At 37.0% G+C, this 123,375-nt stretch overlaps 23 protein-coding genes, 3 long non-coding RNA genes and 1 pseudogene across 39 annotated transcripts; 12 read left to right on the top strand and 15 right to left on the bottom strand.

Moving 5' to 3' along the window:
* Positions 1-7,643: 7,643 nt before the first annotated feature.
* LOC120005535 (membrane-bound transcription factor site-2 protease homolog) lies at positions 7,644-11,637 on the bottom strand. Its single transcript, XM_038855222.1, has 8 exons — positions 11,267-11,637; positions 11,072-11,173; positions 10,888-10,991; positions 10,204-10,351; positions 9,940-10,020; positions 9,194-9,658; positions 8,792-9,115; positions 7,644-7,974 (listed from the first exon to the last, which is right to left on the bottom strand). The coding sequence occupies exons 1-8, from the start codon at positions 11,504-11,506 to the stop codon at positions 7,801-7,803; spliced, it is 1,638 nt and encodes a 545-aa protein (XP_038711150.1). The 5' UTR covers positions 11,507-11,637; the 3' UTR covers positions 7,644-7,800.
* Positions 11,638-12,891: 1,254 nt separating this feature from the next.
* On the bottom strand, positions 12,892-16,393 carry LOC120005537. The gene is made up of 5 exons (XM_038855223.1): positions 16,098-16,393; positions 14,724-15,257; positions 13,708-14,110; positions 13,528-13,605; positions 12,892-13,372 (listed from the first exon to the last, which is right to left on the bottom strand). Exons 1-5 carry the CDS (start codon positions 16,103-16,105, stop codon positions 13,319-13,321), a joined length of 1,077 nt encoding a protein of 358 aa, XP_038711151.1. The 5' UTR covers positions 16,106-16,393; the 3' UTR covers positions 12,892-13,318.
* Positions 16,394-19,359: 2,966 nt separating this feature from the next.
* On the bottom strand, positions 19,360-20,641 carry LOC120005538 (transcription initiation factor TFIID subunit 11-like). Its single transcript, XM_038855224.1, has 2 exons — positions 20,403-20,641; positions 19,360-19,968 (listed from the first exon to the last, which is right to left on the bottom strand). The coding sequence occupies exon 2, from the start codon at positions 19,954-19,956 to the stop codon at positions 19,615-19,617; it is 342 nt and encodes a 113-aa protein (XP_038711152.1). The 5' UTR covers positions 19,957-19,968; positions 20,403-20,641; the 3' UTR covers positions 19,360-19,614.
* Positions 20,642-22,491: 1,850 nt separating this feature from the next.
* LOC120006148 (plasma membrane-associated cation-binding protein 1) lies at positions 22,492-23,825 on the bottom strand. Its single transcript, XM_038856065.1, has 4 exons — positions 23,633-23,825; positions 23,324-23,552; positions 23,152-23,236; positions 22,492-23,047 (listed from the first exon to the last, which is right to left on the bottom strand). Exons 2-4 carry the CDS (start codon positions 23,522-23,524, stop codon positions 22,770-22,772), a joined length of 564 nt encoding a protein of 187 aa, XP_038711993.1. The 5' UTR covers positions 23,525-23,552; positions 23,633-23,825; the 3' UTR covers positions 22,492-22,769.
* Positions 23,826-24,549: 724 nt separating this feature from the next.
* On the bottom strand, positions 24,550-30,275 carry LOC120006243 (DNA replication licensing factor MCM6). Its single transcript, XM_038856206.1, has 18 exons — positions 30,104-30,275; positions 29,837-29,986; positions 29,570-29,695; positions 29,197-29,359; positions 28,908-29,101; positions 28,607-28,802; positions 28,435-28,512; positions 28,027-28,256; positions 27,792-27,906; positions 26,879-26,953; positions 26,649-26,789; positions 26,346-26,549; positions 26,080-26,241; positions 25,945-26,000; positions 25,725-25,858; positions 25,519-25,644; positions 25,081-25,211; positions 24,550-24,994 (listed from the first exon to the last, which is right to left on the bottom strand). Exons 1-18 carry the CDS (start codon positions 30,178-30,180, stop codon positions 24,863-24,865), a joined length of 2,490 nt encoding a protein of 829 aa, XP_038712134.1. The 5' UTR covers positions 30,181-30,275; the 3' UTR covers positions 24,550-24,862.
* Positions 30,276-30,610: 335 nt separating this feature from the next.
* Positions 30,611-33,310, top strand: LOC120006246 (ycf3-interacting protein 1, chloroplastic). Its single transcript, XM_038856208.1, has 6 exons — positions 30,611-30,980; positions 31,063-31,107; positions 31,218-31,331; positions 32,145-32,225; positions 32,509-32,673; positions 33,132-33,310. The coding sequence occupies exons 1-6, from the start codon at positions 30,648-30,650 to the stop codon at positions 33,219-33,221; spliced, it is 828 nt and encodes a 275-aa protein (XP_038712136.1). The 5' UTR covers positions 30,611-30,647; the 3' UTR covers positions 33,222-33,310.
* Positions 33,311-33,576: 266 nt separating this feature from the next.
* Positions 33,577-35,146, top strand: LOC120006244. The gene is made up of 2 exons (XM_038856207.1): positions 33,577-33,708; positions 33,887-35,146. Exon 2 carries the CDS (start codon positions 33,909-33,911, stop codon positions 35,007-35,009), a length of 1,101 nt encoding a protein of 366 aa, XP_038712135.1. The 5' UTR covers positions 33,577-33,708; positions 33,887-33,908; the 3' UTR covers positions 35,010-35,146.
* Positions 35,147-36,850: 1,704 nt separating this feature from the next.
* On the bottom strand, positions 36,851-39,915 carry LOC120006229 (galactan beta-1,4-galactosyltransferase GALS3). The gene is made up of 2 exons (XM_038856185.1): positions 38,632-39,915; positions 36,851-37,496 (listed from the first exon to the last, which is right to left on the bottom strand). Exons 1-2 carry the CDS (start codon positions 39,813-39,815, stop codon positions 37,151-37,153), a joined length of 1,530 nt encoding a protein of 509 aa, XP_038712113.1. The 5' UTR covers positions 39,816-39,915; the 3' UTR covers positions 36,851-37,150.
* Positions 39,916-41,786: 1,871 nt separating this feature from the next.
* Positions 41,787-46,456, bottom strand: LOC120006531 (FK506-binding protein 5). Its single transcript, XM_038856591.1, has 7 exons — positions 45,309-46,456; positions 45,102-45,223; positions 43,984-44,592; positions 42,876-43,551; positions 42,652-42,790; positions 42,260-42,353; positions 41,787-42,137 (listed from the first exon to the last, which is right to left on the bottom strand). The coding sequence occupies exons 1-7, from the start codon at positions 46,203-46,205 to the stop codon at positions 42,023-42,025; spliced, it is 2,652 nt and encodes an 883-aa protein (XP_038712519.1). The 5' UTR covers positions 46,206-46,456; the 3' UTR covers positions 41,787-42,022.
* Positions 46,457-47,393: 937 nt separating this feature from the next.
* LOC120005901 (peroxidase 7-like) lies at positions 47,394-48,589 on the top strand. Its single transcript, XM_038855788.1, has 2 exons — positions 47,394-47,744; positions 47,831-48,589. The coding sequence occupies exons 1-2, from the start codon at positions 47,394-47,396 to the stop codon at positions 48,587-48,589; spliced, it is 1,110 nt and encodes a 369-aa protein (XP_038711716.1).
* Positions 48,590-52,669: 4,080 nt separating this feature from the next.
* On the top strand, positions 52,670-57,647 carry LOC120006102 (protein PLASTID TRANSCRIPTIONALLY ACTIVE 14-like). 2 transcript variants are annotated; one of them, XM_038855991.1, is made up of 13 exons: positions 52,670-52,847; positions 52,933-53,106; positions 53,208-53,345; positions 53,535-53,660; positions 53,937-53,996; positions 54,110-54,199; positions 54,303-54,453; positions 55,153-55,262; positions 55,698-55,769; positions 56,326-56,431; positions 56,543-56,740; positions 57,084-57,126; positions 57,226-57,647. In XM_038855991.1, exons 1-13 carry the CDS (start codon positions 52,791-52,793, stop codon positions 57,302-57,304), a joined length of 1,404 nt encoding a protein of 467 aa, XP_038711919.1. In that variant the 5' UTR covers positions 52,670-52,790; the 3' UTR covers positions 57,305-57,647. The 2 variants fall into 2 exon arrangements, with proteins under 2 accessions (XP_038711919.1, XP_038711918.1); XM_038855990.1 differs by having other exon boundaries at positions 53,868-53,996.
* A 655-nt stretch (positions 57,648-58,302) lies between these two features.
* LOC120006101 (pentatricopeptide repeat-containing protein At4g20090) lies at positions 58,303-63,350 on the top strand. 6 transcript variants are annotated; one of them, XR_005469939.1, is made up of 5 exons: positions 58,303-60,409; positions 61,910-61,988; positions 62,257-62,420; positions 62,825-62,934; positions 63,025-63,350. XR_005469939.1 is itself a non-coding variant. In XM_038855988.1 (2 exons), the coding sequence occupies exon 1, from the start codon at positions 58,441-58,443 to the stop codon at positions 60,400-60,402; it is 1,962 nt and encodes a 653-aa protein (XP_038711916.1). In that variant the 5' UTR covers positions 58,303-58,440; the 3' UTR covers positions 60,403-60,409; positions 60,782-61,821. The 6 variants fall into 6 exon arrangements, 1 of the variants encoding a protein (XP_038711916.1); XR_005469940.1 differs by lacking the exon at positions 62,825-62,934; XR_005469938.1 differs by having other exon boundaries at positions 62,874-63,350.
* A 321-nt stretch (positions 63,351-63,671) lies between these two features.
* On the bottom strand, positions 63,672-66,981 carry LOC120006082 (phosphatidate cytidylyltransferase, mitochondrial). Of its 4 annotated transcripts, none has more exons than XM_038855951.1 (10): positions 66,409-66,979; positions 66,266-66,322; positions 66,117-66,179; positions 65,951-66,019; positions 65,704-65,796; positions 65,323-65,427; positions 65,180-65,257; positions 64,779-64,904; positions 64,377-64,482; positions 63,672-64,154 (listed from the first exon to the last, which is right to left on the bottom strand). In XM_038855951.1, the coding sequence occupies exons 1-10, from the start codon at positions 66,514-66,516 to the stop codon at positions 63,964-63,966; spliced, it is 996 nt and encodes a 331-aa protein (XP_038711879.1). In that variant the 5' UTR covers positions 66,517-66,979; the 3' UTR covers positions 63,672-63,963. The 4 variants fall into 4 exon arrangements, with proteins under 4 accessions (XP_038711879.1, XP_038711881.1, XP_038711880.1 ...); XM_038855953.1 differs by having other exon boundaries at positions 66,131-66,179; positions 66,409-66,493; XM_038855952.1 differs by lacking the exon at positions 65,180-65,257 and having other exon boundaries at positions 66,409-66,981.
* A 302-nt stretch (positions 66,982-67,283) lies between these two features.
* On the bottom strand, positions 67,284-70,631 carry LOC120006083 (haloacid dehalogenase-like hydrolase domain-containing protein 3). 2 transcript variants are annotated; one of them, XM_038855956.1, is made up of 5 exons: positions 70,253-70,631; positions 69,428-69,515; positions 68,543-68,944; positions 68,037-68,243; positions 67,284-67,813 (listed from the first exon to the last, which is right to left on the bottom strand). In XM_038855956.1, the coding sequence occupies exons 3-5, from the start codon at positions 68,798-68,800 to the stop codon at positions 67,496-67,498; spliced, it is 783 nt and encodes a 260-aa protein (XP_038711884.1). In that variant the 5' UTR covers positions 68,801-68,944; positions 69,428-69,515; positions 70,253-70,631; the 3' UTR covers positions 67,284-67,495. The 2 variants fall into 2 exon arrangements, with proteins under 2 accessions (XP_038711884.1, XP_038711883.1); XM_038855955.1 differs by lacking the exon at positions 69,428-69,515 and having other exon boundaries at positions 70,253-70,629.
* Positions 70,632-71,210: 579 nt separating this feature from the next.
* LOC120005899 lies at positions 71,211-72,431 on the top strand (annotated as a pseudogene).
* Positions 72,432-72,870: 439 nt separating this feature from the next.
* LOC120005846 (rust resistance kinase Lr10-like) lies at positions 72,871-75,339 on the bottom strand. The gene is made up of 2 exons (XM_038855700.1): positions 74,530-75,339; positions 72,871-74,321 (listed from the first exon to the last, which is right to left on the bottom strand). Exons 1-2 carry the CDS (start codon positions 75,209-75,211, stop codon positions 73,168-73,170), a joined length of 1,836 nt encoding a protein of 611 aa, XP_038711628.1. The 5' UTR covers positions 75,212-75,339; the 3' UTR covers positions 72,871-73,167.
* A 484-nt stretch (positions 75,340-75,823) lies between these two features.
* On the top strand, positions 75,824-78,670 carry LOC120006345 (rust resistance kinase Lr10-like). Its single transcript, XM_038856361.1, has 4 exons — positions 75,824-76,769; positions 77,066-77,101; positions 77,262-77,303; positions 77,437-78,670. Exons 1-4 carry the CDS (start codon positions 75,998-76,000, stop codon positions 78,588-78,590), a joined length of 2,004 nt encoding a protein of 667 aa, XP_038712289.1. The 5' UTR covers positions 75,824-75,997; the 3' UTR covers positions 78,591-78,670.
* Positions 78,671-80,530: 1,860 nt separating this feature from the next.
* On the top strand, positions 80,531-82,375 carry LOC120006303. Its single transcript, XM_038856306.1, has 3 exons — positions 80,531-80,687; positions 81,530-81,813; positions 81,923-82,375. The coding sequence occupies exons 1-3, from the start codon at positions 80,625-80,627 to the stop codon at positions 81,963-81,965; spliced, it is 390 nt and encodes a 129-aa protein (XP_038712234.1). The 5' UTR covers positions 80,531-80,624; the 3' UTR covers positions 81,966-82,375.
* Positions 82,376-83,478: 1,103 nt separating this feature from the next.
* Positions 83,479-86,976, top strand: LOC120004824. 3 transcript variants are annotated; one of them, XM_038854135.1, is made up of 7 exons: positions 83,479-83,635; positions 83,722-83,853; positions 84,248-84,295; positions 84,399-84,616; positions 84,771-84,989; positions 85,911-86,139; positions 86,785-86,976. In XM_038854135.1, exons 2-7 carry the CDS (start codon positions 83,742-83,744, stop codon positions 86,835-86,837), a joined length of 879 nt encoding a protein of 292 aa, XP_038710063.1. In that variant the 5' UTR covers positions 83,479-83,635; positions 83,722-83,741; the 3' UTR covers positions 86,838-86,976. The 3 variants fall into 3 exon arrangements, with proteins under 3 accessions (XP_038710063.1, XP_038710064.1, XP_038710065.1); XM_038854136.1 differs by having other exon boundaries at positions 83,486-83,635; positions 83,735-83,853; XM_038854137.1 differs by having other exon boundaries at positions 83,487-83,853; positions 86,806-86,976.
* A 1,506-nt stretch (positions 86,977-88,482) lies between these two features.
* Positions 88,483-88,984, top strand: LOC120005364. The gene is made up of 2 exons (XR_005469804.1): positions 88,483-88,722; positions 88,818-88,984. It is a non-coding gene; the product is annotated as an uncharacterized LOC120005364 (long non-coding RNA).
* On the bottom strand, positions 88,832-91,024 carry LOC120006379. Of its 2 annotated transcripts, XM_038856400.1 has the most exons (7): positions 90,906-91,000; positions 90,747-90,810; positions 90,329-90,385; positions 90,085-90,254; positions 89,775-89,993; positions 89,201-89,488; positions 88,832-89,166 (listed from the first exon to the last, which is right to left on the bottom strand). In XM_038856400.1, exons 2-6 carry the CDS (start codon positions 90,775-90,777, stop codon positions 89,273-89,275), a joined length of 693 nt encoding a protein of 230 aa, XP_038712328.1. In that variant the 5' UTR covers positions 90,778-90,810; positions 90,906-91,000; the 3' UTR covers positions 88,832-89,166; positions 89,201-89,272. The 2 variants fall into 2 exon arrangements, with proteins under 2 accessions (XP_038712328.1, XP_038712327.1); XM_038856399.1 differs by having other exon boundaries at positions 89,109-89,186; positions 89,221-89,488; positions 90,747-91,024.
* A 1,239-nt stretch (positions 91,025-92,263) lies between these two features.
* LOC120006686 lies at positions 92,264-94,290 on the top strand. Its single transcript, XR_005470066.1, has 2 exons — positions 92,264-92,631; positions 92,751-94,290. It is a non-coding gene; the product is annotated as an uncharacterized LOC120006686 (long non-coding RNA).
* Positions 94,291-94,318: 28 nt separating this feature from the next.
* On the bottom strand, positions 94,319-98,025 carry LOC120006684. Its single transcript, XR_005470065.1, has 4 exons — positions 97,564-98,025; positions 96,688-96,832; positions 95,402-96,596; positions 94,319-94,635 (listed from the first exon to the last, which is right to left on the bottom strand). It is a non-coding gene; the product is annotated as an uncharacterized LOC120006684 (long non-coding RNA).
* Positions 98,026-98,445: 420 nt separating this feature from the next.
* On the bottom strand, positions 98,446-106,309 carry LOC120006124. The gene is made up of 3 exons (XM_038856027.1): positions 106,149-106,309; positions 105,762-106,052; positions 98,446-98,778 (listed from the first exon to the last, which is right to left on the bottom strand). The coding sequence occupies exons 1-2, from the start codon at positions 106,218-106,220 to the stop codon at positions 105,771-105,773; spliced, it is 354 nt and encodes a 117-aa protein (XP_038711955.1). The 5' UTR covers positions 106,221-106,309; the 3' UTR covers positions 98,446-98,778; positions 105,762-105,770.
* Positions 98,533-99,377, bottom strand: LOC120006125. Its single transcript, XM_038856028.1, has 2 exons — positions 99,166-99,377; positions 98,533-99,069 (listed from the first exon to the last, which is right to left on the bottom strand). The coding sequence occupies exons 1-2, from the start codon at positions 99,235-99,237 to the stop codon at positions 98,788-98,790; spliced, it is 354 nt and encodes a 117-aa protein (XP_038711956.1). The 5' UTR covers positions 99,238-99,377; the 3' UTR covers positions 98,533-98,787.
* LOC120006126 lies at positions 103,545-104,448 on the top strand. Its single transcript, XM_038856029.1, has 3 exons — positions 103,545-103,693; positions 103,938-104,038; positions 104,119-104,448. The coding sequence occupies exons 1-3, from the start codon at positions 103,684-103,686 to the stop codon at positions 104,332-104,334; spliced, it is 327 nt and encodes a 108-aa protein (XP_038711957.1). The 5' UTR covers positions 103,545-103,683; the 3' UTR covers positions 104,335-104,448.
* A 2,364-nt stretch (positions 106,310-108,673) lies between the features above and the next one.
* LOC120005337 lies at positions 108,674-110,185 on the bottom strand. Its single transcript, XM_038854922.1, has 3 exons — positions 109,545-110,185; positions 109,228-109,331; positions 108,674-109,138 (listed from the first exon to the last, which is right to left on the bottom strand). Exons 1-3 carry the CDS (start codon positions 109,570-109,572, stop codon positions 108,926-108,928), a joined length of 345 nt encoding a protein of 114 aa, XP_038710850.1. The 5' UTR covers positions 109,573-110,185; the 3' UTR covers positions 108,674-108,925.
* Between the last annotated feature and the right edge of the window lie 13,190 nt (positions 110,186-123,375).

Below are 123,375 nucleotides of genomic sequence, written 5' to 3'. Positions count from 1 at the left end.
GGCCACATCACCTCACGTCATCAACAATATTGTCCTTTTCTATTACAGGTGTGGAGGAAATACTTAAAGATACGTACATAAGCTTATCTCTTCCGTATGAGTAAAAGGATAAGCAGTTCTACAGATCCAACTGATTTGGTTCAAATGTCAATGAGGAGGTGGTTTAGACAACGGTTACTGTAGGGCTGTAGGGGGTTATTATATTTCAAGAAAGACAACATAACAGCACCCAGTCTCCATAACCTCATCAAGCCTTCTAACACTATAAATACATGTATCACTCCAACATTTGAGACACTCACTTCCTTAATAAAAGATCAGACCTCCGTGGACTAAGTAAGTTGTCAAACCACGTACATCTTTGTGTTATTGTATTATTTCATACTTTTTTCTTTCTATATTACTTTTTTCCCTCAATGTAAAAATTACATCGACAACAAGAATGTCATCCGAGTTAATCGTGGTTCTCGAGTATCCATATCGTCACGCGCAAGATATTGTTAACCCCCGATTGACATTGGAAAAAATATAAATAAATAAATAAATATATATATAATTAAAAGGGAAATTATATTTTCTTTCCTTCTCTCTTTCATTTCTTTTTAATTTAAATATATTATCTTGCAACACCATCAATTAATGTAGAATATTACTTTTCTAAGCACCAATCAAATTGAAAAAATCGATTGATTTGTTTGTGTGTTATGCTTGTTGGGATTATGCGATTGTGATTTGTGACAACGTTGAGTCCTATATTTAGACACGTATTTCACATAATAACACCAAAATAAAATTTTCAAAAGATATTTAATTTCTTATGTCATAAACCACAATAATATATATATATATATAGGTAACTTATGAGCTACGTAGATGTCGACATCATTGAAGACTGGCGTTGAATTGTCTAAGTGGTCAAGTTAGTGTTAAATTAGCTTAGCCAAGAAGATTAATTAATTAATTAATTATCATGTTAAATATTTAATCATTCCTTTCTATTAATTAATATATCTTTTCAAAAAAATATATATATCTTTTCACTTTTGTTAACGACTAACGGTCATTGAAAAGCACGTATGAGAAAAAAAAAATGTTTTGAATATATAGGAGTATATAATTTGCACGTCTTCTTTATAATATTAAATTAAAAAAAAAATAAAATTACGTGGTGCTCTAGATTGAAGCTTTTTTTTAAGGAGATGACACGTGTTGCTGACTGGCGCCATCTCCGCCATTCGCCGTGCGTTTCGCTGCCATCATCATTTCATTGGTCGTGAAAATTGGCACTTATTTTGAATTTTAAAAAAATAACTTTAAAGAATGAAATATTTAGGGGAGTTGGTGGGAAGGTTGACTTGTCAACGTCAGCTTTACACGTGTAGCCTTGTAAGCTCCATCTAGACAAGCCATCTCTCCAAAGGGATAGTTAGAGCCGGCTCCAAATTAGTCACAACTCAGAACTAGACGTACGTAAATGTAACTATTCACAATTTCACAAGATTCTCATTATTTGGTTCATAATGAAATGAGCGTGAGCGTGAGCGTGAGGTGAATAACTAAATATGAGTTGAGTGTGACAATGAATATAAGATAAAGACGGTTGTGCTAAATTCACAAATACACATGCAATAGCACCAAATAAATTGACTAAATCAACACTCAAACACTAAGCAAGCAGATAATCAAAAGCAATAGTAAATAGAGAGACACGGAATTTACATGGTTCGGCGTAAATCTTGCATCAACGGGCGGTAGAGGATATTTGCACTATGTTGAAGAAGAGAAAACAAAGTGGAGAATCCACCAATACAACAAGATCAAGCCCTTATAGCTCTCTCTCACTCACAAAATATGTATTATCTCTCAAAGGGGCGACTCTCAAACGTATGTGCGAATTAGGATAAAAACTCTTACAAATTTGTATTTATATAGTTGGATCGCGCATAGATCTAAGATAGGTGTCCAAACACTCAAAGAGCCGTCCTGACAAAAATCGCCTCTGGAGTCAACTGTCCAGTCAACTTTTGTAGCCGTTTGGATGGATCATCCAGATATGAATATATTAACAATCCAGAAACGCAGAATTGAGCCAAAACATCACAAAGGACTGCTATATTGAGTAGGAAATAAATACTGAGTATAATTGTGAGAATTATAATATGTAATAAAATTATAATGATTTTTTTGTATATTAAAGCCAATCTCCACAAGGAAAAATAATTATTCTCATCATTTTTGTGAGCATTGTTATACTCTCCAAGAGAGAATAGAGGATAGAATGAGTTTGAGATTCTATCATCCCAAAATCCAACCAAATAAAAGAATGTATGATTCTCATCTTCATCTCACGCTCATTTCGCCCTCTAAATGCCAACCATATAACCGGTTAACATATTAGATATTTTAGTTGAACAAGTCTAGGTCCAAGCATATTACAATTTACCGACAATGGATATATCAGATTGACGATAAAGGTTATCACCAATCCAGAAGAAAAGGCACACAACGGACACAATTGTCAAGGGAGCTAGAAGACTCGGTCAACAAATTCCCCACAATCTATACCAATATAATATTGCCACCTCACTACTTTTATTTTATATGTTTGGTTTAATCAATGACTTCACCGACTAATCACATAGTCAAATGTTGTTTCCTCGTAGAATCAAATCGAATCTTCTAAGTCATAAAGTAACGGTAAGTAAATATATTGTGGCCAAATCCAATTAATTACTTTTTGAACACTGTCTCTCTGAACCCTAAATCCTAAACCATGCATATGTTGACACTTGACAAGAGGTTGTCGTCTTGACAATCCCGTGACTCGAGGTATCAACTCATAAGAAAAAAGAATAACCTAATCCTCTTCTTCTTCATTGGATTCTTAATTTGTCTTGCATTAGGTTTCTACTACTTTTCTTATATTGTTTATCTTCTTCAACTTTCAAATTTTGAACAGAACAGCCCCCATCAAGACAAGACAGAAAAAGAATTTGCAATGCGTGAGAACTCAAATGCAATGCACAATTCCTTGTTTTTTTCGCAACATTTTCAAAAAAAGAAAAAAAGTGGGATTGACTAAAAGAACAAGAGAATTCCATTATCTTCGAATCTGTTACGATTTATCTCATATCAGATTGGGATAACCTAATCTAATGACATATAAGTAAAAGTATATTGGGCCTAATAATTAACCAATGACGAAGGTCCTAGAAAAACAAAATCGTGTAAGTTTTTGGCAAAAAGTAAATAATATTGATTTGCAATGTTTGAGCTAATTTTTTTAACATGATACTAGAATTAAAACTCGATTTATTTGGAAATGATTTCTACCTATTCGTTTATCGGGTCTGAAATAACTCAGACTACAAATTTACGGGGAGTGTTAAGACTATATCCTATGTCATATTGACATAACCAAACCGAATGAAATATAAACAAATGTGCAATCCATCTCAACAACCAACATTTTTTTTAACCTCAAAACCAATGATAATAACTCAAGAATAACAAAATTGTGCGACCTTTTGACCCAAAACTTTTATATGCTACTTTTTAACGTATATGTTATTTCAAATGCTTTACTAAAATCATAATGCTAATAGAATAGGTCATCGGCGACCACACGGAGCGTAGCATTGCTTCTTTTTTTTCTTTCCCTCACACGCGTGGTTTTCGCGTATCCTGTGATGGAGAGTTACAATCACGAGTGTAGGATAGGACGAAAGCACGGTTATTGTCGGTTTATTGACAGTTGATGCCACGTTAGGGCCACGTGGTCATCTTATCTTTGTTAGTTGGTTGACGGTTGACCGTTCATTTGTACGGTTTTATGGGTCCTACCTAACCCAACTCCTACCGACAAATCCATTCTAAGATTACGCAATACTTTATCTAATAGCAATTCATTACTACTATATATTCCAGATTTTCAATTACTAGCTATCACGATTTTCCATAAAGTTTAAGGCAAAAATGTATTTTTGGTCCCTTTAATCATGGGACGTGTTTCATTTTTGTCCATAAATTTGTTTCTCCCATTTTCGTCTCTCAACTATTAAAAAGTATCATTTTCGTCCTTCAAGTGAGATTGAGATCGGAAAATGCTTACCTGACACCTATGTGACAAGTCGGAGAAATCTGATCCGATGAACAATAGGATGTCACGTTGGATTTTTTCGTCGCCGGATTTATTCGAGAGACAAACATGGTACTTTCTCATAATTGGGAAACAAAAATAAGAGAAAAAAACTAAGGGACGAAAAGGAAAAACAATCAATAGTTACGGGATTAAAATTACCTTTTGCCTAAAGTTTTATTATTAAAAGAGTGTCCCATTTATTGTCCAATTAGCAATTAATGCCCAATACGGAAAAGTCGGTAGACAAAAGCATAAAATAAGATTATTTCACATAGGATCAAACAAGCCCATAAGTCATAACTATCCTATTTGACTAGAAAATATCGAAAATACAGTTAAAAAAGACAAAAAAAAAATTAAATTTAGATACGCTTGCTTAGAACACGGAGCACTACACAAACCACTGCTTCATGCACCTGGGACTCCACAATTCCGTAATTCACTCGAGAGTTACTAGAGAATTTAAGGCACGTGATTCCGTTCCTTGATAAACTCTACAACTACATAACCAATAAGATAGATATAGAATCATAGGTATATAGCAATTAATGACTAAACACACACTAATGTCATTGAATCCCGCCAATGACTGCTCTTAATCCGGCCAAACTATTGGTGCACTGAACCATATATAGAAAGAAAGGTTACAAGATTACAACGAAGCCACCATTTTTCTTTTCTGAATCTCCTACAAGTTATAACCCCACCATAAAGATGGAAATAAGGAGGAAATTTTACCTCCTTAAAAGAATAGATATAGTTGGTGACCTCTCAATTCTCATTGTCTAGCTTCTTGCCGACAACATCATCTTAGGATTAGCAACTTACTCATCATCTATATAGATTTTTTTTTTTTTATGACAAAGAACAATTGGTTCATGTAAACCTCAGATATTTAGATTAGATTGTCGCATTTTTCTTAATTGATAAGTCAAGTAGCAGGGTGTTCATGTAAAAAGTTGAACTTTGATCCCCGACCCGGAAAGATTCAAGGTTTTAGATTTAATTTATTTCATGAATATATATATATATATAGTAATTCTCACATAATAATCAAATATAAAGGTGCAAAATAAGGGTTACGTTTTAATGGTGTGGATGAATGAGATGACAAGTGGGGTCAACTGTTTTAAGTCCCGTTTTAAATCAATTATGTAAACATAGACTCTTATTTTACACCTTATGTGAGAATTCTTCTATACATATATATATATATATAAGGAAAGAAGAGTAGTGTACTAGTGTTTGAGGGTTCGACTAGGTACTGCAACAGTTTCAGTTATTGCCATTTCTCCAGTCAGTCAGAGTCTATGGCCATGTGCATTGATAAAGAAAAAGTTTGTGTGGGTTCAATTTGGTCGTGGGTCGACATCGTATGTGGCAATGATTCAGCCATGGCCGTTGATGTGTATATTTGTCAGATCCATGTGTGCATACTCGTACATAAAGGCAGTCGCATGTGCTGGGATAGACCCGGTAGTTATGGAAGTTAAATGTCAACCCATAAAAAGCAAACAAATTTTTTATTTTTATTTTTTAAAACAAGACTCTGACTAGTATCATTAATTTGTCCCCACCTCACAACATGCATCATGTAAGGCGTGAAACCTTTCCTGCAACTAACAAACATAATCTCCCTTGACCACACACAAAACTATGATGGTTCATACAACCATGTTCCTCCACAAAACCCTTGCCAACACCTACATTATTATTATTATGATAAGGATTTCAGCCGCTAATATTTCAATTATCCAAACTTTTAGCACTGATATGACTTTACATGATGCACATGAATTGGACGTACAAGAATTCGTAGACTCCACATGTCTCACATGCTGCACATGAAATTTTGTGCGTACAACTTAATAATTTGAATAACTAGGACACCAAGTGCATATATGATCTCCATCATTATCGTTTCACGTGCATCATTTGAGACACGTGGAACCCTGAATTCACTCGAATCATATGCATATATGTATATAGAGGTATAACTATTCGTACTCTTTGAATTGATAGTCATAAATGATCAGCACAGCATTGCAGCCCAAAATGGAGCAACCAAGAAGTCATCAGGTATGCTAACAGACTACTACACATTAAATACTTTTTTTCCCCCTTGGGGAATATTTGGTAAAAATACTTATTTTCCCCGTTTGTGTTATATGTGTGAAATTTTTGCACATTTTTAAGGACTAATGATATTTGTGTGGACCTGCATCACACACATGGTTGATCTAAATATAAACAGGAATTTCCTTGACCAGACCAGATACTTGAACAAACGTGTCAGGACTGTCTAGCCCACCCAACTCATATTATTGGACCACGATGGCAAATTCAACAGACCAATTATTGGGTTCCATACAAATAGACAGCCCTAATTAATGACTATGATATTCTTCTCTAGTCATCACCACAATTTTTTTCAAACAATAATACGTGTTCATGTAGAGAGCCCAAGTCTAGTTCAAGTGGAATATGAAACCAATGAAAGATTATTCCAAAGCATCATAAAGTTAGCAGTAGTAAGGAATAGGTTTAAACAGAACTAAGAGAACATAAGCTTCTCTGCAGATATTCAAGGTTGAACATGGAACACTTTCACATGGATATAGAGTCTAGAGAGCTAGAAATGGAATTACCTTATCCAAACCTTTGCTTTTGTGTCTCCGCTTGAAAATGACTTTGCCCACCGTGTCTTGGGCCTATGAAAGGAGGTCGACTTGTGGAGGAGAATCTAGAAAGCTCAGATACAAATGAAATGGAAGAGACACCAGAGCAAGTGCAAGGAATAAAAACAATAATCCCAAGTCAGCAAGAAAGAAACCCGAGTCTCCTTTTGTTACGTGGTATAAATTATCCTTTAGTGTACAAAAAAATATTTTTTCCCAAGATATATTAAATAATATTCTTAGTATAAACTAGCTGGGTTTCTACTAAGTTCTTTCAAATGTTTATAATCTGGCTGTTCCTGAGAGAGAACAAATACTAATAACTTTAAGTCATTTCCAGAGAGTAATCTGAGGGTTCGTTATGTACCAAAAACAAGAACAAAAACCAAATTCGCAGGCCAGAAGAATCAACTAGTCACAAATCACCAGCAAAGTAACCTGATCCACCATAAAGAAGCGATATTCCATCTTTGGAAATTACTTACAACTCTAATTGAATAATCCCAGTACCTGTTACTGGCCATGGGCCCATGCCTGGACAGCTATAAGCTTCACTATCCTGTACTTTAAATGAACAACATCAAAATGTCCATTTTGTACTGACAGCAGAAGATACACGAGGATGTCTCCCAGAGATCTAAAATCTTTTTTTTTTCCTTCTTAGAAGCATACATGAAAATGTCTTGAGTGATTACTAATGTCAGCGAGCCACAAAAATTTGTTGAAAACAGGACACGTCTTATTGCCCTCCACCAACGCTGAGATGGAAGTATGGAACCTAAGATTTAACTTTCCAGCCTTTTTGATTCCAGAGGATATGCATATTACAAAATGGCAAACAATACTTCCCTATTGATTAGCTATATAGTCTACAAAGCATGCACGTTAGACTCTTGATTTTACAAACAACTAATTATCATATGCCTTTCCTGTGTATGCTGCTGCTAAACCATACAAAATTATATTTAAAAAAACCAGACATCAAGAGTATATCTGTTTACAAAAGCCAATGAACAACCTCGAGAATGCAAGGATAGAAATGAAAGTCCCTACCAAAAGACATGCTTGGAGTACCTTTTCCCTCTTCCTTTGTCCTATTGAAGTGAAGAGGCATAGAGCGATCTCCAATATGGATTCGCCATCCAGAAAATATACCTAGCAACAGCTTTTGCAATTAGAGGACAATAAAATGAAAAAATAAATCATGATTAAAAGATATGACTCTTCGCAAACTTAAAAACAATATGAACGACATTGTAATTTTGCTGCAGCCACCTGAACCTCCTAATAATTAACTCATCTTTCCAGTTTCTAGAAATAGAAACAGATAATCACACCAGAAGGCACTCAGATTTAGCAGTATGCATAAATAGGCAGTCCATTCTCCACATACGAACATGTGACCGAGACAGGGTGTACCCTAGAGATCACATACTCAATTCCTGGAAACAGTTCACACATTATGTAGGAATAAGGTCTACGTACATCCAGAATGTCCCCGGCCTCCTCGCCCAGTGCGGGAGCCTTGTGCACAAGAGTTGTTTGCCTTTTTTATTCTCAAAAGTCAACAACAAGCATTCTCAGTTGTCACTCGAAATCATTGACATCAGACCGAAAAAGTTTCCCCATACATCAAGAATTGATATTGCTCTAAATTATTAATGAACATCACAAAATCAATCCACCATCACTCATTGCTATGGTTCAAAAAACTATACTCAAAACATTTTGAGTACTGTCATTCTAGGACATATATCTAACACTTGATCATAAGAAATTCAAAATCAGTTACCATTTATGAGCCTCATGACTACTGATATGTGAGATATTCTAGTAGTTAGGAGGGGAATCATAGATCTTAAGTCAACATTTCTCTTTCACAATCTTCCTCTCATACGCAGGCTATTGGACCTCTAGATGTAAAATCAACAGAAATACATAGAGAAAAAAAATTAGCACCATAAGAACTTACTGGCAAACTGTTGAGAAGAGCAAGTGTTAAAGAAACATGAAACATGTACGTCAAGCTCCTTTCCACTACATTGGGAATGTATGCATCAAGAGGAAAGGCCCAGCGAGGTTGATATGCAGTTAACTGGATTGAGTGTGCCATGGAGACAACATCGCCAATAAAGACAAAGCTTCCACTACAATCTTGTCGAATGAAGTCGAGAGTATTAGAATCTAAATAGGGGTTTTGTCCGTATTTCAAGCATCCTGGAGATTGAGAGCTCAAATATGTAATCTCCACCCATGCCGAGTCTGGTAACTGAACAGGACTCAAGCAAGTATCTTCCTATGGCAATGATAAAAATATGTACTTAGTAATAGAATGGCAGTGACTTTAAGTTCTTGCAAACATTTGAAAATCTACCTGTGGACACGTGAAGTTGCTTCCATCGCTGTTTGATGTTGTTGCCCACTCAGCACTACATTTATTGCACTTAACAATATCCCTTGCATTCAAGCAAAGCCCAGTCTGACTTCCGTTCAGATGGCCATCTTCACTAAAATCATCTAGTGTACTCAAATCAAACCCGTGAATGGATACAAAAGCGGTAAGATCATTGGGACAGGCAGATGGGTTGTCAGTAAGGTGAAGTCTTTGCTTTCCTTTTATCATTGAATTAGGAACACAGTACCCCGTTCTGCCATCAACGATCCCAAAATCTTTAACATATTTTGAATTATTCAAACTTTGAAATCTCTGTTTATCAATTAGAGCAGCCATTTCCATCCACTCCTGGGCATTATGGATATGCTTGCCATCGATTGACACAATGACATCACCAGGAGACAGATAACCAAACAAGGGTGAGGTAGAAGGTGCATCCAAAACCTATTCAGGTAAATACAGCACATAAGTGGATGGTATTTAGATGTGCACACAACACGTAAATAATGCATATCACACAAAAGAAGTACATAGATAGATATGTGAGTGTGTGACGTATCTTTGTGTTCAGGCCTATAACTTATACAGCCACAAGCCCTTGAAAACACATGCCCACATGAGTGCATATGTAGACACGATAAAATAAGTATTTACATATGTGTGTAGTGTGGACAGATGGATGTCTTTGTATGACATGAAAACTTTGTAAGATTGTGATCAAGTACCATTGGGCTTTCACCATATATGTAAAATGGAAACAAGAGGAAAGGAAGGAGGAATAATGCCATTCCACAAACTGCACAAAACTGCATAAAATGAACAAAAGAAACCAACGTCAGATTAAGAAAATGATAAAATGAGAATAAGGGTTTTAGAACAGAAACTGTTCTGAAACTAAGTTAAAAATGAATACAAGCACACAGCCAGATTGCAAAAATAAATTCATATAGTGCAATACGTGCCACACTCAAAATATTACAATATACTACCACTGCGTTATGCCAAATGCCGGCGCAATATATTCGAAGAGCATTCAAGCGCGGCAACAACTGCAACAACTCATAATTGAAGGCCACCAAAGCACCAGGAAACAGAACTGCGAGGAACATTGCTATGTACTCCATCTGTAAGCCTTCGCTGCTCATAAAAAAAAAGGCACCACCGGTAGGAACCATGAGAATCTAGATGTTCACATATTAAGTTCTCAAACATGAGATTTATCAACTGACAAATCAAGGAAAACAGGGCAAGATGTTGCAGCATCTCACCCTCCATACAGCAATCCAAAATACATTATAGAATTGTTATAATCTTTGATCCAGTGCTTGGTAGAATGGTTATTTTTGTACACTGAAAAACATTTACGTTAATATAGTTCTCACTGCCATGCAATGGAAGTTATGTACCATTCAATGAATGATATGGATCACATAACAACAATTCGAAGCATCAGTTTCGATCTGATCAGGCCAAAAAGACTCCAATGAGCTGAATTTGATCAATCATTTTGACTACATCTATCTGATTTTTTTCATCTAAAATCATTTTATTCTGAATGTAATGGTAGATATACTCATTTAGCACAGAGAACGGGCAATACAATTCCAGCAAACACATGTCCCAACACATGTTCAGACCGATGAGAATGTAATAAAAATATGAGAAGAACCGACCTCGCAGCAGCGACAGCATGCCCAAATTCATGCACTGACACGGATATGATAGTAGAAAATAAAAGATAGGCAGCATCAGCAAGTGAAAGGCTCAGGCCATAACCCTGCAACACAAGGCAGATCGTAAGAACCACAACATTTTCACAAACAAGTAGAAGGCATCATAGCTGTGTTGAGTGCAGACCGAAGGATTGAAGAAGCCAAACAACAAAGCACCGGAAAAATGTTCAAATACAGGATTTCCAGGAAGAAGACGCAAAGCTGTGGCGAGTTCCCAAACAAGAAACTAGCAATTCAATTCAAATGTCAGTGTTGTAATTACAAGAAGCGCAGTAATCAAAAGAGAGGAAACGAAAGATAATTATGTAATATGACTTACAAGGATAACTACGACGAGTGCAGTTAAGCTGAAACCGACGCCAATGGAGAACCATATCCTTAAAGCTGTGTTAAATCTCCGTCCAAAACGGAGCATGGGTTCATTGAAGGCGGATATCTTATAGTCGCAATACCAACACGAGATGGTGTTGGAGAGACGACGCGGAGTCGACGATGAGCGGCGGAGAGGTAGCAGGCTGTTATTGCGACCCCGTGTATTTCTCGTCCGCCGGGCTTCCATCACTGGTTATTGCAGGCCGAGTCCTCCCCGTCCTTTCTCTGGTTGACCCATCGCCTCATCGGTCATCAACAATCAAAACGCAGCGTTTTATTTGGATGTCTCATGTCTCCTCCTTTGTGCGATTTCATTGCATTACTTAGGGCTGTTATTGGTATGGTAAATTATCCATTGGTATACCATTACCGATCAATTGGTTACCGAAAATAACAGAAGATTGGTATACCGTTACCAATTGTTCGGTACGGTAAATTTACCGATGATTTCGGTAACGGTAACGGTAAGCAAAGTTCAAAACCGGTAAATTTCCCGATTACCGACATATATATTAAATATATATTAATATTATTTTTAGTTTTAGTTTTATTTAATTATGACCATTAGATTGATCTAATTTAATCTAGACCATTTATTATTTTTAGGGTTATCATTTATATATCACTCGTAGCAATTTCATTAACTTTAAAGCAGCGTTTGCTACATAACAAAATGCTTTGTTGGTATTGATTACATGCTTTTCTTCTCCATTTCCATTATGGTCTTTTATCTTTATTTATCTTGTTTCTTCTAGCTTTCATGCTATGGAGTTTAAAACACTTCGGATACTAAAAATATTAGAAATTAATGAAATGAAAGATTTTCCGTTATAGATTGTTGGAATAATGTTATGTGAATTCTCCTTTCTTTTTTTCTCCGATTGATAGGTATTTTCTCTTATTCACATGTAGCACAATGATCCTTCTCATTAATCTATTACTTTTATTATTGGTATTGTAGGCAAGATGAAAGTGTTGTACTTTCATACAATGACTATTAAACACAATGCTACTTGATGTATTTTTTTTTCTTTCTCTTTTTTAAATAAGTTTAAGAATTGGTAAATTTACCAATTACCGACTTACCATTACCGATCGATCGGTATACCGACCATCGGTATACCGACTCTTCCGGTAACGGTAACGGTAACATTTTTTGAGTTACCGAAAGAATTGGTATGGTAACGATATTCCGTGTTTGGTAACGGTAACCGTACCAATAACAGCCCTACATTACTCCCCATTTCCCCATAGTTCCCTGAAATTTCCCAAATCATAATTTACAAGTTGTTTAAGGCTCCGTTTGGAGTTTCCTATAAGAAAATATAATTTATAAATTAGAAGAAATAGTAGTTTTCTTCTAATCCAAAAGGAATAAAAATAAAATAATTATAATTGAGAAACTCAGTTTCAATTTCTCGCATTGATACCACAATATCAACATTTTTCTTTTTATACAGCACATGATTTTATTCCGCTTGCAATGTGAGAGGGATACCATAAAAACTCTAATTCATCTCGCATAACCGAGTTCAAAAATGTGGATGAGTGTTAAAAGTCTCTCACAATCACTTTGATGAAGTCCAAAAAAATGTGATTTATAAATATGACTCAATATAATAATTCATGAAGCACCTTTTTGAAAGATAAAACCACACTGGTTTTGGCCAAAATCTTTTTCCCTCACCACCTTCTTCTTCTACTCCTCTCTAATTTCTTCAAATCCAGTAACAACATTTCCAAAGATTGCCTAGTGTTTCCTGTGACGTCCTTTACTAAGGGGGAAAATGAACTACAGAAGCAGCATCATACAGAGAGGATGAGGTACAATTTGAGTTTTGGAAATTGAAATTAAGAAAATGCTAAAAGAAGAGAATGATGGGCCTCTTGATATCTGTTTAGCTCCTCTCATCAGCGCCAACCTCCAGCCGGTAAGAGCTTTCCCATCACAGGGACTTGGGGTTGAAGTAATAACAAATTGACGGCAAGAGAAGAGCATTTATTCAGAATCACTGTCCATGCTCCCCATACCCTTTAATCCTCTCCTCTTCCGCTGCAAAATGCAAATCAAAGTACAATCCAAAACACACAGACCAACAACCCTGTTAGTCTTCGTTGTGTCTCCAAAGTCAATTAAAAGGACTAATGGGGTATCTATGGTCTTATTATGAAAGGAATTGTTGTTGACAAGAGAAACTTCGGAGTTACCTTCTTCACACTTTTTTTCTCTCTAACTTCATAACGACTCTTGGTCAAGTCTGACAGCCACATCCCTGGAAAACAAAACTGCCCAAAACCAAAACCCCACAAAAAGATATTAAATTTAGAGGACAAAATAAGCAACAAAAAAGGGGAAATCCACACTAAATGATTTCATTTTACAAGTACCTGAAGAGTTTTGTCTACATTCTTTGCTCTCTTTTTGGGTCTCTGAGGAAGCTTCGTGCCTTTCATTGCCAGAAAATCCTCCTCTTTTTCCTTCCTTGACAAAGATATGTAAATCCTTGGCCACTCAATCACTTCAACACTCCCCTTCTTTTCTAATCCAGTACTGGTATTGGTTGCCATGGCTTCTTGTGCTGATTGTGCAGGAGTGGTGTCTGCAGCTTGAGCTACGGATGCATTTGTTTTCTCATCTTTCACTGACCTTGAATAAAGCAACTTTCTGTCAATTTTTTCCATGGCAGGAGGAGATCGTTTCCCTGCTGCAGCAGTGGAAGATCTGGAAACACTGCGTACTCCGCTCCTTGACGGCGACCCATTCCTGGTGCCTGATCGCTCTTCTAATTTCCTGGTCATACCCAGAATAAAGACACAAGTTGTAGTTGTTTGGTAGGGAGAAAAAAATAAATTGGGTTTAGACTTTGAAGTGCAAATGAAGTATTATAGGGACTAATAAACAGGTGAAGCAAAAAGGCAGATAACAACAAAATACAACACAGAATTTATATCCACGGATCCACCAATAAGAAGAAAAGCAATATGTGCTACAAATAACAATCAAGGAAGCTCTTTCATTCATAAATAAGAACTTCCAGTTCCAACAGAAGAAAGAAAAAAAAAATCAGAAAAGTAGAGATTTTTTTGGTTGAAGAAAGAACGAAGTAACATCGCGTTATTTTCTTATAGAAAGGTTAAATTACTGGAAGCTGCTTTTGACCTAATCAACAACACAGATGAAGAACAGATTAACAGAACAGGCCAATGAAACCAAATATAGATCACAATTCAGATCTTCCAGAATTAGACTGACAGATAATTTCAATTAAAGCAAGAAAATCCATGAATGAATGTAAGAAACTTTATGGGTATCTACACATTATCTCTAGCCATCAATATATGCAATCAAAAGAATTTTCTTTTCCGAAAAAAGAAAAAAACCAAAATGGGAAAAAAAAGGATACCTGTGATGTGTTGGAAGAAAAATAGGGTTTTCTGTTCTTGGGTTGGCAATTCTGCTATTAGAGGCGGCAGAAGTGGGCGACTGTTGAGGCGGCGGCGGAGGTGGCAGCATCTTGTCGGCCTCCATGGCTCTCCGTTGAACCTTATTGACGGCCGATGAAGATGATGATTCATCATCGGCCAGAGACCGGATATCTGACCTTGAAACCCTAGCCCTTTTTTTAATTCCCCACTGTAACAGCCCATCTCCACCGCCTACACGGCTGGGACTGTGACTGGCATGGTTCTGGTGGTCAGAGATTGAAGGAGAATCCGGAGCACCATTAACAGCCCCATTGACATCCTGGATTGTTCTAGAAGGGGATCTGAATCTGAATGGTTTACTTTCAAAACTAGTGGTGCTGCTGAGGAATCGATTAGAGATTATTCTCCCATTGTCGCCATTGATGTCTTGCTTGCAAGTTGTGGTAGTTCTTGAGTTGGGTTTTTTGTTCCCATTACTTGAAGGAAGACCATCAGGGCTCACTCTTTGATATCTGCAAAACAATAGTCATTTTTATCACTAACTATTCACCTCAAAAAGCAAAACACAGAGAGCAGGGTAACCCTGTATTGAAATCAAGCACAACATAAGACCCACAAATGGGAAAGGAAAACAAGATTCAATCGCAAATCACTTCTGAATGAACATTGAAGGTACGGATCAAGTTTTAATTGGTCAGTGAAGAAAAGCATGAGAGGGTCGCATATGCGCTAATTTTTTTCTCTAGATTTAGGTTTTGGAGCAGTGGTGTTTGATGACCAGAGATTCAGAGAAAACTGAAAGTCCGGTTCTTAACAGACTGAATTAAAACCCACAGAAAGAGGAACAAAGATTCCCAAAACTGCTATCTTTCTTCCTCTCCAACAATCTCTAATCCATTATTGTCAAGGCGGTTACATTACAAGTTTCAACTGAATTTGACTATTTGAGCTTCCTCCAACAGAGAGAGGGATTCACATCAAATCCATTGCTTTTTCGTGCCTTCTACAAGTGACAGAACGGAAGTCAAGGAAATGCATATTTCGATCAGCAATCTTGTTATTTACACACAATCCCACATCTTTTAACAAGAAGAAAAAAAACAGGTTGAAACTTGAAATCTGATCTAACGCGAAGATTTGAAAACAAATCAACACACACCCACAAAAGAGCAATCTCAACACAAACTGGATCCACCAATCTATGCAATCTCATTCAGAAACTACAAAGAACAGTCGCAAAAAAGATTCCAAGAAGGCTAAGGCAAATTAGATGGGTGGGGGAAGAAGAGTATAGCACCAAGGAGGAGAGAAAATAGTGCAATTGAGAAGTATTTAGGGGAATCCAAGCGGACCTCATCATTATAAGTGTGTATAAATCCCAACAAGGTCAAGAAAGGTAGTAAGCACAACTGGGTTTTGATCTTTGAAATTCCAGGGCAGCCAGCCAGTCTAACATGCTCTGTCAAACGGATTCCTCCACCATTTCGATTTGAATCAAACCCTCGTTAACAAATCACAATGGTGGGAGCAATAAGGTAATCGAAAATTACAGAGAGAAAGAGCAAAGTAGGCTCTATGAATAATGACAAGAAAATCAGAGAACAGGGGAGAGATGGGAGGAGGAGGGAGGAGGAGGCTGATAGCGAAACAGAAACGTAAGAATTATATATGGTAGTATATATGAGGATTTTAGTTTACTTTTTAACCTATTTTAAATTTTTTAATATTTACAAGAGTTGTTAAAGATTTGTTTTTTAATTTGCTTTCTCCTCTTCTTCTTTTGCATTTCATAAAACGTAACGAAAATTGTGACGGGTTTGAAAATCAAAACCAAAATCGTTTCTAAACCCTACACGATTGATTTTAGGATTTTAAATGAATCAGGTACCCTACGACTGTAAATAGTACCCAAGTCAAGTTTTTTTTGCCATCCCTGACAGTTAAGCCCCCTCTAGCTTCAATGGATATCCACCAACTTAAAACAACTGTGGTTTGAGTCAATACATTGTCCAAATTCATTTTTCCAATTATAGAGTTCCGATCTCAAGCTATTAGCCAAATAGATAGAGAATGAAAAACAAATAGATTTTGTTGAAGATGGATATGAATTTTTGTTTGTTTTGATGCCTAATTTGACACAAGAATACGGTGGCATAATGTTTTAAAGCTATATATTATTTGGTGGATTTTATGGAGGTTGAATTTGGACAAATTATTGTGGAGTTGTGGAATCCAAAATCAATATGTAGTAATCTCCAACTCTTTGAAATTTGAGTAGAAGAAGAAGAAGCCCTTTGCTTTAATTAAAAGCATGCCAAGTTTTAGATCCAACCATTAGTTTAGGGTAATGCAAATTTGAATTAAAGTCTCATGATTAGTTTGATGACAGAGTTAACACCTGTTGGCCCCCTCCATATTAGGTTGGGAATCACACCTATCTTTGCACTCATAATGGCCTGATCAACTCACCAATCCAACATAAGTCATCATTAGTTGTGTAATTAGCATGCATAGCTACCAACTTTGATTTCCAAACCCATATAAGTACTTCTACAGAAATTGGACCTCTGCCTCACCTTCAATACAGCACCGGTTACTGCCAAGGGATTGGAATCCTCTCCAATTCTTACTCCCTGCAATCCCCTTCCAGTATCAGAAAGCAATAACTAATATGTTTGTTTCAAAACTAGGCCCCAACACACTGTTAATATGCCTATGCTAGTGATATAAGCATATATACGAGAGATTAAAACAAGGATGCTGAACAGAATTGGTTTCTTAGTACACCTAATTTTGTCTCCAAACAGGGAGTTGCAATTTTATCAGGTTGTAGTCAGGAAAAGCATTTGGAAGACCTTGATCGGTCGCGAGAAGAAAATCTCAAACACTAAGAATAGAGGTCAGCAATGAATAAAACTATATCAATATGCAAACCTGATCAGATAGCTAGAAAATTCTCATTTGTCTCCATCTATATAAAAAGTCTGGGAACAGATTTTTTTGGTACTTTCTCATCAAGCTTTAGTCTTCGATATGCTTCTCTGAGTGGCAGGGCCTTATCGGCCCGGATTCCTTCCTCTCAGTCATAATTAACTACTCTAGCTGCATGGCACAGCAAGTCAATGGAAACAATTAGTTTAACTGCAAGTCTGCATGCATATATACACACATTCAATAAATTACAAGTAGGACTCACCACCTTGGCATCCAAAAATGCAATTTATAGCATTTTCCAGGACTTCCAATTTGCATAAAAAGAGCAGTTTTCCCTTCTCTTCAATATTCTATGGTTATCAGTTTCATCTGTCTAGCCGTTAATGAACCTAATAATTTAGGTCTACAGTTTCAACCAACCCCCAAACGAGATATTTGATTATATATAGGCAGAACATAGTACCATATGAGAACATTTCTCAAAAATCAAAAACTAAAGATAAAAATAAACTAGGGCAAAAGTGCATATGTCCATACCATCCCAACAGGTGAGAGCATCCATTTTTCAAGTTTTTCTAATAGGAATCTCCAAAACAATTTCTAGAAGCTGCTCAAGTTGCGGAGACTTGACAGTTCCATCATAGGTTGTTATAGCAATTGATAGTTCTTGTTGTTGCACTGATATGATTTGTCATTCAGGAATTGGCTCTAATGATTATGACTACAGAAGAATCACTCTGCCGCCACAGGAAGGTATACTTCTACATAATTCACTCATAGTTTACAAGGTCAATGAAACATTCTCCATTGTCTTTTGGTTTTAAGCTCAGAAATGGCAGGAAAATAAGAAATTCAAATTTCCGGTGACTTGAAAAATGTCATTCTTATATATCTATACCTGTCTCAACGAGTTCACCAACAAACATTTTTGCTATTCCACACACTACAATAGTCATTGGCAAAGAGATTTTCTGTGATCCACTGACGCTTACTAATAACTGCATTCACTCCATGAGATAAAAGCAACAAGTTAGGTGATGCAAAAAACTAACAAAGAGTTGAGAAGATCAAATATCAAAAGACGAAAACAGAAACCTCAAGCCAAGGCTGAAATATGATTTAGGTCCTATTTGGAATTCATGGATCTTTCCAGTTATTTTTTTAACTACTCAAAATTTTTACTTTTGTTCAGGAAGAGAGCATTGTGTTGTCAACCGCCTGAGCTAGTGGTGGTGCTCTTCAAGTCTTTTCTAGGTTTTAGTAAGCCATACTTTTAATTTTTCGTTAGATTGGATAGTTGTCTCCCTTATTTTAGTTAAATCCGTTTCTCATAAGCAGGAGAATTTTGGGAATTTCAAGATTTGCAGGGAACTCATTAACACCTTGTTGAAGAACATAATTATGAATTCAATCATTCGTCTTTAGAGTATAAATGCCTTCAGGAGTACATTGCCTAAAATGAGATGATGGGCAGCAACAGTTTCTGAGAATGAAAAACTTTTCAGTCAGCAAGGAAGATGATGAAAGGACTAAGCATAATAAAGGAAGCATACCCTTCTCATGTTAGATTTCTGAAGTGCAGATCTCCTGAATGATTCATATCGACTCATTTGAACATCAGTAAATTGCGGTGCTTCACATGAAACTTTGATTTAAAAAAAATAAAATCATACTAGCATATTCAGAACAAGCAAAATTAATTTCATATCACATGCTTGACCACCACCTCTTATTCCACAAAGTAAAAAAACACAAAATATAAACAAAACAACAACATCAACCCTACAAATTCAACTCTCTGCATCCAGGAGTCACTTCCGAATTTTCAGAGATAGCTTTATATCCTAAAAATAAGAATAAGTGGAATAGCCATTTCCACCAAATAAACGAATTGAGTAGAAAAAATGAGATGGGTAAAACCTAGGTAGATACAATTCAAAAAAAGACATGAAAAGAATGCTTGCCATACTGCATCCTGGCCATTTTAGAGGGGTCGACGCTAGAAGGGAATTTTGATAGTTCAACCTCCATGTTCTCCTCCTCTTCCTCGTCGTAATCTTCTTTGTTCTTGGTGGATATGCTAGCTATAGCCATGGGAGTCGACTTGGATGCATTGGGCCAACGAGCACCACCAGTGTCATCATCTTGTTGTCCATAAGGTGCTGCACCTACACCACCCGTTTGAGCCTCTGAACCTTCCTGCGCAATTGGGGATTCGGGAGGCGATTCCTCTTGTTCCTCGTACGCTGCCTCAAACGGATCTTTGGACTGCTTCATCACTGATTTATACTAAATACAGAAAATAAAAATAAAAATCGCTCAGCTTGGCATTTTTGCAAACACTTACGTTGCATTGTTAAAATATGTGCCAATGCCCCACACTATCCTGACAACTCCATTTCATGACCGTTGCTTATTCAGCAACTTTATTTTATGACCGTTGCACATCTATGTCTATATATGTAACATTTTCTTGTATTTGCCTTTAACTTTCAAGTGAATGAGAATTACTCTTTCAATCTCAACATTCCTCTTCGCTCTGTCTCAACATTCCTCTTCTACAACTGACTTTTATTCCCCTGTTTTGATTTCTCCACAATATCCCAATTTATTTCACATTGTATTACATTAATAACAATCGTTACAAAAGAAAAAGAACAAAACCCTAATTACGAGCTATAGAAACTGAAAAGGGTATTAGGAGATGGAACAAAAAAACTTACACGGAGAGAGGACGAACGAAAATGCTGTAGCCAATCAAACTCTGATGGCGGAAGGACCAGAGACAGCGTTAACAGGAGAATATCAGGTAGAGCTGAAAAAATTCACGAGCCGCGCAAACAGTTTATATAGGGCCAGGAAATCGCAGCAGAATAAGGAATCGGGGAGCTCATCCCGGTCGGTTACAGAAAAAGGTGTAAGCCAGAGCTGATCAATGATTATCGATCCGTTCAAGGCGCGGGCTACCCACTACCCAGTTTTATAGGTCTTGTAAATTACTAAATTTTAGTCGTTCAAGTCCAGTCTGGCCAGTCAAATTCAGGCCCACTGATTGACAAAGCCCGGCCTATAATTTTTATTGAATCCCAGGCCCGCCCAAAACGGTTTCTATTGCTGGCCTATGGACAAGACTAAGGCCCTAATACTCTCTCTTCCAAACCCACTTAACTCCTCTTCAATTTTCAATCCAAGTAGAGCGGGAAAAAAAAAAACCGAGGCCCACCATTTATAAGCTAAGCAAAAAGTTAAAACACCTAATATGTGTGTTATAAAGTATTGATTGAAAGATAAAACGTGCCACATCGGTGGTGTGTTCCGAAAATCTAGTTGATAAGCTCAGTTACCCACACAAGTTTTTGCCCTTCGGGGTGCTGTGTTGATCTCTGTGTCTTCTTTCTAGGTGTGTAGGTTTATTTGTTTATCAAAAAGAAAAGATAAAATGTAATTAAAAAAAAGTATTAGCCTATGGTGAAGTATCATTGGTCATGGCCCAGGGGACTCACCAAAAAAAAAGGGTCAGTCCCCAGGGGATTGAATTGGGAAAAAGAGGAAGGTAAGAGTAATGGGTTGGGCCTGCGGTTTCTTCAAGGCCACTAGTCTGTTACATCCAGCAACTTAAGTCTTAAGGCCCACCTCGTATGTTAATTACAACAAACAAATAGACCCGACCGGTCTCTTAAATGGCAAACACTCAGCGATCATATTTGGAAGGGACCCAAACAAAAGATGTTTCTCTGCCATTGGTGGGTTAGAAACCAGCAGTTCATAAGTCTCATTCTTGATTGCTTATCATGACATAGACTCAACAAGCTCTAATCAATTTTTAACCAATTTTGACTGACGACATTTCGATAGGACACAAATTCTTTTCTTTTCTTTTTTTATCATGGACAGAAGCATTACATAACTTAAATCATTTAATCACAAAGAATGGCCGAGTTGGTTCGGAATATTATCTTTTCAATCGGAGTCAAAATTTAACTCTCTATGTCAATACATTGCAATTGATCCGAAACTTGGAGAGAAAGAGGCGATCCAAGTATCTCAAATTTACATGAGCCAAAAGGCCTCTAATTCCTTATCGTAAAAAATGTCAATGATTTTATCTTACATTTAACCATTTATGTTACGTTTTCTAATACCTAAACTCGATTATTTATGGGATTCGCTATTTACAAATTTTTTAACTTAGTAGTAAGCTCTCCACATGTCGACAGTTGCTTGGAAAAAGGATTCGCTGTGATAAAAAATGCAAGCGTAAGAGTTTCTATAGAAAAATATGTAAATTTCTATTAGAATCCTCACAAACCCTCCCTATCTAACACGATTTTCCATCCCAAACTTTAAGGGTGCTTTTGGTGCACCATATTTAGGAACATTGGTGCACCAAATCATCATTTTGTCTTGCGAATTTCTAAACAATAAAGTAATCATTTCAAAATTGGTTTCATATGGACAATTCATGACCAATATGTCCTTGTCTTGTCAATGAAATGTCGAAATTAACTATGTCTTAATTTCAAAAATTAATAAAATTTTACCTTATTGTCTAATTAAGTAAAATTATGAATTAATCTAATTATTTTATTGTCTAAATAAGTAATATTATGAAACTGTTAATTTTAAATTATTATAATTATTTATCTTTATTTTTTTTTAATTTGTTTGTTATTTATTTTACCATTTCTTTACATATTAAAGAGTGTATATGTTACACAAAAGTTGAACCAAACACTATCAGTATTTGAGTCCGCATATACTACCACCATATATTCTAACATATATGCTACTAACGAAATTATTTGCGAAACGGCCAAACAGTATTCTACATAAAAAAGAGAATTAATATATTACAATCACCTTTGTCTTTGATACATCATAAATTCACAACATTCCAAATCAAAAGCAAATAATTGACAAGAACCTGAAGAACAAACTAACCCAAAATATATTACAAGGGACAAATATATTGGAATAATAAAGAATAACAAATCATGTTTTTTTTTTCAGAAAGGAAAAAAAAAACATTTACACAAATAAATATTACTTGGTGATGATGATTTGATTATCCATGGATGATCTCCTGACCGTCAAGCCTTGGGAGGTTCAGCTGCTGGTGCTGCTTCCTCCACCTTGGCCGTCTCAGCCGGGGCTGGGGTTTCAGTCTTCTCGGCTTCCGCCACCTTGGCTGGCTCAACAGCAATCTCCTTATCTTTGGTGCTTGTTTCTTCTTCTCCAGTTTTCTCCACTTTCTTCTCTGCAGGGATGAACGTTGAGACCTTCTCGAATATGAAGAAGATTGGGCCCGAAGCCAAAGGTGGCCCGAACTTGGTACATAATTCGCTCACTACTTTTGATCCCGGAAACTCTGTATTACAATGAGCAAGCAAGCGTTAGAACAAAATTTACGAAAATGATAAAGATCCCGGCAGCTGGGATCCCAGTTATCCATGTGGGTGACGCTAGATTTACCGATCTTGACGAGCTCATCAATGAACTTCTGAACTGCGGCAGAGTGTTTCTTCAATCCAGGCTCCTTTGCTTCTTTAACTAAGACCTGTACTTATTAAGTAAAAATTCAAAAATTAGGAATATTAAAAGTTAACTCTTGCCATCTTTCTTGCAAAGAGAATATGATTATGACCTTGATTTCAGCAGAGGAAGCCTCGTAGATTTCAACCACTTTAGGTTGGATCTCTGTCTTCTTCTCTTCAAACTCTTTATTGATTTCTTCCTTGGAATCATCAAAGGACTTGGAAGCTTCAGCTGCTGCAGCTTTCTTGGTGCTATCCTTCTCAAAAACCTTCTTGATCTTTGGAAGAACCTTTGATTTCCAATAACCCATCTTCAGTCTTTCTCAGTTGAAAAAATTTCTAAACACAAGAAGAACCAAATTGATCGTACAACAGATTAAACAGCTATATATAAGGAGTAGAAGAGAGAAGTCACTAACTTGGAGAAGCTAAGGAGAATTTCTCTGTATGTCGCTTGAGTTGCTCTCCAATGAATAACTATAAATCAAACTGCAGTTTGTTTGAGAATTAATAAGTGTCTCTCCCTAAACAATTTTAATAGCGTGGCATCAAACATGTACACAAGTTTCTCACCAAAATAGCCCTCGGTTTCTTACTAAATCACAAACACCCCTCACTTAATTCATTAATGACCCCCTGGCCCCTACACGGCGCAATTTGGCTCAGTCTCAGAGTCTCACTACCCCTTCTTCAAAGGGTGGCCTTGTAAATAAGTGGCAGTGGTAGGGATAAAATGGAGAAGACATTCGGTGGATACATCTGGCAAGGGGAGTGACAGCTGGCAGTCACCTCATTCAAAGGTGGCTATACTGTATAAATACACCCTAACGTGGGGCCCTAATCGAACGTGGCCTAGCTGGTCCTTCAATCATGCCGTCAATGAAGAAGAAAAGAAAGCCTTTGATTGGTTGAATGAACAGTAAGTGATTCTCAATTAACAAGAGAGCTTTGGTGCAAGCTAGATAGATATACAAGTAATCTTTAGTTTTGTTTGTCATATTCATGCAAGCAGACGCATGAGACAATGATGTGGGCTTAGTTAGCGTCCACATGGGAGGGTGAGTGAGAGACAAGACACCATTGATTAGTTCATGGTGGGGTTGATTGATGCTTGATGATTTGTTAAGAATTTCATTATTGTGGTAGCTTAACTGAACAGGGAATATTGGGTTTAGTTTTATGGGTTTGATTTCTAGTACAAGACAACTTTTATGACTGTCATTATCTATCCCATTTTGTACCTTTGTCTGAACAATAATGCATAATGGAAGGTTTGCCTTCATGTTTAGTGTTACTGATTTCAGATGTAAAGTAGGCAAGAGTAGGAAAAATACAGTACCCAACAAGACCCTTTTGAGAAATTCAAATTTCAAACCCAATAACAATTAAGAGTAGAAAGAATGTCTTGCTTCAGTGAGTAGCCAATCTAAATTAATACTAATTTACAACATTTAATTACTATCTTCAATTAGTAGTACTAGACTGGGGGATCATTATGGCACAAGCTAAAACATCTCTTCCAACCACAAGTATGCAACAATTTTTGTCATATTGTTGAACATGCCAGTCTGATTCACATGAAGATGATACGAGTCCCATATGATCCAGTCTTCAGTTCTCTAGTAAAGGCATATCATTTAGTGGCCGTATCAATCAATGACATAATTTGGAGCCACAGCTAATATTCTGTCATTTCTAGATGGTGGTTGCACTGCAGCTTCACCTGCTTCTTGCCTGCCCTCATCTAACACAATTAAGAAACCTTCCCTTCGTATCAAGCTCTGCAAAATATTTACAATAGCTATTTTAATTTGAGATTCATGTAGCGGATACTAGCAGTTGGGGCTCAAGACAATCAAAGTTTTACCTCTATAATAGCTTTGATCTTGGAAATTTCTGTTGCTGCTTCCTCCTGTGAACTGTAGGCATTTTTCTCATTTTGCTGGCCCACGTACCACGCGATCAACTCTCTCTGCTTCAACCCGGGCAGTCCAGACCCTGGAAATTATAATTTCACAAAATGCTTCAACCAAATAAATTATAGAGATAAGAGAATGACTCATGCATTATCTGGCAGTATAGAACTGTCATTACAAGCCAGTGTTTAATAATCTACATCTAGGGTTAAATTTTTGCATCCAAATCCGTGACCACAACAGTGGCAACATTTAAACTATAATAAAAGTAACATTATAAGATAAAACTGCAAATAGATAGCTCTCCATTGTCACACTGTAAATAACTCTTCAATCTAAGAACAAGACTAGAAAAAGGTAGGAAAAAAAATCGTGTGCATGCAGTTTACCATCGTCCAGTACACTTTGTTCATGTTGTCTAAGTCGCATGATAAGGGCTTGGGTAACTCTCTGAAAATATTCGTCGCTTATTACAAGCTTTCTTCCTTGGCGGTTCCCTGCATCTGCTTCACCTTCTGCAGAAATTACACTCTACTTTAATCATCAGAGGAAATTTTTTTGAGAGTCCTTACGGACATAGGCAATATAATCCCACCTGCATTTTCAGAAGCTGGCTGAGATTCTCCATTACTAGGTTGAGTATCACCTTGACCAGCCCCACTATTTTCATCTCTACCATCAAAGTTTTCCTCTTGGAATTCAGATAAATCAATCTCGCTGGACTCAACACTGCACGATAAATAAGAAAAACTAAATAAAATTGTGACCAAGGAATGAAAAGTGAGAGCTTTTGACATATTCTAAATGCTTCTTGCCTAATTATAGATGTTTTAAGCAGTCTCACTGCTAAACGAACATGGCGTGGTTGTACCTGTGGAAGAAGTCTAAAGTGAGAACGGATAATGCTGTCAAGGTGCAATTAGTTCATTAAGTTGCCCAATATGAAATACCTGTGTCTCCAAATGACTCCGAGCAATGGCCTCAGACAACCTGATCAATGCCTCTAGCTGCCTAACAGTCATACGATAAGCAACTCTACTCCCTGGAGTAGTATCACCTCTACGAAGAGCAACATATGAGTCTACCAAAAGTTTTCTTGCATCTGAGTTTAGCTGCATCAATATCTGGCCCAGTTAAAACAGTGCAAAATACCACCACATGAAATTTTTTTTAAACTTCTCAACATGATGTCTTGAAAAAAATTAAAAAGCAAAACCTTTGGTTTCAAAGTTTTTGCGTATGCAATATAACGCTGTATTTCTGCTGTGGTGAAGGCAGGAGCAAGTGCTTCCTCATGCTTTTGGTGAACTCTCACAATGTGATGGGCAATGTGGTAGTCAGTTTGATCATCAGGGTCATCAATCATTACATATACCAGGTCAAACCTCGAAAGAATTGCAGGAGGAAGAGCCACATTATACTGGAAAATGGACATCAGAGTGATTATTCCACGATACTTGGACAAATTCATTGAAAAAATGCAGACTTCCATAGAAAATGAGTTACAAGATATTCTAACCTTGAGAGGCTTGGACTTGTCATATCGACCACCGGTGGGGTTAGCTGCAGCTAGAATTGATGTTCGAGCATTAAGTGTAGCTTGTATTCCTGCCTTTGTAATGCTTATTGTCTGCTGTTCCATGGCTTCATGAATTGCTACCTGCAGATCCATATATATATATCAGTCTTCTAATTAGCGATATGCATCCAAGTCAGATCAAACAATCACTTGAAATAACAGGAGATTACCTGATCTCTGACATCCATCTTGTCAAATTCATCAATGCAACAAATTCCATTGTCAGCAAGCATCAGAGCGCCAGCCTGGAAGTAAACTAAATGTTAGAAAGAAGGGGATAACACAGTATAATGAGGAATCAAGACATAAAAGGGAAAGGGATATTAATCAGTCTTCCAGAGATTTGGTTCCTAATGTCTAGTTAGATCCATAGTTTGGGCATAAAATTCACCTCCCCCCTCTATATGAATAAGTTTAGAAGATAAAGCATAACTAATAAAACTCGCCACCATGTCAGCATTTGCTTTGTACCCAAGTGAACATCGGCTGTGCATAATGTATAGCAACATTGATGAGGAGAGATAAAATTTAGGCTTGAAATTTCTGGAAATTTTATTTGTCGTCAAGTATAAGACTGTCTATCCACGAGCATGTCTAAGCTAGAAATCTTTAGTAATTCATTCATGGCAAATTATGAGATTGGAAATTGTGTCTGTTATAAAGTATTTTCAACAACTTATCCATGTTATTACTGAACCTTTCCGGCCATCCTCACACTTAGTGCTAGAGATAGTTTTTGACCTCACTGTACCCGAATGTCGAGATCTAATTCTAAATTACAGGAATCTATAACGTTGTAGGCACTGGAGTGGATCCCTTGTAAGGCTGACAAACTTGGAAATGAAAGGAGAGAAGATGGAGGCATCTATAGAGGAAATACAAGAAGCTTGTATTTTCTGTTGACGGTTTCATGCTGATAAAAGTAATTACTGAAATCATATCCATTTAATAGGCACTTTCCTAACACAAAAGTTGGGGTTTTGTATTCACAGCAACATACCAACATAGTTTCTATGACCAATGGGACCATGTAAAATTCATAGTGTAGCATGATTAAGAAGAACAAAGTAATATGAATGTTACCTCAATACAAAATTCCCCAGTTTCTGGTTCTTTTGCCACAGTTGCAGTCAAGCCCGCAGCAGACGAGGATTTGCCAGATGTGTAGACAGATCTTGGAACTATGCCAGAAGTATACCTATGAGTGAATAAAAGTATAAGTTATGAATATACAAACATTATTTTGTGAGTGTCATATGGCAACAGTGTAGACCAAGATGTAAATGAACACGCAAAAGATTGACAAGCAGCAGCATACTTAAGGAACTGAGACTTTGCACAGCTAGGATCTCCAACTATACAAACATTGATGTCTCCTCTCAAGTTGATTCCTTCATGTGTAAATTTGTGTACGCCACCCAAGAGCATCAGCAGGAGTGCTCTCTTTATGTCTTGGTGACCAAAAATAGTTGGGGCAATGCTATCAATGAGCTTGTTGAAGAAATCAGGGGTATTTCTCATTCTTTGAATTTCATTTAGCTCTTCGGTCTACCAAGTTAAATCCATCAAGAAAAACTTGGATGTATTAGATGCTAACCATGAAAAATTGATAGAAGACAGTTTAATTCGGAGACCAGATGAAACCAAGGGAAAACAAGTATCATTAATATCAGAATTAATATAAGTTCACAAAAAAATTTACTGGATGCAAAGATCATTAACTAACCGTGAACTGCTGACTTTCATCATCATCAGTATCCTTCTTTCTATTTCTAATATCAATATCTCTTCTACCATCAGCGATCTGAAAAAAAATACATGTTTTTGATATGCGATTTATTAGAAGACATGCATCACGGTCACATTTAATTCACGAGATTTTTGGAAGCTATTCCTACCTGAACTGAATTGGCAATAAAGGCAAGGCGATAGGAAAGATCTCGTACTCCCAACGCTTTAAGGCCCCTAACACCTTCAGTTCCAACGGAAGAATTCTTCCCCTGGGAAGCTTCTCGACGGCATTCTGATCTCTCCCCCGGTGAGGCCAAAGCCAATATATCTGGTATTACAACCACAGTGCCTGTGAAAACCACCCTGGAAGCATATACAAATTGAAGATTCACTAGAAGTCATCTTCAAGTATTACATAAAAGAGCACAGAAAATAAAATTAGCGATCTTTATAAAGTAATCATCTTACGTGTCACCAGCCCTGGCATGTTCAACAATATCATGGCGGAGAATAACGTCAAGGGATCTGGGCAAGGAACCTGCAGGTATCTCAGCAGATGTTTCCTGTACTCTGACTCTTTGCCAATCTGTAAATTTGCTCTCCTGTCGAAGCAATGCCCATCTTGTTCTATTCGAGCATGTTGGGCTTGGACAGATTATTGGCTGCAAGTACATAATTTAAGTAGTGGACAGCAAGTCAAAACATTTCCCAAAGGAATTAACGAGTTGCAAAACAGAATATGCTTATAAAGTCCAACCTCTGTGTACTTGAACTGTTGTTCAACATTCTTGATAGCACCTCCACAGTCCAAGCACTTGAAAGTTCCTTGAAGAAGCTCAGGTCTAACCTCACTCGTGCGAGTGACCACTCCGGTGATTGATACTAATTTCCCAATTTCTGCTGTTGTTAACTCCCTCAACCTGTAGTCGGGGATTGGCAAACGCAATGAAAAGAATCATAAACACAGTCCAATGTATTAAATTATGTTTTCTTAATGCTATTTTTTTTCATTGGCCTATCAATTGTTTAACTCCATCAGAAGATGGAGGATTTATGCTGGACTCATACACGACCTCAGATAAGTAAATGGAAATTAACATTGAAATACATGGAGTAAGAGGACTCGATACCGCTTAGAGAAAGGGATGTTGAAAAAGGCAACATTGATGTCTTTATTAGGGTTATCATCGGAGATGAAGGTGGGTCTCAACTCCATCACGAACCTCTTACATGCATTCTTCAAGTAAGGCTCAAACCTTCAAACAAACAAGCAAAGCTTAACAAAATGCACATCAAATCCCCAATATTTGAACAAACTTAAAACCAACGAGGGATTAAAACAAAATTCACATCAAATTTTTTCCAGAATAAAAATTTTTGGGGGTTAGGGTTTTGACCTTAAATACTCTTCGGCAATGGCCTTCTGGAGAAGGTCGCTGTATCGCATGACATGAGTGAAATCAAGGAACATGGTGCTGGATTCGTTTGCTCTCATCGTCTCCATTTCGGCTTCGTAGTACAATTCCCCACTCCCCTCCGTACGAAAACTGATCCAAGTCCAATGTTTTCGATTATTCTCTTCAGATATTCAATTAACAACAAAGAACGACAGAATATACTGAACTGTCACTATAAAAGGAAAAAAGAAAAAGGAAAAAAAGAACCTCTTGAGAAAATCGAGGAAGATGTTCTCGACGCGAACTGCTTTCTCGTCCAGGAAGTAACCGCCAAACGCCTCCATTGGCGCAGAACAGCTAAGCCTGAGGATGGAATCGGAAATCTGTCGCAACGGAAACCCTAATGGCTATGTAACTGATTGAAAAGCACGAACTGCAAATGAAATCGACAAAGTGTGGCGGGAAGGTAAAGGAGAGGATCGACAGATTCCCGCCAAACTCTGTGGACTGGACTGGTAGGGACACATCTTGGGCCTGGGCTGGTTTGGGGCTCATGCTTTTTCCTGGGCTTATTACACATTTATAAACTATAATCATCAAAATATCGAACATTCGAACGGCTCACATGATTAGATTCCACTGAAGCAATCAAGCAATGGTTTAGGGATGAGCCCAAAATAAAGCCCAAACACATTGATAGATTGGGCTTAGATGTGTGGGCCTTGGCCCAAGTTGTAACTGGAAAGAATGATCTGGTTTGAAAGATGAAAATCCAAGACAAAGAAGAAGAAGCGCTTTTGTGTGATTGTTGATGATGGCTCTACAACTGTTCCAAGTGCCACTGGCACCCTCATCCAAACCCAAATGCATCGACTACCCCAACATCAGAAGCAGCAACTTCTACCACCAACATACACCATTTCTGGGTCTTAATCTCTGGAGTAGGAGGAGCAATGGTGTTCGTAGTAGGGGGTTTGAATTGGCTGCTGTTGACAAGAACGAATTGCTATTTGGTGCCTCACCGGATAAATCTGTGCAAGACCCAAATGCCCAAGAAGAAGAAGATGATGAACAAGAAGAAGAAGAAGAAGATGCACCTCCACCCACCCCTCAGGATCTTGAATACGTTCGCGAAATCCGGAGAGTGCGTTCTCTCTCTTGTGTCACATTCCTTTGAAGAATTTCTCTACTACTACTACGCTTTTCACTTGTGTTTATATGTGTAGGTTTTGGAACTTCTCAAGAAAAACAGAGACATGATATTCAGTGAGGTACTTATATCTTTAATTTGTTCAATTTGGGATCATTGTGTGCTGGGTGCTGTCCATGGCAGTAAAGTAATTGGTTCACTTAATTTTTATTTTTTGTTTAATTATGAAAGGTTAAGCTGACTATAACTATAGAGGACCCTAGAGAAGTTGAGCGAAGGAGATTACTTGGAATCGATGACGCTGATGCTCCTACCAGAGATGATTTAGCTGCTGTCTTGGAGGAAGTAAGCCCATTTATCCTTCTTTATGTCTTTCTACGTGCGACATTAATGTAAATCAATGTTTATTTTAAAGACAACTTAGAACACAGGACCATATTATATTCTACTATTGCAAGCAACCAACTTTTGCAAGACAAAGCGGAAAAGTTATATCTACAAGCTATATGGTTATCCTGTCTTGGAATATCTGAGATACTATTTTTTTTTTCTCTTACGTAATTTATAATGTCAATTTGACAAACAAATATTGTGCTTTGGAAGCATTTTGTCTAACCTAGAAGGAGGCGAAGGTGAAAGTTATTCTTTTTATATATGTGTTCTCTTAGAGTGTGTTTGGATTGAGGGATTTGGGGGGAAGGGAAGGGAAGGGAAGGGAAGGGAAGGGAAAGGGAAGGAAGGGAAGGGAAGGGAATGGAAGGGAAAATACATTTTCCTCTCTAATGTTTGGATAGATAAAAAAAGAAATGAAAGAAAAGTAGTTTAATTTACTAGTTTATCCTTATTTTTTATGTTTAAGTGTTATGTCCAAGGGTAAAATAGGTTTTAAACTTATAAGTAACTTAATTAGTAATCTCTTCCCTTCAAATGACTCCATTTTGGGAGGAAAGAATTTTGACAAAAATTTAAAGAAATCTTCCTCCCAAATCCCCTCAAATCCCTCCCCTCAATTTTTTATAAACTATCCAAACAAGTGAATTGGAAGGAAACTCCCTTCTCTTCCCTCCCCTCCCCTCCAAATCCCTCAATCCAAACACACTCTTAAATGATGGGAGAAAAATACTAATTTCATTGTGGTTTTGATTCTTAATTTATTAGGTTCATGAAGGTAAAGTCCCAAAAGATCGCATTGCTCTTCGATTGCTAGCTGAGGAAATGCTAAACTGGCCCAACTTAGAGGTATTCACTTGACTTGAGTGCGTGGTAACTATTGTACTCATGTGATATTAAGTGTTTTAATTTGATGTTTTTGTTTCATGGTATTTTCTATAATGTTATATGTATAATATACGTTAGCTGCAACTCTTATGCGAGTATGTCATGAGCACACCCCATATTATCTTCATCTCCATCACTGAAAATCTGAGATGAAATCGACAAATATGTCCATATCGTTGCTAAGTTTTCTTGCTTGATGCTCTCTTATGAATAAATTTCTGATTTTTTTGGGGCTGGGAAATAGGTTGAAGTACAAAAGAAAAAGCGCACGAAGTCCCTATATGCAAAAGCCACTGACACTGGTATTGATCCTCAAGTGGCTGCTAAAAGACTCAACGTTGATTGGGATTCAGCTGCTGAAATTGACGATGCTGATGCCGACGATGAGACAGAAGTGCCTCCCATTGTGGTTTGTTCTTTATTTGGGATAATGCAATTTGTGTTTTCTTTTGCTTTCGGATTAATTGGCTCTTTGTCATGAGGATACTGCAGTTATGGTTTCACACATGTTAAGACAATATTCAGCTTCAAAATATATCTACTGCTAATTATTTTTAAAAAAATTTATAACTAAACAAGATGGTAACAGTGTTTTTCGTTTTTGTTTTTAATAAGTGACTCACTGGTGACTAGCATAAGTGCATAACAAATTTCATTAGTTTTTATGCCTTCATTCTCCTTGAAATCTATTCATTTGAGGACTGCACAAAAGTCAATGATGCTACTTAAAATTGGTTGCAGAAATTGAAAATTGATTGAAGTGCACATATTTTTGAAGGCTGCCAGTACGACTCATTGTTTGAAGTCATAAATTTTCTGTGTAAGCTAATCTTTGGGATTATGACAAAGGAAACTATTTATTTGCAGGGTTATGGAGCACTGTACTTGGTCACCGCTTTTCCAGTCATTATCGGTATTTCAGTTGTATTAATATTATTCTATAACTCTCTCCAGTAGGAACTAGGAAGGCTTTTGTATTAATTATACAATTCAACCTCAAATATGATGTCAATCACTTTGTATTTGTATATTCCAATAATATTGTCACACTATCTCTATTGCATGAATTATAGATGAATAACTTCTGTGAACAGTGTTTGCACTGTAATTAGTTATTTTTCATTTCCTCTTCCTAATTACAGTCTTCTAAGTCAGACTAGAAAATTCCTGATCTTTGTTTCTTTCACCTTATGGGAGGAAATTGAGCATTGGAGCTTAAATTGTTCTGCTCATGCATGTTTGCCTTTATATTTTTCATTGATGCAAGCACATCGGTCTTGGTCTCTTGTCTCTTGTCTCGTGTGTAAGGACAGGCATTTGTCCATAAATGATTGGGAGATCAGGTTCTGTTTATGATCAAATGAGTTGTTTATTATCATCTTTGTTAAAAAGTCAGCTATTGCATGGATGGAATGTGAGCATATGGTTCCAGATTGGATTGCAGGTATAAGTTTTTTTATTAAGAATCTTTTATTATATTGGTGTGCCCATTTTTCTATATTGAGCAAAGCAGTTAGACATGGATATCACTACTAAGAGACATGAGACATGCTGTCCACGTCCAATATTCTCATGTTGGTTTCCCTTATAAGTATCTCACAATTTCGATTCTTTGTCATCAGCATTTCAAACTATTGGAACACCATGGTGATTCCAGACTCAGATTTATTTGCCACCACAAACAACAAAACCCAAGCTGGAGTTGATGTCTATACAGCTGAGGAGCATCTCCATGAGCTTCAGTTTTTGGTGACCGGAGATCCTAAAATCTTGATCAAAAAGGACAGCCTGCAAAAGGAGAAGCAGATTCGGGTTGATCCTATATCGCTGAGAGAATCATCGCTGAGACAAGCTAGCTTTGATATATTGATGCCGCCTATAGTTACGGCCCGAAACTCTCCACCACCTCTGCTGCCTGCAAATCCTAGGTTCGTTAGCTGCAGTCTCCCCACCTCAGCCTCCTCGTCCCCACGATTCAGTTTGAATCATTTGAAGAAGAAATGGAGAAACGAAGACCAAGAATCTTCCCAAAAAATCGATCTCCTTGCTCATCAGCGCTCATCCGCACATTCGGTGCAACAGGTAATCAATTTACAGAGGAGTCGATCTTGTGCTGAAGGAAAAGCTTGTGAACCATCTGATGAATTTGATCTCTGGTTCAGTAAACCAAATGCTACCAAGCATGACAACAACAGGCATCATGAAAGCTTCAACAAAACTGAGAGGTCCGAGACCAGGAAAGTTATTCACAAGAGTGGTAAGAACATTCAGCATCAGGATGATGAATTTAAATGCGGTGCCCTTTGTCTGTACCTCCCAGGTTTTGGCAAGGGAAAGCCAGTGAGAACAAGAAAGGTAGGACCAGAGATGGAAAATGTGATATCCAGGACAGTTTCCTTGGAAAAATTTGAATGTGGATCCTGGGCTTCCTCAGCTATACATGATGAAGATGGAGACTCGACGAATCTATACTTTGATCTGCCACTTGAGTTGATTCAGAGTAGCGCGAATGATGCACATTCACCAGTCACTGCAGCTTTCATCTTCAACAAGGATCGCAGAGGGGCTCTCAAGCATGGTTCAACCAGAGAAACTGCCAGAAAATCCCATGAATCCTCTCGCCATGTTCGGTTTTCACCATCATCTCCAACTTCAAACCCTGCCTCACCAGCTTCTTGCATTACCCCACGCTTGCGCAAGGCAAGAGAGGACTTCAATGCCTTTCTACAAGCACAGAGTGCATAAACCATTGCATTGTTCCTATTTAGGGCATTGATACTGGATCAGCATTTTTTCACTTTTGATTCAAGCTGTTCTGTGACTGTTGAGTTTTTGTTGTTCTATTTTCATGTCTTCCTTCAGGGGACATTCCTTTGGTGCAATGTTGAGAGGGGGGGGGGGGCATGACTAAATGGGTATTGGCCCCTTCTTCTGGAAAGTAGTACCAAGTACGAGTTACATTTTTGGAGATGATTAGAGAAGTCAGAAATGTGTTCAAAGTTTTCTAAATGTTACTTCCAGTTCCATACTCTGATCTCTCTGGTTCGGGCCAGGAATTCTCCTCTTGAGTTGATCGTGGTGTTCGTCTGTGTGGTCCCGGTGTTCTTGTGCTGGGCCCTGCTGGCCATTTGGCCCGAACTCAGACCTTCCTTTCCTGGGCTGCTGGTGAAGGAACAGCCCATTGTGGAAGTGCTGGGTTGGGTTTGGGCCTTCATGGTGCACTCAGATTTCAAGTTATAGGCCCAAGTCCATTACTGGGCTGCATTTGCCCAGATTTGAAGGATCCAATCATCCAATGAACCTCAGGTCTTGATAGGGTGATTATTCAGAGCTGAAAATGACATGTCCTTTGTATCATGATTCATGAAGAGTTTTGGGTTTAGTCTTATGTCAAAACACTTTGTTAACAAATACCATTAACACTTTCTTATCTTATTTGAGTTCATATGAGAAAGAGTTGATAATACCCTTGATATACTGGGAGGTACTAAGTAAGTTTGATTTTTATTGAGAATAATATTTTTGTGACTACGCACAGACGCACTATGCTTTGACCCTATTTATCCAGTCTCTTCAGTGAGAGATTTATATGTGCATGGATTTGATGGTTTGAATTTAGACCGGTATCTTACATCCAAACAAGATGATGTCGTTCTAAATTTTTTTTAAAAAAAGTTAATAATACAATTTAATAAAATATAGAATTCTAGAAGGAATCTCTCTCTCCCCTAATGATACCTTACCCAAATGGACCCGGAAGGGCCAGAACATCTAAAATTCCTCCTCCACGTCTTTAATGTGATGTTTCCCCACACCTTTCCTTATGATGAAATATTTATCATTAAAGAATTTGAAAAGTAAAAAAAAAAAAAAAATAATGGCCTGTCAAGCCATTCTCTCTTGAACATGTCACTACTTCTGTACAATGACCAGTGAGTCACAATGTGTTGTTATTAGCAAAATAATACAAGACAACAAATTACATGGCTGGACTTGTATCAATTTAGACTTGTTCCATCCCTCCATGTGACCCCAAACCTTTCTAAAATCAACACGGATTGCCAAAGCTTCCATCTTTGACAAAATTACCATATTCAAAAATGACATGTAAAATCTCTGTGGATTAAGGAAGTTTTCCCAATCATCATTCATGTCTTCACATGTGTACCTAAACAATAATTTTTCCACCAAACATGGCATGCCAAATTTTGCTTATGAGATAGATACATTTCCTCAGCGCAAAATCTGATTATTCTTCCCTTCAATGATGGATTAGTTACAAAATGAGATACCATAGAAAGCCACCACCATGATACCCCCCACATGGCCTTTTGGACTTGTCAAAGAGAGGGAACAGCGGAGAACAGCCTGTGACTTTCCTTTAACGAAAAATACTTGTACAAAACTCTACACAAACTCTTCAACCAAAAGCATAGATACACTCATACACACACATTCATGATTAAGAGACAAAATCAAAAAGAGAGAGAGAGAAAGAGAGAAAAAGGTTGAATAGCAAAGCAAACCAAGCACATTGGACCCCTCCCACTGGTTGGTAGCAATGGTGGGTCTACATACCGCCAGGGGAATCAAACAAATTATTACTCTTATCCTCTTTATTATAGTTATAAACAAAAAAATAAAGCTATCAACTTCAATGCTACATGAAAAAATATATATATGTATATATGTATAGACAAAGAATGCAACACCTCCCATATGTCTCTTAGAGCATCATCATATAATATATACCACCTGTATCTATACTCATAAAAAAAGAAAAACTATCATACAAAAAGAAGAACCCAAATGTACCCGCTACCCTGTCAACTTCAGAGAAAAAATTAGGAGAAAAAAGATGAGTGTGAGGCCGGAGTGGCTTGGAGTCATTGCCGGGTATTCTGTAATCTAGTGCCAATCATTTTGAGCTCAAATTTCTTGACACCCAAAGCAATGTCCCTCAATGTGGTGTCCAGAACATAAGGGATTTTTTCAAATTCTAACTGTGTCACATTCAACAGGTTTCGACATGGCTCACGCCTTTGTGCAATGGTTCCATGGTAATGGTAATACTTGATTTTGCTCTCTATTCGGTGTGCTGTCCTGCCATCTACGTTCTGTGACATGTGCACTCCAGTGGCAAAGACACTTCGAGGTTGAACTGCATATTTGCGATCCCTTCTTATGCCTCTCTTCACGTCTCTATATACAAGCTTCTCAAATCCCCATTTCCTGCAAATCACAACAGGACAGGTTGATCAATGCGCAAATATGATGAGAAAGGCAGTTTCTTGATAATAATAACTAAGCAATTCACATGAAGTTAGATGAAGATAAATGACAACAGCAGCAACAATAATATAAGCATGTCATATTCTAAGTAGGTTAGGTGACCCCAAATCTTAAAATGTCCAAGAAAAATATCTTCATCTCACAATTTTCTTTCCAATATATTGTAGTCAGCATTAGTCTTATTTTGAGATTGACATCAGCATTATTGAAGGTTTGCAAGTAGGTCTATTTCTTCCTACTTTTCGTGGTTTTTTTTTGTAAAACATTGAACTTTCATTTCCATAATTAACATAAATTTGAAAACTATGATGCTTCAGCTATCTTGTAAAAGAAGGGAAAAATACTAGTTGACGCTTAGTTTTGATTATCCCCAAGAACTGAAGAAGACTTTTGAACAAACACGGGCAATTACAATGAATAATTGACAAAGTCTAAATCATCCATGAGAAAGTCACTTTAGAACAGTATTGTAAGCCCACCACACTTCCATTTGGCCTAACACTAAATGAGAGAAGAAAGAATCAGCGCCCACATGATATGAGAAGAATAATTCCAAACACAAACCACTTGATTTTTCTCATAAGTTTTCAACATCAATTCTAAGAAGTTACCATCATCAACCACCACAAGATCATAATCAGAATCATTTTAAACAAAACAAACAGTATTGCAGTCATCCAGACGTTTCAGTAGACAACATGTTTTCCATGTATAGCTTCTTAGTTAAGATGGCCTCCTCTCTAATAGGTAAAGAATAAAGACTCAATCCAACCTTGCCTGTGCTCCAATCCAGAATATGCAGCACAGAATCTCAGGCTAATTTCTCAGAGTATGTGTAAATGAATTCCTATTTCAGCAACATCTACATAAATCAGAAAGAATAATCTACTGCGTTCTTATCTAACTATACCAAGTAAAATTATTTGCCAAAACAGAACAAACAAACCACTGCTTCATGTCATATTTAAAACTAATTCAGTGCTGTACAAGATGATCTACCTAAAACTCACAAGCAATGCAGTATTTAACATAACAAATTAGCAGAACGAATTGGTGCCAAAAACAATTTAGTTACCTGTGTACTTTGTGGTTATCCGCAGTGAGGCAGAGCTTGCTGTTCATGGGCATCTGTTCAATAGTGAATTGAGCATACTCCGACAGAGAATCGAGCACCGACTTGAGGTTATTCTTCGGTTTCACATAAATATACTCATCAACATCAAAGAAGAACATCCACTTCGCCATAAATTTGTACCTGTGTAAACAATCGTTCACCACCATGAACTGATTGTGATAATACCCATCAAATCTTTCCTGTTCCCTTATATCCTGCAGAGTGACATAACCCAGCTCCATCCATGGCTTCAACACCTCCATAACCTCCTCATGAATCCCTCCGGCGTCGTGTATCACAAAATGGGATTTCGCACCGAACAGCCTCACGTGGTACGCTATCCACTCTCTCACTCTCTGCGGGCTCAAATTGCCGTACAAAGGCGACCCACAATAAAAGTAATCGTACTTTGGCTTTGCAGTGAATATTTTCACGTCTAGGCCACCTGCTGCCTCTTCAAGAACCTCAAATCTGTCGGTGATGTTAAACTTCGTGTCTCCGCCTCCGGAAGTGGAGGCGTGGAGGATAAGCTTCCCACCGGAGTTTTCGCCATTGATTGGGTGCTCAAAAGCGCAGTTCACAACGACGACGGTGTAGACTCGACCATATCCCCAATCTGGGAGAATCTTCTTACCAATAGTGGTGACAGAGGAGGAGGAATTGGAACCAGAGACCCACTCGCACTGGTAACTGGGTCTGCTATACACATGTAGAGGCTTGGAGGAGAGACCCACGACAGCAAAAGTGTTGAGACCGCCTCTGTAAGCACCCATGGTGATGAAATTATAGGCGGCTGAACCGTACCCATTGAACGCTCGCTTTAAGATTCCATTCTCGAGGACCTGATCTCGTTCGACAGACGGCGGCGACGGAGGTGACGATGGTTGCAAGAGGGGCGGCTCGGCTACTGGCGGGCTTAGGGAGATGTTTGGAGTGGCAACGTTAGGGAAGGGAGAGGAGATTCTGGAGATACAGAGGCGGAGATCAGAAGCGGTAACATTGAAAGGAGACGAAGGCAGGAGTTGGAACAGAGTGGCAATGCCAGCTAGAAGTAAAAGAGCCGTTAAAAGAAACTTAAGCTCCGTCACGCAGTTCCACACTACACCCAGAACCATCTTCTTCTCTTTTTCATTCGGCTTCCCCATCTCTGACACCAACGAACAAAGCTCTGCTACTCTGTTAATTCACAGGGAGACAAAGAACGGAAGAAGATAACAGAATTGTACTATCTGTCTCTCTCTGTGGCTTTCTCTCTGTTATTTGTGTTTCATCTGCTTTTCAATTTATTGATTTTTTTCTTTTTCACTGCTTTTTAAGCGGACATCGGTGATCGCCGGTGTCATGGTTTTCACCTCACCATGCGATTTATTAAAGCAGATAACAGTGTGATTAAATTAAACAAAGTAATAATTGGGATTTCCGACTATGGTGAGGGGTGATAAAACTCTATCCGGTTTAGATGATCAAATTTGTTCGACTCGGATTAAATCAAATTTGAACATAAGTTGTTTGTCCTAAATTTGGGTCCAAATACAAAATTTTTATCCAGTTGAAAACTTGGTCTGGATGTAGACACAAAATTTTTATCTGATTTACTTGTCTGAATATTAATTCAAATTAGATTATTATTGTATTTACTTGTTCGGATTTAAATTAATTCAGATTTGATTAATTAAGTATGTCTGAAATCTAATTCAAATTAGGGTTTGGATATATAAATATTTCTTGAACACGTGATGTTGTTCGTGAAAGCGAAACAAAGAAAATATTATTAGTAAATTTGACTAAGCAAAAGAAAGAAAAAAGGCGTGTCGAATTCCGGTGAGAATATCTATCTGTCCAAGTACCAAAAACGACAAAAGGAAGGAGTGTCCATATACGACTCTTCTGGATTTTCGTCATCAATTTTAACAAGATTTTCACTAATTTTGTTGGATTTTGGGTTTTATTTTTCTTTCGGATTTAATATGCAAAATTTCTATAATTTTATTGTTTGAACCCGAATTTCGAAAATATGATTTATATCCAAATTTAATTTAATTTGGATTGAACAAATTCGAACATTCAGATTGTAAATAGTTTTATCACCCCTAGGGGCTATGCTAATTAAAATAATCCCCAAGGACGGTAATTTTTTTCCTTCCAATGATATTATGATTTAATTCATTTTTGTTGTGCAATCAAAGTTTCCATCTTATTGTCACGAACCCCATAACAAATTTTTTTGTTTTAGAAGACCAAAATTAAAATTTTTTAAAAGAAAAGCGGACATAGTTGGTTAATGAGAGAATTACGAGGAAACCGACATAAATAAAACACACATAACGCGCACACTTTTGCAAAAAGAGTGGGCAGCATGACACGTGTAAGATTCTGTACAGGTGTCATGTAATAAGAGGACCAACTGATTAAAACTTTCAAAATTATATTTTTCATTCCTCAACTATTGATCGGGTTTCATTTTCGCCTTTTAATTTTTTCTCCCTTTTCATCCCTAACTATGAGAAAGTACCCCGTTTGTCCCTCGAAAAAATCCGACGACGAAAAAATCAAAAGTGGCATTCTATTATTCGTCAGATCAGATTTCTCCGACGTGCCACTTAAGCATTTTCCGACCTTAATCTCACTTGAAGGACGAAAATGATACTTTCTAATAATTGAAGGACGATAATGGGAGGAAAAAAACTTAGGAACAAAAATGAAACTCGCCCATAGTTGGGGGACAAAAAATATCATTTTGCCCTAATTTTACTAAGCAAACCAATAATCATTCTTGTGAAATTATCGAATAAATTAAATAAATGTGACATATGATTTAAGTTTCAAAGCAAGGTAGGAGACTCTTTTTTTTGTGAAACAGGGGTTTGGGGTATTCGAATCCGAATCATAAGGGTGATACACATCATCCTTATCACTCTAACTAGTGACTCGAGTGTCATGTCTTTTTAAGTTTTCTTTGTTATTTCCTATTAGAATCTGTTATTACATGAGTCGCTTGGATAAATCAAGTATCATTAAATGAGACAGTCCAGAATCTTAAAAAAATCTTAAAGAAGGATTAAAATATCGGCTTTAAGAAGAGTTAAAATACGACGTATTGTTAAAATGCAGCTTTTCCATTGATGGGTATACTGTATAGAAAGGAGAATCCATGTTTGACCTCAACTATAAGTCATCTACAATAACAAGGATAAAAACTGCCTAGTCCAATGAGTGGTGAATTGGATAGTATGTGCATGTATAAGAGAGAAGAAAAACAAGAAGAATTCCTATCTTTCTGGGCATGATTATGAAGTTTCAATTAATGGAAGAAGACGGTCCTCTGCAGCAAGAACTCGTTCCCCAGTAGTTATCAATCCAAGAATGCTCGCACAACGTCATCTATAGGAGCTCGACATACAGGACATTTTCCACTACTCCACTGCAATTCATGTGCACACTTCAGGCAAGTGCACATATGCCCACATCTGAAAAAGCACCAAGATTGAATGACAACTCAGAATGATGAGTGCTTTGGATGCTTAGAGAAATCGGAATGAGAATCGGCCATATTGTCAAACTAAGAAACTTAGCTTCAGAAAGCAAGTACCTGTACAAAAGTGAGTCAACTTGCATTTCGTAGCAAATACAACATCTGCGATTCTTTAGCGCCCTATCAAGTGAATTATTTGCCTCCCCTTGAACTGTGATGATAAATTCATAAGTCAATCATCGAAGTGATCAAAGATAAGGAAAGGTGATTCTGTACAAAGTAAAGAAAAAGGAGTCGAGGAACCAAAAGGTTCAGCACTATCTTTTTTTGGTCTTCAAGCTTGTGTAACATTATGGAGAAAATAAATAACTTTCTTAGGGACATTCTGTCATTACTATAAAATCTTTCCCCGAACGTCTTTGGACCATATAGTGCTTTGCATTTTACATAAAATCTTTCGTCATGGTTTTTCAGACAAATGATCAACAAATTCAAACCTCCAAGCTCACCTGAATGTACTTCCTGCTTCATGGAGTTCTGACATTGCATTTGCATTTCCATGCAGCTCTGTATTGATTTTCTTAGCTCAAGCATTTCTCGCTGCATTTGCACCATATGCCCTCTTAAGTTGCATATGAGTTCCATTTCCTGCATGTCCAGCAGTGTTATCTCATTAACCATAGATCTGAAACTTTTCGCTCAATTAACTCCTAAAATTGAACACAAAACCTACAAGCAAAGGATGGTTTGTTGAGGAAGAGCACCGTTGATTCTGCTGATTGTAAGAGAGAAATTGAGGATGTTGTTGTGAAGATATTGAGGCAGCTTGATCAGAATCATCACTAATTTCATGAGATCTGTCACTCCATGACCTAAATGGAGATGGAAAATGCATTTGCAATGATTGTGAGGACTGACTGAAGTAATCACTGGCTTCAAGATATAGATGACTAGTTGGAGTTTCTCTTTCTCCATAGATTTGCTCATTGTAAACTTCTGTTACTGGTTGTTCTTCTATCACTCCAACCCTTCCTCTAACCTCTAATTCTTCCCTTTGTTCCTCTACCTCATCTATACCCCCCTCTCCTTCTTCGTCTTCTTCTTCACTTAGTCCTTCTGCTTCTTCTTGTCCTCTAGCTTCTCTTCCTGCCTCTTGTTCTTGCATTTGTACTCCAGCCTCATTCTCATCATTGTAATCATCGTTGTCTTCTCCTCCTTCTTGACTGTCAACTTGTTGTGTATGCCTCTGTATGGCTAACATCAATTGGTGCATCCTCTCCCGACTGTAATCATTGTCGTCTTCATCTTCTTGATTCCCCATTGTATCCATTTGTCTTTGTGCATGACAAGTCATCAATTGATCCATTCTATCTCGGAAGTCACTAGAAAGGAAACTTGATACTGTTCGTCTGCACTCAAAAATTTGGAATTAGATTGATATTTAGTAAAATCATGGTCCTACCTACACCTTGAAGGTGATCACCGAAACAGAATACATCTATTGCAAATGCATATCTAAATGACCATTGTTTATCCATTCATATAACCAAGCTTCAAATATATTGAAACAAAATAATCCATACAGGTCTATCAGAGCATATTTTAAATTCCATTTTACATGTATAGAAGGGGAAGCTTCACTAAAATGCTTTATAACTATGGGTGCTTATCATAAATCATGGTTAGTAATTGGTATGCCTATTGATAGCGATAGCCTTTCATAATTGAATAAATCATGGCTAATCTGGCTCTTAATATGAAGGACTTCTAGAGGTAAATGAATTTTGGAGAGGAGAACATGCAAGAAAAAGAGGAAAAAAGAAATAAAATTATCATTATACCTTTCAAGGAGTCGACGTATTTCTTCATTTTCCGAGCTACTACTAAGCATCTCCTCATACCATGCTTGCCTACGATCTTCCCAGAAACTCCGTGGGCGAGCAATATCACTAAACCAATCATATGTTGAGTCTAAAAACTCAAGTGGCTCATCAGCCTCTTGTTCTTCTTCCACCTCAGTATCATTGCTCTCATTCAGAGACCCTGTTGTTTCTGCCCTTCCTTGTGAGGTTAAAATTCCATACTCTACGCTTGTCTCTTGCCACTCGACATCTGAACTCGGACCAGCTACTTCATGAAGGGCCTTGCTGATTTCACTCCTCCAGGACACGGAGTGCTCTTCTGGTGCTGTGCCTGGCTGCACAGAGGCAGAAACATCATCAGGTCTACTGTCTTCACTTAGTCTCTTGAGTATCGACAAGGAGTACTCTTCTGATGCTTTGCCCTGCTGCTCAGAGGCAGAAACATCATGAGGCTGACTGTCTTTACTTAGTCTTTTGCATGTCGGAGCATTCTCCAAGCTGTTTATCGTTTCTCTATCAGGGCTTTTTGGAGTAGCTGTACCACTACGAGCTGTCATGCCTTGCTCCACAGCCCCATTAAATCTCTCCCTGGATATGGGAGACATTTCATGTTAAGCCAATACAGAAGACGAATGAATTGATCTCAAATCTATAAAAATATGATTTTCCATAAGCTAAAAGTTTTTATTTTACTTGTTTCTTTAGGAGATTTTATAATTTTCCCAAAACTAGATGCCGTAAAGTCTTCATGTAACTGATTACCTTTCGAAGAAATACTTCAAAAAGTAATCAAAATCAAGGAGACGAAAGCCCTCTCTTGCATTTGGAAGCAAGTTAAAAAAGTACAATTGCCTTTCGCATTGCCTTATTGTTTATGATTGGAAAGCGAGCAGCATGCTGCATTACTACTATGTCCACCAGAATACCGGATTACACTAATGGAGCATGACCTCCTAAAAACCTTAATAAGAACATTTCCTCATATTGCTAGGCAATTGGTGCTCATTCACAGCAACAAAAGACATTTCGAAATCATTATAATAAAAGTACGCACATGTTAATGTCCTCAAGAATTCACAAAAGTTTAATGAACACACCTAAGATACACGATGCCAGAACCTTGTTTCAATCGGCTCAATTGAGGAGACGCCTGTGTTTTGGTGCGCAGTTGATCTTGAATTGCCATTCCACGTTGCAAGAACCTAAGCCGAAGCATCGACTGAAACATAAAACAAGAAGTTAGTTAACAGACATGCTTCCAGGATGGGAATTTACAATATGCAGGAGATAAAACATATATTCACCTGAATGCGGCCGCGTTGTGTAAATCTTGACACGACCTGGCGTTCTCCAAGAGTGCAGAGCTCCTGCTGCCTGTCGCGCTCCATCTGTATAAGCAAATCATTGAATGCTTGCCTTCCTCGGATTTTTGGCGAACACACAATCTGCGTCAAAGCCCCTCTCACCTCCGTCTGATCTGACCCTGAAGAAAGCCAGCGAGAGGGCGAATTGCAGGCACTAATGCTATGCTGTTCATTATCCTTTCTATCCGCGAGTCTCCTGATGATATCAGCGATTCTAACCACCCTCTCGCTTTCTCCGGCATCAGAACTCCTGCTCTGTAACAATGTAGGCGGTTCGCTCTGTGCGGTTCTGTCAGATTGTGATTCCCATTCCGTTAAAGATTCATCATTGTTGGTGCGAGTCTCCAGCCTTTCATCAGCGGAATCAAATGTTTCATGGGTTCTTGAGGGTTCTTCGGTTCCAGAACTTGGCCTTTTTATGATGTTTGATCGATGTAGCCTGGCTTCCCACATTTGAACGAGTGAAGAAGCTCCAAGATTTTGTGCTCCGGTGGACTCTGCTTCCTGGGTCCGTCTTGTCTCGATGTTGTTCGACACCATCTCTCGTGCTTGCCTCCATCGATCAAGAATCCGAGCATGTCTGGAGCCTATTGGATTCTCCTCTGTTTTTTCAATTTTGTTGCTAATACTCATATTTCGATTTTGACGGCTATTGTCGTCGTTTGAGGAATCAGGATATACGGAAATACAATTGTGGACAAGTTGTTTCAGATTCTTCTCAAAAGCGGCGGCAGCGCTCTCTCTGCCGCATCGTTCACGCCTCTTGTGGTCTCTGAGAACGCAACCGAAAGGGGCAGACGAAACGTATTCCACTTGCGACGACGCCATTCTCGTCATATCAATCCAAATCCAAATCCATTATTGTTCAATCGAAATGGGTTCAGAGATTGTATAGCCATCACCAACCACTTCACCTGTTTTAGAATAAATTGTAAAAAAAAAAAAAAACCAGAAGAAACCCTCCCTCACCACCATATCAAGGGTTTGTAACGTTTGTTCTTCCACCACAAACGACAACCAATCCCTTTTAGGTTTCCTATATTTAGCGAAATCAGAGAAACCGTAACAAGTGTTTGACATATGTGACAGAGCGCATTGAAATAAGAAGCAGCGGGACTTGTAAGAATTTAGAAGTGTCGTTAGGGAGAGCAGTTAGGTTTATAGCCGTTACTGAGGTATCTGTAACGTTAATTAGGGTTTTTACTGTTTTTATTTATTTTTTGATTGGATTCTAGCAAATATTCTCTCCCTTTAATGTTACTAATTAACAATTTAGTTTCCTAATATTGGATTTTCTTCCATGTTTCACCTATATATCTATTTAGAACAACCATTTTTGGCACAATTCTTGTTATCCAAATATACCATAAGTTTGTGGATGTTTTACTTTTTTACTTTTCTCCCCACAATCTAGATTTTTGTGGAAGATAATCCATTTAATACCAATGTTGCCAAATGTTGGATTTCATTCCTTGTTCAATCTTATATTTATCTACCGTAAACATCGTACTCAATATATATTCTTTAATATAATACCATGATTTAGCTTTCAAGGAAGAACAAACCAACCGTAATTGAACGACAAATGATTTAGCATTTAAGAGACAATCCACCCATTAAGGTGTGAGTTCGAGTCCCACATTCCTACCCATCACAATTCTCCTTGAATAAAAAAAAAAAAAAACCTCCTAAGGAAGATAAAAAAAATGTGGTTTATACTTCGAATTAGATAAATGGAAAAATGGGTATACTTAATATTTGTAAAATTTGAAAGCTTTATTTGGAAATTTTTTTATGGGCCCAAGCAGCCCAGACTCTTCCATTTTGTTGTTGGGCCCAAAATTGATGACCCACTTACAAGCCCATAAAACTTATATTTTTGAAGGTTTGATCAGTCATTGCCGTTGTAAAATATGCAGCACTACATCTACATGCCGGCATGTCATGCTTGTCATCTCTGTTTGAGTAGTGCCTCTCACGTAGTTTAATGTTCCACCTAAAACTGAGTAATTTATATATAAATCAATGGTTTCACTGACCCAGATCATCATCTTCAACACAAGAATCCCAAAATTTCAGTACTTGACAAGCAAAATAGCAAGCATGAGATTCTCCATTTGGGTCCTCTCTCTTCTGTTTATTTCTCCCTTGATTTCTGCATCAGAATACTCTGCAGACACTATTAATATTCCCTATTTGAAGATCCCGCTATTGCAAGACTTGCCTTCTGAAGATTTCCTGTCATTTGCATACTATCAACAGATATGTCCAGAAGCTGAGGCAATCATCCACAACAAGGTCAAACAATGGTTCCAAACTGACTTCTCCATTGCTGCCAGTCTCCTGAGGTTGCACTTCCATGACTGTGCTGTAAGGGTAAGCACAAATGTCGAATCAATTACACAAACACTTCCTCTGCAATGTAATGCTTGTTTGTTGATTGATATGTGGGAACATTTCAGGGTTGTGATGCTTCAATCCTATTAAACCATGAAGGAAGCGAGAGAAGAGCTAATGGAAGCAAGACACTACGAGGGTTCGAGTTGATCGATGAAATCAAAGCAGAGATAGAGAAAAGTTGTCCAAGAACAGTTTCTTGCTCCGACATTCTCACCGCGGCTGCTAGAGATGCAACAGTTCTTGTAGGAGGACCATATTGGTCTGTACCCTTCGGAAGAAAAGATGGAAAATCTTCATATGCCAAGGAAGCTGAAATGGTTCCAAAGGGTCGCGAAGATATCACTACTTTGATTGAATTCTATCAATCTAGAGGCCTAAATGTGCTTGATTTGGTTGTTCTATCAGGTGCACACACAATTGGGAAGGCAACATGTGGTTCAATTCAGTGGAGGATCTACAATAACAATAAAACATATGGAGTGACCAAGAATTCAATTGATGACAAGTACTTGGAATACTTGACAAGGAAGTGCAGATGGGCCTCAGATTATGTTGATCTTGATGGCACAACCCCAAGAAAATTTGATGCAGAGTACTTCAAGAACCTTGAGAAGCAAATGGGATTATTGTGGACGGACCAAATTTTGTATTCTGATCCAAGGACTGAACCTATTGTCACAACATTAGCTAATGCTCCTACAGTTTTCGAGCATCAATTCGCGGCGTCTATGGTGAAGCTTGGTAACATTCAGGTCTTAACAGGGCAAGATGATGGAGAGATTAGAACTAATTGCAATTTTGTGAATTCTAATGGTTATTAACTTGTGTTTGCTCTTTCATTTCTTGATGGCTTGGGTTCATTCTGCTAAATTTGGTACTATTTTTGTTTTGCATTGGATCTTTTTTCACTTGGTGATTTTTCTTCTGGGGTTTTGTGATCTCTATTGGTGGGTGCATTTGAGTGAAACAAGTTCTCTTTGACTCCTTATGAGAATGTCCTTTTTATTTCTAACTTCTTAGTTCTTACATCATACCCTCTCTGTGGACACCACTCTGTCCTACTCACAGGAGACTATGTGCAGATTCCAAGAACCCCTTCACTGTCATAAAGTTGAATCCCAAAACAAAACATTAAAAAAATGTGTTGTTTTTGTGTCTTTTTTAGGGGTGACAAAATTCTGTCTGATTCGGATGATCGAATTTGTTCGATCAGATTAAACTAAGTTTGAACATAAGTTATATGTTTGAAATTGGGGTCCAAACACAAAACTTTTATCCGGTTTAAAATTGGGTATGGGTCCAAACACAAAAATCTTATCTCATTTACTTGTCCGGGTCCTAAAATCTTATCTCATTTACTTGTCCGAATCCTAACCCGAATTATGTTATTATTCAGTTTAGTTGTCCGGATTTAAATTAATCCGGGTTTGATAGATTAAGTACGTCTAAAATCTAATCCAGATTAGGATCCGGACATATAAATATTTCGTAAATACGTGATGTTGTCTAACTCAAAACCCATTTTTTGTCACCCCTATTTTTTTTTCTCTACCATAAGAACAGGACAATTTGCATACTAAAGCAAGTCCACCATTTGCTTTTCTTTCTTTACATCTCTTTCTTTCCGCTCTTCCTCCTCTTTCTATCTCTCTGTCTTGCACATTTGAATTCTCATAATAAAACCCTACCAAGTCTCTGCTTCAAAACACAACCTCTCTGTTTCCTTTACTAATATAGATGCTGATTCTCAAATGATTTGCTTTTTGTATGGCTAGTGATGGCATATGTAGCTTCATCAATCACTTCTTTCACACTCTTCTTCTTCTTTCTTCTAATGTTTCATCTTACAATGGCAAACAAAGAAAGCAGATTTCTACATGTTGTTACAAGTTCTAATGAAGCAGCAGCTCCAAGAAAACAGAGCATCACCAATGTTGTTCATATTCCTCCTCCTCCTCCTCCTTCACAGAGGCGAAGAAGAGACCGGTTTCGAGCTCGTAGTAGATCGACATTGCCATGGCAAGAAAGGGTTTTCAATGCTAGTGAACATGAAGTTCCAAGTGGTCCAAATCCCATCTCCAATAGGTGAATTGGCATTTTGTGGTTATTTTATATATAGTTGATTATCAGGTATGTACTTTTTTTATATGGTCTGGGGTTCTATTGTAGCAATGTGAGATCACTACAGTGAGTTTTTATAATTATTGTGTACCAAACAGAACATATGCCAATCATTTATTTATGGGGATACTGATGATATATATGATAATCATATGCATGGGCTTTGTTTCTTTTTGCCTTGGCTATATAGGTCATGATTATTCCAAACTCTTCATGATCCAGTCACTGCTGTTTCCTTAGATATTTTCATCATTGCAGATACTAATTAATGTGTCTATCAAGGTTTATCCCAAATCCAGTTGGTTTTTCTGATGTTAATGTTCAACAAAATATTATGCAAGAAGTTTTAAAAAAAAGTATTCAATAACAAACCCAAATCATAGTTTCTTGCATTTTTCTAAGTTTGTTGATATTACTTATAGAAGATGAGAGATTTTTTTTATAGAGGGACTTTACCAAGTCAAGGTTTTTAGGTGTATCTTCAACTTCAAGACTTCAACAAGAATTGACAGGGAGGACCAAATTCCACCTTAGTTTGGTGTGGGTGGAGAAAAAAAAGAGTCAAAAAAAGAAAGTAGTAATAAGAAAGAGGGGCATAATGATTAAAAACTTGTAGGGGTCCTTTACTCCTTTTGTTGTTGAAGACGAGACCTGAATGCCAATTCATTTCCCTCCCATTGTTTTGCGTGTAAAGTCATAGAGACATGGCATCCAAAGCAAAGCCTGTGAATAGAGGTTTCTTTTATGGCTCTTTCACTCTCCCCAAACAACCCTTGTTCAATTGTAGTAACTACATTTACGCAACACTGTCTCTCTCTTTTTTAAGTGAACCATACTTCGTCCTTTAAACATTTGACATGAGTCTAAGTTCCGTGTGCATAGAAGTTTTATACTTGATCACAGAATAAATTGGACAAAATTCAGTGCGTGCCGAAAAGTAACTTCTCTTCTCTTCAAAAGCAGAGACACCATTAAAAAGGGTCCATTCTGACTCTGTCCTCTCCTCTATTGGCATCTACTTGTCTTTGTTTGGTAATGCATGGAACTATGAACAACAACCCAACACTGTTAACACTGTTGAGCTTTCACTGACCATCATGAGAATTGAAAAGCAAGTTTAACAAGAGAAAATTAAAAGTCTCTGTAGAGTACAATATACATGCAAAGGAGGAGAGAAGCTCTGTAAATTGTAATGAAGATTTTGTTTCAATGATTCTTTCCCATTCTAAGATCTTCCTAGAAAGCAAGTTTAAGTCCAGAATGGGAAATTGGGATGGTGTAGTAATTGGCGATGAGGACATCATTTTGTCAGTTAAAGCAAACAAAGTGGACTCCTTCTATCATCTCAATAAAGATAAAAGAAACTCCTGTCAACACCACCTACCAGTCTCTCCTCTTTGCCATCACCTCATAAAAAGAAATCTCTTTTACAGCCTTTCTTTCTTTACTCAAAAGCAGTATCAAATCAGAGCAGACGTGGCGTCCATACTGATATGTTTAGAAGACCTAAGACTTTCTTCATTTTTGGTGCTCTCTACATACAGTACTGTACTACTACCCTCTGCCTTCCTTCCAGATCAGAATTACATAGGAGTTATCTATGGAGATGGATGTACAACTTCAGTTCTACTCGGATAGCTGCACCTGCATGTATGCATAGAAGTTCTCACTGCTCCTTTTCTTTTCTTTTTTCTATTCATTTTTGAAGAATCAAGGAAATATTTCATGCTCATGCCTCTGAAAAGTAATTTAAACACAGGCACAAGAGCAAGGAAACTTCATACATCCTAAAATTCGTAAGAATTTTTTTTTTCCAAGGAGGAAATAAAACAGCAAGAAAAAAACCAAGCTTTTTTTTTTTTTTCCCCTTCCTGAAGGTAAATGACACATGTAGGTGTTGAGAAAATCTGGAAATTCTAAAGTAATATTCCAAAATCTCACTTTGCAAAAATATAAAGATTATTAGAAATGAAAAAGAATAACATAATCACGAATACATGAATTTAGGTGAAAAGCTCCAAATATTGGAGGAAAACCACGATATTTGTTAAAGACAACCACAAAAGATTCACTGAAAAATTGTTGCAATTATGTACACACTAAATGATTATCTCACACCAAGAACTCAATAACACCCAAAATAATTAATTCTCTCTCAAACCATCTCTCAAGCTTAACTTATTCTCATTTCATATCAGTACATATATATACATATATACATATACATATACACACATATATATATGTATTTGAGTCATGCGTCGTCCATACTTGTCAACATCTCAGCTTGGAGCCACCAAACCTACAGAATCAACACATGTAATTTATATTTTTTTAATCAATACTAACAATTAATAAGTTAATAATTGAAAAACTGATGCAACGCGCAAACAAAGATCGATTAGTTTGAATCTATTAAGAAAATTGAGAGAAACTTTAAAAATTATATTAATTCATCATTCATTTTTTTCTTAAGACACTTACAACCCTATAAATACTAAAACTATAAAACCCTAATAAACATGAAAATATAAGAAAAATTATTTATTGAAATATGTTTGCAAATTGCGTGAAAACAAAGCGTCCGTTGACAAAAAGAAAAGAAAAAAGGACTTAATATTATAGTAAGACTTTAAGATAAATATTATTTACACCCAATTTTTTATTAAATACATCTCATTAACTTTTTAAAAACACATTAAAATAAATTAAAATGGAGTGTACTTAATAAAAAATAGAATACAAATACATTTATTTAACCCAAGTAAGAAAATCGGTAGTAGTCATGGAAAAGGGCGAGGACAGGTTACGGGAGTGAAGTGGATAAGGTAGCGGCTACACTGCATCAGAAGAAGCAAAGAAATTTGACTCCTTTTTCGCTTTTAACACTATAACGAACAAATGAGCTCTTGCATTCCCCTGTATCAGCTCACGCAGTGCAACTTCAACAATCTCCAGGTCCTCTCTATTATAGATACACTTCTTGGTTCTTCGAGAATTCATTGTATAAGCTAATTAAATAACAAAGTTCTAATTTTTGCAGCGTCGGTGGAGGTGGTCGCCAACTCCCACCACAAACCCATTCAGCGGCTTTAGTAAGGCCAGAGTGGACGATGACAATAACAGAGTCAGACCCATCCGAGCTTCCGTTGAGACGGCCCCATTCCCGTTCTTACAACCTCCTAATCCAAAAGTTGAAGAGGATTCACCCTCTCTGGTTACTGTTGCTCAATTACTTTTCTTTCCTTGGTTTAGGTTTATGCCGTTTTTTGTCGAGTAAGTGTTTTTTTTTGTTTTTTTTGTTTTTCTGGAATATAGTTGGAACCGGCAGACCCCGATTTCTACAAGATAGGGTATGTACGCAGTATGCGAGCTTATGGGGTTGATTTCAAGGAAGGGCCTGACGGTTTTGGAGTTTATGCTTCCAAAGATGTTGAACCTACTCGCCGTGCCAGGGTGAGTTGCTCCTTGGCATCACAATTGTTAGTATAAGGTCTCATCACCTTTTGTCATGGATTGATTATATATTAATCTGTTCTAATATCTTGAATTTGTTGCTAGTACCATGACTTTTATGAATTTATTTTCACTTGTAAATCTTAGTTGCTTAGTCTCTTCTCAGTTACTCAGTATTTGGATGGACAGGTGATTATGGAAATCCCATTGGAGTTGATGTTAACCATAAGTAAGAAGCTTCCTTGGATGTTTTTCCCTGATATAATACCAGTGGGTCATCCAATATTTGATATCATTAACTCTACTGATCCAGAGGTAATTAGCAGCATCTTTACTTCGTTACTCTTATCTCCTGGTTTATACCTTCATCGTCATTCATACGTTATGTAGTCGATTACCTATAATTCCTGTTCATTATTATACTTGTCCAATTGTTCAACTCGAGTGAGGATCATTTGATTGCTGTTTTATTGTTATAATAAATTTTACCGCATTCTTAGTTTGGAATTCTCTCCCTGCCAGACAGATTGGGACCTGAGGTTAGCATGCCTTCTATTATATGCATTTGATCGCGATGATAACTTTTGGCAGCTATATGGTGACTTCTTACCTAGTGCAGAAGAGTGCACTAGCTTGCTTCTGGCAACAGAGGTGTGTGAACTCGAAGAACAGGAAACCTTATTTTAGTTGTTTCATTGAACTTCTTTGTGGTGTTCTAAGAATCTCCTCTCATTCCTTCCCTGTTGTTTCTTGTAATGCTGCAGGAGGAGCTCTTGGAGCTGCAGGACCTAAATCTTGCATCAACCATGAGAAAACAACAATTAAGAGCATTAGAATTTTGGGAGAAGAACTGGGTACCGACCAGCCTTTCCATCAAATGCACTATTTTTTTCCCCTGTTCCAGCAACTCATTATGCCCATTAATAACAAACTGATTTCCTATTCGACCTCCATCAGCATGATGGTGTCCCCCTGAAAATAAAACGCCTTGCTCGTGATCCTGAGAGATTTATATGGGCCGTGAGTATGGCACAATCACGGTGCATCAACATGCAACTGAGGATTGGTGCTCTCATTCAAGATGCAAATTTATTAGTTCCTTATGCTGGTAAGCATCTAACTCTATATTCGTTCTAATTATAACCTCTTAAAATATTGCGTTAATTTAGTTCTTCAAAGAAGTATATTTGTTGTAGACTGTTGATAGTAAATGCTCTCTTTTATGTTGTAATATACAGTTTTGAGATAATTAAGCGTATGATATTTTTTTTCTACAAATTGGGTTTTGCTCTATGAATCCTTTTAGACCGTTCATGTGTGATGATTTGATCGAGGTGTGTCTAACCGAGAACAATATGTGTGTCTAACATGTGAAGTATTGGCATTGTCATTATTGTCATCCAAATGTGCAGCATAGGCTACTGTCCGACAATATCTTTTTGCTTGAACAAACACATCTTTGCATAATATGTCAACTGACACATAAATAAAGCTTCCCATATATGCTGTGTAATTCTTAACTGACAGGTAGAATTCATTAACAGATGTTGAATAAAAATTTTAGTTGATTCAAGACATATCCATGTTGATTGAGTTTGTAAATGCCACCAGTCAATCAAGCTCCTTGAATAGTTTAGGCAATGTTAATAGTTTTTTCTCCCTTTTTTGTTGACTGGCGTCTGGTGCTTGCAGATAGAAATTTTCCATCTTGATCCCTCCCCATAACAGTCTGCAGTTGTTGGTGTCATTGGGTTTATTTGCTTCTTCTTTTTCCTGCCTATTTATCAAATTTAGCGATTTTCTGCAGACATGCTAAACCATTCCTTCGAGCCGAATTGTTTTTTTCATTGGCGTTTTAAGGATCGTATGCTTGAGGTGATGATAAATGCTGGAGAACGGATTAGAAAAGGAGATGAGGTAACTTTTTCTATGTTTCTGCTAAATATTAATCTTGTTTATCCCTATCGCCACCCACCAGCCAAGTGTTGCCAAGCTCCGAAATCAATGCATTATTGGGAATCTCATGTCCTAGTTTTGTGAGTGATCTTTAATCTCCCGATGAAAATATTTAACCACTTAAATTAGGTTTTTTTTCTTTAAACTTAATTAGTTGCAAATGCAGCTACATGCTACCTAGAACCTCTTAGTCGTATGTATTGGCATGCTGATCATAACTGATCCATAATTAGTCATTGATCTAAACTAATTGATGTTCCTCTCATTATCAAATCACCTTCCTTTGAATTTTCTCTTTATCTCATTACCCACAAGAAATCCTTTGCTGGAATTATGTTACTGCCATAAATTTGATGTGGAGGTTCCATCGTGTTGATCTCATGAAAATTCTCCCAGATGACAGTCAACTACATGAACATGCAGAAGAATGATATTTTCATGCAAAGATACGGATTTTCATCAGCTGTGGTAACTTGCTCTCACTTTCTTCCTTCACAAAGAAAAAAATTATTTGACTTGTTTACTTCATGCAATCTTGGCTGGGAGAACATGGAAGTTTGAGATAATAATCTAGTTCGTTCTTTCCTGAACCCTAAGAAGAATAAAAAGTTTCATTGTAAGAAGAGGAATGTGTTTATATTTTATGCATAAACAGTGTCCTTTGGGGTGATCATCATAGAGACATAGAATGTTTTTTGGATAATGATGTATTTGGTTTTTTCATGGCCACTGTAAGAAGGAAACTATGTTTCAAAGAGGTCTGTGTTTACAGTTTCATGCCAGAAACAATGGTCTTATGGTCTATTGATATATGAAATCTATCCATATGCCTAAAGGTACCTCACATAATACATCTATGATAATATTCTGTCAATTTTTAAGCAATTAGATGTTACGGGTGTTGGTTTGAATTTAGTGTGCCAAGGTGTTGCACATATTGTACAATTTCTTAGCATCTAAAGTAATTTATTGGATGACCCTCTTTCAAAAACACACTTAGGTCTTTTTGACTTAAATATTGTAGAATCCTTGGGATGCACTCCAGTTCTCTGGCGACGCATGTATACATTTGGACTCCTTCCTCTCAGTCTTCAGTATATCTGGGCTTCCTGAAGAATATTATCATAACAGTACGAGAAATATTTTTAAAATTTTCTTTTTGCTGCTTGCTTTCTATGGCTTGTTCCGTAATTACTTTTCTAAAATTTTTCCGGTTGATCCACATGCGAATTTTCTGGCAGGTAATTTGTCGAGGGATAGTGATACTTTTGTTGATGGTGCGGTCATAGCAGCAGCAAGAACATTACCCACTTGGTCAGATGGGGATTTGCCTCTAATTCCAAGCATGGAAAGGAAAGCTGCTAAGCAGTTACAGGACGAGTGCCAACAAATGCTTGCAGAATTTCCTACTACTTTTGAGCAAGACCAGAATTTGCTAGGTATGTATATTAGCAATTTATGCAACATTCATCCTATGTTGAGCAAAACATGATTCTATTTGCTTTTGGCTTTTCTTGTAATGGACAAATAGAATGTTCACCATCCTTAAGAGGGTAAGAAATGTCTCCCATTGACTAATTGTGTTAAAACTCGATCATCTAGTTCGCAAAATTTGAATGTCCTCGTTTAGGGGCGTAGACCAGCTTTTTACAACTCAATATCATATAAAGGTAGTCATTGCCAGAATATCAACTTCTGCCTGCAACTGAGGTTTTTCTATTTTTTTTTTCCTTTTCGACACTCATCTTGATGTTTTATCTTTTCGTGCTCTATCATGAACAGATTCTGCTCCAGACCCTAGGAGAATATATGAAGCTGCAATCAAGTATGTAATTCTCGTCTTACTTTTTGCTTGCCATTTTTCCTTTCCATATACTCGAATCCAGCGCCAGTTCATAACATGTTACTATCTGGGCTCCTGTAGGTATAGATTGCATCGGAAGTTGTTCATCGAGAAGCTTGTCCAGGCACTGGATATTTATCAAGAGAGGATATTGTTCTAATCACTGAGTTTTCATCATTGGAGCTGCATTTTTGTCACATGGTTGGTGAAAAAAAACACATGGCATGGCCATAGTAGCTGAGGGATTTATTGGCAGCCAGATCTATCAATTTTCGCATAGCTAGCATGTGTAAAGATAATTCATTTTCTTTACTTGGGACTCATAGATCAGTTGATTGAAAATGTAGTAGCTTTTTTGGATATGAATTGTTGCAAGTAATGGAAACTAGATTGCCATATGGGTTGAAACTTGAAAGGACATCCCATACTTCAACTTGTACTTCCCGCTTACCTACTCACTCTGATAAAATTAGGTCCCTCTCTCTACCAGTTTTAACTTTTAAGACGGTGGATTTCTGTTCTCTCTTTGAAAAGAAATACGTTTTCTGATGATTCAAGGAAAATGTATCTTGTTGTGTTCATATGCATAATGGTGATGGTTTCATTTCTCTAATTCACCTCCTGAAACTTTTTCCTGGGAGTTTCGGGTGCTGCTAGTTTTGTAGCTTCTAATTCTGTTTTGTTTACTCGGCTGTATGGGGGCTTTTATTGGGCTCGGGGTCGGGCTCCTTTTACGACCATATAAGAACCATAACTAGTCCTCTCAGCCGCCCGACCAGGTGCAGGCATCCCGGATGAACCTCCTGCTATTATTTTTATGTAGAGGTGGAAAAAAAATCCTATTCCGGATCAAATAAGATTACATGCTTATGAAATATTTATGTCCAAATCGTATTCTGGATTGTATTTCAGACATATTTGATTGATCAAATCTAAACCTAGATTGTTTTAAATTCGGACAAGTGGATTGAATGATAACCTAATATGTATTAGTGTTCGGACAATATTTTTGTGTTTGAACCAGATCAAATTTTAAACTAGATAAAAATTTTGTCGACCCGTATTTTCAACATGTAACTAATGTTCAAAAATTTGATTTAATCGGATCGGCCAAATTCGGTTATCATCCAGTTTCGTCACCCTAATTTTATGTCACAAGACAACCGGATCCTTGAAGATGTCAACCACCGGGAGCCGTCAAAATACTGAAAATATGTCCGTTCGGTCTGGAAAGCTAAATAGAACAATAAAACCATCACTGTTTCCTCATCCTCGCATTCGAGCACCAGCGCGTCAATGGCTACTATACCATACAAACTCAGTCGTCAAAGGCCCCGGGCTCGCCAACTCTACTGCAATTGCGTGAAGTTGTTGAGTCCTTTCTCTCTCCTCGCAATTCAGACAAGCAGAACTATCGGAACCGAATCCGAGAGCCTCCATGAACCCGAGCCTCCAATTTCTGACCTAATCTTCCAATCCGGACCCAAAATGGGTTCTTACCAACCGGGTGATTCCTCTTACTATTCCTTGATCGAAAACTATGCCGGTTGTGGCGATTTTAGAACATTAGAGACGGTCTTGGCTCGAATGAGACGGGAAAACAGGGTATTCCTAGAGAAGAGCTTCATTCAAATCTTCAAGGCTTATGGGAAGGCGCAATTACCCGAGAAAGCCGTGGAAATGTTTGATAGAATGGTTCGTGAATTTAGGTGTAAACGTACTGTTAAGTCGTTTAATTCGGTTCTTAATGTTATTATAAAAGATGGTTGCTTCCATCGCGCACTGGAGTTCTACTATTCTGTTGTTAATGATATAAGCATGAATATTTCTCCAAACGGGCTTAGTTTCAATTTGGTCATTAAGGCGATGTGCAAGTTGGGATTGGTTGACAGTGCAGTCGAGTTGTTCAGGGAAATGCCTGTTAGAAAATGTACTCCTGACGTGTATACTTATTGCACCCTAATGGATGGTTTGTGCAAGGAGGATAGGATTGATGAGGTTGTTTCGTTGTTCGATGAGATGCAAATTGAGGGTTGTTTTCCCACTTCTGAGACGTTCAATGTGCTTATCAATGGGTTATGCAAAAAGGGTGATTTAGCTCGCGCAGCAAAGTTTCTGGATAATATGTTACTTAAAGGTTGTGTTCCTAATGAAGTGACCTACAATACACTTATTAATGGTTTATGTCTCGTGGGGAAGTTGGACAAGGCAGTTAGTGTTTTGGACCGGATGGTGTCAAACAAATGTGTACCTAATGAGATCACCTACGGAACGATTGTCAACGGGCTTGTCAAGCAAGGAAGGGCAGAAGATGCAGCTCATTTGTTGAATTCCATAGAGGAAAGAGGGTATCTTGCGAATGAACACATTTATTCTGCTATATTAAGTGGGTTATTTAAGAAGGGAAATTCTGAAGAGGCAAGGAGGTTGTTCAAAAATATGGTAGAAAAGGGATGCAAACCCAACATTGTTGTGTACAGTGCTGTGGTAGATGGTTTGTGTCGAGAAAGAAAACCTGACGAAGCCTATGAAATTCTTGGTGACATGATAAACAAGGGTTGCCCACCCAATGCTTACACGTATAGCTCGTTGATGAGAGGTTTTTTTGAGATAGGTAACAGCGGCAGAGCCATACAGGTGTGGAATGAGATGGCTGAAAATAATTGTATACCCAATGAGGTTTGTTACAGTGTACTTATTGATGGCCTTTGCAAGGATGGAAAGCTGAGAGAGGCTATGATGGTCTGGACACGCTTGTTGTACACAGGATGTAAGCCAGATGTTGTAGCTTACAGTTCGATGATTCATGGCCTCTGCAACAGTGGCTCACTAGATGAGGCTATAAAACTCTTCAATGAGATGCTTTGTCATAAGCCTGAATCTCAACCTGATGTCATCACTTATAACATTCTTTTGAAAGCTTTCTGCGAGCAGGGAAATGTCTCTCGTGCCATTGATCTTTTAAATGGCATGTTGGATAGGGAATGTGATCCAGACTATGTCACATGCAACATATTCTTGAGGGCCTTCGGACAAAATCTAAGCATTCAGCAAGACGGGAGGGAGTTTCTAGACGAGCTCGTGATTAGGCTATTTAGACGACACAGAGTGTCAGGTGCATCTAAAATTTTGGAAGTAATGCTGCAAAAGTCTTTCGCACCAAAAGCCTCTACATGGGATAGAGTTGTTCAAGAAATCTGCAAACCCAAGAAGATACGAGCAGACATTAACAAATGTTGGAGCAATCTATTCTGCTAAAATATAGGTAAGGCTCTTGTTACATATTTGCAACTTTTCAGGTCTTTATTTGTTTTTCAACCATTATATCTTGGTTGAATTACCAACAATCTTCAAAGGAAAGGAACACATATTTCCAATAGATATTTCTTATGCAGCTATGCTAGGCCTAGGAGGAGGGGTGAAATGGCTAAGTAATCTTAGGAAGTAGCTTTAGAAATAATGACATTTCTTGGGTAACTGGCAAAACTAGGATGAAATTAAGGCTTGATAATGTTATAGAGAGTTAATGGCTGAGAGATTTCATACTAACAAAAAGTTTTGCACTAGGTTTGAAAATTTTCAAAATAGCTCTAGTGTGGCTCCATCTAATTTATTTTCTGCATATTTCTTCTTGCAGGATGTTCTTGGCATGTTCATTTTGAGCATAATTTTACTTTTGCATCATCTGCTTTAGATGGCATGTAAGCCACTCACCTTGTTTTCGTGAGGACTATGCTCAGTAAACTAAATGGAGATTGTGGATCATGAAACTCGAAACTTGGCGTTGTGCACTGGAGAACAATGAATATACCCCAAGAAGAAGTAAAGAGATATTGGTCTTGATGCTCATACTTGGAATTTATCAGTTCTCACTATCTCTCACTGTCTGCTCTTACTACAGGGAACTTCATAAAAATAAGCACCACCTGGGTAACTGAATCTTCCCCTGGAATTCAATCAGGAAATCCATAGCTTATAGCCCCCTCCCTCTGCCCTTAAGTTGTTTTTTTTTTGCCAGAAAGTTGTGTGGGGAGGGATCTTAACCATAGACAACTTACTGAAGAGTGGCATTTCCCAAGTCAGTGGACTCCAGTGGTGTTTTTATGGATGGTCTTTAGTTTCTTTTGCCAGGGTGGTGATACTATCACATTCTACATAAGCAAAGTATATAGTTGCTTGGGATCTCCCTTGCCACAAAGAGGAAAAAGGGAGTCGAATTGGATGTGTTAGCACAAGAAAACCTCGCAATCATCAGAAACCTGATTATACAGTATTCAGTGTAGATATGCGATATAAGTGGTAGTTTCCCTTGCGCTGATTGTTACCATCATTGTAGCAACTGCCAGGTCATAGAACATTAGAAGGACATTAGTTTACTGATCTCTTGGTGTGGTGTGAATGTGTAACAAGTTCTGGTGGGGTTTGAATTGAGAAGTTGCAACAATGCTTTCAAAAAGTATATGTCCCGTCTTTATGAAAACCAAATCTCCTTACTCAATGATTAGGAAAATGGCCTGCCTGCAACTCAATGTCCAAAAAGCAAATTTAAGAGCATTGCTCTTAACCATAAGTTTTTTGACAGAGTACTTTTCCAGCATGTTTGTGGCTTATTGGCCATGAACATATGAAATGTGGGTCACAATAACAGAAATCACATCCACATCATGTGATTTTCCACCAGGCAAGGATGCAGATTCACTTTGCTATTGTTTTCACTTTGCTTTTGCACTCCCTTGACCTCACTGTCGTCATTTGTCTTTTGAAGTTGGTCCTCAAACGGAATTATATCTGAAAGCACATAGCCGAAGACTGGTACCTGGTCCAATTCTGAAAGGATGGTACAGGTAAGAAATCCAATTTGCTCCACCTTTAATAAGTTCTTGGCCAAATCTCTCCATACTCTACTCTTTCACTCCACAAGCACTCTCTGGTGCTGACTACTAATAAAATTACTTGAAGTTGAATTATTTTGTTCTAGCTCAAGTTTCTTGGTTACAAGATGGTGGCTTGTCTTGAATGTGAATTTCTTAGTTATGGGGTTTTCCCCTTGATTCTTGTGCAATCACTGTACTACAGTTGGTGTTGATTTAGACAATTTTCTAAACTTGCCAGGACACTGAAGCAGACTTTAAGTCCTGAACATTGCTCGACTTTTCCAGAGTAATTATACATTTGCTACTTGTGCTGGAAGGACAACTTTTGCCTTCAAGCTCTCCTGTAGTTTGTCGATCTGCTCTCAAAATGATCTATGTCTGGTTCAAGCAGAAGTGTGAATGGTGAGTATGATTTATTACGCTTCAAGTTATGTCATCTAATTAAGAACCTTTTCTTGTTTGCTGTGAAGTAGCCTTTCCCATTTATAGATATAGAACACTAGGACAGCATACCTTACATGCAGTGAATTGAATATTTTGTCCATTATCCACAATTTGTAAATCAACAGATTTTGAAAAAATTTACATTGCTAATTTTCGATTTCTATATTTAACCACATAAGTCTATGCAAACAAATCCAATCAGATTAAAATCTACCCAGCCCCTCTGCACGAGGTCCTGTATTTATCCTTTTTATCTTTTTGTTTCTTTTTAAATTTCCAGTACTTTATCATTATGTTCGTTTTCTTTAAGAGTATTTTATCCTGGTTTAGTATTGTGATATGATGAGTTTGGTTTTATCCAGGAAATCAATTTTTGATGATTATGAACAAAAAAGGATTTTCTAATGCCAGATATTGAGAAGTTCTGGTGACGGTTTGAACTGTATCTGCAGCCATGGACAGAAAGGCCTATGTTAAGTCAAATATAATTGTATTCTTCCAAATTAATGGATACATTCTGAAGTAACATCTAAACACAGCTTCCATTCTCTTTAAAATGCAGATCTGTAGTTGTCAGAATGAATCCATTTCACCAAGCTTCCGTTCGGCATGATGTCTAGTATGGAGAAATGGGACAAAGGTCTTGAATCCTGTCTTTGACGGTGATCCTTGAAACCTTCATTTGAACTGCAGCTGATTATTTTCACAAGGTTTCGATGTCGTGTATTACTTGACATTCAGATTCAAAACTTCCAAATGCTCCTTCAAGTTGCAATTTGTAGACCTTTACTGCTACATTGTTCCCATCTGCTAGTATTCCTTTGTAAACGGAACAATAACTAGTATTACTTACGGGGATGCAAATACATTTCTTTCAACTATAGATCATAGAACTGTTTTTTACATGCTAATAGAACCATGAGTGAACACGTCGCATTGGAATTAGGGACAAGCATTTACACTCTGATTTTGTTGTGAACCTATAACTTGTTGATTAGATGCATTTTTAAGTTGCTGAACAATTACTCTCCATGGCAGCAGCTACCCTGAGTGACTGGAAATACTTTATTTTGCAAATACAGGGAAACAATTAACATACCATTGGATTATGGCCACTTCTCTTCCTTGAAGGATACAGAGGAGCAACACCTATTCATTAACTGATCCAGAGAAACTTTGTCAAATTCTCTGTAGCTCCTGTTTGAGCTCTTTTTTTGCTTAAGTTCTCTTATTTTATTTTATTTTATGCTGTTAATGTTCAAACCAAGAATGGAAGAAATTACAGCATCCACAACAATAAATGTATCAACCAGCTTAGGGCAAAACACAAAATGAGAGAAAAATGATCTCCACCATGGTAATAAGACTAGAAGGAATTTGCTGTGCTCCTTGGTAAACATGTAGTTAATTGGATATATGAGTGGATCATCAAAATTTGGCAAAGCCACTCAGTATATGTGGCTGAAGCATCTCTACTTAAAAACAGCTTTTAATTTTGGTGTCATGACCAGGATTTCCAGGCTTTGCGAATTTTATTAGCAAGATATCTTGTGCCGTTAACACCACCCACGGCTAGTAGACCAGACACAGCCTGCCTTGCACTTGAGACCATGACGACTCGCCTCAGGACCTTCTGCATGCATTTTGCAGCTTCCTCCCTTGAATTGATCACAACTTGATGTATAACTTTACCTGCAGTTCAATGTTACCAGAATGTAAGAATCTCTTCCCTTAGGAGCACATACAGAATAATCAACCAAAAAAAAATTAAGCACTATGCTCAGGCATCTAGGCTTCAGGCAAAGACAGTGAAGATAATGTGTGCTGGTGGTATAGTGATCAAACTCAAAACTAGGATGAAACTAAGTTATTATGCAGTTGATTTATCTCTTCTGCACAAGCTAAAGTTCATACCAGATTCATCTAGCATTTTGTTATCTCCTAGCTCCATTGCCATTCTGCTTCTGATCGTTGAACCAAGAGAAGAAACATGCAAATGGGCTGCAGATAAGCCGCAATCCTGGTTATGAGAAACAACAATATATTAGCATATTTGAGGCTAGATTCAGTGTTATTAGATTAAAAAGCTGTTCAATGACTTTCTGCATAGATTTTGAATATCTGCTGTAGGGTGTTGAGTGTCTATCTCAGTAATATTATACATGAAACTGCTTTCCTCAAGTGATTGCTGACATACCAGTCATCAAAGTGGAAAATAATTTTATAGTCTCTGAATAATTTAAGGAAAACTCTTATGTAATTGCATAGCGTTGAATGAATCTAAGTAAACGTAAGATGTTGAGGATTTCAATATACCTGAGAGATGTTTCCCTGTACACCAGATGATGAGAACCTTAATAACTCCTTTTTCTCATATTCTTCAAGAAAAGGCTTATATAATGACTGGAACAAATCAAATTGCCCTTGTACAATCTTCTTCACCTGTTGCAGATGTATTTGGACAAGAGAAACTTTGTAAGATAATGATGCTGGCTATTTCACTAATGATTGGCCAACAACTTAAGCTGCCAAACAATGTTATCTATGTACATCATAGAAAAAAAAAGTGATCTATATTGAAAAAAGAGAGGGAGGAAAACCAGCAAATAAGATTTCCATCCAAAAAAACATGCAGAGCAGTGACTACCTGTAAGCAATTTTTCAAGCCACCATATCAATGCTCCCAGAGATTTATGTAAGGTTTGATAGAGCCATACCTTGTTTTTGTCTTCAGCAAAAAACATACGCAAGTCACCCATATAAGAAAGGCTGCATATTTTTGCATACAAGTCTTCCTACATGATCATCGAGAATATCATCAATTCTATCAACTAAATAAGCATTGAGCGGTGAAACAAACCTCAGTGAACTGGGACGGCAAAAGAAGGAGAGCTGAAGCGACAGCAGCCTTCAAATTTACTGAGTTTACTTCTGCAATTTCCAAATTATCTACAAGGATTTGAACCTGCACAAAGTATTTTTAAATGGATGAGAGATTCACAAGGACAGGAACCATATATGTAGATAGTGTGACAGCATTAAATGAAAACAGTGAATATAAGTACAGGTACAGTAAACCAGCTAAACTTTATGAGTTCCTCAATGCAATCGGAAAACAATTAACTAAAGTGTTCTCATACTGTCCTTCAGTATGTGTTTTTGGTTATTTACAAAATTAGTGAAAGATGCATGCTCTCATGCTTACAAATGCAAAAAGATGAGACAAGCAGGAAAGACATACTGGTTTTTGTAAACGACCACTCAAGTAAAACCTGTCCCAAGTCAGTACATCCCGAATTAGATCATGCATCCTGACAATCCCATACTTGAACATCTGTCACATGTAAAGCAGTAAGTGAGACAGAATTTTTTATGGCCGTGTCATAATGTTGATCCAAGCATAACTTGCTGAATTGCTAATAAGTTGAACAAATGGCAGATACCAAAGGACCCTTTTATGTTCTCATTACTGGAAAGTAGTCCTATACCCTGTCATTCCAAGTAACAAAAGGGTTGAAGTGCACTCCTACACCGATCCCTTCAGCAACTTCAGTAATCTAACACAAAGATGAAATTATAGAATAAGAAATATATATATATATAAATAATAAACAAGAGAGAGAGAGAGAGGAAGAGAGATAGAGAGATTGGCACCAATTTTGCCCCACCAAGGTGCACCATCCATGAGGCATAGTGGATTCTATTCAAGTTAAGATTCTGGCTCAAATAAGAAAAGAAACAGAATCAGATACGATACGCATTTATGACAGCAGACAAGATATGAGTTACTACATAAATCTTACATCAGAATGCCATTGCATAGGATCTGCTACACCAAGAATGAAATCTACCATGGACGACTGCACCCAAATTTCAAAACTTTATAATAAGAACAATACTCTCATGAAAGATATTGAGACCAAATAAATGAGATGCGGGCATAAACCTTATCATGGTTGTTTGGATGGAGAGTAGAGCCATATACACAGCAGAACTCTACAGGAGGTAATTCTTTTATAAAACTTTCGACCTCGGCTTTGTTCTCATTCTCCATAATGAAACTATAAATTTCACGAATACAAGTATCAAAGTGAATGAACTTTAGCTTCTCTAGAGAAATTCCTCGAACAGTTGGTGTGCATGTAATATGGAGAATTGTTCAACTTGAATGGTGAATAAAAAACACAGCTTTGTTTTAACTTAGGAACATAGCGGCAAAGACTTTAGAATCCGAACACAGAAATGGCTCAAATGCTCTGTGAATACAATGTACCACAATTTTCAGAGTCCTACACCGTCTGGAGGTAGTCTATCAATTAGGGACTGGAGGAATTCATATGAAAAAAAAATCACATAAAAAGTTAAGTTTTGAATGGAGAGAGAGAGAGAAAGAGAGAGAGAGAGGCGCAACAAAGCTTAAACCAAAAAAGATGGGGCTTTAGGGTTTTACGGGAAAATCAATCGCTCTCATGGGAAGCAAACGAGGTTCCTCGAGTCTGTCTCTGCCAACCTACTCTGTATCTGCAAAGGAGGTTCCTTTTGAGTCTTCAGTCTTGACTCCCAAGGGGATCAGGCCCATGGGCCGTGTTCAGACTTGGGTTTGGTGTCATTGTGTCATAGTCTTACAGTCTTGCTCGGCCCGATGCACAAGACCTAAACTTCTTCGGCTTTCTCGTGGTTAACTAAGAATTTCACCAAAGCTTGTTTATGAACAAATTTGCACAATTCTTCTTTGCTTTCTCTCTAGAACCCTAAAGAAAATTTCAACTGTAGATCAGATCTAATTGTTTTAGCTATAATTCAATTAACAGTTCATAACTATGCATCACAAAAGAAGGAAAAAAATTCCTCTGATTCAATTACTTTCCAGCTCAATATCAACAACAATGCTAGTACAATTGTACAAAGCTAATGCAATTATCTCCCCCCAAAAAAAAAACACTTGAATCTGCGAAAGTTTCATCATGTATTGCATATCAAAGGTAGGTAAGACAGGTAGGGGAAGAGAGATAATTAAACGAATATCAGCGTCTTCAGCAAAGCGATGTATACAAGTCTGTTGTCAACTTCTCTGAACTAAGCAATTCCTGCACTGCCACCAAGTCAGGAAGGACAATTGCACCAGATTTTTCCCACTCCTTGGCATTAGGAGCCTTAAATCTGTCCAGTAGCAATGCATGCATTCCAACACTCTTTGCTGGCACGTAATCTTGGCGCATACTGTCACCAATATGCAGAGCTTCTTCTGGTGCAATATTTCCAGCCCTCTCAAGCGCAATTTGATAAATTTTTGGGTCTGGTTTCTCGACACCTTCAAGGCCGGAGAACACACCAAAGTCCCACTCGGATCCCTGATTTTCTCAGAGAGAGAGAGAGTCTATGTCAGTTTGTTCCCATGCTTGCCAATCCAAACATAAATACGAACATACATTTAAAGGGTGGCAGTGCCGTAATGTTTCTTAGTTACGGACTCATTAGTGTGAAACTGTGGTCATCCAAATGGATCAAGCAAACAAAGCAGCAGTGCAGTACTAAAATAAAACGTACTACCGTTTGTAGAAACTAGTCATGTACCTGATTCAAGCCCAAGGCAGGAAGTATCACGTCCTGGTAACGGTATTCAGCATTGCTAATGATGCCAACTGTAAGACCTTTTTCACGTGCCCATCTCAGAAATGGCCGGGAGTCAGGGAAGACACTGTAAGGAGCTGATGACCCAAAGGATGCATATATGCGTCGAAACACCTTCTCAAATGTCTCTTCGTCGTAATCATATCCAGCCTGCCAGAAAACAAACATGATTTATCAAAATGTTGCTTCAATGGAATCAAGGGAAACATTGATATCCCAAAACATCTCAGTCATGACCTTTGTTATTACTGCAAACTACATAGCCACAAGGAGGCTACTCTTGCCATGTTAAGAAGTTGAAAACGTGTGAATCATTGAAATAGTTCTTGTCCCCTCAAAGACATAAATAACCAACTCAATACAATGTGACACGCACTGATAAGTGAGGTATTCCTGATAAATTTGCAATATGACCAAAGATCATACAGCGATTGAGTCATATATCTCACCCTGACAAAGGAATTTCTCACACATGTCTTCCACCAGACAATGTTAGGCATCTTAGCTGCATGCCCAAAACAAGAATATTCTCTCGCCATTTCTGTATAAGCAAATTTAAAGCCCTCGTGCACACGCTTATAATCAGGGCAAGGTAGTCCAACAGATTTTGCTGCCATGCAATAGTAGTCACCGAGCTCCCCTTTGTAAGCTATTAGTGTACCAGTAACATCGACAGTGATACAGCGTAGTTTAGACAGCAAAGACATTGCAAAACCTGTGCAGCAGATGTTTACACTGAACGAACTCCAAAATCTTCTGCCAAGAAAACTGAATTTCTACTTATCATAAATGAATCCTCAGCAAATTATATCACCTTGGCTCTGCTCGTCTTTTTTACTGATTCAACTTGTCTGCATCCAATAATTTAAAGCACAATGAGGAACTAAATAATTATTGGTCCACTAATGGAATCAATAAAATTCCCAAAACAGAGAGTTCTGAAGAAAGTACACAACACATCCAATCATCGAATTATAAGAATCCTTGCAAATGGTTGGGTTAATAGATCAAAAGGTCAGAATGCAGGTAAATAAGAACTATTTTGCAGCCTTATGTGTCCATTCAAACAAAATAGGAGAACTATCAAATAGCAAAGACCTTTCCCATCGATGTGTCAAGAAAAGCTAATCTCGTCACAGTTTATATCAGATTGGCAAACAATACTATAACCAACTTCTGAGCAGGATGTCGTACATCTGACGGGGAACTAGCTCACAGTTCAAAGCACACATATTAAGATTTCTGAAATGCATCAAGAGGTTAAGATGATGACAAGAATGACTATACATATCAACAAAGAATATGGTTTCAAAATTAGATGACAAAATACCAACCAATCGATTAAGTTCTCTTCCTCTAATTCATTCCTGCTGCAACTTTTTTTTTTTTGGCTTGGGAGAGGTAAAAGCCATATGAGGCAACCTGGATGACATTATTCTCTTTTAGTCACAAATGGCTAAACAATCAGAAATTCAAAATCATTGTTAAGTAGGTAGATTCCATGGAGATCACCACCATGAGGTCATGAGTTTAAATACCTCCTCCCAGAGCTTGTCAACAAAGTATTTTATTTTCTACGATACCACATTGAATTAGGAAGAAACCTAGAAATCTGATCCACTTTCATTTCTACAATATTGCGAAATCTAGAGATTAAGTAAAATCAATTGCACTTGCTGTTTGATGTGGGACTTAATCCCACGATTAGACAAGCTCTCATTCATCAAGACTCTAGAAAATTCTTAACATCAATGCCTTCGATTAACTCAGCTCAGAAAAATCAGAGATTTAGATATAAAAGACACCTACTTTAATCAAAGAAATCAGCAATCAGAGAACTTTGATTGATACCTGTGATGATGAACTTTCATTAAAATGTACATAACCCAATTAATCTCGAGCCTAATCCATCAAAATTTTTCTTCTTTCTCATATATGGAACAGAAGAAACACAAAATCAAATCTAATCAAGGAGCCATTAAATAACCACAACGAAAGCAAAGCTCTCAAAATTAAAACGCATTGAAAGTAATAATCGGACAGAGTATAAAACCTTGAAAATGCATCCCAAAAGCCCAAAGTAAGATTCCATGTACACATAGAAGCAATACAAAAAAAAATCGAAGAACCCATCAAGAATAAAGAATTAGATTACATACCCATAAGTTCAGACGAAGGAGAAGCTAATTTGCTTCGACGACGAAATCGCCATTTTTTTTCTTCCCTTTGGAGTGTTGAAGGTTCTTCCTTGCGACTTCAGCTTTAGCTTTTGGCTTCGTTTACATAGACTGGGACCACCAAAGAACTGAAGAAGACCAACCAAATCTGAAATATATATATATATATAGATAGATCGCTACATAAATGGCGGATACAGAGGACTGGGGAGCAGATGCGTATTCTTCAAGTACTGAAGAAGACCAACCAAATCTGAAATATATACATAGATAGATCGCTACATTAATGGCGGATACAGAGGACTGGGGAGCAGAGGCGTATTCTTCAGGTACCTTGTTTTTCAAAAACAATTTTTGGTATTCCTGTTTTTAGTCTCCCTAAATTCACTCTTAATTCTTTTTTATTTGTTCCCATTACCTCTAATTATCATCTTTATCCAAATTTTCCACCTTTTTTTTCTTCCCTTGAGTAAAATAATGTCCTTTTGATTCCATACATTTGCATTTATTTTTATATCTTAATTCATAATTCTCCATTTGCATTTGCATTTTTAGTTCTTGATTCAATCTGATTGCTCCATCCATTGTGCGTCAACTTTTATATATAATACCATGTGGTTGGTTAGAATTATTCAAATCTCAAAAATTATACAAAAAAAATGTTTAGGGATGGAATATTCACTGCATATTTGCTCAAAATTAGAGATTGCATCACATTTAATGTGGTACAATATACTAATATAGACTTGCCAAACATGCAAGGAAATAATTAACTGCTAGTCTACTATCCAGAACAAAACCCAAATAAGAGGGTGGAGATAAAGACAAAGTTTTTACCATTTTTTTGACATAAAATGGAAAAAACTAAAAAGTACAAACCGGCAACCAAACAGTAAAAAAATAAAAACTGAATGTTACTTTCACCCAAAAGGCCAGAACCATGGACGCTAGCCTGAGGTTTTGCAGCCAAATTTTCTTTTTCGGGCTTTTCGACTTGTTTTGTTTGGTGCGGTGCATGAGCCAAAACCATAGGCCCACATAAAATTCGCCTGATACATGGATCTTGGCCCAATGTTATTACTACTGATGTCTCGGCCCACTAAATATGTACAGAAGTGAAACTCGGCCCTTTCAGACCAATTGAGTTTGATCGGTTGCGCCGACTAGTTTCAGTTTCAGCAATCGACCGACCTTCAGCATTTGTGGATTCTTTTCTTCTCACAGGAATCGGTGGCTAGAGACCAAGATTTTTCAATTTTCAAGCAATCAAGGTGTATAGATGGGTTTGTTTTCCTTTTGCTAAATGTAGTTAGATTTGGAGTAACCATAAATTGATAATGGAGAAGTTTCTTGAGTGATTATAAGTAACAAGTGTTTCCCATTTGCATGAAGAAAAAACTATCGGTTGCTGATTGCACATTCATCTCAACTTTTGTTTCCATTATCTGAGTGATTAATGGTTTGTATATGTTTGTGTGTATGATAGCATACTGAAATCAGAAGCTTATTTGTATCAACTCTTCCTTTTTCGCAGTGGAGGCAATTGGAAATGCAGGAACTGCAATAGCCATGTTGTCAAAGGATGGGCTTGTTTTGGTTGGTGAGAAGAAGGTCAATTCCAAGTTTCTTCGAACCGCAAAATCGACTCAGAAGATGTACAAGAATGATGACCATGGCAGCCTGTGTTGTGGTGGGTATAATGTCTGATGCCAACATCATTATCTACTGAGCAATGGTCCAAGTCCAGCTCAATAGGTATGCTTACGCCAGTTGAACAACTTGTTCAATCTCTTACTCCATCCATTTTTGTTATCGGGTTGGGACAAAAATTTTCTTTTCCAGCTTTACATGAGTGATTCAAGTGGAAACTATGGTGATTGGAAGGCTGCTGTAGTTGGGGCAAACAACCAGGAAGCATAATCCATTCTTGAGCAGGACTAAAACGATGATATCAGCAGAGAAGAGTCAGTTCAGTTAGCACTAAAGGACTCATTAAGATGATGGACAGCATAAACCTGACTTCAGAAAAACTCAAATTGGCTAAGCTTTGCCTATGCCTTCTGGACAAGTAAAATATCAGGTATGCTCACCTGATTTTCTAAGCAAGCTTCTTTAGAAATTTGGAGTCAGCCAACCTGCTGTTGAGGGCCTTGGTCATTGAGGCCTCTTATGTTACTATATTTTACTAAAAGTGAGTTTCAGAACTGATTTTGCACAATATCAAATTATCAACTAATTAATTATCTACTTCAGTGGATATGACATTCGGCTTAAAAACATGAGATGGTCTACTGCTGTGGTATGATTGTTCAAGGATATTGCAATACTTGAATGGAGCTTTTCTAGTATATCTGTTTAGAATGGCTTATGCATATATGGCTATTTTGATAAACATATCATAATGATTTCTTTGATTTTTTTTTTTCTGAATTTTAGTAAGTCAAAACTGTGCTGCCATCCTTGTACATGCAAAGAAAGGTAGTGGAAACCTCTTTTTATATTTCTTCTAATTGTTTTTTCAAGAAGTGGAAAATTTTATTGTATATACCATCAGCACAATCATTAGTTGTTTGATATTAAACAGAAAGCAGTCAAATTAGTTGCATTTGATGACCTGACAATTTAGCAATACATTTCATTTAAACGATGAAACTGAATGGATAGATTGCATACAACTGAATTCCAAACAAGTAAAATATAGGAAAAGCCAAAGTTTTCTGGCATTGCCTTGGAAACTTCCTCCCTTGCCTATGCTACCACTGATGATTTTACAACCAATGTAGATGATAGCAGGATGGGATTATTGGTGGGAATTGATAAGTGATCGGGTACCACATTTACATGCATGGATGAATATGAACAACTTAGTTTCTATGTATCTAACATATTACTTCAAATTATATACTTTCTTCTGCTTCTGAGATAACTGTTAAATGATGTTCATGAAATGGCATTCCTGGCATACCTGTATTCATTCTTGCTCCATTGTTAGCAGCAAAAGGATTAGGAGGCAAGGTTAAATTGTCATCTTCCCCTTCCAACATTTGAACCACAACTCTCATCGAAGGGCGGTCTACTGGATTCCACTGAATGCACCAGAGCCCAACGATCATCAACTTCCTAGCAGTAGGGGCATCAACATCTTCACCAATCCGAATCACCGGCTCTTCTCCTTGACTTAGTTTATTATACACCCATTCTGGAAAGAATACTTGACTGGTTTTATCTGCTGTGACATCAACATTTTTCCTTCCCCCAACCATTTCAAGCAGCAACATTCCGAAACTATAAACATCTGACTTGTGTGAGGCATTGCCAAAGTTCCTTGAAAATACTTCTGGTGCAATGTAGCCCATGGTGCCCCTTGCTGCAGTCATTGAAACGGCACTTTGATCCTTGGAACACAATTTTGCCAGACCAAAATCACAGATTTTTGGATTGAAATTTTGGTCTAGCAGTATATTATGAGGCTTGATATCGAAATGAACGATCCTCTGTTCGCAGCCTTGATGAAGATACTCAATTCCTTTGCCTATGTCTAGAGCAATACTATGTAGCTTCTCCCAACTGAGGGATTGATCTTTGCCATTTTCAGAAAATATAAACTTCTCTAGTGAATCATTTGGCAAGTACTCATACACTAGAGCTCTTCTGTACCCGTCAGCACAATAGCCAACCAAGCGAACCACATTAACATGGTGAATTCGACCCATCGTTGCCACTTCATTGATAAATTCTACTCCATCTCCTTTGGAATTGATAAGGATCTTAACAGCAACTGTAACTTCATTAGAAAGCTTTCCTTTGTACACAGTTCCATAACCTCCTTGACCCAATTTATCCTTGAAGTCATCTGTAATCGTCTTGATGTCATTGTATGTGTATCTTGCCGGCTTAAAAGCCTTGTAATCCTCCAAAAACTGTTCAACCCTTGCCTGATTCTCTTCCTGTATCCTTTTTGCTCTGTGCACACGGTAAAATGCTAAGAGCAGAAGCACAACTATGATGGCACCGAGGACCGAACCTGTGATTAACAATATCTTCCCTACATCTGCAGAAGAGAAAACAAAGAAGCTTACCAAAAAAAAAAAAGAGAAAACAAAGGAAAACATTTTCAGTCTTTGTGCCTATCTGGTTTATAAAGGCGCAAGATGGTTCAAATCTTAGCCTATCAAGCCTGGCCTGTATATATTTTTGCAGGAAACATTGATAAATAAGGGAAAGAAAAGCAGAAAGCAAACAAAGAGAGCAGATTATACCAGTTTTTTCTCTTAACCTTCCATAACACTCAATCTCAGCCTTCGTACTGGTAGTGTTCAATAATCTACATCTCTTGTCTACACTTTCACACTTCCAGCAGTCTGGTTTTATCCAATTCAATTGAAGAACAGCAGGTCCGCCATAAACTATATCGTAGGGAGCTGATAAAATGTCATACATTTTACTGCAATTCAAAATGGTATCGGCAGAGTCATAGATATAGCCATTCGAAGAAACAGAAAAAACCTGGTCTACTGGGCTGCTCTCAAGGCAATTCACCCTTCGATAACTCATTGGATTATCAGAACACTTGAAAAAAGTGTAGTTGGATAGATATGAATCAAAGTAATTAAAAGGGGAGGCTGATATGTTTAGGTATCTAATGCTCCTTGGTAGGCAACTGTCGTACACATGAATCACCTGGGACTTGTATTTTATTTTCTTGATTAGGAGTTTCACTGAATCTGGCAGCTCCAGCACAGGCTGCTGCTTTTCATTGCAAGATATGTCAAATCCAGGATAGCCACAGTGATTTGGGTGACGCCCCTTGATCTTGAAGGGAAACCGGACAGCCGGACCACGGCGGCCGCACTTTCTCTCGGAGCACTCATCTTGGCCTGTTGCTGGGATTGCCAATATTAGCCAAAACAAATACACCAACATTTGATAGGAGATGCCCATCGCAGAGCTCTTAGCTGTCTGTTTAGATTCAACAAGATATCACCCCAGGTTTTCCTTCCATAAGCACCCACTTAAATCAACAAGACTTGGCCATAACCGCGTTTTTGTGATCATGTTCTTCCAGGAAATAATGGGTGTCCCCATGTTTGACTAATCAGTGTTTCATAATGAATGAACCATACCCATCTTTTTTTCTTTCTTTTTTTTTAATATTTTTCTCTTTTAAAGTCTTGACACTGAATTGCTATGAAGAATTTTCAAAAAGGAATAGCAGTTTATTACCGACAAAGACTTTGACTTCCCTTGATTGGTTAGGAAGACTGGGACTCCTTTTGGTTAAATTCCAAATTTGCATTTTAATTTTGTGAGTTGAATTAACTGAAAAAGGCAGAATGGAACAAGCTCTTGCCTCAACCATCCCATCTGGGGTCTTGCCTATTAAAAAGAAGGTAAGAAGGTAATAGCATTAAAAAAAGAGGGTAATCAGAGACCTGGTGAGAGAGGTTATGGTATTTTTTTATGAAATATTCGTAACTAAAAGATGATTTGTACACAAATCCACCCAACAGTGCAAATGGGTTTTGGAAAAGATGGTGATGGTGGAGTGGATATTCCAATACCATTAAAAGCAGTCAAAGTCGAAATCAATGGTGCCAGCTGTTGGTCAAAACCCCATATCAATATAAAATTCTGGTACATGTGAATGAAAGAAGATATCTTCCTTCAAACTTCGAAGTGATAAAGGTTAGCCAGTTACTTCCATCTCCGATCTGCCTCCATTTCTCCATGTTTCAGATCAAGCTTCTCCTTCACCTACCCTTTCTTGCACTACTATTCCATACATCCTTCAGCTCTGCTCCTCCTGGTAACATAACATACACCTGCACACACCACTCTTCTTGCGGCGATATTGCCAACATTACCTACCCTTTCCGATTAAAAAGCAGTCCCTCAAACTGCGGTGACCGCAACTATGAAGTCTCTTGTGAGAACAATCGAACAATAGTTGAATTGGGTTTCAGAAAATATGTTGTGAAGGCAATCAACTACAAGAAACGTACAATTCGGGTTGCTGATATTGGTGTCCAAGAAAACAACTGCTCTTCTTTTCCTCTTTATTCTTTAAGCCCAAATGGAAATTTCTATTCCATAAATGGACCCTATTACATTGCCGACTGGTCTAACATAGAACAGATAGCATTTGTAAGCTGTGAAACACCAATGAAGTCTCCTTCTTTTGTGGACACTGCTCCTTGTATTGGTTCCAACTCTTCTTTGTCCTTCTATAAGAGAAGATATCATTATGTAATCGTCGACAGAATTGAGGTTGTTGAGATGGGGGATTTTTGTGTGGTGGATATAGTAGCAATGACAACATTGCTGCGAGGAAATAAGAGGAACTTCACTTATATGGACATCCACAGAGAGCTTGCTTACGGTTTGGAGCTTTCATGGGATACCATTGACTGTGAAGGTTGCAGAGGAATAGGGTATTGTGAATTCTACAACAACACCATTATCCACAACTGCATATTCCCCAAAGGCCGTGACTTCCAATGTGAGTAAGCTTTTAGATTGCTGATTAATTTTCTGTCATCAGTTTTTCACTATCAACCATACACACACACACACATATTGATCATAGATTGTCTTCTAAAATGCATTCGCCATGAAAAACTAGAGTAGCAGTGAAGAATTACATGCATAATCTCATTATTATGTTCTCTCTCCAGGCATGTTGGATTCAAGTCTATGTCTTTATAAACATTATACATTTATATCATTAACTATGGAGTCTGTTTCCATTTTCAATTTATCTGTAATATGATTCTTCGAATCGAATGGATTGTGCAGGGTTTATCAGCAAAATTGGCTTCTTCTTCCGTGCACGTAAGATTTTTCTTCTTCTTCTTCTTCTTCTAATCCTATAATGCTTACAAAAGATGTAGTGTGGCAAGGATGATAGCTCCTTTGATGTTTCTTGATGTAGCAAATGTTATTTCTATGACGTATCTGGATAGCTCATTCGATTATGTTTGAATTTTTGCAGTTGTTTTTGTGCTCCAGTATTTTGTGGCTCCATTTGTGATTGGTAAGTTTTCTTACGTATTATTAGCAAATTAGCATGTATGCTTGAAACTAGAGTTTTTATTTTGGAGAATATACGAGGGAATTAGTTTTTAATATCACACGACATAAATTTTGTGGAAAATTTTCCATTGCAGGACCATGTATTGGCCTGAGAACAATAGTTGGTTTTCCATGTCTCTTTGGGTTTTTGATTTATAAATGGCGAAGGAGGCATCTATCGATGGATGATTCGCTTGAAGAATTTCTGCGAAACCAGCACAATCTCATGCCAATAAGGTACTCTTACACGGAAATAAAGAAGATGAGCAAAAGATTTGAGAAAAAATTGGGAGAAGGTGGTTATGGAACTGTATATTTAGGAAAGCTTAGAAGTGGCCGTTTTGTAGCTATTAAGATGTTAGGCAAATCGAAAGCGAATGGACAAGATTTTATCAATGAAGTTGCAACAATAGGGAGGATTCACCATGTCAACGTGGTGAGACTCATTGGCTTCTGTGCCGAAGGATCAAACCGCGCTCTAGTATACGATTTCATGCCTAAAGGGTCTCTTGACAAATACATTTTTTCTAAAGAAGGATATAACTCCTTGAGTTGGAAGAAAATGTACGAGATCTCTCTTGGAGTGGCACGAGGAATCGAATATTTACATAGAGGTTGTGAAATGCAGATCCTACACTTTGACATCAAGCCTCACAACATTCTTCTCGACGAGAATTTTGTTCCAAAGATTTCTGATTTCGGACTCGCAAAACTGTACCCGACAGACAATAGCATTGTCACTCTTACTGCTGCAAGAGGAACTATAGGATACATTGCACCAGAATTGATTTACAAAAAAATTGGAGGCGTTTCTTACAAAGCCGATGTGTATAGTTTTGGAATGTTGTTAATGGAGATGGCAGGGAAAAGGAAGAAGCTGGTATCAACAACAGAGAACTCAAGCCAGATTAGTTACTTTCCTAATTTGGTTTATGATGAAATCATCAATGGAAAAGTTGCAGAAATCGAGGATACGTCGGAGGAGGAGGAGAGCATCGTCAAGAAGATGATGATAGTGGCATTGTGGTGCATACAGATAAGTCCCAGTGATCGTCCTTCGATGAGAAAGGCAATCCAAATGCTCGAAGCAGACACTCAACACTTGAGACTACCTCCTAAGCCATCTCTGAGTTTAGAAGGAATGCTACCAGCAGCAGAGGATGCTGAAGAAAGTACAGACCCAACATGGTCTTCATTTGCATCAAATGCAACTGCAGAGTCCGTCAGATTGATTGTAAACACAGAATGAATGACCGATATACGCTACATGATTCAGCTGTCTTTTTATCAGTGTATATTATTACAACAAATGTCCTATTTTGTCCTTTTAAGGCCTACATATTCGGCCCAGTACCTAGATCGGGCTAAAAGCCCAAATGACGGGCCCTTTTTTTTGTCCAAATTTGATTGTGGGCTGAACGGCCCAGAACTCACTCTCATGTCTACTTAAGAAGGTCCAAATTCAAGTACGTAGGCCTCAATATGTCATATGTTCTGGTTTTTCTTAAATTATGCTTAAAATAAATACATAAATTTAAGATATACGTGTCGAAGTGATACAGGCAGTGTGATAAAAGGTATGTTCCGTTCTATTCAAACCTGTCGATACGAATTACGAAGTTGGAGGTTTTAACACTTTGTTAATTCCGCGAACTAAAGAAAAATAAAGAAGTTAAAATTCAAATCATCAATGTGTTGTCGCCTAAATTGGTATAAAATTTATTCAACCAACATTTTCAATCTTAAGCGATTAAAATGTAACTTATGAGTTTTGGTACTGCATTGAAAACATGTCAAATATTTCAATGACGACAAATTATATTAACTCTTCACATACATTTTTATTGTATGAAGCTATGAGCCAAAATCTGTCCACATGAAACTCTAATCAACATATTCATGAAAACCCACTCGACACGTTGGCCCATGAGAGCCATGATGGAGCCCATTAGGCCCACAATCTGAGACATCTGAATTGACTTGATCAAATATTTTGGTTCAAAATCAGTGAGCCTGGTGGCTGTCTACATTCAATAATTCACAACACGACATGTCACATCGCGTTTTGGATTTATTCTTTTCCTTTTTTATGTTTCCAGAGATAAGCATCAAAGTACTCGCACAAAAATGACAACTTTAATTTTTTTTTCTTTTGTTGTATATATAATTAAATTGACTAAAGAAGAACATCCTGATCGGATATTAAAAAAAGACGAATAAAAAAACGCACGACACTCGCGCTTTCGAATCAAGGTTCGCGCGAGGAAATTACGAGCCAGCTTTTTCTTACTACTTTAATGTCCTGAATATTGAATGGAAGCATGAAAGTCAAATTCACAGTGACTATAGTAGTACTCTTACTAATTGTTTGAACAAGAAGTTTTATCACCCTATATATATATATATATATATATATATATATATATATATTGTCCAGTTTGATCATTAACATTTTCACCAATTGCAAGCTTAAGGTTACAAGCAATAATACTATGTTGCAATTGTTTGTATGTTTGGTTGCAAAATGGCACTCATTAGTAAGAGATTACCATCTGGTTCCCCGCAAAGGACACTCTTTCAGGTATATACATACATACATACAACTCATAATTAAGGCTATGTTTAACAGGGGTGCTCGTATACGTTGTCAAGACTTTTAAAATATCTTATCGCTTGGGTTATTCCAAGCAATGTGATTTTTAAAGAAAATCTCATTTTCTATCCATTAATGAGACTTTTTCCTTGGATCTAAATATCAACGTGTGATGACTCAAGAAATATAAAATCGTGTGAGTCCGACATATCAAAGGAAATTGATAAACGAAAAACGGATAATATCATTAATATGAGTGAACTGAGGTTTTCAATAGATATCCAGCCTGGCCAAGCGTAGTCTTAAATGATTTATATTTTGGAATTAAATTATTATAATTATTAATGGTTTGCATTTTGAACATTTTGGTTATGGACCTTATGGTTGGCTTTTGGCGTACGCATGGGGTCAGTGGGTCACACCGCGCGATCATTCGCGAGGGCTCGCGACCTACGCGCGACAACTAAAAAAACTTATTTAATTGGTGTGGCTGCTGCTTCCAGTCAAGTCTGGAGTGTTTTCTAAGACTTTTATCATTTGCTTGTTCAGCCACGTTAAGCTCTCGGGTCTCGTGCTCTTTAAGGTTTCTACATTTCGCAAGCTATATAAAGAGACAAATTCCCTGTTAATTCTACATCCACAGCCCCCCACACACAAAAAAAAAAAAAAAAAAAAAAACCATTTTTAGACATGTTTTCAAGGAAATTGTTTCGAAAGCGGAGGAGTTCCATGGCTACTAAAAGGAGGAATCAGGTATACAATTTTGTCGTCCTAGATTTTTGCATACAATAGTGCTTGACACATGCGTACTCATTATTTTCAATGTTCACAAGAATAAATCATGTAAGGGGAGCAAACTAGCTGACTAGTTAAGATAAATCGAACTTCTCTAGATCCTAACTCGATTTATTTAAACATGGAGCTTGGACTTGGGTATGGATTGTCCCTCAAGGTCGTTGGTGAGTTTCTTGCGAACGAAAAGTCTCACAATGCTAAAATAAAGATTTAATGGACAAAGTTGTAAGCTCATGATTTCCTTAATTAACTTAATAAGACATGTTTTGAAGTTGTAAGCCCTAAAAGACCCTCAAAAGTCCTGGAAACCCTGTGATGGGTTGGGCTTTAACATGAGCTTGGGAAACACTAATCAACGAATGGACTACCATTAATTGTTATTTCCTAACAATATAATCAGTCGATTGAATCATACTTCTTAAGACCCATCTATCGTTTTAGAATATTCAGAAACAGATCAATGAATGGCTTCAAATTCTCTAGCGTTTTTTTTCTTCTTCTTATGATTCATTGGAATTCCTAATCAAGTGTTTGTTTTAATATCACTAGAAAATTTTGAATTACGTTCCCCCCCCCCTCACCCAAACAGCTTTAATTGGTAAATTGAAAGGAATTATATATATATTGTGAAAAATATTACAAGGATCTCAATCAAGATAGTGTCTTTTAGTTGTTAACTAAAACATGTTACAAATTAATTTTCTACCACTAGCTTGTACGTAGATGTTTCTTAATTAACTAGCCAATTAAGTTACTACTATTATGATCACTCATCAATCATGTTGCCATTGTGGAACCAGAAAAGGAATATGAATGATGAAAAATTGAAGGCACGCATAAAATGTTTGAGAGCTGAAATGGTAGAGATTGTTGAAGAGCAAAAGAGTATCAAAGAGGAACAAAGACATGTGAGAAACAAATATCAAGAGTTGAAGGTAGAGAAAGAGCAACTCAAGATGGAGACCAAGCTCATCTCAGAGCAAAGCCTCACAATCCAACAACGTCTCATTCTAATCTACAAAATCTTCAAAGCAAAAGCTAGCAACGATTTTGCCAATGCAGTTCAACTCACTCAGTCTCTTCGGTACATACATATAATCATATATAATCATAGTTTTTGGTTTAATTAATTATGAAATTTGTGCATGATTAACGACAACAACTTCTTCTTCTTCTTTTTTCTGTTGATGCAGTGATTTAATAGCAAATCAAAATGTGAGAAAGGGAGGTGTGTGACTACTGGCTCCTGATGATATATAGTAATGGACATGTGAGGATGGATAACAATGAAAATCAACATTCTATCTCCTCAGTCATTGCATGTGCCTGCAGCTTCACATCTAGATCTTTGAATTTCATTTTCAGTGTCAACCCCAAGTTATTTGTGTATTTGTGATGAAATTCTTGTAAAATGGTTTTCTTTTGTATGTGTGTGCTTTTTTTTTGCTTATCCTATAAGTCTACTAAGTTTGAAAGCGAGAGGATTGATGATGATGTAGGTAAACTAAAATGACCGATTTTTGTTTATAAGATATTTTGGAATCGGTATTTAATTATTGTGCGTGGTTGTAATTTATATGAGTGGTGATTTTTCACACCCATATATTTCTTTGTGGATTAAAAGACTGAAATCCCATTTGTGTTAATATTCTCGTACATCCAAGAATATTGAGACCCGATAATTATTTGGTGCGTGTGGAACTACATATTGTACATACTCTATCGATTATGTAGAGTGAAACCTTAACACTCTTGCTTAACAAAAACAATACCACATGTTAATTCTAACTCCTTACATATATCTAGGGATAACAACATCTACTCTTTTGCTCAATTACTCTCCTTTTTTCCCCAAGTAAATTCTATACCAAACTTTGTCTATTAATTTTTACGCCAATAATGATTTTGTTTGATATAAGACTAGTGACAAGTTAATTACAAGCAAACTGGCTAGTAGCATAGAAAAGACACGTTGTCAGAATTGCGCGAAACTTAGTTGGGATACTTGCTTCGACGTGATTGTCAGCACTAGTTTCGACATGAAACCCATCATATTTTTGTCAAAATTCATTTTTTATGAACTCAAATGGGCCTTTTAGGATTTTTGGACATTTTCATAATTTCACTTTTTTTTTTTAATTTCATTTAGGGTTGTAGCCACCTCTAATGCTCATTATTTTTTGCTTTTGAAGAAATTAATCAAAATTTGAGAGTGTTTTTTCTCTATCTAGTATATTCCAATGTTGATATTTTAGATAAAACAATAATTTAGCTTTAATCGTAGTTTCCGACTACGTCATTGTTCCATCACAATTCTTGATCCAACAATCAGATTGTGATTATTGTCATGAAACTATAATTTCAGGTGCTACAATTAGGGTCTTTGTTCATTTTCTTTTGAAACAGGAGTTTGAGGAGGGAATATGATTCAAATCCACGATCTAATGGGTGGATGATCCCTTACATGCAATGTGATTGCCGTTTAACCAACGATTCACTTGCGTATATTGATTTTCTTAATCCACAACTAATCAGAGAAATCCATCTTTGAACAAGACAAATGTGAATAAGCTATAATTTATATATATAAACTAAGTACACATAATCTATAGACGTAATTAAGGTTGGTCACCCCTGCCTATCCTTTTATGTAAAATAATTAAAATTTAAAAGCTAATTATACATAATTTAAAAAGGGAAAAAAAAAACAACAGAGTAGGACATACGTGCGCATCCTTAACACACAGTATACTGACTACAGTAATGAGTTTTATCCGTTGACTCAAAAAACTAATGTGGTGGAGCAGCCGTCCAAGCTGATTCTCTCCCCTATCATCGGAATCGCAAGCATTCGCGCGACATCGCGCGCAATATTGTCTTGCTAACCGATCTCTCTGTGTCTCTCTGTGTGTATATATATGTATCCATGTATTCTCTCTGTTTTTCTGTACCAATTGATATCTTGGATTCGCATTTAACCCCATCGAATTAGATTCTCCTTGCAGTTGATTAATGGAGTACCCTGGTTCATCGTCGAATCTCCGTGGACAAACTGAAGGGTTAAAGTATGATGACAGGGAAGGTTACGCTATTCTTGATGATGTCTCAGTTTATACTCATCCATGTAAGTGCAGTGCTTGCTGTTTCTGCGTTAAAATCCGTTTATTCTGTTAGTTGTTAATGCTGCTACTACTTTTTTAGTTTAATTAATGAACTGTAGAGTTTTGTAGTTTCCAAAAATGTAAGATCTGGGTTCTTAGATCGTAGATGCAGACGACGATCTAAGAGGTTGACTCAGGGTCAACGTTATGAGTGAGTCATTAGATTGTGGTGGCGGAGTTAGAGGATACAATTAATGTTCAGATCTTATTGTTTGATACTGAATTGACCTGCCCTGTTTTTTTTTGTTCTGTCCGTGACTCTGTTTTCACCACTTCTTTTTTTTTACTCTAAATAGTAATGTCTGATATGCAGACAATATATGGTCTGAATCTAATTAAACTTTATGAATTTTGAAGATAATGCTCTTGTAGAATCACACAAAGATCTGCCTTGGCCGAATCAAGGTAAAATATAATATTTAGATTATATATGTATATATATATATATGCCCTAATTTAGGCAATTGTTGTCATATCATATCATGTTCTATAAATATTATCCATGCAGAACTGAATCAAAGTTATCAAACTTCACAAACTCTGTGGAATTACCAACCACAACAAGGATTAATAGCATCAACTCAAGCTGGAACAAGTGATTCAGGCCGCAAGCGCGGGAGTAAAAATCCGCCGGCTCTACATCTACTGAGGAATAACTCTGGAAAAACTCCAGTATCCAATGAAAAAAAGAAAGAAATCGACAAACGATATCGAGAAAAATGCCGGGTAAATATTGATTCATCCGGCATTGTTTTCTTTTTCTGATATGTTTTTCATCTCAAACAGTATCAGGAGGATAGGTTTTTGTCATCCTTTTTGGTTTTGTCTTCTTTGTCAAATTTGTTTTGTTTATTTGGTTTTCTTTTCTTTTTTGGTGTAGGAAAGCAAGAAGAAAATGGAAAGTGAGTTGTATGAGCTTGGTCAAGAAAATAAAATCTTGCATGATGAGAATAAGGATTTGATGATGGAAAAAGAATCTATAAACAAAAGCTTGCATTTGGCAGAAACCGAGACAAAGCACCTAAATACGGAAATTCGCAATTTGAGGACAAACATGAAGAGCCAACAAATTTTCGTTGATCAATTCTTAAAGAAATTAGTAAGTACAAGTCCTCTCTCTCTCTCTCTCTCTAAATAGCACTAAATGCACTATATATTTGTGGTGGCATTGTCAACAATTTTGTTTTAGTGTAGATGTGATGATTTACAAATTTGTGTTCTGTGAAGCTTGGTTAGCTAGTCATTGTTAGTGTTGTGGTTTCAATACCTTGTAGTGACATGCTAGGTTTTGGCCTGACTTACTATGTCGCCAATCGTCAAGTGAGAAATTTCTTTGCGCGCGGACTTGATGACCCAAGTTTAGGTCTATGTCGGTTGTCCAAAGGGCAAACTTATATGATGTCTTCTTGGTTACTAAAAAAAAGTAAATTTGTTCTAAAATATTTGTTAACCATATATCGTTAGTGTGGATTTGGGGTTTACGAATTTGTATTGTGAAGTTTGGTTAACCATATATGGTTAGTGTGGATTTGGGGTTTATGGAATTTGTGACGTGGATGTCTTTGCAAATGAGTTTCTGGATTGTATGGAGCGTCGAAAGGTCAAAAAACGAAGTCCGGTTTAGTGGTTTATTGGTAAATCTAAAAGTGGCCATAAGTTTTGTTCCGCTTGGAGTTATGAGGCCCATAATATATTTTTAAGGATTGATTTGAAATTCACCTAGGGCAACCCGGGTTTCACCAGGTTGAAGAGTTCAAATTAGGACCAGGAAACGGCGTTTAACCTCTCCGCGGAGGTGTTTTGTTTTAGTTTCATTTGGATTTCCTTATTTGTTTTCAAGTAGTGTTCGGTTTTCTAGACTTATTAGGGTTTCTTATTCATATATATATATATATATATATATATGTCATTAGGAGAGTTTTGGAAAGAATATATTGCTTTTGCCTTCAATAAGAATTTTGATTTTATTCAACTCTTTGAGTTTCAAACTTTCGGTTGCGTCAATTTGTGTCTTGGATAGGATGATGTGTCGAGCAATGAGAATCACCGGCTTGAGATTAAAAAGCTTCAGAATGAGATCATGATATTAAAGCAGAATAATTGGGAGGATTGGTTGACGAACAAAGTACAACTTCTGCATGAAATTGGAAATTTGGAGCATGAGAATAAGTTTCTCAAAGTACAAGTTGATGCATTATGTGAGAAAATACACAACGATCTTGATGCTGGACACAAAAAAACATGTAATGGTAAGTGAAAACTCTCATCCTTTTTCTTCTTATATAATTTGATTGATTGTGATATTATCAAATCATGAAGTTACAGATATAATGATAGATAGGGATTGCAAAACTCCGTCTGGTTCGGATGACCGAATTGGTCCGACTTGGATTAAACCAAGTTTGTATATAAGTTATATGTCCGAAATCTGAGTCCAAACACAAAGTTTTTGTCCGGTTTAAGTCATGGTCCAAACATAGAAACTTTGTATGATTTACTTGTCCGGACCCTAACGCAAATTACATTAATTATTGTCTAATTTACTTATCCGGGCCCTAGCCCATATTACATTATTTTCTGATTTACTTATCTAGATTTAAACAAATCCGAGTTTGGTCAATTAAATACGTCCGAAACCCAATCCATGTTAGGATTTAAACATGTAAATATTATGTAAAAACGTGTTCTTGTCCGACCTGATACCAATTTTTTTCCACCCCTAACGATAGATATGTTTGTATATTTAAAACTTGTACCGGTCTCGAGGAGTACCCAAATTGTATTTCTACCTCCTTAACTTAAGGACTCTTCTCATTTACCATAATGAACTGTTCTTGTTTCTATCAAAAAAAAAACTTGTACTGGTAATTGAAATAGTCATTTTTTTGCTGCAGATTCTGGTGATTTATGGACAGGTTGCAGTGCTATATGTGAGGGGTTGGATTGAGAGAAATGATGATTTGAACTACGTGTATATTACTTTTTATTTGTAAAATTAAACGTTTGAGTTCAATGAACAAATTATTACAACTACTGTTCATCGTTAGTTTTATTTTTAATTGAATTATGTACTCATTCTCGGACAATTTTCATTCTTTACTTTGTATTCGAGCAAGATATAGCATAAATGTGGTATGAATATATACCAAGTGTTCGTTTGGTTTATGGAAATCTAATTTTTAGAAATAAGAGTTTTTCTTTTTCTAATGATTACTATATTTGTTTGATTGAAATCCTTAGAATTTAAAATTCCATGGAAAGCTAAATTACTTGCAAATGAGGAATTCTCTATTTCTCTTAAAAATAGAATAATCCTCGAAATACTTGCTTGTTTTTAATTAAATATTTATAATTTAATTTTGAAAAACACATAATTTCTAAATTATGAAATTGTGTTTAAAATATGTCGTTTTTATATTATTTTATTTTTCATTGAGTAGATGTGATCACATAAAAATAAAAAAAAAATTATTTTTTTATTTTTACTATGTCGTAAAATAATTGTTTAATATATCATTTAAAATATATATGATAATAAAGGTATTTCAGTAATCTAAATATTATTTCATTGGATTTTTTTTTACTTAAACCAAACATGGAGCTAGTAGTATGACACTATCATTCAAATATTGACAAGGAATGAAAAATGTCAAGAAAATAGTTTTCTTGAGATCCTATTTTCATTTCCATCTCCAAATTCATGAACCAAACAAGCTCTAAATTTCATTTTTCTCCAACATTATGAAAGGTTGGAATGTGGTATAACAATTACCTAACAAGCAATTACACTTACTCTTCCAAATGAATTGGGATATTACGGCCTATTGTGTGCAATTTTTATCACCAGAATATAATATCTCTAATTTTTATACGAATTGGTCGGTCTGGAGGAAGTACCTAAAAAATACAGATTTTAAGTTTTAACAAATACTATATATACTATATACATATATATGAATCTTTAATGTTTTTTTTTTCTTATTAGCCATCGCACGACATATACGCTCTCAAGTATTATCTAAAGGTAAACAACATCTATGTATAAGGATCGTGCATTGGGTTTGGGGTTGATGACAAAAAAGATGTACACAAATATTTGTTTGATAACCGAGGACGACACTATACGTGGAGAGGCTATTTTTATGAATTGAACATGTAATATCTAGGTGTAACGCTATCATTGGATCACATATTCGTCTCTAAACTCTTAAGCGTTGTATATAGATATGAATATCTTGTATCTCGAGGTTGACTTTCAACAATTTTGTATGACTTTTCCTATTTGAAGGCCCACCAACCACTGTAAAAGGTTAATTTTCCGTGAAAACACAATGACTATTCTTAAGTTGTTTACATACAAATTGGAGGAAACAATGAAAAATTCTGAGTTGAATCGATCCAAACAAAATAAATAATGAAACTCCAACGCGTCAAGAGAGAGTCTACAAGACAAACATCAGGGGATATATATATATCAGCAGAATCGTAAAGTAATGAATTGATATGAAAGACTCAAGTTAGAAAAATGGTACACGACGCGTATCAAGTCAATTGGCAACCTAACTTCCAAGTCCACCGCGGTTTGAGCATGACTTTTGTGGATTATTAATATTTGGAGATTCTATATATATGGACATCCCTGGTGAAGCTTTCTCATTGCCTCCCTCGCAGTAAGAGCAAGTACAGGGACGTTAGGGCATGCAGAGGACTGAATAGGGAAACAAAGGCATGGCGTCAAGCGATTGAAGGCCGAGATGGCAAAGATCAGTGAGGAACAAAATTGCATTAGAGAGGGCCAAAGGAAATTGAGAGAGAGGTTTTGATGAGAAACAGTAAGATAAATTAACCCTAAACTACCTTTTCAATATTTTATGAAACATTTATGTTTAAGTACTAATCAGGGAATTAACATATAAATTGCTTCCAGGTATATCTACTGCTTGGGTCATGGCTCCAATGTCTCCATCTCCATTTGAAGCTGCAAAAGTTGTGATTAATTCAGCTTTTCAAATTTTACTTGTCTTCGACCTTGCTTTATGCATTTTTGATCCTCACTAATCTCTGCCATCTCGGCTTTCAGACACTTTGATACGACGCCTTTATTTCTCTATTCAGTTTTAATTCCTTGATTAAAATTTATGTAATTCAATTTGTTTATCCTGGACAAAGTAATTTTGACGTTGATATGCCGTTATTTGTTTAGTTTGAGAGATTAACAAGACTAGGGCAAGAGTGCTAGTTAACAAATTTATGAGAAATTCTAATCCCTCTTAGTCATATATATATATATATATATATATATATATATATATATATATATATATATATATAAATCATCAGCCACTCTCTTCCTTAAGTACTCCATAGATTATGCTGCGCTGTCTATCCTTGTTGGCCGTCCTCATTAGTGTTTATGAAGTCACTTAAAGCTTCAAGTTGTAGTTTGAGCGACTTGTTTTCAACTTCCAATCTCGCCATATTTTGCAGAAGTTGTTCTTTTTCTGAGTCCCAGTTCTCCCAGTCAGTTTGGCTCAAGATATCATTTTCAATCTCATGTTGTCTGAGTTCAAAAACCAGATGGGAAGCGTTGGTTGCAACCTGAAAACGTGAAAAGATAAATATTTATTCAGAAAGAATAAAGCTTGAAGGAAACACTAAAAAAATTGCCGTGCAAATGTAGATAAACAAAGAATCAACAAACAAAAAATATACAAATTTACGTGGTTCGGCAAGTTAATTGCCTACGACATAGAAGAAAACAGCTGAACAAGTCAAGTTACATCACATATTTATATACATCCAGACGTCTCTAAACCCTTGTAATAATAGCCAATATATAGCTAATGTGAGGAACTATATATATATATACACAACATATACTTACCAGCTGATTCGAATATAAATCCACAAATCGTTGCCCAGTGGCAATATCTCGATTCAAACCAAGTATTTCGGATTGAAGTTGTATGGTCTCCATGGCCGCTGACTGCAAATTTTGATCCATTGAGTCTCTTTCGGTCATCAAAACTTGATTTTCCCTTACTAGAATCGTGTTCTCTTCATTGAGAAAATGCAAATTCTCCTTCATTTGATTTTCTTGTTCCTGCACTATATATATAGACATGAAACGTTAGGGTTTTGAATTGAATCCACACTTTGAAGATCGATTTTGTTGAAGAATGAAATGATTTAACCTTTCGTCGTTGATGGAATGCCCTATCGATCTCTTTCTTTCTTTCACGTCGTTGTGCTGGAGTGATAGTAACTCCTTGACATCTTCTTCTTTTATTGGAAGGTCGAGATGGTCCGGCAGGTTGATCGTCGCCTGCTTGATAATTGTCAAGTATACTAATTCTCTCTCCCTCTGCAAGTCATTCATGATTCATGAGAAACAAAACTTGTAGATAATTTCTTTAATTCAGACAGTAATAAAATTACCTTGATTCGACATACTAAACTGTCCCTCCATTTTGCGAGATGCCATTTCCTTATCATCTATAAAATTCGAAACCAATTCAATTACTAAAACATATTTAACTATAATCCATACAACTCCTGAATAAGATTACTAAAACATGAATTAAAACCCAAAATTATAATATTGTTGTCATTTTCTGCTTTGGTTTATAGAAAACCTATAATTATATATATCTAAGTTAAGTTGAGCATATATATAAAGGGTAAACTCTAGCAGCAATGAAAGATATAATAGATCAATTGATCTAACAAATTATGAACAGATCCAAATCTTCAAGATAAGTATTAGTAGTTCATGATCACTGCAGATCATGTATATCAATGTCTATCATGGGAAAAAGAGGGGAAGGATATATAATTGATGATATAAATTGCTTACCCTCTGAAGTGAAGTCAAAGTAATTATCCATGAAATCCTTCTGCTAATCTTCCCTTTGATTTCTCTTCAGTAGTTAAGAATCATAGAAGACAACAAGCTTTATTTACTTATATATATATAGTGAGTGGTGAAAGAAAAAGAAACAGATCGAGAACTAGCCAGAAAACACTGACGATACGTCTCGGACATCGCGCGACATCGGAACCGGATTTGCTAACTTGTTAACATGTCGGCCGTGATGATCTATTGTTCTCTCTCATTTTCTAGGAAAAAGTTCCTCGAAAATGTATATAAAAGTGCTAATATATATATATATATATATATATATATATATAAAAATTCTCTCATGTGGATTAAAAGTGTGGACTAATTTTGTGGGTTTATTTTTCAACCATAAATGTGATGGGTTCCATAATAAATGTGGGGCACCCATTTATGTTGTGTTTTATCATAACCATTGTATTTTGATTCACAAACTTTTTGGTCCAAGAATTCATGTGTGTGTATATATGTGCATGACTTTGTTTAAGTCTACGCCACGAATAATATGACCGACATGGAATTTTAATCTTTATATAACACTGACACCGCATTCAACATCAGACAGGCTACGTGTCTAAAAGTTATTGACGGGTAGTACACATGTTTTTCTTTTTCATGTTAAATAAAGTGAATATTTGCATGCCAGAGCATCATTCATGTTCCATGAATTCGATTGGCCGCTGCGTTGTTTGACCGGATATTCACTTGAATAATACGGGCAAGAGTACTCATGAGATAACCCCCACTAGATTTGCTGCCACCATTTTCTGCTTTGGTTTTCCTTGCAAACAAGATTAGTAGGTGAGGATTATATATATATATATATATATATGACTAAATGTACCTATCACGGCATAAACTAAGGTTGTGCTTCTGAGTTTTTTTAGATGTGTTTTGATGGTATGTGTTATGAGATATTTTGATGTTATAATGTGTTTTGGTGTTTTAAATAATGGATTTTTGAGTGATATGTGCATATACTTTGGAGTTTTGTTCCTATGGATTCCCACAAGTTTAATAAAAAATGATAACCACTCTTTGGTTCAATCACCAGATTTTGTAAGTCTCTACACTTATATCAATTAAAGAACAAGATGATTTGATCGGATGATTGAGATTATTTCTTTTTTGAAACATGTTGCTTGTTACTCATTCGAAGGTATCATATATATGTTACGATTAATTAAGTAGTATTTGACAAATACTACTCAAACCAACCATTACAAGAGCATTTGAGAATGTTAATAAATAATTTTCATATTCTTCTCTCTCACTTTAAATAATTCATTATATAATATCTTTATACATAATTTGTCACAATAAAAAAATTAGACATTGAGTAGGTCTTGGTACTGACGTGGAAAGGCAACTACCGCAAACGCTATCGGTCGTGCGACTGTCTCACGAGGACGCACGACAATACCAACAAACCTGGCATTATATATGCCTACTTGCTATAATGCCTCTACACACATTCATTGCAAGCAAAACCGTGAAGCCTTTACGATTGCACTGTTTGAGACCTTCTGCTCCACGCAATACAAGTCTCAAATTTGCATCACTCAGGAGAAGGAAATCTATCTGTGTTTAAGTTTCTTAAATTTATGTTGTGATGTACCAACGCCTTCTGTCTACCTTCATATGTAACTCTTTGTTTTTGTTCGGTTTCAGCATTTGCACGGCAGGAAAAATAAAGGGTTACGTAAGGGAGATGAGAAAGCGGATATTAGTCGCGGAGCGTAGATGTGTGGTTATAATTTGAAGAATTTGAGAGTGGTCATAAAAGGAAAAGGAAATGAGAAGTAAGAAGGAGGTCAGAAAGGTTTGACCCAATTCACTTGAGGTATTGTTCACGTTATGAGCTCAAGACTTGCGTGATTTTATCATTCAAAATGCGTATCTAGTATTAAATGTTGGGCTCACGCAACGTGTCGTTGGTTGATATGGTGAACTTCATTGCAGTAACTCTTAACGCAAACAAGGGGTTGTGAGTTCAAGTCTCATAGCCTATAGGTGTTTCCATTGTCGCAATTGCTCAGCCCAACATGTGTGAATGTCACTCTACATTATGTTCTGACACTGGGCATCGACTCAGATCTCAACTGGTTCATGGGGGTTGCATGGTCTTACATATTACCCGCAGTTTACCAGGTAGTTGTCCGGTGAGCAGTTGAGTGATTTCCACGTTACAAGGTTGGGCTCACACATATAAACACATCGTTGGCCTACACGAAATTGATGTCTGACTTTTTACAAATCTTTAACATTCATTCGCACTTCTGAGCTCGGTTATGCAAAGCCTAACAAATGGATTATATGGAAAGTCATTAGGATCAAGTGTATACTTTCAATACCATGTTATAATTTGAATAATTTGATAGATTAGAAAAAGTAGGTGAGAGAGGTTTGACTCAATTCAATTGAGGTATTGTTTATGCTATGGGCCCAAGGCAGGTTTTGTCCTTTAAAAGATACATCAGTTGTTAAAAGATTGGGCTCACACTTATAAATCACTTGCATTGTTGATTTACACTAAATCGATGTGAGATTTTTTACAAATTTTAACAATATCAGAGACAACGGGGGTTAAAGAAAAGTGAGGGAGAGGTTTGAGCCTTGAGAGATTCAGTAAGTAACCATCCAAAAGCGTCTAAATTTGATGTTCAAAATCATTAAAGCGAGGGCTTAAAAAGACTCTGCTTTGGTCACTCAACTCATTCGCTCTCTCCTGTTACTTTTCCCTTGCTAACTTCATATGAAGCTTTCTCATTCAAAATTTTTTTCTACTTTCAAGTCTCAAGCCAAGTAGAAGGAATCTATTGAAAAAAAAAGGTTCTCAATTACAGTAAGTTCACAAAATCCTAATACCTAAAAAAATTAAAAAGAAAAATTACATGAACAATTCAAATTAGCGTAATAGATGGAACTCTTAGAGCTTTAGGGTTTTAGACGATGGGGATTGGTTCTTCATCTAGTGAAATATTCCCACAATTCCATGGACGTAGATTTGTTCTGGTCAAACCACGTAAATATCCGTGTGCTCATATTTTCTCTACTTGCTTTTATTTCTCTTATTATTGTGTGATAATTACTTGTTGGATAGGACAACTTTCAATCGATTGGTTTATTTTCAGTCGTTGTTCTCCGAGGTGCTATCTTGTGGTGTGTTTCGCTGCACTGTGCCCCAACAATGGATATTAGGGTGGAGATGGAACTTTTGATGGTACACAAACAAGTATGTTTACAAACATAGTCATTATCATGAACTCAATTTTGTTTTAGATGGACTTGACTATTTTATGTTGGGTATACACATATATTAAAGTCTTATATTGATTAACCATGAGAAGCGCAGCGGTTCCACTGCCGTCGCTATGGTGTTTGGTATGGCGTTGGACTTCAACGGGCCGCACAACAGAACCGCTTAGTCCAACGCCTTACCAAACATGCGGATATGCTATCTGGCATAAACCGCCAGAGCATGTATGTGTATAAAAAAAAACGAAAATGATATTCCAGTGATCCCAGAAAAAGAGATTGAATAATAATCTAGATTATGGCCAATTGATGAAATCAGACCACCTATCCACAAGTCTTTTGCCAGCTTGTCGGCGACATAGTTTGTTTCCCATCTAGTGTGCACAAAAACACATTGGAGAAAAATATTCCTTCCAAATGTCAATACGACTAGAAGTGGCGAGGTTGGGTTGAAATTCGCCTCTGGACGTGTTTTGACTCTGAAGATGTTCTTCATGCTCAGGATTGAGGTATTTGATATGGAGTTACCTTCTCAACAAAGATGGCTTTGTCCAAAGTGCTTTTTGATGCCTGACTATTGTTTCCTGTTCTGTTTCTCAATAATAAAAAAAAAAAAAAAAACAAGTGTTAGCCACTCTTTATGATTTCAAAATAGGTAGAAAGTTCGAATCTCTTATAAGTGTAACCAGAAAGTCAAGTATATCCAAAATCAAGCAGTTACCACAAAACTTGGTTTTTTGACATTATTTTTTTACGAAACATTCTACGGAGCTTAAGCTAATAAGTTAGACATGTAAGAATAATAAAAATAATACAATGATCGAACAAAAGGGGGAAAAAAACATGAATTAAGGAATTAAGAGGATAAGGGCAGAGATAGCAGAGATTAGTGAGGAACAGAAATGCATAAACTAAGAAGAACATGAGGAGAAGCAGAGCATGAACAAGCTCAAGAAGGAAACAGAGCTAATAGCAAAGCAGCTAGCATCCAATTGCATGTCTCTAAATCTCATGTCCAAAACCCACACTCATGCTGCTTCGAAATTAGACTCTGTTCCCCTCCAGCGTTGCTTAGCTCTCTCTGTTTCAATCTGCCCCTCTTTTATGCATTTATGCCCCTCTCTAATCCCCACCATCTCTCTCTTTTTCTTCTTGTGAAAATAAAATTCAAAGAGCCATATTACTCTCCTGGATTTGTCCAGGTTTATGTGCATTGGGAACCTAAAATTAAAAGCTATATTTATAGCGAAAACTTCCTCCTAACATGTGGGTTAAGATAAGAGAAGCCGAATGTAGAAAAGATGAGGAAATTAACGTTGGATTGATTAGTTAAAAATAAAAAAAATAGACTCCACCTTGTCCCTTGGCCATAAGATAAAGTCGTCGAAAACCATACACCACTTGCGCGCGTTGCGTTGGGTGATAAATTAAAGATTCCAAGAAGGGACCCAATCAGGGCCCAAACCAATAAACTTCCATGTGTTGCCAGTGAAGCCTCCATGAAGCTTCCCTACATGCTTCTGCGAAATTGAAACAAAGACCAAGTCTTCTTTTTTCGTAATTATTTTTCTTCATATGTCAGTATTTGTCGGGCACATTACAAGTTTTGCTCTTTAGAAAATAAAAGTCTTGGCATTATTACTCATGCAATTGCTGAGGATTGTATCCCTGCCTTTTCTTAATGAATTGGTTCCTTGTCTTCTCAAAAAAAAATAAATAAATGAAAGAATTAAAAAGAGAGAGTGTGTATGAATAAAAATATCATGCCTAGTCAGCATGACAGGTGATTAGCCCGTGTGCGTTACACCCGATTGCGTGGGTTTATTGTGGAGTCACGTTATGACCACGTGCTTGAGACTTTAGAGTTCATAATCCATTCACACTGCCTTTCTTCAAATTAAATGAGGATGAACTCTCATCACGTCAACCTGGGAGGATTCAAAAATTCAAAAAAATCGGATGAGGATGAACTCCCATTGCAACAGTCTCAAAGTCGAGATCAAATCACATCTCATCTCAACAGATTGAAAATCGAGGATAAAAACATCCCAACGAATGCGCTTTGCAGTGTCTATAAAATGAATCATCTACCCGAGATGAGATACGCACTATAAATTGTGACATAGAATACTTTGATTTATTCTTGACAAAAACACTGATTTGAGCATCGGAATGTCGTCAGATCACTAAAGGCCACACTCTCTTTGTTCTTGGAGGTCGGAGATTCAATGTTTGTGTCACACCTTAGAACCCTACTGCTGACATGTATGCCCTGCAGATATTTGTATCGACAAAAAGATAAGGGTTTGTGTGACGCATAACCAACCCTCAATAAATTGACGTTGACTGAGCAATTTTTTAATTGGTTAATAAATTATTTCGAATTTATCATTGGTTCTTATGGTCGTGTTTTTTTTTTTTTTTTTTTATTTTATATTTATTATGGTCGTTTTACTTATATAAGAATGTGTGCTATCTTTTAGGTTTAGGGCTGTCATCGTATGCATCATCATGCCACGTCAGTATTCCATCCTCGTGTAGAACCTTTGCCTGTCAAGGGCAGATTTAAAGAACAATCAACAAAAGCACTCAGTCTATGTAGTATGATTATAGAAAAAGGCAAAGATTGATTAGTATTTACCAGTTTCCTTAAAATAGAATCAACGAGAATTTGTTGGTTGCCCAAGAATCAATCACAGAGTTCTTGTTTCATGACAGAGCACCAAAATCAGAAAAGGCAGACGCCCAAATAGCGTAACTAGGACCAGACATTAAGATTCTAGTTCCTGACATCGCATCTCAAACCATCAATCTACTGCCAGATATAACATACTTTGAGGTAATTAAAGTATCGCATCAGTTGTTTTTACTAGATTCTCTTAAATACAATAAAAAAAAAATGAATCAAATAGAATTATACAGCACTTCCCATCAATTCTTCTAAACCATTTTCAATATATTTTTCGTTTAACTTTTATCGATTATATTAAAAAATATATTTTTAATAAAATAATAATATAAAAATAAATATCAGAAAATATTAAAAAATATATATTTATCACATTATGTTTTTGGCTTGCCTATCAACTAAAAAGATGGCTTGTATGCACCTTACACTTAAATTATCAACATAAAACATAAATAAATACCATAACAGAAATAAACATGAGGGATTCAAGAACAAAGGCCCGCTGGTTTGGGGCTTATGTTTTGGCCCAAGCAACTAAATATTAAACCAGACCCATTATTGGATAATAAATCTTTTTTATTTTTTAAATCCAAAAATGAGTTTTAGATCCAATGGTCGAAATTACTTTTATTTTACATCTATATTGAAAATAACCTAGAAACAAATGAGCTCAAAGGTTAAAAAAAAATCCCTAAAAGAAACCTCAGATTGATCTTGTGATAGCCAGTTTCTAACACTTTGCACAAGGTATAATGTTCAAGAGACAGAAATTAAGAATTAACGCATGACTTACATATATAAACAAGAGAGAGGGCAATGAATACATACCCAAAATTAATTCATTAAGAATTTATTTGTAAGCTTCCAAGTCATATTTTCCTCCGGACTTGCTCTAAGGAGATCTGATGAACCAGAGTTTACTATTAATCAAGTCCTCCAAGAAAGCCAAATACCAAGTAATTACATGAATGAAAGAGCTTCAGTGATAGACAAAAGATAAAGAGTAAACTGCATAATATATATGTATGTGTGTATATATATATAGGGCATAAACTAACTAAGCATTGCACAGTAGCCGCTGCCGCGCGATGGTGACGCGGCATCGCGCGACAAGCTCGCGATTCATTTGACAAAGAGATCTTTGACAGATGCTCCACCTCATATCCTCTAAGAATATATGCTTGGTCCTCAACTTTTGCTATTGATTGATATGGAGTATAGCCCAGGTCCACTAAATTGGCCCATGAAAATATGGGTTAAATATAACCCATGAAAATATAACGAGTGTGTTTAAGTTGGAAAAAATTATTTTTTAAAGAGTTACATAATGGAAATATAGGTATTATATAGGGTAGTTTTAAAAACGTAAGGGGGCAATTACTATACATGTAGATCCGCCCATGATTGCATTTGAAAATATGTCCAAACATTCTCATTCGGATGGCTCGCTATTATATTCTCCTAAGTCATGAAAATGCAACTTTTCTTTAGGTCCAATTTGAAAGAATTTTGTGTGGGGGGAGTATTGGAGACCCACACAAGAATCTCGTATCGAAAAAACACAAAAAAGTTAAGTGGCTCATAAAGAAATAGTTGCATACTTGCATGGACTCAAGCTCACGAACCATGGTTTTGTGAGTCATAAATAATGAGCATTCCAACTACTTGTGAATAAGCCCAATTTTTATAGATTTCTAACGCAAACTCTGAAACACAGAGGACAATTAGATGAATTTCAACTATGATGAGATCAATACAAGACTTGGTATCCAGACAAGAGAATTTGGAGAACCTTCATTATGCATTCCGCATCACTGTTCAGAGAGTTTATAAGTTATAATGAATATTAGTATATTACACACTAATTTATCCAACAATATATATATATTCACAATAAATTGTAAATTCAAGACTATCAATCTAATTTCGAATGAACTTTCCCAAAACAGATATATGCAGTTTATCAACTCCAAGTTTTGGAACTCCACTCCAGGCATTTGAAGGGACAGCCACACAGCACACAACTTCAAACTCAATTGCTGCCTTGAAGATTTACTTGAGGAACTCAGTAAGCTTTTGCGCTTTAACAAAATCGCCGCGCTGTCGTGCTTGCAAGATGTGAGACATGATATGGAGTCGCCGTTTGATGCATGTGCTTTGATCAAACATAAGCTTTGTTTCTTCTCTGAGTTGGGCACACTGGCTCCTGATATCCTTAATTTTCTTTCTCACTTCCCTTTGCCCTGCTTTTATGTTCTTGTGCTCCTCGCCAATCTCTGTCATCTCCTTCTTCAATCTTAGCATCCTTGCTTTAATGCTCTCTTCGTCATCAATCTGTCAGTTCACATTCAACAAATCAAGGGTTAAACAGATATAATCACAACTAAAATGTGCAAAACAATGTAAATATTAGTAATTTAGTATACAGACCTGGAGTCTTCTTAGCCTTGAAGCAGAGTAGCTCTTCTCAATGTTGTTCAAATATGCCTTGCTAAGCCCCATTGTTTTGTTTTTCCTTAATTTGTATAGAAAGCCTCGTCGATTCAAACAAGTGTGAATTGCTAGATAGAAGAAGCAGTTGGTGAATTAAGTTACTGATCAAGCTGGAGTAGATATATATATAGGATGCAAGTAGTTGATCTAACAATTTCGATGAATTAAACAAGTAGTTTCGCAGGAACTCGCCTTTGAAGTAAAGTTCGTTCTTTTGTCATGTTGGCTCGCGCGAACAGTCAGTGGAATCGCGAGTGTGGCTTATGGTTAATATTCTGGTCAGTGGGACCATCGTGACCTGATCTACCTATGACATTTCTACCTAAACAGTGAACGCGTTTTGATTCTCATATTCGTCTCAACTTCATCTTCCAATTGCCAGATCTTTCAATCAAGCATCCTCAGAGAAGGGTCCTCTTAGAAGTGGAAAGTTCAAAGAGATACATGAAAACCCACTCTTTCAGAGAGAATAGGTAAACTTTGCTCTTATGACTAAGGTTGTTATTCATACACCGGAACCTGAAACTGTGTCTGAAGCTTTCACGAAGCCCTATGAAAGGTATTCAGAGGGTGAAAGCCTCTCAATTCACAATTGAAGTTGCGTTGCTCTGCGTCGCAAAGTGAAGTAATGAATTGTTTGGGTTCTGTTTGGTTATCAGGACGGTGATGGTCTTATGCCCTGATAGGATCTCCCTGCCGGCTGTGGCTGATAAATAATCGAGTTGAGAAGGGCATGACATCGCAACCTTTAAGTGGACGGCTATGATTGCTTCTCTTCAATTGGAACCAATCAAATCCCTTCTCTTCATATCTTCTCTATACAGTAAGTTGATTCCAGTTGCCCGTCAACTATGTTGGCTTATTCTAGGAATTCGAATATTTATTTTTATCAGATTTTCTCTTCTCTCTATGTAATTTCTGAACTTATTTCACCTTCTATCGCTCCTCCTGGGCTTTTTCTGAGGAAGACTTATGACCTCTTTCTTATACTTGATGGGTCTTTCCGAATCATACTTCTGTTTAGTGCTACTGCTCTGTTTATTACTTTGTTTCACCTATACTGAATGCGCTAGCCATGCTATGCTGTATTCGCTTTAGTGCAGTAATTTATTAACCATCGAAACAAAGAATGAAAAATCACATATATAAATGAATCACAATCGGCTTTATATTAATTTCAATTTGAAGGAAAAGAAAGAGGAGAAAATGAGCCTGAAAACCACCAGAGAAGAGACATATAGCATTGGAAAGTAAAAGCACAAAACCCACCTCAAGTATATCCATTCCATACCAACCACACACCTACCTACCTCATTTTAATCTTATTGCATGCATATTTGACAATTAATACATACATGACCATATCAATAAATAAGATGAAATGAGAATTTAAAAAAGTGAAGACATCTGAGAGTATGTCAAATCAATGGAGTGAAGTGAGGTTAAAACAGCAGTGAATACATATAAACCTCTCAAAGAAACTCACCCTTGCATTTGGATAAGGAAAACAAAGAGAAAAAGGAAATATAAACTAACATACCAAGTCTTTTATTCGTAAATAAACTTCCACTCCTGATACAAAATGACACTCATATTTGTTAGTCCAAGCCCAACTCCATTATAGGGGTCTAGGGCCTTCAATGACTTTCAGAACTCACTCCTGATACAAAACGACACTCATATTTGTTAGTCCAAGCCCAACTCCATCACAGGAGTCTAGAGCCTTTCAGGACTTTCAGACTCACGGCTATAACATGTCTGTTACATCTTTAGTGGAACTTCTCTCAACAATAGTAAATTACTAATCAAGAAAAATGAAATTGCAAGCCAAAAAGACATAACAGATATGTTGCTAGGGTTTAACAGACAGTAATCTGGCTCTACCATATACGAAGGCAAGCAGCATGTAGTCCACATAGAGTTGGATGTGGAGGTTCTCCTCAACGGCCAACTTGTTCTCCTCGAGGATTCGGGCTTGTTCTGCTTCCATCTCTTCCACATTGGCTTTCATTTGGTTTAGCCACTTCTTCATGCGTTCTGTTTCTGCTCTCTTCTTTAAAACCTTGGCTCTCAGCTTCTTGACTATAGCCTTCATTTAGAAAGAGATGGCAGGTTAGGTTTTCTTCTGTTGCCAAACAAGAGGGGATGCATATTTATAGCTTGACTTCGTAGGTGGACAATGATTGTCGGCAATGGTGGACGGCTCGGTGACTTGGATAGTGGAGTGACTTTTTGACCGAACTCTTCGTTTCTTTTCTTCTGTTTAATTCTTTTTGATAAACTCTTTTAAGTTGTTAATTCATTAATTATTCATAACAAATTAAAAATCAATCCCATCGAATAAGCAAACAGCTGACGTGCGTCTGAATGCATACGAGATTTATATTAATTAATTGTCATTAGATAGTGCGCTTAGTTGTCATTTTGTATTTTGTATGAAACAATGGGTTGCTACTTGCTACCTTTGTTTTATCCAGTTGTCATTGTATGAAACAATGGGTCTCCACCATAGCTGACCTTCATGTCTGTTATTGTGCTCTGTTTTAGTACTCTGTTTCAGCTATATAGATTCCTGCACAAGCGCCCGCACAGATATACACAAGACAGCAAGAATGATGCCGAACTAGTTACCTTAGAATTTTGGTGTTTATTCTGTTTAGGACAAAACCACAAGCCTCCCCTATAACTTTTTATGTTTCATTGGTTTAAGATAAAACACCAAGTTGGGGGACGTTGGGAATACATATAAACCTCTAGTATTTCCAGTATACAAAACTAAGGTGCTTATACTATGCGGTAACGCACGGTTTGTTTTCACCCTGCATTAACCATATAAGAAGGCAAACAGCATGTAATCCACATAGAGTTGGATGTGGACGTTCTCCTCAAATGCCAGCTTGTTGTCCTCGAGCATTCCGGCGTGTTCAGATTTCATCTCTTCCAGTTTGGCTTTCATTTGGTTTAGCTACTCCTTCTTGCGTTCTGTTTCTGCTCTCTTCTTTGAAACCTTGGCTCTCAGCTTATCGAGTACTGTAGCCTTCATTTAGTTTTGATTGGGAAAACAAATGAGAAATTATTTTGAAATAAAAGAAAAAAATACAATTGGAGATGAAGACCAATTACTAGCATGCCTCTCCTTTTCATTTATTTGATTAGTCCGCGAGTTGACAACCATGCAATGATTTCTTGTAAGCCTCTCTCACCCAAGATATTCTTCTTGTTCGAATCTTATTTTTTCTTGTTCACACTCAAGATCCACGCCACTTGCGTGCATTTCTTGTTATCTTGTTTGATTTGATTCGCCGACTTCACCAACTCGTATATCTATGGAAATACATATAATTTCATGTTGGGTTGTGGGTTTGGTTGAATGATTGAGGGCATAGCACTATAGCAGTGAATATTTCGCTGGGTATCTGGGGCAATTTGGGGATAAAATGATCAAGAATCCTGCTAATTTTCTTATGACCGAAGTTATGGATTGGGGCTTTTCATTTTTTTTCTTTTTAACAATGAATCTGATTTGAATCAATTTTCATGAACTGACCAGATACTCTTAATGAACACCATTACACCAAGATCTTAGAGTCGCACGCTTAGAGATAAGCAAGGATGAGGAAGAATCGGATTTGAAGAAGTGAGAGATTGAGAGGAAGAGAGAGAAGAAACGATGAGATTTTTTTCCTTCTAATTGCAATCCTCGCTCAAAAGTTAAAGGTGACAAAAATAGAGCTTTTACCGGTCAAGCATGTACTGTCTAGGGAGCTGCAGGTATCTGATGATTATCAACTATTTTCATTTGCTGTTATAGTTTTTTTTTTTTTTGTTTGCAGTCCATTGATGTGTTTATATTTGCCTATGCAGCTATATTTTGATAAGATCACAGAGCTTAGTAGCTTACTCTGAGTAGGTCTAGGTATAGGGAGATATAGGGTGAGTTTATATAGCAACACCCTTAATCTACTCATTGAGACGTATGCAGTGAATCATTGTGCAGCTACTCAAGCTCGGTGGCGTTTTGAAAAGTCTTGCATGACAGAGATGTGTGTGTGTTATGAGAGAGAGGTCAGTTCATGATAGATTGCGATCATTCTATTCAATGGGATGGATTTTAAATTTGTTATGAAGAATGAATGAAATAGCAACTTAAAAAGATAAGTTGCTCGCGAGAGTTGGTCAACTGTATCAGTATCTCCGTTCGATTTTGTTGAAAAATAGTGGGACCCATTAACTCGGTTTTACTGACATTGCAACGAAGAGAAATCAAAGAGGGTTTTCTCCAAAGACCAAACCATCCACCATTAAGATAAGAATAATATCTGATTGTCCAAACCTGCGACATTAGCTATAAATATGAAATATGAATCCCCTGCCAGCAGACTTTTTTCTAGAAACGAGAAAGAGTAGAAAGTTCAGTGTTGCTGTTTTTGAAGAGCAGCAAAACCCGAGAAAGAAATGACTGAAGGTAGTGTCTCCCTCTCCCTCCTTATTCCATTCTACTGCAAAACCCCGGGTCACCGAGTTTGATCCGGATTTCTGTTCCGGCTGCCCCCGTCCTACAAATTCTTCTTCTCTTCCTCTTCATAAGCGGAAGAATTTGAATGGGCTAATTGAACTTCCAAGTTACGAATTTTGACAATGATGATTATGGAGTGAATGGAGAAAGCCATATTCACAAATCTCTGTCTCTCTAAAATGTCTTTAAACAGGTAATCGCATGAGGGGATCAGTCATGTCACTGATGATACAGAAAAAGGCTAAATCCACTGGATCACGGCTGCGTTGTGGGACAAAGAGAAGGAGCCTTGAGGTCTGTACCATTAGATTTCTTATCAATCGAATTTTTTAAAATAATTTCTCATTTGTTCTCCCAATCAAAACTAAATGAAGGCTGCAGTCGAGAAGCTGAGAGCCAAGGTTTCAGAGAAGAGAGTAGAAACTGAACGCATGAAGAAGCGGCTTAACCATATGAAAGCCAAAGTGAAAGAGATGGAAGTAGAACAAGCCCGAATGCTCGAAGAGAACAAGCTGGCCATCGAGGAGAACGTCCACATCCAACTCTATGTCGACCACATGCTGCTTGCCTTCATATATGGTGGAGCCTGATTATTGTCTGTAAACCTCAGCCTAGTCTACGTGTTTGTGTCTTTTTGAGTGCAATTTCCTTTCTTTTGATCAGTATGAGTGTCTTTTTGTATTAGGAGTGGAAGCTTATTTACGAATAAAAGGCTTCTCCTTGGTGCCACGTGCATTTCTCCGCTAAATTTTTATCATTTTGGATCAGTATGAGTGTCTTTTGATCAGTATGAGTGTCTTTTTGTATATGGTGCTAAGGTTCATGATGCGATTTAGTCCGTTTCTTTGATTACGCCGCTAAATTTTTATCATTTTGGATTCCCACCGATTTTGGCTCTACTTAAATGGTGCGAACTATCTATCGTCTTGGAGCTTTTAATCTATTCTTTAGAAAATTAGACTTTCGTTCTGCTGAAAGAGGTCTTGCACACAAATCTTCCAAGTCCTCTCTAGTCTCTACTATGAACATTTCGGGAATGTAGCTAGTATACATTCTATTAGCTTATAAAGTGAATGAGAGTTATGAAGTCGAAACCAAATGGATGATAGCTTAGTTGGTGAATCTCTATGAGACCAAACCGTATAGACTCGATATATCTTGAATTTGATTTTTATTTGGAGCAATACCATTATGATCATGCACTGAATTTTGGTCCAACTTGTAATTATGTATGAAACTTATGTGCGCACGGGCCAAATGCCCCGAAATGTCGAAAAGGTAAACTTGTATGATATAATTCTCGATCGACAAAAAGAGAGAGAGTAATGAATTTGATTAATCCTGCTAGGTATTATGTTGCCAAATATGCATAAATTGTATGTATATGCTTACAATATTTATTTTCTTCCTTCAATTTCATGACTAATCCAAAAAGAAATGAACAATCCTACTTGTTAAGTTTTATAGATTATAAATTAATTAATTGTGATCGACTTCTTCAAATAATCATTTACATAAATTAATTATATTTGCAGGGAAAGAAGAAGGTTCGATATCTTTAAAAGCACAATCAATCGTGCTAGAGAAGCTCAACCACACATCATACCAACAAAGGGAGGCCTATGCAACAATCCTCCATTCCTCAGAAGCATATGTATGTGGTGCAATAACTCTTGCTCAAAGCCTAATCCAATCTAACTCTACCAAAGATCGTCTCCTCCTTCATGACAAAACAATCTCCATCAAATCCCTCCAAGGACTTAGAGCCGCGGGATGGAAAACCCGGCTAATCCAACGAATCCGAAGCCCCGTAGCCAAGAAAGGTCAATACAATGAGTATATTACACACTAATTTGTGCTAAATCTCCAACAATATATATATATTCACAATAAATTGTAAATTCAAGACTATCAATCAAATTTCGAATGAACTTTCACACAACATATAGATGCAGTTTATCAACTCGCAAGTTTTGGAACTCCACTCCAGGCATTTTGAAGGGACATCAATTGCTGCCTTGAAGATTTACTTGAGGAACTCAGTAAGCTTTTGCGCTTTAACAAAATCGCCGCGCTGTCGTGCTTGCAAGATGTGAGACATGATATGGAGTCGACGTTTGATGCATGTGCTTTGATCAAACATAAGCTTAGTTTCTTCTCTGAGTTGTGCACACTGGCCCCTGATCTCCTTAATTTTCTTTCTCACTTCCCTTTGCCCTGCTTTTATGTTCTTGTGCTCCTCGCCAATATCTGTCATCTCCTTCTTCAATCTTTGCATCCTTGCTTTAATGTTCTCTTCGTCATCAATCTGTTAGTTCACATTCAACAAATCAAGGGTTAAACAGATATAATCACAACTAAAATGTGCAAAACAATGTAAATATTAGTAATTTAGTATACAGACCTGGAGTCTTCTTAGCCTTGAAGCAGAGTAGCTCTTCTCAATGTTGTTCAAATATGCCTTGCTAAGCCCCATTGTTTTGTTTTTCCTTAATTTGTATAGAAAGCCGTGTCGATTCAAACAGGTGTGAATTGCTAGACACAAGAAGCTGTGGCCTGTGGGTGAATAAGTTTCTGATTAATATGGAGTGTATATATAGAATGCAAGTAGTTGATCAAACAGTTGACAGTATGTGAGTTAGTGAAATTGTCGTTTCAATTTCGATGAATCAAACAAGTAGTTTCGAAGGAACTCGCCTTTGAAGTAAAGTTCGTTCTTTTGTCATGTTGGCTCGCGCGAAAAGTCCGTGGAATCGCGAGTGTGGGTTATTGTCAATTTTGTGGCCAGTGGACCATCGTGACCTGATCTACCTATGACATTATTAAATTCACTACAACTTTCTACCTAAACAGTGAACGCGTTTTGATTCTCATATTCGTCTCAACTTCATCTTCCAATTGCCAGATCTTTCAATCAAGCATCCTCAGAGAAGGGTCCTCTTAGTCGTGGAAAGTTCAAGGAGATACATGAAAACCCACTCTTTCAGAGAGAATAGGTAAACTTTGCTCTTATGACTAAGGTTGTTATTCCTACACCGGAACCTGAAACTGTGTCTGAAGCTTTCACGAAGCCCTATGAAAGGTATCAGAGGGTGAAATCCTCTCAATTCTCAATTGAAGTTGCGTTGCTCTGCTTCGCATTTCGCTAAGTAAAGTAATAAATTGATTGGGTTCTGTTTGGTTATCAGGACGGTGATGGTCTTATGCCCTGACAGGATCTCCCTGCCGGCTGTCGCTGATAAATAATCGAGTTGAGAAAGGAATGACATAGCATCCTTTAAGTGGACGGCTATGATTGCTTCTCTTCAATTGGAACCAATCAAATCCCTTCTCTTCATATCTTCTTTATACAGTGAGTTGATTCCAGTTGCCGGTCAACTGTGTTGGCTTATTCTAGGAATTCGAATATTTGTTTTTATCAGAGTTTCTTCCCTTTGTAATTTCTGAACTTCTTTCGCCTTCTATCGCTCCTCCTGGGCTTCTTCTGAAGAAGACTTATGACCTCTTTCTTGTACTTGATGGGTCTTTCCGAAGCATACTTCTGTTTAGTGCTACTGCTCTGTTTATTGTGCTCTGTTTCACCTATACTGAATGCGCTAGCCATGCTGCCTTCACTTTAGTGCAGTAATTTACTAACCATCGTCCATCGAAACAAAGAATGAAAAATCACATATATAAATGAATCACAATCGGCCTTAAATTAATTTCAATTTGAAGGAAAAAAAAGAGGAGAAAATGAACCTGAAAACCACCAGAGAAGAGACACATAGCATTGGAAAGTAAAAGCAAAAACCCACGACAAGTCTATCCATTACATACCAACCACACGCCTACCGACCTCATTTTAATCTTATTGCATGCATATTTGACAATTAATACATACATTACCATATCAATAAATAAGCTTCCACTCCTGATACAAAATGGCACGCATATTTGTTAGTCCAAGTCCAACTCCATTATAGGGGTTTAGGGCCTTCCATGACTTTTAGAACTCACTCCTGAAACAAAACAACATTCATACTTGTTAGTCCAAGCCCAACTCCATCACAGGAGTCTAGGGTCTTCCAGGACTTTCAGAGCTCACTCCTGATACAAAACGACACTCATACTTGTTAGTCCAAGCCCAACTCCATCATGGGAGTCTATGGTCTTCCAAGACTTTCAGAGCTCACGTCTATGACATGTCTGTTACATGTTTAGTGGAACTTCTCTCAACAATAGTAAATTACTAATCAAGAAAAAGGAAATTGCAAGCCAAAAAGACACAACAGACAGGCTGCTAGGGTTTAACAGACAGTAATCAGACTCCACCATATACGAAGGCAAGCAGCATGTAGTCCACATAGAGTTGGATGTGGAGGTTCTCCTAAATGGCCAACTTGTTCTCCTCGAGGATTCGGGCTTGTTCTGCTTCCATCGAATAAGCAAACAGCTGCCGTGCGTCTGAATGCATAGGAGATTTATATTAATTAATTGTCATTAGATAGTGCGCTTAGTTGTCATTTTGTATTTTGTATGAAACAATGGGTTGCTACTTGCTACCTTTATTTTATCCAGTTGTCATTGTATGTGTTGGTTTTGAGAGGGGGAAAGTATGGAGAGAGAGTTTGAGAGGAGGAGATAGCTCTACAAACACACACGTCTCTCTTCTATATATTTTCAACACAGTACATATATATATATACAATACAACACATGCACTTTTTCTAATCTAAGAGCCTTCTAGACTAAGCTAGAGATAAAGACACACACACAACACTTCTTTCACACGTGACACAAAAATACATGGACACACATTTGACACATGCACACACATATGAAGCACATGTGTACTCCAACAGTATGGAACAATGGGTCTCCACCATAGCCGACCTTCATGTGTTTATTGTGCTCTGTTTTAGTACTCTGTTTCAGCTATATAGATTCCTGCTCAAGCGCCCACACAGATATACACAAGACAGCAACAATGATGCCAAACTAGTTACATTAGAATTTTGTTGTTTATTCTGTTTAGGACAAAACCACAAGCTTCCCCTACAAATTTTTATGTTTCATTGGTTTAAGATAAAACTCCAAGTTGGGGGAGGTTGGGAATACATATAAACCTCTAATATTTCCAGTATACAAAACTAAGGTGCTTACACTATGCGGTAACACACGGTTTGTTTTCACCCTGCATTAGCCATATAAGAAGGCAAACAGCATGTAATCCACATAGAGTTGGATGTGGACGTTCTCCTCAAATGTCAGCCTGTTGTCATCGAGCATTCCGGCGTGTTCAGAATTCATCTCTTCCAGTTTGGCTTCCATTTGGTTTAGCTGCTCCTTCTTGCGTTCTGTTTCTGCTCTCTTCTTTGAAACCTTGGCTCTCAGCTTCTCGAGTACTTTAGCCTTCATTTAGTTTTGAGTGGGAGAACAAATGAGAAATTATTTTAAAAAAAAATAAAAATACAATTGATAATAAATTTAATGCTATAGACCTCAAGGCTCCTTTTATTTGGCCTCCAACGCAGCCGTAGTCCAGTAGTGGATTTGGGCTTTTCCTGTGCCATCAATGGCAAGACTGATCCCCTCGCGTGATTACCTGTTTAAAAGACATTTTGGAGAGGCAGAGATTTTGTCATTATGGTTTTCTCCATTCACGCCATAATCATTATTGTAAGAGTTCGTAATCGGAACTCGGAAGTTCAATTAGAAGAGAATTTGTAGGGCAGCTGGAACAGAAATCCGGATCAAAGTGACTCGGGGTTTTGCAGTAGAATGGAATAGAGAGGGAGAGGGAGAGGGAGACACTTACCTTGGTCCATTTCTTTCTGTTGTTTCATGGCAGGGTTTCTTTGAGATCGAGGATCAAGGGGAATGGAATGGGATGGGATTCATATTTATACTACATGTCGCCGGTTGGGCAATGATGATGGATTCACTTACTCATCTTTGAAGTTGCTAAGTCATTGATCATTCACCTACGCGGGAATGAGTCTAGGTTCTTCTTGTTGGTTTTCACTCCAATTGGAGATGAAGACAAATTACTAGCATGCCTCTCCTTTTCATTTATTTGATTAGTCCACGAGTTGACAAGCAAGCAATGAGTTCTGTTGGGTTAAGGGAAAGTGAAACAGTGAAGGATTAATCTACTCGTTAACACGTATGCAGTGAATCATTGTGCAGCTACTCAAGCTCGGTTGCTTCAAGAGGACTAATGGAGGTTACCCCAGATTTGACGAGTAGTCATTTCCCCAGAATTGTTGGTGATGGTAAGGAAAACTTGTTCTATCGTTTACATGCCTTTATTCATCAGATTCTGTGACTCGTTTGTCTTGTTTACTCAAAACAAATCAAGATTTTACCAGATCTCTGGTCTCTCTTCTCTCTTCTCTCTTCCTATCTTCTTTATTGATTCAAGTTGCAGGCCAACTATGTTGGCTTATTCTACTGAACTCAAAATATTTCAGTTTATCGGAGTTTTTCTCCCCCTCTCTTGGGCTTTTTCTGAGGTAGACCCTACCTATGACCTCTTTCAGACTTTCAGTCTTCCTTCTACTTGATGGGCCTTTCTGAAGGATACCTTTTGATTTATGTGGGCCTTCTCTTGACTCTTGAGTTTTGGGCTCTTGAGTTTGTTTAGACTTTAGCCTTTGGGATATCTAAGATTGCAGTAGGGCTCTCTTTTGAATTTCAACTTGTGTAGTCTGCTGTCCGACTCTGACAGAGTTCAGCCGTCTTTTGGCAGCAGAGCTTAATTCTGAGGCCGTCGCATCTACGCTTTCGTCGTCTTTCTCCCTAGAGCCCTCGGTATGATTATAGCTAAACCCATCCTCATTAGATTCCGAGCTCCATATGCGCTGCGCTTCTTCAAGCATTCTAATCGTGTACGTAATACCGTCAATGGAGAAATCCCACAGTTTGGTTATTTGGCCAGGAATCGTTGTTGAAATCAACATATATCCCACATCTAGCCTCTTTCTTTGTTTCGAAGCTTCATCGAAAGTAAAAAATTCACCGATTAACCCCCCGGTTGGGCGGCCGGTAGTGCTCGGGATAGTGTGGATGATGGCGGATAAGTGGTTGGCGGTGGTTGTGTTACAAGTGATGCTCTTTACGCATGTCTCCTTGAGGTTGCCCTTCTGCTTCAGGTCTTCCCTGGCGTCTCTCCTTCCCTGGATTGTCTAGAATCTTTTCGCATGTTTTGTGTTCTTAATCCAATAGCTTAGAAGGCACAGTTTAACAACAACATACTGTCAACAGACAAGTCAAAGTGACCGTATTTAAAAGGCTTCATAGCCTTTGTACATTTGTTGAGATGACTAATATTACAACTGTTGTCCTTCTCGTCTTTTTCTCCCTCTCTACTTCTTCTTTCTTCTCATGATCTCTGCAACTTGTTTATTCTCTGCTTAGGCAATCAACCTTCATAAAATTATTAGGTTGTGGGTGTGATGATGGTTAAGCTGGCAAAGGTGGAGTTTTCTAAGCTAGAGGACACCAGTTGACTTGTACAGGAGTGTACTGGAGTAGCATAATTTACTCAAGCTGCTGGTACAAGTAGAGCAGTAAATTTGGCATTTCTCAGATTCCAAATGAATGCAACAATGGCAAAAATTTGGCGGCGTAATCAAAGAAATGGATTAAATTTCATCATCAACCTTAGCCTTTTATTCGTAAATAAGCTTCCACTTCTAATACAAAAAGACACTCATACTGATCAAGAGAAAGGAAATTGCACTCAAAAAGACACAAACACATAGACTAGGCTGAGGTTTACGGACAGTAATCAGGCTCCACCATATAAGAAGGCAAGCAGCATGTAGTCGACATAGAGTTGGATGTGGACGTTCTCCTCAATGGCCAGCTTGTTCTCTTCGAGCATTCGGGCTTGTTCTGCTTCCATCTCTTCCACTTTGGCTTTCATATGGTTAAGCCGCTTCTTCACGCGTGCAGTTTTTACTCTCTTCTTTGAAACCTTGGCTCTCAGCTTCTCGACTGCAGCCTTCATTTAGTTTTGATTGGGAGAACAAATGAGAAATTATTTTAAAAAATTCGATTGATAAGAAATCTAATGGTACAGACCTCAAGGCTCCTTCTCTTTGTCCCACAACGCAGCCGTGATCCAGTGGATTTGGCCTTTTTCTGTGTCATCAGTGCCATGCCCGATCCCCTCGCGTGATTACCTGTTTAAAGACATTTTAGAGAGACAGAGATCTGTCAATATGGCTTTCTCCATTCACTCCATAAGCATTATTGTCAAAATTCGTAACTGGGAAGTTCAATTAGCCCATTCAAATTGTTCCGATTACGAAGAGGAAGTGAAGAAGAATTTGTAGGGCAGGGGGCAGCCGGAACAGAAATCCGGATCAAACTCGGTGACCCGGGGTTTTGCAGTAGAATGGAATAAGGAGGGAGAGGAAGAAGGAGACACTACCTTCAGTAATTTCTTTCTTGGGTTTTGTTGCTCTTCGAAAACAGCAACACTGAACTTTCTACTCTTTCTCGGTTCTAGAAAAAGTATTTTCTTCTTCTGGCAGGGGATTCATATTTATAGCTCATGTCGCAGGTTTGGACAATCAGAAATTATGGTTCCCTTAATGGTGGATGGTTTGGTCTTTGGAGAAAACCCTCTTTCATTTCTGTTCGTTGCAATGCCGAAGTCAAACCGACCTAATGGGTCCCACTATTTTTAAACAAAATCGAACGGAGATAATGATACAGTTGACCAATTCGCGCGAGTAAGCGATAACCTTCACTTTTACTTATCTTTTTAAGTTGCTATTTCATTCATTCTTCATAACAAATTTAAAATCCATCCCATTGAATAAAATGATCGCAATCTATCATGAACTGACCTCTCTCTCTCTCTCTCTCTCTCATACACACACCCACCTCTCTGTCTGTCTCTGTCATGCAAGACTTTTCAAACGCCATCTTGACAGCACTTGTGGAGACATGCTACCAATTCTGGAGACGGCCTTAGGAATGTTTGGGCGTTCAATGGGAAGAAAGTACATACATGTGCCGTTCCACTGCTCCCAACCGCATCCTTAGTATTGTCCATCTCGATTCATCAATTCCTTGTTCCTTTGGCTTTGCCATGATCAAATCCATGGCAATCAAACAAATATCAGTGAAATATATAAATAGCACAAGTTTATAAGGAATTGATGCTATATATATATACATATATATTGATGCTCAAATTTTCAATTGCAATCGTGTTTTATTCTATTTGCGTTATTTTGATTACTTTCAAAAGCTAAAATTGCATCAGCCCCTAAGTTGTATATTTTTTTAAAAAATCGTACATTAAAGGAGACTGCATTCGTGCACATAAGAAATTAAGTCCAACACCGATTGCCCTCTCTTCATCAATCATTTCGGCCTTTTAGGAATAGTTTTGGGGCTTATATTGCATACATGAGTTTCTCCACTATTAAATTCTGGAACTTATCTTGCACACATGATTTCCTCTTTTGAACTTCACTGATATGTACGTAATTACAAGCGTTTTTGAATCTCGAAAATGAAGATTTGAAGAGGGAGAAAGGGCGCTTGAGGTCAGAGAATGATCTCGCAGATCAAAGCCTCCAAGCAAGAGCAGTTGAGAACCAAAGATTAATGACTGAAATTTGTAGTTTGAGGGAAAAAATTAGTCACCAACAAGTTCTCACATTTTCACGTAAGCTAGTAAGAATATCCATTTCCTTTATTTCTTTGGTTCCTTTACAATTTTCGTATATTTCGTCTATAATTGGGTTAAGCATATTAACACCACTATACCACTAGTTAGTTCCTTATATCATAATTGATTATGTATATTATATAGTTCACTATTATATACTTGACTATGATTGTCCTTGGACAATGAATTGTATTATGCTCTCTCTTTTACAAAATGAAACTTGCCAATCTTACATAGGCCGAAACTAGGGTTAATTAGAAGTTGGAATTATTGCATATAATAAATGGACTTTACTTGACAAGTAATTAATATTTTATAGTAGCCGTTTTTGTAACAGAAAAAAGATTCTTGAGAAACCAAATGAATCTGAAACTCCTTTTTGAAATGAAACAACTCCAAGAAACATAAATTCTCGTTACTTGACCAAATGCTTGCAAAGCTAATAAAGTACATAACATGATAGGTTCGTGCGTCCTTTATAAGGTTATTTTGTTTTACTTAGACGCCGCAATCTATTAATGGACCGACCTCTATTTTCACACACACCTCTCTCTCCCATGCAATACTTTTCAAACATGACCTTGACAGCACTTGCGCAGACATGTTACCAATTCGGGAGACGGCCTTATGATATGAAAGAAAACACGTGGAGCACATACATCCATACATGTGGATGATAGAAATTCCTTTAACTTGGCCACCACGCTGTGAATTAAATAAAATACATTTGTGTTACTTATGTCTATTAATACAAAACTATTATTTATTAATATTGGGCCATTTAAAGAAGGGACCGAGGTGAGCAGTGGCCCAAAGATCTGATCTGGACTTGTTGTATTACAACCAACGTGAGATCAGCCCATCATAGTAAGAGCATCTTCGACCCATGAGATTAGGGCACACGAAATCTTCAAGAACAAACACCAACACGGAGGGCAGAGACATCAAAGGTTTGGCTATCACACTAGCCCCTTTTTGAGGATGAGACTTTTTGTAACCATCTCCTCCTTCGTTGTTGTTGCATAAAGGTTTGGCTATCACACCAGGTTTGGAGTGGTGGGGCTCTACTGTAATACCCTTTCTGGGTAGTAAAAAATTTTTATTTTTAAAAATCATAAATATAGTGTTCATCATAACGAATTCAAGGATATATTTTTTTTTCTTCGTAACAAAAATCAAATTCATCATAAAAAAGACATAACAATTATAGACCGTCGGATATAAACTTAACATATTCGATGTGTTTGATTGAAACAAATTTGATTTTTATTTCAAACAAAAAAATATCATTGGTTCATTATAAAAAATAGTACATATTTATGATTTGTCCCCGACACCCCAAGGTTTGCAAATGCAAACATAACCTTTTGCATCAACTTCGAACAGAATTTCTTTTGGAAATTGAAGATGAAGCTTGCAGACGCTACACGCCGCAGGTGTGGTCAATCATGGTAGGCTATGTTATGTTTGGGTGGTTTGGATTCCAGCTAGTGTGTCTTTTTGAACAATCTTCTTTTCTTTTATGGATAAATCTTTTGATTTGACTTTTCAACATGAAACTGCTTAATGGAATGGTTAAAGGTTGGCTTTAGGTTAATGTTTTGGGGTTCCACTATTGAGTATTTTCAACAAACCGAACGGAATAGATGGTGAGAAAACGATGTACTTGACCATTTCGCGCGAGTATTGGGTTGGGGTGAACTAGCAGCTACTTATCCTTAATATAAGATCTCATTGAGTAAGATCCCATTCAATAAATAAACAGAAGGGCAATTATATTACTGACGTATTTCTACGTTCTTCACATATGGACGGGCCTTTTTAGATGGTGTTTCATTATGCCTCTTTTGATTCAGCTCCGTTGATTCCCATCATTGACTGAGATCAAGATTACTTTTCATACCAAAAAAAAAAAAAAAAAACATGTTCCATTTTATTTGCAAGAAATAAGAGTGCATTTAGATTACACGCCCTGAAAAAATAGTCCTTATTTTAAGTCTTTATGTGAGATTCCTGATAATATATATATATATATATATATATATATATATATAATCGTCGTTTTGTATTTGTATGGAACAATTAATGGGTTGCTTACATTCAAGATGCCATTAAATTAGTAATAGAAAGAGACAGCTTCGGGAAGTATTCTTCTTCCAAGGTCCCACAATTCTTAAACAAATCGAACGGAAGGAGTAGTGATCCGGTTGAACCAATTCGCGCGAGGTAAGGGATGCGCCGATACACTTCACTTACTTATTCTTTAGTTGCTAATTCATACGTATTCTTCAAATGCCACCTAATGACTTAAGATCCATTGAATGAAGACATGTGTATATATTGCCCGTCCTCTACAAAGACATGGACGGCTTCAAGTGCTTCTCAAGTGATCATGAAAGTGGGCCTTGGAGTAGGAGAAAAGTATAGGTTCGTGTTTTTTCTTTATGAGCAAGTGCTCATACACAAATGAAATCCAGGTCATGAAAATGAAAGGGTTCTTTTGTTTGACTTGGACATCGCAATCTATTTGTGAACTCACCTCTCTCTCATGCAAGACTTTTCAAACACCACATTGGCAGCACTTGTGGAGACATGTTACGTACCTATTCTGGTTCTGGAGACAGCCTTACGGTATGTTTGGGACGAGCTCAAATATTGGAAGAGATGATGGAGGACAAGATTTAGTAGTTTACTTCTTTAATTAAGAGTTGGTTTAATTATTTATTTCTTTAGTTGAAGTGCATTTAGGAGTTTTAATTAGTAGTCAATAGGAATTCTAGGCAAATTAGTATTTTTAATTTTATTAGAGTTTCTTGTTTTTATTTAAATAGGGCTATCCGTCATACTAAGTAATCTTTGAAATAAAATAAATATGTGATTTTTTTTTAATTTAATTTTCTCTCAATTTTCTTGATGAATTCTAATCTTTCTTTGGTAAATTTCAACTTATGTTGATTTAGTTGCGAACTAATAAACCAATCCTTACTTCCGCACTGCGTCAAGAAAGTAGGGGTGATCAAGTACATACATCCATACACGTGGAGTGGCACATTCCTCTACTCCCAACCACATCCTTAATTTTCCATCTCGATTCATCAGTTATTCCTTGTTCCTTTGGCTTTGCCATCAAATCCATGGCAATCAAACAAATATCAGTGAAATATATGAATAGCATAAGTATATATTCTACAGAAATCAAGGACATCTTAAGATTTCAAATTTTCAATTGCAGTCGTGTTGTTTAATTCTATACACGCTATTTTGATCACTTTAAGCTAAAATTGCATTCATCAGCTCTAATGTTATAGGCCTCTTATGTTAGCTGGCCTCATAAAGCATGAAGTGAAAGCAAACCACAAAAGAAGACAGAGATCATGAGCGAAGCCAAAGACATGATATGAGGGGATCGTTAGGTGTGGACACATAATTTTATGTCAGGATTGAAAAAATTAAATGGGGTCCAGTGATAGCGTCCCTGAAATTTTTTGAATTATCTATTAATTATATATTCGAAAATATGAAAAATGACAATAAAATGAGATAAGTAATCCGTAATCGATAGCACATGTCTTCTTGTTTTAATCATTTGAGCATGTTTTTTACAATTGGGGTCTAAGTTGAAAATTTAGGATAACTTTTCTAAAATTTGTTATATACTTAGACTTATTTAAAATTTGGTGAGGAGGTTAGCTGACCCCTCACTAACATGCAGTGTTTTAAAAAATCAGTTGGTCGATCGGTTCAACCAGAAATTAGAGGGGTCACCGGTACGATTTAATAAAATATCGATAAAATATTGGTTTCGACCGGTCGATTTTCGGTATGAATATCAGTTGTCCGGTTTGAAAAAGTCAAAATTGAGAATTTTTCAATAAAAAATAACAAAATATAAAAATAAATAAGTAAAAAAAATAATTAATAGAGTAAAAGTTGAACCTAACTGAGATTTAAATGATAATGTTGGACTTGGAATTTATAATTTATATGGTTATGTTGGACTTTCTTATAAGGAAGTTTGTTAATTTGAGATTGAGTGTGATAATACTATAGGTTTTTTTATAATTTATTATGAATTATCAAAAATTTTAATTAATTAAATCATATCGGTTGATCGGTTGAACCAGTTGCTTGTGGCCTAACGGGCATGATTCAAAATCCGATTTTTACAACATTATTAACAAGAGGCTTTGCCTCTAACAGAGATTACACATCTAATGAGGTCAGCAACCTTGGTAGAATCGCTTTTAATTCTTGCTTTCAAAATTCTGAACATAGGATTTACAAGAACTCGGAATCCCAAATTCTGCAGAGGTATGAGCAATGTTTCCTTCTACAGTTCTCGTGCTCTTTTGGATCTCCTTATACTTCCTCACTCGTCCCTGCCCCCTGTGCAGTGCATTTTTGCTCCTTACTGATCTCAGCCTTTATTTTGCTATTCAATCTTTTATTCTACTTTTGGCACAAATTAATCACATTAATAATGTTAAAAAAAATGTACATCAAATTAAAAGTGACAACTCAGCAGTCCATGCACCCCCAAACTCACTGGTCCTGAGGTGAACTAAACAATTCAATGATTGTCCAGCCAGCAAAGCAGAGTGAACTTACAAAACTGATTTAACTTGGGTAGCATTAATGGTACATTTCATCAACACACCATGCGATGGATGAGAGATTAGCAAAAAATATTAAATTATTAATATTTATGAACTTAATTTATTAATTTACAGTGAAACCTTAATTACAGTTTTTTGGTCATTAAAATTAATGATAGCAAAAAATATATTTTTTTTTTATCTTGTTATCTGTCATTTTTTAATAATATAAAATAATGTATTATTTACTAGTCCGAATGTTAACAAACAACATACAAAAAGTTTAATTAAGCCTCCGAACTCCTGCAGTGCTACCCTTCCAAATCCCGGCCACGTCATTAAATAAACAAATAGACGGGCAATTGCTGTATGAATGAGTCTAGGTTCTTCTTCACATATGGTTGGCCTTTTTTAAGAGTGTCGTGTGAGATTACAAGTATATATAGATATATATCATTCTTCCTAGGATTCACGTGATGGAATGAAAGTGGATCTAAGGACCTATATATATATAAATGAGTTGTCAATTTGTATTTGTATGAAACAATGGGTTGAAAGTATATATTATTCTTCCAAGGATTCACGTGATGAAATGAAAGTGGATCTAAGGACCTTGAATGGTCAAAGAAGAAAAAATAGAGAAAAATATATAGGATTCAAGTGAAGCAAGTCACACACAAATGACATCAGGTCATGAAAGTAGTTATTCTTCACAGCTAGAAAACATGTTACCAATTCTGGTGGCGACCTTCCGATATGTTTGGGAGGCTGTCAATGGGAAGAAAGTAGGGGTGATCAAGTACATACATGTGCAGTTCCTCTGCTCCCCAACCACATCCTAATATCCTATAATTAGTATTATATCATAATAGCATTATAATATTTGATAATTAATAATTTTTTCCCATTAAAAAAATATTTCTAGGTTTGTGGTCCACGTGTCCGTTCATAATTGATTTCCCACTAAAAAATGCATGGCTGTGGGGCATTAAAAAAAATGCATTGTTATTGAGTACTGTATGTTATTTTTGTTGGATATATAGGTGTGTTATTTTGTTTTTGACGGCTTGTTATTTCATCATTATTTGAATCTTTATCCTAAATTTTTTTTTTAAGAAGACTTTATCCCAAAAGTTTGACAACTTATTATTTGAACTCTAATAATTCTTTTTCAACTTATTGGCTAATAGATATGTGTTTGTAACTTTTTTTTTTATGTGAGTCGTGATGTTATTACTTCGAAATTTCATTTAAGGATTGTTTTATTTAGCTTGAATTTGTTTATCTGTTGAAATATATATAATTTGTATTTATTATTAAATTTATTAAATAATTTGTGAATATTCTTCTTCGCATGATTGAAGTTTGAAGTGTGTCCTTAAAGTGTGCTTTGTGCTTTGAAGCGAAGCCGTACTTTTGCGCTTCAAGTACCTACTTGACCACATCCACAGATTTGATAGACTTGTAATTACAAATTTTATTCCACCACTTGCAATCAGCACAAAAGGTTACACTCCACTCCTGTGCTCTCCAGAGCTGCCAACCAATATTTCACAAGCAAGAAATATAATTGCACGCCACAAAAGACACTACAAATGCAGATGCTAGGATTTAGGATAACAACAGCAATCAGGTTTCTTCCATAACAATCAAAGAAACAGGAAATTGCAAGCAAAAAAGAGAAGCAGACAAGCTGGGGTTTGGGGAAACCAACAATAGTCAGCTTCCTTCCACCACAACCAAAGAAATAGGAAATTGCAAGCGAAAAAGACACGACACATAGTTTGCAGATGACGGTACTCAAGCTCCACCATTACCGGTACTGCCGCATAAGGCAAGCGCCATGTAGTCTACATAGAGTTGGATGTAGATGTTCTCCTCGATGGCCAGCTTGTTGTCCTGGAGCATTCGGGCTTGTTCTGATTCTATATCTTCCAGCTTGGCTTTCATTTCTTTTAGCTGCTTCTTCACGCAGTCTGTTTCTGCTCTCTCCTTTGAAACCTTGGCTCTCATCTTCTGGAGTATTGTATCCTTCATTTAGTTTTGATTGGGAGATAGAAGAAATAAGAAGTTAAAAATGAAGGGGGAAAAAAATTCAATTGATAAGAAATCTAATGGCCAAATCCTCACTTTATAGAGAGCTTCATGTCGCAATCTGGTATGGTGAGTTGATGACTTGGATGGTAGGTGACTTTTTGGCCTTATTTGTTGGGTCTGGTGGTATGGTGGAAAGGATGACTTGGCTGCTAGAGTTCCAGGTGACATTTTGGGGTATTTTGTTTTTGGAGGAATCTTCCACTTGTCTTCGGGTTCCATAATTTCTAAACAAATCGCGCGGAGGAGATGGGGAGAAAGCGATGCGCTACACCAATTCGCGCGAGGGAGTGGTCGGTCTCTCTACCCCTTACTTTTGGTGAATTTACTAATCAATTTAAGTTGATAATTTCATTCATTCTTTGATCATATGCCAAATAAATGAGATCCCGTTGAATAAACCAACAGACAATTCCTGTCGTACTTAATGAGTCTAGCCGTCTAGGTTCTTTTTCACATATATATGCCTCGTGCCTTTTTACCATATCATTTGACTCTTCTCATCATGGATCGCTTTTTTCGCAAATTCCTCGAAACATTAAACTTTGCTTCTTTCTAGTAATGCATTTAATTTCCAAGAAATAAGATAAGACTTCCTTTAAATTAATAACGTTAAGGGTTCACTATAGCTTACCAGAGTACGTCATGTGTGATAAAAACTCTCTCACCTAATTTTTTAAACTTAAAATACATAACTTTTTCACATTCTAATGCACATTTTTCATTCTTTAACATGTTCCCTTGGGCACACATTATCATTTCCAATTTAATAGAGAGAGAGCGCTTCGGGAAAGTATTCCAAGTATGGATACGAGATTATATTAATTAATTGTCATTAGACAGTGTGCTTAGTTGTCATTATTTTCTCTTTGTTGTTATATAAAGAATAGATATAATTCTTATAGTGATATATAATTGAGCATTGACATGAGACAAATTGATGTGGAAAAATAGTGCTTGTCTTTTAATATCTGTTTTATATCATAATATCATTATAATATTTGATAAATAATATAATTTTCCAATTAAAAAATCTAGGTTCGTGGGGCACGTGTCTCTTCATAATTGATTCCCCACTATAAACATATATATATATATCTTCCTCCAGGCTCCATCATCTACAAAATCTTATCTACAACCTAATAGTGCTTCGGAAGTGAGCCTAAGAAGGGTGAAAGAACAAAAATAGAGAAAATGATAGAAGTTATACGCACACACAAATGGCAACAAAGGCAAAGAGAATGATAGCTAGCTAGCTTCTTTTGTTTTACTTAGAATGAGCATCTAAATAAATCTCACTCTCACCAATCTAATTCTATACATCGCTTTCGAACAATTATATGTAGCTCTCACACTTCAGACTCCACGTACCTTCACAGCACTTGTGGACATACATGTGCCTTTCCTCTCCAGTCTCCTCCCAACCACATCCATATTGTTGTCCATCTCGATTCATCAGTTCCTCATTCCTTTGGCTTTGCCATATCAAATCTATGCCAATCAAAGAAATGAAATTTGTCAGTGAAATATATGAATAGCACAAGTTTATAAGGAATTGATGCTATTCTACAGAAAAGCAGGCATGCCTAGTAGTTTGATATTGCATTCAAGGACATCTTTAGATTTCCAATTTTCAATTGCAATAATATTTTTATTCTATTTACACTATTTTGATTACTTTCAAAAGCTAAAAAGTGCATCAGCACTAATTTGTATATTTTAAAGACATCGTACATTAAAAGTGACTGCATTCGTGCACATAAGAAATTAAGTCCAACACTGATTGCCCTCTCTTCATCAATCATTTCGGCCTTTTAGGCACAATTCTGGGGTTTGTCTTGCATACATGATTTCCTCCATTATTAATTCTAAAAAGTGCAGGGCATGTAGTAGGGAAAGCAAAACTATGTCATAAGTAAAACTTCACGTTTTTGCTCTGTAAATGAATTATCTTAAGACTTTGAAGATGTAGAGCATATATATAGCCATGAAGTTCGTAAGCAACCACACACTTAACTTAATCATACGAGCTCAGAACTTAAAATTAATCTACGACAAATTTTTCACTGCTCACAAGGTCAGAGTCACAATTTCTTTATACAATAATATACAAGTAAATGAACTACATTATGACCTTAAAACGAAAACATAATGCATTTATAGAGGACAGGAAAAAACGTTACAGTGTAGTTTGTCATTGAAGTTACCTGCAGACCACGAGTTATCCTTTTAAATCCAAGATGCACAAGGCGCAATTTGAACCCAAAAATAAGCATTAATAAAAACTTACATCACATTTTTATTTCTAAATAGGCTCCAGTGTTTATGTTGGTTCTATCACGAAGCTTCTGTGTGCCCTAGCTTGAGTCCTCTTGAAGAATTGGGCCCATCCTCCATTGGGCCTTTAGCTTTTGGGCTTGTCTAGAATCTTTTCGCATGTTTTGTGTCCTTAATCCAATAGCTTAGACGGCCACATACAAGCCGAAGTGACTGTTTGTTAAAAGGCTTCATAGCCGTTGTACATTTGAGATGAATAATATTACAATTTACAACTGTTGTACTTGTCATCTTCTTCTCCCTCTCTTCTTCTTCTTTCTTCTCTTGATCTCGCAACTCGTTTATTTCTCTGCTTAGGCAATCAGCCTTCATAAAATTATCAGGTTGTGGGTGTGATGATGGTTAAGCTGGCAAAGGTGGAGTTTTCTAAGCTAGAGGAAACCAGTTGACTTATGCAGTTGTGCAGGAGTACTGGAGTAGCACAATTTACTCAGGCTGCTGGTACAAGCAGAGCAGTAAATTTGACATTTCTCAGATTCCAAATATTTGTAACAGAAAAAAATATTCTTGAGAAACCAAATGAATCGGAAACTACTTTTTGAAATGAAACAACTCCAAAAAACAAAATTCTGAATAGGTGTACTGCTGTTTTGTGCTATTGCTCTGTTTATTGTGCTCTGTTTCTGTTAGGACTTATGTCCCACATCGGTTAAAAACCAGGCAAAGTGTCTGTATATAGAAACAAGCCCTCTCTCTCCTTATTAGGCCTTTTAGGGGGAGGTAGGCCTTTTAAGGGAGGCCCAAGGGGGCCCAGATTTATTACAGTTTCAGCTATTGGATAATAGAGTATGGTTTAGGGTTTAGGGTTTAGTGCCAATAGACCATGTTATGTTTCAAATTGCTCAAAAACGTGAAAAGCTCATCCATGGCGAGAGTTGAGCCATTCGAAAGCATCAAAGTGGACCATTGAACTCTATTTACTGCTCTTA

Source organism: Tripterygium wilfordii, chromosome 9 (genome assembly GCF_013401445.1).
Source record: "Tripterygium wilfordii isolate XIE 37 chromosome 9, ASM1340144v1, whole genome shotgun sequence".
NCBI lineage: Eukaryota > Viridiplantae > Streptophyta > Magnoliopsida > Celastrales > Celastraceae > Tripterygium > Tripterygium wilfordii.
This window is presented reverse-complemented; position numbering and strand designations above follow the sequence as displayed.

Bases quoted from the DNA above. Each gene is read 5' to 3' on its own strand.
- LOC120005537 (XM_038855223.1), bottom strand. The intron at 14,111-14,723 runs GTATCCTTTTTT...GGGTATGACCAG, and splicing joins TTTCTTCCAACACATCACAG to GAAATTAGAAGAGCGATCAG. The intron at 13,373-13,527 runs GTAACTCCGAAG...TGCATTTTGCAG, and splicing joins AGAAAAAAAGTGTGAAGAAG to CGGAAGAGGAGAGGATTAAA.
- LOC120006082 (XM_038855951.1), bottom strand. From the start codon at position 66,516: ATGGAGAATGAGAACAAAGCCGAGGTCGAAAGTTTTATAAAAGAATTA. The intron at 66,323-66,408 runs GTTTATGCCCGC...ATTTGGGTGCAG, and splicing joins ATCCAAACAACCATGATAAG to TCGTCCATGGTAGATTTCAT. The intron at 66,020-66,116 runs GTGCCAATCTCT...TCTTTGTGTTAG, and splicing joins ACCTTGGTGGGGCAAAATTG to ATTACTGAAGTTGCTGAAGG.
- LOC120006124 (XM_038856027.1), bottom strand. From the start codon at position 106,220: ATGGGGCTTAGCAAGGCATATTTGAACAACATTGAGAAGAGCTACTCT. The intron at 106,053-106,148 runs GTCTGTATACTA...GTGAACTAACAG, and splicing joins CAAGGCTAAGAAGACTCCAG to ATTGATGACGAAGAGAACAT.
- LOC120006126 (XM_038856029.1), top strand. The intron at 104,039-104,118 runs GTCTGTACCATT...AACTAAATGAAG, and splicing joins CAAAGAGAAGGAGCCTTGAG to GCTGCAGTCGAGAAGCTGAG.
- LOC120005538 (XM_038855224.1), bottom strand. From the start codon at position 19,956: ATGAAGCAGTCCAAAGATCCGTTTGAGGCAGCGTACGAGGAACAAGAG.
- LOC120006243 (XM_038856206.1), bottom strand. From the start codon at position 30,180: ATGGAGGCGTTTGGCGGTTACTTCCTGGACGAGAAAGCAGTTCGCGTC. The intron at 25,645-25,724 runs GTGGGATTATAT...TAATTTCTGCAG, and splicing joins GCCAGCTTCTGAAAATGCAG to AAGGTGAAGCAGATGCAGGG. The intron at 25,212-25,518 runs GTAAACTGCATG...TATAATTTCCAG, and splicing joins ACAAAGTGTACTGGACGATG to GGTCTGGACTGCCCGGGTTG.
- LOC120005535 (XM_038855222.1), bottom strand. From the start codon at position 11,506: ATGGAAGCCCGGCGGACGAGAAATACACGGGGTCGCAATAACAGCCTG. The intron at 10,352-10,887 runs GTCGGTTCTTCT...TTTTATGAGCAG, and splicing joins CATGCTGTCGCTGCTGCGAG to CGAAGGCTTACAGATGGAGT. The intron at 10,021-10,203 runs GTAGTATATTGT...CATTTTATGCAG, and splicing joins GCATTTGGCATAACGCAGTG to TTTTGTGCAGTTTGTGGAAT.
- LOC120006246 (XM_038856208.1), top strand. From the start codon at position 30,648: ATGATGGCTCTACAACTGTTCCAAGTGCCACTGGCACCCTCATCCAAA. The intron at 30,981-31,062 runs GTGCGTTCTCTC...TTATATGTGTAG, and splicing joins ACGTTCGCGAAATCCGGAGA to GTTTTGGAACTTCTCAAGAA. The intron at 31,332-32,144 runs GTAAGCCCATTT...TTAATTTATTAG, and splicing joins TAGCTGCTGTCTTGGAGGAA to GTTCATGAAGGTAAAGTCCC.
- LOC120004824 (XM_038854135.1), top strand. From the start codon at position 83,742: ATGGAGTACCCTGGTTCATCGTCGAATCTCCGTGGACAAACTGAAGGG. The intron at 84,617-84,770 runs GTAAATATTGAT...TTTTTGGTGTAG, and splicing joins GATATCGAGAAAAATGCCGG to GAAAGCAAGAAGAAAATGGA. The intron at 84,990-85,910 runs GTAAGTACAAGT...TGTCTTGGATAG, and splicing joins ATCAATTCTTAAAGAAATTA to GATGATGTGTCGAGCAATGA.
- LOC120006345 (XM_038856361.1), top strand. From the start codon at position 75,998: ATGTTTCAGATCAAGCTTCTCCTTCACCTACCCTTTCTTGCACTACTA. The intron at 76,770-77,065 runs GTGAGTAAGCTT...TGGATTGTGCAG, and splicing joins CAAAGGCCGTGACTTCCAAT to GGTTTATCAGCAAAATTGGC. The intron at 77,304-77,436 runs GTAAGTTTTCTT...TTTCCATTGCAG, and splicing joins TGTGGCTCCATTTGTGATTG to GACCATGTATTGGCCTGAGA.
- LOC120005901 (XM_038855788.1), top strand. From the start codon at position 47,394: ATGGTTTCACTGACCCAGATCATCATCTTCAACACAAGAATCCCAAAA. The intron at 47,745-47,830 runs GTAAGCACAAAT...GGAACATTTCAG, and splicing joins TCCATGACTGTGCTGTAAGG to GGTTGTGATGCTTCAATCCT.
- LOC120006148 (XM_038856065.1), bottom strand. From the start codon at position 23,524: ATGGGTTATTGGAAATCAAAGGTTCTTCCAAAGATCAAGAAGGTTTTT. The intron at 23,237-23,323 runs GTCATAATCATA...TAATAAGTACAG, and splicing joins CTTCCTCTGCTGAAATCAAG to GTCTTAGTTAAAGAAGCAAA. The intron at 23,048-23,151 runs GTAAATCTAGCG...ATTGTAATACAG, and splicing joins TGATGAGCTCGTCAAGATCG to AGTTTCCGGGATCAAAAGTA.
- LOC120006379 (XM_038856399.1), bottom strand. From the start codon at position 90,777: ATGGATAATTACTTTGACTTCACTTCAGAGG. The intron at 90,386-90,746 runs GTAAGCAATTTA...CGAATTTTATAG, and splicing joins CTTTGACTTCACTTCAGAGG to ATGATAAGGAAATGGCATCT. The intron at 89,489-89,774 runs GTAAGTATATGT...TCACGTTTTCAG, and splicing joins ATTTATATTCGAATCAGCTG to GTTGCAACCAACGCTTCCCA.
- LOC120006303 (XM_038856306.1), top strand. From the start codon at position 80,625: ATGTTTTCAAGGAAATTGTTTCGAAAGCGGAGGAGTTCCATGGCTACT. The intron at 80,688-81,529 runs GTATACAATTTT...TTGTGGAACCAG, and splicing joins CTACTAAAAGGAGGAATCAG to AAAAGGAATATGAATGATGA. The intron at 81,814-81,922 runs GTACATACATAT...CTGTTGATGCAG, and splicing joins CAACTCACTCAGTCTCTTCG to TGATTTAATAGCAAATCAAA.
- LOC120006531 (XM_038856591.1), bottom strand. From the start codon at position 46,205: ATGACGAGAATGGCGTCGTCGCAAGTGGAATACGTTTCGTCTGCCCCT. The intron at 45,224-45,308 runs GTGAATATATGT...TTTATGTTTCAG, and splicing joins CACAACGCGGCCGCATTCAG to TCGATGCTTCGGCTTAGGTT. The intron at 42,791-42,875 runs GTAGGTTTTGTG...CTGGACATGCAG, and splicing joins CAACAAACCATCCTTTGCTT to GAAATGGAACTCATATGCAA.
- LOC120006229 (XM_038856185.1), bottom strand. From the start codon at position 39,815: ATGGGGAAGCCGAATGAAAAAGAGAAGAAGATGGTTCTGGGTGTAGTG. The intron at 37,497-38,631 runs GTAACTAAATTG...TGTGATTTGCAG, and splicing joins GATAACCACAAAGTACACAG to GAAATGGGGATTTGAGAAGC.
- LOC120006102 (XM_038855990.1), top strand. From the start codon at position 52,791: ATGAGCTCTTGCATTCCCCTGTATCAGCTCACGCAGTGCAACTTCAAC. The intron at 53,661-53,867 runs GTAATTAGCAGC...TCTCCCTGCCAG, and splicing joins TTAACTCTACTGATCCAGAG to ACAGATTGGGACCTGAGGTT. The intron at 57,127-57,225 runs GTATGTAATTCT...GGGCTCCTGTAG, and splicing joins ATATATGAAGCTGCAATCAA to GTATAGATTGCATCGGAAGT.
- LOC120006083 (XM_038855956.1), bottom strand. From the start codon at position 68,800: ATGTCTTTGCTGTCTAAACTACGCTGTATCACTGTCGATGTTACTGGT. The intron at 68,244-68,542 runs GTGAGATATATG...GTTTTCTGGCAG, and splicing joins TGAGAAATTCCTTTGTCAGG to GCTGGATATGATTACGACGA. The intron at 67,814-68,036 runs GTACATGACTAG...TGAGAAAATCAG, and splicing joins CTGCCTTGGGCTTGAATCAG to GGATCCGAGTGGGACTTTGG.
- LOC120005846 (XM_038855700.1), bottom strand. From the start codon at position 75,211: ATGGGCATCTCCTATCAAATGTTGGTGTATTTGTTTTGGCTAATATTG. The intron at 74,322-74,529 runs GTATAATCTGCT...TCTCTTCTGCAG, and splicing joins AAGGTTAAGAGAAAAAACTG to ATGTAGGGAAGATATTGTTA.
- LOC120006125 (XM_038856028.1), bottom strand. From the start codon at position 99,237: ATGGGGCTTAGCAAGGCATATTTGAACAACATTGAGAAGAGCTACTCT. The intron at 99,070-99,165 runs GTCTGTATACTA...GTGAACTGACAG, and splicing joins CAAGGCTAAGAAGACTCCAG to ATTGATGACGAAGAGAGCAT.
- LOC120006101 (XM_038855988.1), top strand. From the start codon at position 58,441: ATGGCTACTATACCATACAAACTCAGTCGTCAAAGGCCCCGGGCTCGC.
- LOC120006244 (XM_038856207.1), top strand. From the start codon at position 33,909: ATGGTGATTCCAGACTCAGATTTATTTGCCACCACAAACAACAAAACC.
- LOC120005337 (XM_038854922.1), bottom strand. From the start codon at position 109,572: ATGAAACAACAGAAAGAAATGGACCAAG. The intron at 109,332-109,544 runs GTAAGTGTCTCC...TCTTTTAAACAG, and splicing joins ACAGAAAGAAATGGACCAAG to GTAATCACGCGAGGGGATCA. The intron at 109,139-109,227 runs GTCTATAGCATT...AACTAAATGAAG, and splicing joins CAAATAAAAGGAGCCTTGAG to GCTAAAGTACTCGAGAAGCT.